The 119,856-nt window shown below is 41.3% G+C and overlaps 1 protein-coding gene and 1 non-coding gene across 2 annotated transcripts; one reads left to right on the top strand and one right to left on the bottom strand.

The window, feature by feature from the left end:
* Window positions 1-223: 223 nt before the first annotated feature.
* agps (alkylglycerone phosphate synthase) lies at window positions 224-95,326 on the bottom strand. Its single transcript, XM_078403997.1, has 20 exons — window positions 94,984-95,326; window positions 74,846-74,935; window positions 62,961-63,051; window positions 62,319-62,436; window positions 62,159-62,233; window positions 61,573-61,644; window positions 49,043-49,122; window positions 44,503-44,583; window positions 38,926-39,051; window positions 38,339-38,447; window positions 35,755-35,882; window positions 32,560-32,611; window positions 26,398-26,474; window positions 23,552-23,664; window positions 20,920-20,989; window positions 18,079-18,140; window positions 15,583-15,672; window positions 13,407-13,506; window positions 11,674-11,731; window positions 224-2,307 (listed from the first exon to the last, which is right to left on the bottom strand). The coding sequence occupies exons 1-20, from the start codon at window positions 95,172-95,174 to the stop codon at window positions 2,186-2,188; spliced, it is 1,905 nt and encodes a 634-aa protein (XP_078260123.1). The 5' UTR covers window positions 95,175-95,326; the 3' UTR covers window positions 224-2,185.
* Window positions 95,327-108,228: 12,902 nt separating this feature from the next.
* trnaa-cgc (transfer RNA alanine (anticodon CGC)) lies at window positions 108,229-108,300 on the top strand. The gene has a single exon. It is a non-coding gene; the product is annotated as a tRNA-Ala (tRNA).
* Window positions 108,301-119,856: the final 11,556 nt, after the last annotated feature.

Genomic DNA, 119,856 nt, shown 5'->3' with positions numbered 1-119,856 from the left:
CGTCTTTTGGATGTGGGAGGAAACTGGAGCACCTGGACGAAACCCATGAGGTCACAGAAAACGTACAAACTCCGCAGAGAAAGCATCAAAGGTCAGGATTGAACTCGGGTATCTGGCGCTTTGAGGTTTTTGCCTTTCTCATATTTATCATGAAATCCAAGTTTAAACATTCAATACTCAGTAAATTTACAAAGTTACAAATGGAATATCGAAGTCCAACAAGCAATTCCATACAAGTTTATTTAAAGTGAATTCCAAATTACATCACATCAGTGCTTTGCCAACAGAAATGCAGCGGCCAAGAGAGTTAAAGAAATAGCTTGTTGAAAAGATATGAAAACTTTGAAAACTAGGTTGACAAAACAGTGTTCAAGTACAGAATGTTTACAAATGATTCAAAAAGCTTCCAACATGCTTGTTTTATAAATCACCTCCAGAAAAACACATGGGAAATTGAAGATTCAAAAAGTACTTTTCATATAAAGTTTATTACAAATAAAGAGTGAAATTAACCAAAACACACAGAGCCAATTTTTGCCAAGTATCCCTTATTTGTAACATCATCTGCTTTACCTCTCTCGTCACACGATGGTAGCCTGAGTGCTGTGCAGACTACCAATCTCCAGGCCACTTTCTCATAGAGATGTGGAAAGGCAACAGGAACTCATCCATTTTTTCCCCTCTAGTTTCCCAACAAACGGATAATCACCCAGTTCAGGTTCATCAGTATCGTAACTCTCAACAGGTCAGACTGGCATCAATCTTGCTTCCTTTTCTCTGCTTATGAGCACACTGCTATTACTTTTCAAGTGACAGGTGGGATTGTTTCTTATACATATGAAAAGCTGGGCAGATGACTAGCTCGTTGTATTTTATCTGAATAAATTCTATGCCTGAGAAATGTGCACATCTGCTTGGTTCAAGTGAAGAAAAAAAAAGAACAATCGACTTTACAACAAACATTACTTCTGGCAAAAGGCACACCATATCCACACCAATTTAGGGCACTAAAGAACAAATCAATCACACATGATTATACATCATTGGTGACAATCCCTAATATCATGGTTATTCTTGTTTTTACACAAATGAAATGCCAGAAACTCATGTTAACAGCAATACATTTAGCAAAATGTATAGTGTTTCTGAAATTATAAACATATATTTTCAAATGTAATACAGAACATTGTACACTGCTGATCACATGTTTTCAGACACCAACCTTGATTTTCATCCAAGCAAAAATGCTGATGTCATGAGTAGCAAAATGAGTGAATTACACTACAATAATGTTATATATTAAATGTAACAAGTTCCAGTACACATACGAATAAAAAGTCTTACTGCTGTAATTTTAGATTTTCATTTACAGAAACTCAATGTAACCTGTTTAATGCTCAGCAAAGATAGAATAGCCTCATACAAAGACAACTGAAAAATACGCAATATTGTAAGAATCCAAAAGATAATTAGTAAGGATATAAGTAACATCCACATATCTCTATGCAAACATTAAGGTCCTCCATTTAATTTCCAGTGCACACAAGGAAAACCATTTCTTTCTGGAATAGTAAACAATTGCAGTGTTTTTATTTAATCAGAAACCCATAATTCACAAAGGAGGTGTGTTACAGTGTGCACACCGTACAATGATATATTTTCCCTTTCGGGAAAACAAAGGAAAAAAATCATATAATTAAAATGAACATAGTACAAAGTTGATAGTTTAACATATGGTAACATTTGCTTATAGAATTGAATTAACATGCAAAAATGTTACCAGTAATAAGCAGGTATGGCTATGTAATTAGTGCAGAGGTTTTTGAAGGACTTAAATAGGCAGAAATTGCAGAGCTGACCAACCATGCCTTTAAAAACAAGATAATTGTAAGCAACCTTCAAGTATTCTTTTTTTAAAATGTGACATTTGTATGTCATCTTTGCTGCTGCACACATTCATCAAAAACATTCTCAGCTTTAGTGGAACAGGGCACTGCACTTGACACAGATCTTTTCTGCTTGTATGTGCTTCAAATCCCACATTAAAGAAATCAGCCAAATAATTCTATCTTAAATGCTTTCTTTACAAATGTTAATTTTTTGATAGTCTGGAGATTTCAGGTTTAAGACAATGGGATTTCTTTCCTTTTCAAGAATCCAAGCTTTATTGCCGAGCACAATTGATTTATAGGAGGTTTTGGTTTCCAAATATGTTGTTGGGATCCACGTACTCCTTAACAGATTTCAGCATCCCCAATCCAACATCAGATATGCTTTCCTTTAACCATCGTTTTCGCAGCTTTCCCACTGCGAAGACATAAAATGCTTTAATAGATATACTATGTTGAGATAATATATATATTTTTTAATTGTCAAATACCATGTTAAATTATTTAGAGAGGAAATCCAATGCTTCATGATTTATTGAACTAAAATTTCACACCATTAAGCTCAGAGCTTTCCCAAAGGAATTCCTCACAGTACAAACCCCCAAGTTCACACTTGGATGCAGAAATAGCAACGATACAAAGACTAATGAAAAAAACAACCACACATATTACAGCAATGTCTTCAGTCTTCAGCAATGTCAAATGTTAAGGTTTATCTTTTGGTCACAGGTATTTGAAATCTAACTATATTCTGGTGGACCATCTACTGACCATTGTAACTAGTACAACTAATTGAAAATAATTTTTATATCCTTGAATTTCCTTGATCATCTTCACCACTACTAGCACCACTCTCTTCCCGACCAAAAAAATCTGTACAATTGAGGAACAGTTATTTGGGGATAAATACTGAAAATACTGACACTCACTTTGTTTTAGGTTCATTGACATCTGTAAAGTGGCCTTAGTGTGTGGGGAGTGGATGAGAAAGTGAGATAACATAGAACTAGTGTAAATGGTGATTGATGGTCAGTGTAGACATGGTGGGCCAAAGGGTCTGTTCCTATGCAGCATCTCTAAAATCAGTCATACTATTTTATGTATATTTATTCATGCAGCACAAATCAGCTCAGAAAGTCGCCTTAAAGCTTCACTACATAAACCTGTCCACAAAGCAGGTCCAAACAGTCCTGAGAAAGGAAGAATCCAAAATAAATTTCAATAGCTTGTACAAATACCAAATATAAAATTTGTATTTACAAACAAAACTTCTAGGAAAAAATCTGATCAGTAGTTGACTAGGTGGAATATTGTTAATATTAGAGGGTGTTAAAAACTAACGTGTGTACGTGAGTGCACACCTCCAGCATAACTAACTCCACAAGGAATTGCACTGATTTTGATCAGCTAGAAAAAAAACATCCCTGCATACGAAAGGAAACCATGCACAGCTCCAAAAGCAGAAGGGACTTGGAGTGCATCATTAGCTTTGTCAAAACATTAATTGGCACATCCATCTTGTCATATTTCCTCAGTTTATATTTTTATCACAGCAAATCAAATATTAATTTGACTAGTGAGCCGAGTACCTGTAGATCACATGGTTGCTATTTATGATCTTGCTTAAAATTTGTTTAATACATCATCTTTGAAAGACAAAGTCATATTCAATTTTCATCACATTTAAAAAATAATAGAAACAAGTTTTCAGCCTGTTAAAAGATTTAGTGGTAATAGAAGATAAGCTAAGTGGTTGAATATTAGTAAAACTGACAGTTCCACAGTATGTACCACGAATAAATTTCAACTTAACAACAGGCCTGGTACGGCACAAATTTTATGAATGCTACTCATTATTGTAGAAACTACATGAGCCAAAAGATAAGGTGAATAGTTACAATACTTTCCCCAGGGTAGGAGAGTCTACACTGGAGGCCAGAGGTTTGTGAGACAGAAAAGACTTAAAAGGAACCCCAATGGACAACCTTTTTCACGAGTGATGGCGCAGATATGAAATAAGCTACAAGCGGAAGTAGCTGGGGAAAGTACAATTACTATATACAAATTGGACAGGGATGTATTTAGAAGAGGGCCAAGGATAAGCATGTAGAACTAATTCAGTTAGGCAACTTAGCTGGCATGGGCAAGTTGGGCCAAAGGGCTTGTTTTCATGCTGTACATCTCTACCACTACGATTCGTCGTGACCGACGAACTACCAGGCCACCATAAAAAACGAGCAAGTTCAATAAATATCCTTCAGAGAAGGAAATCTACCATCCTTGCCTAGCCTGGCCTACATTCGTCACCGATATGGCTGCTTACCAGCTTCTCTTATACGACTATGATTCTGATAGAACATCTACGATATACAAAACATTCCATGATCTACTCCCAACTGAATTTAATTTTAGATAGTTCAATATGAATGCTGTTTAAATTAAATATTTACTGATCAATTCCAACCAACATTTAGCAATTAAAAATAATAGCCAATCTCAGTGAATGACAACAGATACCACCTCTGCTTTGGCACAATTTAGATTTCTGAATGGTGTAGATTTCTGAATCTATTACCTGAATGGTGACTGATTGGGAGAAGGGGAGATGCAACGTGACCTGGGTGTCATGGTGCACCAGTCATTGAAAGCAAGCATGCAGGTGCAGCAGGCAGTGAAGAAAGCGAATGGTATGTTGGCATTCATAGCAAGAGGATTTGAGTTTAGGAGCAGGGAGGTTCTGCTGCAGTTGTACAGGGCCTTGGTGAGACCGCACCTGGAGTATTGTGTGCAGTTTTGGTCTCCTAACCTGAGGAAAGACGTTCTTGCCTTAGAGGGAGTACAGAGAAGGTTCACCAGATTGATCCCTGGGATGGCGGGACTTTCATATGAGGAAAGACTGGATAGACTGGGCTTGTACTCGCTGGAATTTAGAAGACCGAGGGGGGATCTTATAGAAACATATAAAATTCTTAAGGGGTTGGAGAGGCTAGATGCGGGAAGATTGTTCCCGATGTTGGGGGAGTCCAGAACCAGGGGTCACAGCTTAAGGATAAGGGGGAAGTATTTTAGGACCGAGATGAGAAAACATTTCTTCACACAGAGAGTGGTGAGTCTGTGGAATTCTCTGCCACAGAAGGTAGTTGAGGCCAGTTCATTGGCTATATTTAAGAGGGAGTTAGATGTGGCCCTTTTTGCTAAAGAGATCAGGGGATATGGAGAGAAGGCAGGTACAGGCTACTGAGCTGGATGATCAGCCATGATCATATTGAATGGCGGTGCAGGCTCGAAGGGCCGAATGGCCTACTCCTGCACCTATTTTCTATGTTTCTATGTACAAAAGACCAAGAAATCCAGCACTGCTGAAGATGCTATCACTGCAGACATAACATAAATCAAAACTCCACCTGCAAGTTCAAGGGTACGTCAACAATCCTATGATGTCATTGAAAGGCAGAGAGTGCCAGCATTAATGAGCAAATACACTTGTATCTTTGCAGTTTGCCAAAACAAGCTACGTACAAAAGGACTGCCATGTTTGCTGCTACACAGCAATTTCAGACCAATTCCGTGTAGAAATTAAGTTAGTCAAATTAATGGAAACAGGCCCTTTGGCCTAATTTTCCCAAGATGCCCCATCTACACTAGTCCCATTTGGCTGTGTTTGACTGATATATCCCTCTAAATCTTTCCTATCCATATAGTTGTCCAAATTCCTTTTTAGAAGATGATTGCATTAGTTCAGCTTTCCTTCCAGCCACAAATCTGTACAACTCATTAGAATTAATGAAGTTCATACTATTTCCATGTTTCAAACCATGTCAGCCATGTTAGTTCATCAAAACAAAAACACTATTTATTGCAAAGAAACTGCAAGCAGACAAACTCGTCAGCCCCTTCCCAGCTAACTATTAATCACAATTAGGCTTGAAAGCGCAGAAGAAATTATCCATTTTTTTAGATGACATTAAACTCTCTGTGGGAATACGAGAGCAAGGCCTCAAGGTCAGTACACAAAACCAATCAATAAAATACCTAAACAGCACATCTTTTAAACAAAAGCTCAGAGGGTCAACCATTGAATAATTAATACTTATTATACTACAGTCTCAGAATAATCCCTCAATTTTAGCAATCATTTTGTTTTGTGAATACTCTTTGGCATAGTCTAATTATCTGCATTCTTTTTAATACAGAAGGCTCAAATCATTGGAAAATGCTGCACTACCATTCATTGTTTTAAAGCAATAATTAATAGTTTCTATACAATATAGGCTGGCAAGAAACTGGCAGCAGGTCAATATCCAAGTCTGAAAGATAAGTGTTGGATAGATGTGGACACACGGCTAATATAAATGCCAGTGGAGCTGGGACATGGGCACATGCCCCGACGCATCCAAGTCCTGAACTTGATGTCTCGACCCGAAACGTCACCCATTCCTTCTCTCCCGAGATGCTGCCTGACCCGTTGAGTTACTCCAGCATTTTGTGTCTACCTTCGATCACTCCTTGAGGTCTTCCCACAGAGCGTTCTGGTCTCCACATCCAATATACACTTTCTCCTCAATCTGTTCTTGCTGGCCTGCATAGCAGCTACACAACCTCAGTTTATTACTGGTAATGAGCTCAGCCTGCCTTGTTCAAACACTCTACTTCAGAATTATGTTCCTCTCAAATGGCTTGCTTCTCCATGTTTGACAATGTTGTTATGCTCCGCTATCTCTGGAAGTCCTTTTGGTAATTTAGGTCATACTGCAGCATCACACAAAATTTCTCTAATCACTCTCCAACTTTAAATAGCTTTTCATCACTGGATCCAAGAATGTTAATATTCTGAAGAAGGGTTCTAACCTGAAACTCCGTCGGTCCTTTTCCCTCCACAGTCGATGCTTGGCCTACTGAGTTCCTCCAGCAGTTTGGTTTTTTCGAATACAATCACCAATCAGATTAAACTTGCTGAACATATTTAATACTTAAAGTACATTCCTTTCAATTCCACAGAATAAATAATCTTATCCGTAAACTTCCAAGTACTCAAAAGTCTTAAACTGCCAAGTCTTGCCGCTGAGCATCATCACTCTAATAAGCAATCAACATTTTAGACATGGTATCAACATATCACTGATTGGTGCCGATTCCTGCAGGCTGTATACTCTAGGAACTAATTAGCTTCCCGTCTTGCACTGCTGAATTCAGTCGCCATCTGCCAATATCCCTAGACTGTTTCAAGTCATTTTTTAAGAGTATTCAGCTATCGAGTTTAAACTCAAAAGACTTCCCAGTTCCAGAAAACTGTTGATGGCCCTAATTAAATGTAAATTACCATTCATTGGCCCAACTGTGCAGTCAATCCATATCATTTAGTCTGCTCCCATTACTCACATACCATCTCCCCAAATTCAGTACCATCTGTAAGACAACAATTTCTTGGACCAGCTTTCAATCATCTAAAACACTGCAAGTAGCAAAAGAGTTTCATCACAAATATCAATGAGTTGAATTTTTCAGACTCAACTGATTAAAAGACATGAAAACACTATTCTTAAGGTACATTTCTGACATGGTTTGGGTCTGAAAAAAATCCATACCAACAATAAATGTAGAATTTACATTTTCACTTTCTTTACTTGAAAAATACTTGATAGCCAGGACATTTGTTGAATTGCCCTGTTGGACACTACACAGAATTGTCCATTACCCAACTGAACAATCCATCACAGAGGATTTACTCCATTGCATCTACCAGTAATTTAGTGTGGAAAGAGAATCAGATAAACCTCCAGATACATAACCTTGTATCACAGCGTAAAATTCTAACTGAGGCATCTGTACTGAAACAAATGAACTGAACATTCCAATAAAAGGGGTAACAGTCCAAAATTATAAGTGAAAAAGCAAAGATATAAATTAAACCAAAAACCTAAAATACGCAAAAAAACTGGCACAGAAAGACAGAATAGCACCAGAGACCCAAATGAGCTTTATTTATATGAACATAATAAGGATCAATTAGAATAAATTTACATCAAATTTAATTTGGGGGCAAAATGCCAACAACAAATGCTGTCTCCTGGCTCACCTGCCGCGGAACCAGGAACCCGCCCGGGGAGGGAAGCAGCCAAGCCCGTCCCCTTCTCCTCCATGAAGACCAGGAATCGGAGAGGAGAATGGAGGATGGTGGCAGCAGGGGCTGGACAAAAAACCCAGTAAGAAGAGCCTTCTGTGCCCCCAAGGTCAGCTGAAGGAGGCGCCCACTCACCACTCCCCTGCCAGGGAACAGCGGCTGAAGGCGACTGAGCAAGGAGAGGGATGACAGTTCCCAGGACGACTGGAATGGAGGCAAAGGTTGCAATGGGCCTTTGTGACCAGCTGTAGCTGGAACTGTAAAATGATGCCAAGATTGTAACTCTTGCATACAGACTCAGGATGCTGTTCTCTACATTCTGTATAACTGGGGGATTGTGCTTATGTATGGTGATAGTCTTCCTGATCTGAATGCAAAAAAAGTATTTCACTCTACCTTGGTACACAAGATAATAAAGAAACCATTGAACCGTTAGATGAGGCGTACCTTTGCTCTGAGGACAATAGTCTTTGTAGCTCTCTGAAAACGGGTGGTGGAAGCCCTGTCTGTGCATTGTTTGTAAGGTAGAGATAGATACTAGATAACCAAGGGCTGAACAATTACTGAATGGGCGGCATGGTGGCACAGCGGTAGAGTTGCTGCCTTACAGCGCTTGCAGTGCCGGAGACCCAGGTTCAATCCTGACTACGGGCGCTGTCTGCACGGAGTTTTTACGTTCTCCCTGGGACCGTGGGTTTTCTCAGAGATCTTCGGTTTCCTCCCACACTCCAAAGCCGTACAGGTTTGTAGGTTAATTGGCTTGGTATAAATGTCAATTGTCCCTAGTGTGTATAGGGCAGTGTTAATGTGTGGGGATTGTTGGTCGGTACGGACACGGTGGGCCCAAGGGCCTGTTTCCACGCTGTATCTCTAAATTAACTAAACAAACTACTGAGGATGGTATGAGTGCAGAGCAGAGGTTACAATCGGGTCAGCAGTCACACTATTGAATGGCGGAGCAGGCTCTCATAATGGACGAGAAATCCCTTCAGGAGAGATCCAAGCATTTAAAAAACAGTAGTCTCGTAATATTGAAGATGTCCCAACCTTCCAAAGTTATTGTGAATTAATAACACTCCCTTGAAATTGCAAAATCTACCCACGTTACCCAGAATGAGGGGCAGCAAACCAGGGAATTGCACTAACATGCAATGTCAGGAAATCTTTATGGAGTCTATAATTAAGGATGTTGTGACTGTGAACTGAGTCACTGGAGACCTGAAATCGGTGGATATAAATGTATTTTTTCATCACAACAGCAGACATTCTCTTGGAAGCTCTCAGTCGAATCTCTCCACTCTGAAAATACATTGTTTTTATACTCAAGAACAAGATATTGAGTTCTTGATATTGAGTTCTGCTAGATGATTCAATACAATCTCACCAGCTGCATTTACATCATTTACTTCAATATTTAGTCTGACAAATGGCTCCAATGAATTACATATTCACAATGGCAGTGCATTATAACTGACTCCTCTGAATGTTCCTCTGACTCCTCTGAATGCAACCGCAGGTGATGCAACACCTGTCCCTTTACCTCCCCTCTCGACTCCATCCAAGGACCCAAACAGTCTTTCCAGGTGAGACAGAGGTTCACCTGCACCTCCTCCAACCTCATCTATTGTATCCGCTGTTCCAGATGTCAACTTCTCTACATCGGCGAGACCAAATGCAGGCTCGACGATCGTTTCGCTCAACACCTTTGCTTAGTCCGCCTTAACCAATCTGATCTCCCGCTGGCTGAGCACTTCAACTCTCCCTCCCGCTCCCAGTCTGTCCTTTCTGTCATGGGCCTCCTCCAGTGCCATAGTGAGGCCCACCGGAAATTGGAGGAACAGCACCTCATTTTTCGCTTGGGCAGCTTACAACCCAGTGGCATGAACATTGACTTCTCTAACTAGATAGTTCCTCTGTCCCTCTCTTCCCCTCCCCCTTCCCAGTTCTCCCACTGTCTTCCTGTCTCCACCTATATCCTTTCTTTGTCCCGCTGCCCTGACATCAGTCTGAAGAAGGGTCTTGACCCGAAATGTCGCCCATTCCCTCTCTCCTAGATGCTGCCTGACCTGCTGAGTTACTCCAGCATTTTGTGATACCTCTCAATGTTCAAACACTTTTACTGGAGCAATAATGCATATAAATGGGCTGAAAGCTTCTGATCAGAGAACTCAAGGTACCCAAAATTAGTGTTGCGAGGGCTGACTGAGTAAACAAGTCAAATACATTCCCATTATTGATAGACAGAGCAAATGTGTATCTGTCCATGTTTGATGTGCCACGTGACAAAATAAGTCTGGTCTGAAAGCTTCATTGATCTACATCAGAGTGATGCAAAATAACGAATGAAGTGCTTGATATAGACCAATTAGCCTATCCCCTTTCCCCTGACTCTCAGTCTGAAGAGTCTTGACCCGACATGTCACTTATTTCTTTTCTTCAGAAATACTGCCTGACCTGCTGAGTTACTCCAGCTTTTTGTGTCTATCTCATTGTCGCATGTTTAGCTGATAGACAGGAGAATGTCTCAAGGTCATGTCAGTTTACAAACCTGTCTCTTGCTGTAGGCTGGTAGCCTGTGCTCTGTAGACAGTACTGTGTTTACATAGCTGTCCTTTTAATTTCAAAGTGATTACTGCTTGCAATTTAAATGAGAATGGGTTTTCCTGAAGAATAGTTCTCATTTGAATTAATGTCTGCAATATCCACATTATTTCATAACACCCAAATGATCCTACAGAATATATTAGGATTTTATTTTACACCGTTTACAGAGTATGTGTGAAGGATAGCATGCCCAATCACCCAGATTGACTTTTCTTTCTTGACCGGGAATGGATATTATTTATATGCACTTACAAAAAGCATTTGATCAAATCCATCATTAAAATTCATATCTCACCTGTTCATGTTCCTGCCATGTGAATTATTTGTTTGAGCAGCACATTATTAAAAAGGTCTTAATGTCTAAATATATTTAGATCTATAAAAGCCTTGCTGAAACTAAAATACACTACATGCACTATCAAAACGTACTGGTGCTTCAAAGGTCTACAAACTTGTCAGACAATAACTTTATTCATCTGCACACACCCCCACCAGTCACATCTATTCATGGGAAATCTTCCACCTATGCACTCAAGTTTTATTCATCCTCGAAGGTTAGATTACAATATGCTTTGGATTCTGATTCCACTGCTCTACAAAGCAGTCACGAATTCTTCAGTCTATCTCTGATTCAAGTAAATCCAAAAACCTACACATTCATCCTAAAATTATTGGATTGACCCTGTGGTTGGTCTCACCATTTCAAGGATCAAAAACAACTGTGAAAAGGACGGATTTTGGAAAGCTTATAATTGCTATATCTGTTGGGGCATTATGCTAGGCAATGCATCCAAGTATGAGCTCTGGATCAAGCGTTGTGTTAGTCCAAACCCTCGTTACACCCACCAATGACTGAGAAGGTAGTTAGGTGATCACCTAACTACAATTACCTTCAGTTTTGTGCAGCGTGTGAACAAGTTAATCTGCTGTGTGAAAAAGTAAATTCTAAACATTTACACTTAGAACTGGAAGTTACAATTGAACTCCATTAAATGCAATTATAGCACATGTCTGAAAGGATTGAGTAAAACAGAAAATTGGGCAAGATTAAACACTCACCTCCATGATGGTGAGAAAGACTTCCTCCATTCTCAAGTATTTCCTCTCTGGCTGAAGCCTAATTTAATATAAATAATTGCAGCCTTTAGTTAAACACATTCAACAACATAATCTACACCATTTCTTCCTCAATTATTCTACTACAGATGTTTTATTTTCAGCACACTTTGATTATGGCAAATAAAGTGGACATGCTAATTTTCATTTAACATCTCAGTGAGCATTTCAAATTATTTTAATATCCAAAGAAAATGTTGAACAACGTGTACCATTGGGTTAGATAATAATTAAAACTTTCCGAGGATTGGTAATAATTGGGTAAGGAAAATATTTTGGAATTGATATGGAAAGGGTTCGCTGAATTGCTCATGAAAAAAATTCAGCTGCTCCTGCAATAGCTCAATTACAGGGCATAATGGCAATAGTTATGATCGCCACAGAATCTGTATTAACTACAACGATTTTCCATACAATTGACAAGTTCAAGATCGCCGTGCAAACACATTAAGTCCAAAATTGTTCATAACTCGTCAGTCTTTTTCAAATAAGGGAGAATAAAACTGCAGCAATTCCCCATGTGTAATGGTGGCAAATGCACCAGACTAACTAGCAAATTAGCCTTGCCACAGGAAGTATTTTCCATTGACTTTTGGTTTTAGGAAGCAGCTGAGAGTGGCAAAATCATACTTTATTTGCACTGATGCAAGAAATTCCAAAAATACTAAGCGTGTGCAATGTCTGTAGCTCCTATAACATCTTTAACAATTTGAATTGTTCAATAATTTTTTTTAATATTATCAACACTGTTTTTGACATCTGTGACAGACAACGAAGCTGGTGCACGATATTTGCCAATTGATTCTTAAGTCAAGCATTTCTAAATTCAAATGTGGTGTAATGATGCACAAAAACCACCCTGATTTCCTTCATAGAGGTAAAGTTAGGGGTTGGCAACTCTTAACCTGATGCAAAATGTCGACCTGAAACATCGAAAATTCCTTCCCCTCCCCACAGAGGTTGCTCAACCTGCTGAATTCCTCCAGCAAAGACACAAAATGCTGGAGCAACTCAGCAGGTCAGGCAATATCTCTGGAGAAAATGCATAGGTGACGTTTCGGGTCGAGATCCTTCTCTTTTTGGAGAACGGAGGAGAAATTCTTCAAAGTAGGCATACCTTGAAGAGATTTCACAGTGGAGCAGTCAAAATACAGAAACAAGGAACTGCAGATGCAGGTTTATACAAAGGAAACAGTGCTAGTGTAACACAGCTGGTCAGTCAACATGCCTGGAGAATATGGATTGGATTGGGTCCCTTTGCTTTTCCTCTAGCAATTTTAAAATCTTACCCTCATTCGCCATTGCAAAGGGCCGTCACCAAGCCAAAATTGAACAGTGGTTCCTATGGAACAGCCAGTCAAGCCAGCACAATTCGGCCCACTTGATTAACAACAAAAATCAACTTTGCAGCTTGCTAAACCCAACATTGCTCCTCAGAGTCATGCAGGGTAAAGATTTGTTTCAGTGAGAAGTTCAGGAAGAGATTGACTACTTAGATTGATTACATTAAAAAAAAAGTTGGTCACTATATGACAGTTTTTGTACCACAAAGAAATTAATATACGATAATTGTGTGACTGCTGTGGAACATTGTAAAATTACTTAGACTGGAACCTAGATTGAGAAAGAACAGCTAGGGTGGGGGTGGAGATGGATAAGTAGTTGGACAACATTACCTCAATTTGCTCAAATACAGCTATGGGGTCGCTTATACCTCTGTAGTTAAAAGCAAAGTAGAAATAGACGCAAGCTCCGGCATCGTAAGTTTGGGTGACTCTGCAAAAGAAAACAGAATTAATATTAAGTTGGATAATCACACAAATAATTTGCTTGGAAATCTTTTATACTACGTCGTTCTTGCAATTAATATTTTTAAAGTGGCCATTAATTAAAATCCTGCATTTAGCCAACAGTTCTGGAAAGTTCTTTTGGCAGAGCAAACTATTTAATGAAAGGAGTGTTGGAAAAGAGTGAATGGGTCTCTGTGGTGAGCAATGAAATGGAGGCCAAAACACAAAGTGCTGGAATGACTCAGAGGGTTAGGCAGCACCTCTGGAGGACATGGATAAGGACATTTTTGGGTCTAGACCTTTCTTGAGTGAGAAGGGTCTCGACTCGAAGCACCACCTATCCATTCCCTCCACAAATGCTGCCTGACCCACTAAATTAATCCAGCATTTTGTGTTGTTCTTAAGATTCCAGTATCTGCAACCAAGAAGGACAAGGATGGTGAGATTGGGGAAGGGAATGCTGATATTGAGGTGGTGTTGTGTGTTATGGAAAAACATTCAGATAGGTAAGTACCAAGAGACTGATGGAATCTATCCCATGATAGTGAGAGAAGCAAACAAGAAGATTGCTGGGCCTTGACAGGTATTTGTAATTTCTTTATCCAGGAATAGGTTCCAGTCGGACAATAGCTAATGTTGTTCCTTTGAGAAAGAAATGGGAACAAACCAAGGAATAATAAGCCAGTGAGCCATAAATCGGTGGTTGGGAAATTACTGAAGATTCTTAGGACAGGATTTACTTGTATTTGCAAAAGCATTGACTTATTAGGGATAGCCAGCATGGATCTGTGCAGGGAAAGATGCATCTCACAAATTTGATGGAGTTTGTTATGATAAAGTGACGAAGCTGAGCATAAGGCATTGGATGCTGTCTACATGGACTTCAATAAAGCATTCGACAATGTCCAAAATTGGCTTGTTCATGGAAGATTAAGGGCAGAGGTAGAAGGGTTTTCTGAGTGGAAATCTGTGACCGGTGGAGTTCTACAAGTCTCAGTGCCAGGATCTACGTTTCATTTTCATCCAACTTGTCAAAAACAATATTTGTAGATGATATGAAAATTGGTGGAGTTGTGGATAACGGAGGAGTTTATTCAATGGTACAACAGGGCATGGATCAATAACAAATTTGGGTATAGCAATTGATAGAAGTACATAAAATTATGAGAGGCATAGATAAGAGTTTTTTGCCCCAGTCAAAATGTCAAAGGTTTAAAATAGGGTGGAAATTTAAGGGAGCTTTGCAGAACAAGTTTTTTTGTTTTGCAAAGTGGTAGGCACTTGGAATACACTGTGTATAATAGCAATAACGGATATAATAGCAATATCTACGAGTTATTTAGATGTACACATGAACAGTTAGAAAAGAGTGGATACGGACCAAGCGCAGACATGTGGGATTAATTTAGACTGGCATCGTGATTGGTACACACATGGTGGGCAGAAGGGCCTGATCCTATCCTGTACCATTCTGCATTTTGCATGTGATCCACACACAATGGCCAAATCAGGCTGAAACTGCAAGGGAGGCAACCAAAAACTTTCTCTCCTAACATGGATCCGAGGGGACTAGACAGCATACGCAAGTAGATTCAGTTTACACTTTTTCTTTCTCTTTACAAACTCAAGACAAGAATCCTATGGAATGTGCCTTTTGTAATTGTGAATTAAACATAGTTTGAAGTTTTAAGCCATAAAAAAACATAGCTTATTCTAAAAACAAACTAATGCAAGGAAGAGCCATAAGTTTTTTTCTGTACAAATGTCCATTTGGGGGCAAGCATCAAAAATAATGATTGTGATCAATAATTGTATGGACTTCAATGGTCACCCTTAACAATTTGGAAAATACATTCCAAAATGATGCATTTCAATGTGTCTTGTTCAGCAAAGTCAAATGGGAAATTGCAAGACCAGATGACTTTCCCCAAAAGGATAGAATAACTGATGATGCATTCACTCCCTGGAAGAGGGGAGGGAATAAGAAACAATGGCAGTCCTGGATGCCAAGAAATGAATCAGATGAACAGAACATTCTAGGAATCAGACCAAATGAACTTGCCTGCAAGTAGCAAGAGGGAGAAACTGAACACCCTTTTCTTTGCATTCTTTTACTAGTTTCTCCTTGACATTCCGGCAGAGGTCAAGTACCCTGAAATACACATTCAGAATAAAGTCTTGAAGTTAGTTACGTTATAACATTGTGTAGTCAACACATGTTGGTAAAATGTCACTTAAAAAACATCTTTATGTACTCATTTTTACTTTTATAAAGGTAAAGATATTGGACATGATTTAAAAAATAAAAATTCAAATATTGTTCCACATTCATTTCTTTTGTAGTCATAATCTAGCATATGCTGCATCTGTTATCTACAATTTGACTAAATGTCTATCCTGCTGACAGGTAATTAAGGTATTATGAAGATATACTAGTTCATACACTGCGATTGGCATGGCAATGGTGTGGAAAGAGAAATCCTTAACTCGCAGAAAACTATAAATTTTCAAGTAGGCAAGCTGCAACCTCTGGGGTGCCTCAGAGATCAAAGCTGGTGTCGCAGCTATTCACAATCTATATTAATGACTTGGATGGTGAGACCAATTGTTCAGTCAAATTTGCTGACAAAGAAAAGTGGGGAAGTAAGTTGTGAGGGGGAAGAAAAAATTTGCAAAGGAATAAAAGCATGTTAAGAGAGTTGGCAAAACTCGGGTAGTGCGTTATATGGGAAGATGTGAGGTCATCAACTTTGGTAAAAAGAAAATGATAACATTGTTTAAATGGTGAGAGACAACAGAATATAACAGTATAGAGATATTTGGATATCCTCAAATACAAAACAAATTAGCTTGCAGGTACAGCAAGTAACAAGAATGCAAATGTAACATTGACCATCATTACAAAAGGATGTAGTTGGGAAGAATTGTTAGAATTTTACATAGCGCTGACAATCCATTCCTAGTAGAGCTTAGAATTTTGGTTTCCTTATTTAAAATACTTGGATTGGAGGCAGTTGAGAGATGGTATACCAATTCTCAAGATAAAAGAAATGTCTAGGAAAGGTTGGGCTAAATGAAGAGGATGTTTTATCTCACAGAAGGAGAATAATTTCTGACAGTCATTTATCTTTAAAATAGACAAATCTGTAACAAGTGGAGCATAATGACCAGCTTCTATACTCAATGACCCCACTGACGAAGATCAGCACACCATAATCTTTTGTCACCACCCTATCTACCTGTGACACCACTATCCACCTGTGACACCAGCTTTTTGTTCTAATTGGGAAGTCTATCAGGGGTTCCAATGAACAGGCGAGTCAAAACCAAATTTGGATCATATCAGTATAGCCATTAATTGAATGAATGATGAAGACATGGCATGCCATTGGCCCACTTTTGCTCTTATAAGTGAAATACTCTGGTATGTTAGGATGTAAAGATGTAATTAAGTTTCAATCTTCAAGTTAGCAACTGATCCAGATTGAAATTTGTAACTTTTTTTTTTTAAAGGTCTGAAAAGAAAAAAACTACACTGCACAACAAAAATCCATCCTGGCAGCACCAGGTAAAACTGGGACGTTGAAAGTGTGAGGGGGTGAGAAAACTGATACATAAAAGTTAGCATCATTAACTCAGGGTGTCATCGATCAACTGGACTTTGACAACCTGCCTTCATTTTCCAGACATAGAAAATGTATAAATGGGTACATGGAAAAACAGTACTATATTTGTATCATTCAGAAAAATCTCTTTAAAATTATAATTGTACTGTAAAAAAACACGTTGAAATCTTAATTGCATTTTAATCTTAATTTTCTAGAATTGGTGTTTCATTTATGCCTTACAGTACACGGAATGATGATACGGTGGTAGAGTTGCTGCCTTATAGCGCTTGCAGCACCGGAGACCCAGGTTCGATCCCGACCATGGGTGCTGTCTGTGAGGAGTTTGTATGTTTTTTTATGTGATCTTCGGTTTCCTCCCATGCTCCAAAGACATACAGGTACGTAGGTTAATTGGCTTGGTGCATGTGTAAATTGTCCCTAGTGTGTGTAGGATAGAGTTAATGTACGTAGTGATCGCTAGTCAGCGCGGATTTGGTGGGCCAAAGTGCCTGTTTCCACACTTATCTCTAAACTAAAAATAAAACGAATCAAACCTCATTTCTTCCCACTCAAGAGTTTACGAGACCAAAAGATGGTCAAATTGTGGTAAGGAAAAACCTACATGCAAAGGATGTATGATTGGGATAGACACCAAGTACCTTAATTCCTCCCAACCTTATAATAAAAGAATGCAACAAATACATAGATTTATTTTCAATTTAAGCTACACATCGTTCTTCTCTATTGATGCTTTACCAACTCTCAGTTGTCACTCCCCCCCCAAAAACAGTAAGCATTAAAGAAAGATCCAGTGATACTGCAAATTTTAAAACCTGTTTTGTTCTTTAAATAAAACTGTCCAAATATTATAATGAATATTCCTTATATCTTCAAGCAATAGATATTGCAGCAGAATAATTTTCTTTAAAAACTGTTAGGAAATAAATTACCGGTCCCAAGGTACAGAGGTTTCAAATGATTCTCCTATAATGTAATAGTCCATGCCCAAATCCTAAAGAAATCACAAAGAAACTATGTTAGTCATAAGAACTCTTTTACTGTTTCGAAGCAATCACTTTAAAAATAACAATCAATATTTCCAATCAAAAATGTGAACTTGTAATTATGGAGTTTATTTTTCTAGGTTTACCAATATTCCACTGATAAGAGTGGTTGTATTCTAAGACTGTTATGGCAGGACATGTTATAGCTAAGAGACAGATAATTAATGTTGATAGAAACCAATGTAATCCATGAGGACAACATCTATAGTCATAGTCTGAAGTTTAAGCAATCACGACTTAGTGCTAGAATCAGATTACTATGATGCTCAAGAAGGGAAATAGTTATCTGTTTATAGTACCAGGAAAATGTTATACAATCACTTTGATTAAATGCTGCAGAATGTCATTCAAGAGATATTGCCTCGTATAGATAGGTTGGCATATCAGCAGGTACAAGGTTATTGCACCCCGTTTGAATGACTACAGAGACTGCAAATTAATTACCACACTGTAGTTTCGGTCATTCAAGTTGGGTGAGTTGAAAACAATGCAGTAATAAGAGAACCATGCTGTTGTCTGCAGCCATGTGCGAGTTTTTAATTTTCTGTTGCTTGCACAGTGTCATGGTTAAGGAAATGGAGGATGCAGAAATCAATGTAGGTTATGCCAGTATTCGTTATTTTTAAGTTTTTATTCATTTGTATAGATCAACTAATAAAAACTTAAAAATAACGCCCTACTCATCCCAATCAAAAAACAACTTTAGATTACAGGAAGAATTTGATGGAATCTTTTGTTTTTATGTTTATAGCATTCTTCAACTAATTGACACATCACAAAATCTTCGATATAGCTAGCAAGGTAAAACATGCAGACAATTCACTGTAACTTCACATCATCCCTTTACATTTTCAAACATCTGATGAAGGGTTTCAACCCAAAACAAAACCTATCCATGTTCTCCAGAGATGCTGCCTGACTCAGAGTTACTCCAGGACTTGATCTTTTCATTGTTGTCTATTGACATCAAGGAGATTGTCATGTTGAGTCCCTTAAAGGAAATGAAGAAACATAAATCGCCAGGAGCTGATTGGATCTATCTCAGGCCAATGAGAGGCAAGAAGGGAGCTTGTTGGAGCCATGGAGATCTTTGTATCATTTTGTTCCAGAGAAGTGGAGAATTGCCAAATATGCAGTGTTGCATTTTGGGAGGTCAAATGTCGTGGGAAATAAATAGTATACAGTAAATGGCAGGGCATTTGGAAGGGCTGCTATACAGAGGGATCTTAGGGTGCATCCAGAATCCTTTGAAAGTAGCATCACAAGAAGACAGGATGATAAAGGTGGCATAGCATGCTTGCCTTCAACACTTGGGCCATAGTGTACAAAGGTTTCATGTCATTTTGTAGCTGTATAAAACTTGTTTGTTCACATTTGGTGTTGTGTGCAGTTCTGGTCACCACAGAGACTTGGGAGAGGGTGCAGAAGAGGTTTACCAGAACGCTGCCTGGATTAGAGGGTATTTGCTTTAAGGAGAGGTTGAATAAACTTGGATTGATAAGGAAAGGTTGGATAAACTTGGATTGTTTCTCTGATGCAACGGAAGCCGAGCAGAGATCTGATCGGAGTTTTTGAAATTATACGGCATAGGCACAGCTAAGAAATAGCAAGGAGTAAAAAACATTGCTGGGAATTGTATACAGGCCCCAAAACAATGATAATGTTGTACAAACCATAAGATTTGATTTACTTGAGTAAATAATCAAATAGCAAACTCTGATGATCTTATAATTAATAGACTTTTCAGCAACATGAATATATATTATTTTATATAAAGATTGAAAGTGATCAAGTTCAACGTGAAATCAAGCTCCTAAACTTGAATAAAGCTGGACGATATGAAGCATGAATTGGCAATGGTAGATGGGGAAACTACATTAAAAAGGCAGAATAAGCAACTAATGACTAACATTTTTTAAATATTAGTTTGCATGCAACATTTATGCCTTGAAGGCAAAATGCCCAAAAACAAATTTGGCCAAGTGTGGCCCTTGAGAAGTTAGAGAGTACAAGCATTTTAGTTTGATCTAATAAAGTTGCCCAAAACAACACTAAGCCTGAGAATTGAAAATAAAAGCAGTGTTCAACAAGAGATCAAGGCATCATGAATGGGGAAAATAGAATATAAATGAAAAACAAAATTCTAAGAGTTTGCACAGAAGTTTAAAAAAAAGGTCTAAAGTTGATTTGGGTCCCTTACGGATTACACCAGAACAAATTATATTGGGGAATAAGGAAACAGAATAATTAAACAAATGTTTTATATCTCTTTGGAAAGTGTGGGAAATTTCCTGATAATGCTGGAGAATTACAGGTCTGCAGTAAATGACAAACTCAAAGAAATTGGCATTACAAAACTAGCATTGGGAAAATAATTATTCAAGTTTTTAAATCACCAAGAACCTGCACATAGGGTCTTTGAAAGAAGTAGTTATGGAGGTTGTCATCTTCCAAAATTCAGATTAGAGAATGGTTCCAGAGATTGAAATACTGGGGTATTTCAGAACAGACAGGAGGCAAAAGAAATCATTTCCGACAAAATAGATGTTTTGTCAATGATATCCTCACAAAGGAGTTAAACCTTGCAGTTCCAACTCCTCTATGAGAATATCACTGAAGAAACATCTATTTTTAACCACCCGCGTAGACTCCAGGACATGCTGTCAGTTTTGTAGTTTGTACAAAATGAAAATTGCCATACTTCAAACTCCAGCTACATCAACGTACCCGAATGTAAGCAATAACAAATGTTAGCATGTAGCCCCGTTGTCCATTATCTTCTCCAGCTGCCAGTCCTCTGAAATTCAAAAATAATTCATCTAAATATAAACAAGGCAACAGTCTATAGAAATCATTGTTATTCATTGATAATTTTGTCAGCACTTTTCTTTGCAGCATATTCACAATTCTTCGTTATTTGAACAAAAGATAATTTCAACTTGAAATAACTGTTCCTCTCTCCATAAAATTATACAAAATGCAGAACAGAGCAAGGATTTGGTTTTCTTTTGTATTTAACAACATACACACTATTTTGGGGATGAATTAAGCACCACTCTGTGCTTGCTGGACCAGATGCAGAGGAATAATCTTGCTGACTGCAGCAAGTAGCTATCCTGCAAGGCACTGCAAGGACAGTGTTGAATAGCCTCAGGTGACAGACTGCTGAGGAGATATTGTCAGTATAGCCTGACAGTCTTTGACAGGAAGTAAAGTCTCATCTTCTGTCAAAGCTGCCATGGGTTTGTAAAATTGTACTTTTTTTTACATCTCTCTTGACATTTGAAAACTTTAAATTGCTTTAAATAATTAAAGAAATTAAATACTGTAAAAGATATTTGGAAGCATCTACCGGGTATTCAGAACATGGAGATGGGAGATGGAGCAGAATCAGATTGACCGACTTCTGAAGTTCAACACTTGGACTTTCAGACTTTCAGCAGTCTGGGCATTGCTTACCTCAAATTATTGAATGCAGTAACATAAAAACATAGACAATAGGTGCAGGAGGAGGCTATTTAGCCCTTCGAGCCAGCACCACCATTCATTGTGATCATGGCTGATCGTCCACAATCAATAACCCGTGCCTGCCTTCTCCCCATATCCCTTGATTCCACTAGCCCCTAGAGCTCTATCTAACTCTCTCTTAAATCCATCCAGTGATTTGGCCACCACTGCCCTCTGTGGCAGAGAATTCCACAAATTCTCAACTCTCTGGTTGAAAAGGTTCCTTCTCACCTCAGTTTTAAATGGCCTCCCCTTTATTCTAAGACTGTGGCCCCTGGTTCTGGACTCGCCCAACATTGGGAACATTTTTCCTGCATCTAGCTTGTCCAGTCCTTTTATAATTTTATATGTTTCTATAAGATCCCCTCTCATCCTTCTAAACTCTAGTGAATACAAGCCTAGTCTTTTCAATCTTTCCTCATATGACAGTCCCGCCATCCCAGGGATCAATCTCGTGAACCTACGCTGCACTGCCTCAATTACAAGGATGCCCTTCCTCAAATTAGGAGACCAAAACTCTACACAATACTCCAGATGTGGTCTTACCAGGGCCCTATAGAGTTCACAGTCCCAGCAAAAAGGTTTTAACCTATTAACTTAAGTATTCCATGGAAATCATTTTAATCTACCTAGAATACACTAAAGGGCCTGTCCCACTTTAGGCGATTTTAAGGCGACTGTCAAAAGTCGTAGAAGATCGCCGAACTTTTCTTTTACTCGACGACAATGACCACGACAATGCCGAGTCAGGTCGAGATTACAGCGTCTTCGAAAACATCGCGAAATTCCAAAGCTGTTAATGCTTCTCCGGTGTCCTAATTTTCACTGAAATCACTGACAAGTCGGTAAGTACTTGAGAGTTTTGAACTATAACATCTTGTATGGGTTATTTAAAAACCAAGCATCACTGTAACAAGGCATAAACTGGATTTACTTCCAGTTTACTAATAGTTGTATTTTTTTTTTTTTTAAATTTAAGTGGTTAAGTGGATTTTTGTGAAAAGTGTGTGGGCATTCTTTGAAAATGTACGGGAGATGCATATCTTGTTTCTGGGTTGCATATCTGGGTTGGGAGACCACTTTAAATATAATGGCTGATGGCCATAAACATCGCAAAATTCCCACGCTTACCTGACCGTCAAACTGTCGCCTCCAATCTACCTGTCAAATGACCTGACGGTAAATAAATTGGTTAAACACAACCATTTTATGGTATTTTGAAATGACTTTACTTATTTTAATATAATGTGCTTCTAAATGCATCTAAAAGAACCTAGCAAACCTGGGGACAGCAGGCGACAGCGCCTGCAATAAGCAACGATACCTGAATGATTTCTCAGCGATGCGCTGAGATCCACTACAATTCTTGGAAGACTCCTCACGATCATGCCCGCGACACCCGGCGAGCTGTCAGCGACAGCCTAGTCGCCAGCAGTCACCTTAAAAATCGCCTAAAGTGGGACAGGCCCTTAACTGATTAGCAAACTGTCTTACCTATAGCATAGCAAATATTAAATTATTCAGGATTTTAAAAAGGAAATTAATTGTACAATTTCCCAAAGTGGATCAAAGGTACTTATAAATAGCCATGAACCCATGCCTCTCCCTACGGTTTAACATGCTGTGTTAAAAAAAATTGTTACAGAACCCTGAAGTCCAATTACATCATAGAAATCAATTCACAGATGCATATAGTTTTTTTCTAAATAATGCTTGACTTTAAATATATTTATGGGTCCCTATTATTTGGATGAAAATTATTAGCATCAACCTGAAAGCTAACTTCACTGTAAATGGAACAAAGAAAATCAAGTTTGAAACACTGCAGGCCAAGGTTTTTTTGGAGTCTTACCCAACTTTCGCAGCAATATCGTAAACATGCTTTTCTTGTTGAAGAACCTTTTCTCTGGTCCCTTCAAAAAGTAGGGTGGTTACACATAACTCATTGGGATCAAATCCCTTGAACTGTCAAGATAAAAGGAATCAATATCTTTAGCTAGAATTTGAAAATGCAAGATTAATTATGTATAAAACAGATAAATATTTTAATGGATTTTAGAATACACACCAGGCTTTGATTGCAAATTTATGCAAAAAAATAGTTTGAGAACATATCTGCAATGCACAAAAGTACAGACAGCAGAGACCAATAGAGGGTCAAAAGAGGACATGAAATGGAGCTACCAGGCAAAATAAAAGATGATCCTCAGACATTCTACAGGTATATTCATGCTGAAAAGGTAGCTAGGGAAAGATCAGGTCCCCTTAAAGAGCAACATGGCCAGTTTTATGTAGAACCACAAGAGACAGGGGAGAATATTAAATGAATACTTCTCATTCGTTTTTACTGAGATCATGGAAATTATGGCATTGAGGCATAGGAGTTGTGATGTATTAGATCAGATATGTTACCAAAGCGGGAGTATTGCCCGTTTTTAAAGCATGTCAGGGGTGGATAAATCCCCAAGGCCTGACCAAAGTGCTTCCTCTGACCTTGTGGGAAGATAGGGGGAAAATTGCAGAGGCCCTAAAGGAAAAGTTGCAGACTGGAGGGTGGCAAATGTTGCACTGTTATTTAAGATGGGCAGCACGAGACAAGCCAGGGAACTAGAAGCTGGTGAGCTTGATGTCAGTGGTGGGAAACTTGGGGGGGGATTCTTAGGGGCAGGATCTACCAGCATCTAGATAGGCACGGACTGAACACGATAGTCTGGATGGCTTTGTGCGTGGGAAATCATGCCTCACCAATCTCTTAAGTTTTATGAAGAGGTCACAACAGGATTGATGAGGGCAAGGCAGTGGACCAAGCTGCAACTAGTTCTCTTCCCCTCTTACAAATGGCCTTTTGCTATCCTACAGTCTATCTCTTGCACCGCATTACGAATGTAACACAAGTCGCAACTACATATAAGGCTCAAGTTAAATGAGTGTTCAACAATTACTTCCAGAAAGCAAAAATTCTAACTCAGCTGAATACCAGATTTGAATGGTATTAGGTAGAACTTTTTTATGGCTTGTGTTTGAACTAGGGAACAGAAATAAATAATTTGGTGAAATTAGCCAATTTGAATATGGGTAATTTGTCATCAAAAAACATAAACCGAACGACCTTCTGCAATAAACCATGTAGAGTTTCAAGGTGAGATTAGCTTGTAATCATCTTATTGTTCTCAATGCTAGTGGAAAAAACAGAAAATAATGCAGCCTGTGGGAAGGCATTGAATCACTGATTTATTTAGAATTTCTACATTACTCTAGGCAAACATGGAAATTTCAATGCTCAGAATTTCACGGAATAATGACGATGACGACTAGTTTAACCAACATTATTAATGGAAAACTCTGGTCAATCACCAACTGTTTTCCCAAGAGGAAATGCAGCTCATGATCGACTGGAGTCATGCTACTTAATCGGATTGATGATATCAACCATTTCTCTCATGTGAATTATGCATATTATCTAGAAGCAACCAAATTTGATTTTGTTAGGAAATAAGAGTCAGAGTCACACAGCTGAGAAACAGGCATTTCAGTCCACCACAGCCGCACTGACCGTCACGTGCTCATTCACACTAATCTAATCCCATTGTTCTTGCTACATCTCTACCTCCCCTCTTTGATTATCCAGCCACCTACCCTAACTGGAAGAGATTTTACAGTAGTCAATTTATCTGCAAGTCAGCTGATCTTTGGCCCATAGGAGGAAACCTGATCCTGAAGAAATACATTTGGTCACAGGAGAATGTGCAAAATCCACACAGGCAGTATAGAGATCAGAGTCAAATAGGGATTTGTGCTGCTGTAAAAATCAGCATTATCCACTGTCTCTCAATTTATATCTCTGGAAATAAAATATTCTAATGCTCAGCATTACTAAAGAAGAGACAGATGATTATTCAACTGGTAACCTGTACAATTTTGGGTAGCATTTGTAAACACAATAACGTGCATTATAAAATGAATAATTTTTAAAGTTTCAGAAGATGAGAAAACAATTTTTTTTCGAAAGGTAATGGAATATTATTTTCGCTGTAGAGTAACAACCAATAGCTTTATTCCTGCAAAGCATTGAATCGCAAACTTTTAGCTTTAATTGATTGAGTTTAGCATTTGAAGTCAGGAATCCTACATTAGTTTAATTTTCCAATACCACTGTTAAAAAATGAATCATTGAACAGCAGTACAAAAAGGCACACACTTCAGATTTTAAGGTACAAGGTCTATTTACAGAAACAATTGGATATAGTGCACCTTAAAATGGAGCAGCATCTGCAGTTATTTTCTTACATTAAAATGGAGGATGGTCAAATTCCAATAAGCAACTGACAATCCAAAGCAAGTTCTGAAAGTCTGAAATAATTTACCTCATCTCCCCAACATGGGTCATGCAATAATCCAGTCAAGACTATTTTGAACTAATCACGAGCAACTCAACATTAAATCGTTAAATTTTAATCTTCAATACTTTGGATATCAACATTGCATTAGTGATTTGGGAAGAAGCATATTCACACTTTATAAATCTGACAACATTTCCGACCACTGTTATTCAGGAAACAACCTAATTTTCTTGGAATAACCTCAAGCTTTGAGTAACTCACCCCTCCCCAAAAGAACTTTTAGCTTGCATTACCAAGATACTCCTACCTTACATTATCATTCAAACTTTTATCGTTAAGAAAAATAAATTAAATATACCTTGGTAATGTAGAATTTTTTCAGTCCATCCAAAAATGAAGTAAAAATGGAGGCCACCTGTGGTTTCAGTGCATGCCCTAGTTTGAAACAAAAATTGTAAAAGCTCTTTTTTGATTTTTTTTTGTGAGTATTTCTTTGAATTTTACATAAACCAAAGGAGGTTGATAATTTGATGGAATCACTGTTTATATAAATTGTGACAATGCTACCCAACAGCATTAAATATAGTAAATGACACAAAATAAGAGCAAATGGAAGAGTTATCAAAACCATCATTAAAGCAAGCATTACAAACTTACAAGCAGCCTGCCTCGCAACTTTTAAAGAACTATTCAGAGTGATGCAACTCATAGAGTAGCCGTCTCACAGCATCAAAGACCCAGGTTTGATCCTAACCTCTGGTGCCATCTATGTAGAGTTTGCATGATCTCCCCGCATCAGTCTCCTCCCACATCCCAAAGATGCGGTGGTTTATAATTATGAACGAGTGATCGATGGTTGGCGTGGACTTTGTGGGTCAAAGGGACAGTTTCCAATCTGTACCTTTCCAACAATTCAAATGATCAAATATTCCCAGATCCCTGTTCATGCACACGTTTTAGAATTATCATATCATATCATATCATATCATATATATACAGCCGGAAACAGGCCTTTTCGGCCCTCCAAGTCCGTACCGCCCAGTGATCCCCGCACATTAACACTATCCTACACCCACTAGGGACATTTTTTTTTAAACATTTTACCCAGCCAATTAACCTACATACCTGTACGTCTTTGGAGTGTGGGAGGAAACCGAAGATCTCGGAGAAAACCCACGCAGGTCACGGGGAGAACGTACAAACTCCTTACAGTGCAGCACCCGTAGTCAGGATCGAACCTGAGTCTCCGGCGCTGCATTCGCTGTAAAGCAGCAACTCTACCGCTGCGCTACCGTGCAGTTATAACTTCTAATTTATTTTTCCTCCTCCCATTCTTCCTCGCAAAATATAATTCTTCACATTTCTCATCAATACATGTATCCGCTCCCTATCCATACAATCCACTACCCTGTAAATATAATCTTGACATTATTAGAATTCTCACAGCTCTCTTCACCATGCTTGGTGTCACCTGAAAATTTGGAAATGGTGGCCTGAACATTCGCCAAAATCATTAATAAATTCCAAATAAGCAATGGGTCTAGTCATCCCCAGGATATCCCACTGCCTTCTTTCCTCCAGAATGAAAAAAATCGCCTTTCATTGCCTCAGTTTCCTGTTGTTTAGTCTCTTTCCTGTCGATGTATTCTGTTAGTTCATTTTATTCCAAGATCTTTAATCTTAACTAGACCAAGTGGACCCGTTGGGCCCAAACCTCTCCTGCATTGGTGCAGCACCCTCTCCTCCACCTCCCTCTCTCCTCCACCTCCCTCCCTCCACCACCCACCCACCCTCCCTCCACCACCCACCCACCCTCCCTCCACCACCCACCCACCCTCCACCACCCACCCACCCCCCACCACCCTCCTTCCACCACCATCTTCCTTCTCCCTCCCCCCTTCCATTTTTTTGGATTCCCTTCCATTTGTTGCCCATCTTTTCTAACTCATTTGCCTCTCTCAGAGCAACATAATGGTGCAGCTAGTAGAGCTCCTACCTCACAGCACAAGCACCTGGGTTCACTCCTGACCTCTGGTCCTGTCTGTGTAATTTGTACGTAAACCCCCTAAGTGTGTGGGTTTCCTCCCACGTTCCAAGGATGTGCCTATTGGTAGATTATTTGACCACTTTAAATTGCTCTGAGTGGCGAGTGGTAGGCTCGGGGAGAAATTGATGGGAATGTGGGGAGAATAACAGTGGATTAGTATAATGGGTAGTTGATGGTCAGCGGGAATTTGGTGGGCAGATGGCCTGTTTCCACGCTATGTTTCTGACTCACTTCATTTTTAGTTGCTTAATTGTTTTCTGTAAATCGCCTGGTTGCCTCATGTTTACAATCTAGTATCCACCATACACTCTTCCGCTCTATTTTAGGTCACCCATAAAACGTTGCCATGAGGTTCCCTTGTATTTTACTTCACATGAATGGTGTGGACTTCAGGTGAAACATCTCCACCTTAAAGCTTAATTATTCAATTATACTTTTGCTTACAAACCACGATTGTAATTTGCCCATGATAGATCTGATATCACCCCACTGAAAGTGCCACTTGTCCAATTGAGTATTTTCATTTCAGAGAGGTCTGTATTTTTTTCCACAGCTGTTCTAAACATTATTACGATTGCTGTTTGTCTGATGTTCCTCTCTCCCTGCTGGATGATATTCTCTCTTTGGCAAATTTTAATTCTGTCAAGTCTCAGTTCGGTTTGATTCAAGACATTATAGTACAACTCCTCAGCAAATAAAGCAATCCACACCTGCATGCAGCAGACAACATTCAGGCATGTTAATAAGTGATATTTGCAGCACAAAAAAGCTCATCTCCAAAGCTAGTCAGAGAGGCAATGGAATATTCTATTTGCTTGGCTAAGTGGACCTTCAATAGCACAAGCTTGACATTACCCAAGACAAAGCAGCCTGCTTGATCCATCCATCTACCAGCACAATGCATACCTTAACATAAAGCACTGTTTATTTACTTTTCTTTACTCAAGCAAGATTCTCCAAACCCGCAACCTCTACGACAAAGGATGAGAAAGGCTTCAGGCATACCATCCTTAGAAATGATTTCTTCTTTACCAGTCTAAATCTCCCTCCCCAACTGCACTTTGGGAATATCATCACCAGACGAACCACTGGGATAACTCACCGACCTTCAAAGGGGCATCTACAGATGGTCAATAAATGTTAGCCTTGTCAGCCATAAAGATTCAAAAAAACAAAGAAAATTAAATACCTGGTCATTTATTATGGGAAAAGAATAATTTGGAAAGTAATAGGATTGAGAAGAGAGAACATGAATGCCTGAAGGGGAAATCAGATTTGATAAATTTGTTTTTTTTTAGGTTATAATGAACAAATAAATTAGGTCAACCAAATGTTGAATATCTGGGCTTTCAGTAGGCCTTCAATAATGTGCCATACGAGAGACTTTTGTCCAATGGATTTGTCAATTATTTACATGCTAAAAAAAGATTTGATTCTGTATTTCTAATGTGTCAAGTCAGATTGACTTGTTCATAAAATAATTCTATCAATTTTAGGGAAATGAGTGATTGGCTTAGAGTTTTCACTTTGTGCCAACGTTCTTTGAGTTTAGACTTTAGAGATACAGTGTAGGAACAGGCCCTTTGGCCCATTGAGTCCGTGCCGACCAGCAATCACCCAGTAAATTATCACTATCCTCCACAAATGCAATGGATTTGGTACCCATGATTTCCGGATACATGTTGGGGAACCCAATGCTACCTCCATCTCAAACATCTCCTTCCTTGGGTGGGAAAATAAAACATGCACATAACATTCCATAGGTTACACACATATATAAATGGAGCAAAACATCCTGACTACGGGTGACTACAATCCTGATTATGGGTGCTGTCTGTACAGAGTTTGTACGTTCTCCATGTGACCCGTAGGATTTCTCCAGATATTCCGATTTCCTTCCACACTCTAAAGACGTAAAGGTTTGAAGGTTAATTGGCTTCGGTAAAAATTGTAAATTGTAAATTGTCTCCAGTGTGTAAGATAGTGCTAGTGAACAGGTCGGCGAGGACTCAGTGGGTGCTGTATTTCTAAACTAAAATCGAAGGCCATTTACACCTCAGTCATTCTCTCTTCTCCCCTCCCCCATCAGGCAGAAGATTGACCACAGCCACCAGATGCAGGAACAGTTCCTTCCCTACTCTTACAGACTAATGAGCTCTCATAAGCTAAGCTCTCATAATCAGTTGATCTCGATCGCTCAACCTCTCTCATTTTTAATCTGCATTTTCTTTGTATCTTCAATGCTCACTGGCCAGTAGTTCCAGGTTTGTCCTTGTAGCCCAGGGGTGTCAAACTACCGGCTCGTGGGCCACATCTAGCCTGCGAAGGGGTCCGATCCGCCCCGCGGGATGATTCTATTGTCTTCTTTCTCCCTGTAACCTAATCAAGACCTATCAATCTCTGTCTCAAAAAATACCCAATGTTCTGGCCTCCACCGCTGTCTGTAGCAAGGAATTCCAGATTCACTACCCATTCCTTCTCATCCCCATGTTGAATGTATGACCTTTTATTCTGATGCTGTGACCTCTGGTCCTAGACTCTCCTATTACTGGAAACATTATTTCCACATCCACTCTATCTAGGGCCTAGATACCAATCATAAAAGTAATGTTTGCTCGGCAATCTTCTTCATAAGAAAATAAATTCGTAAAGTGAAACACTTTGTAGTTATAGCAGAGACTGAGGCACATGAGTGCAGGTTGAAAACATGAAGGCAAAGAAAGCTGTGGGAGCACGCTCGCATGCGTTTACGCATGCACAACTTATCCGGCCTGCATGAAGTCGCATTTTGCCCATTACGGCCCGTGACCTAAAATGAGTTTGACACCCCTGTTGTAGCCCTTATGGTACAGCAATTTCTTCCCTCGCATGCCACAGCATTCTTGGATCTACCTAGACTTTACATGCCTCAAGATCGTAATTATGCATATAAAAAAATATTTTTTCTACGATGCACAAACTTTGCAAAGATCAAACATTTTCCCACTTTAAAATACTGCACTGAACCAGACCCCTTGATTTTTAATACGATGGATTTTCTAAACTTTTTTGACTGCTTTAAATTACAACATACATTTAAACAAACCTGAATTTCTAAAAAATATTCCAAGGATTATTTTGTATTTACAAGCTGGGTGGCAGTGTGAACTATGAGGAGGATGCTTTGAGGATGCAGGGTGACCTGGACAAGTTGTGAGAGTGGGCAGATGCATGGCAGATGCCGTTTAATGTGGATAAATGGGAGGTTATCCACTTTGGTGGAAAGAACAGGAAGGCAGATTATTATCTGAATGGTGTCAAGTCAGGAAATGGGGAAGTACAAAGAGATCTGGGTGTCCTTGTTCATCAGTCACTTAAAGTTAGCATGCAGGTACAGTAGGCAGTGAAGAAAGCTAACGGCATGTTGACCTTTATGACAAGAGGAGTTGAGTATAAGAGCAAAGAGGTCCTTCTGCAGTTGTACAGGGCCCTAGTGAGACCGCACCTGGAGTTTTGGTCTCCAAATTTGAGGAAGGATATTCTTGCTATTGAGGGCGTGCAGCGTAGGTTCACTAGGTTAACTCCCGGAATGGCAGGACTGTCGAATGTTGAAAAACTGGAGCGACTAGGCTTGTCTACTCTGGAATTTAGATGGATGAGAAGGGATCTTATTGAAACATATAAGCTTATTAAGGGATTGGACACATGAGAGGCAGGAAACATGTTCCCAATGTTGGGGGAGTCCAGAACCAGGGGCCACAGTTTAAGAATAAGGGGTAGGCCATTTAGAACGGAGATGAGGAAAACCTTTTTCAGTCATATTGTAAATCTGTGGAATTCTCTGCCTCAGAAGGCAGTGGAGGCCAATTCTCTGGATGCTTTCAAGAGAGAGTAGATCGAGCTCTTAAAAATAGCAGAGTCAGGGGGTATTGGGAGAAGGCAAGAACGGGGTACTGATTGTGAATGATCAGCCATGATCACATTGAATGGCGGTGCTGGCTCAAAGGGCCGAATGGCCTACTCCTGCACCTATTCTCTATTATGAATGGAATTCAAGTCGCCCCAATGTGGATTCAAATGTAAATTGATATTACAGAAGTTGTGACAATCATTTGCCATTCAGCCCTCCAGACAAGACTCAATGTAAGATTGTAACATCGTTCCATACAAAGTCTTACATTTTGGGACAAAAGGCTCAAACAGGGAAAAGCTCACTCTAGCAATTTTGATAATAATGATAGTTAGTAGCCTTTTTATTAAATGACAATTTTGCCCCTAGGTTTGTGTTTAAAATGAGGCCACTGATATCGCGCTTGTATTGATAGATCTGATAATGTCATTAACATGGTAGTCTATGGCTGATACCATCTTAATGTTATTTAGCATAGCACTAGCATAGCAGATTTGCTGCACATCCACAAATAAACAAAATTAAAAATTAAGCATTTACTAATCCATTACTATTTTAAAAAACTATAATTGATATTTCCTTACCAAACTGGAACTGTGTATTATCCATTAGACGAATTGACGCAGGAGCACATCGCTGCAAGAGAAAAACAAATGAATTTTATGATGCTGAAAACTAAAGATTGGATTTGCAAGGGAGGATATTTCAGCTGCCAAATTTGCAACAATTTAACTTGACGATATTTCAGTAAATTTAATGTCACCCAAGTTTATGAAAGCCCAACAACTCAAAAGATAGAAGGCTTTGGATTAATATAGCACCTGGCATCTCTATTACAGAACCTCTCCCAACACGCCTGTGTATTCCCCATGGTATTCAGTTTTCTCCCCACTGCTCGGGGACGTTTGGGTTGCTGGCCCACAATGGATTGCCCTCCGTGTGGCTGAGAGGAGTTTGGGCGGAGAGTTGATGGGAATGTGAGGGCCAAAAATAACAGGTCGATGTGCAAGTGTAAATGGGTTTATGATGGCTGAAGCAGATCCTGTCGGCAGAGTGAGCTATTACGGTGCTGTGTCATTTAATGACATGTAAATTTTGCAGTGACATCTACATTGATAAGATGGAAGCCAATTTGTACACAGCAAGATCTCAAAAAGAGAGGCAAGAGACAGCAGATTCTGGAATCGTGAGCAAAACAGAGCTTGGGGAACTCAGCAGGCCAGGCAGCATCTATGGAAGGAAAAGGGCAGACGATGTTTTGGGTCGGGCCCTGCAGACCAAATCTCACAAGAAACCTTTTTTCCATTTAGTAAGTCTCTCAACTTAGAATAGAGATCTAATAGAATGGACCAATTGTAATGGCTGGGAGTGGATCGCCTTCTTAGACCTGCATATAAAGACTTGCCTTGCTCCAGCGCCATTTTGCCTTACACTGACTTGCACTTAGGCTCCCACTCAGGTTCTGAGATAGCTGAGGTGCACCAAAAGTAGAGTCTCAAAGTTCCAGTCCCATCCCCAAACATCCTTTTCTACTTTGAGCAGCCATGGAACAGACACTGGCCAGGAGTCAGGAGAAATGTTCCATTCCTTCAAGGATTTGTCAAGCATAATCCTGGAATGCTTTCCTTTGTCCACTTAGTAACCTCTTTCCATGACATCCTTAGAAGTGTACATGATCCCGAGTGGCATGGGTAGGGTGAACGTTCAGTCTTTTTCATTGGGTTGGAATAGGCTTATAGTTAGAGGTGAGAAACTTAATAGGGGCCCCAGTGGCAACTAGGGGTGCTCAGTGTCTAGAATGAAGAGTCAAAATTAAGACTTTTTAAAATCATTGGGACAGATATGGATCGGAATGGTTTAGAGGGCTATGGGCCAAATGAAAGCAAATGGGACTGGCCCAGTATGCCCACTTGATCGGCATGGACAAGGTGGGCTGAAGTGCCTGTTTCTGTAGTGTATAGCTCTACAACTATGACTCTAAACCTCGAATAGATTGTGAAAGGCAACAAGACCCAACATTAAAAATTAATGAATAATTTTAAATTAATCTTTTTCAATATAGATGCACTCCCAGCTTATATTTCAATTAATTAGAAATCTACAGCAAGCAAACAGGCCTTTTGGCCCAACTCGTCAATGCGGATTAAGTTGCCTAATTGAGTTAGTCCTAGTTGCATGCACCTTGTGCATATCCTACAAACCTTTCCCATGTATCTGTCCAAGTGTCTTTTAAATGCTACCACCTTTTACCACCTTCTCTGGTAGCTTCTTCCATGTACGCACTACCTTCTGTGTAACAAAAGCTGCCCTTAATTCCTTTAAAATCTGTCCCCTCTCACCTTAAACCAATGCTCTCTAGTTTTAGACTCTCCTACCCTGGGGAAAGATCAAGGCTATGCCCCTTATGATTTTGATATACCTTGATAATCCTTCAGCCTCCTAAACTCCAGGGATTAAGACCCAGTTTATCTAGCCTTTCCTTACAACTCAAACCTTTCAGGCCCAGTAACATCATAGACCTTTTAACCAGCATAATAACATAATTTCTATAGCTGAACCGCCAGATCTATACAGTAATCCAAAAGTTGGCTTACCAATATCTTGTGCAGCCTTAACATGATATTCCAACTCCTACACTCAATACCCTTACCGATGAAGGTAAGCACACCAAACATCTTCTTCACCATCCTGTCCAACTGTGTCACAACCTTCAAGGAATTATGTACCTGCATCCCTAGGTTTCTCTGCTGTACAACATTATTCTATGTAGATTATGTAATTATGTACACCTGTTAGATAATTAGGGGATCTAAATCACACCACTTGTCACCCTCACCACCTGCCCATAGTTCTTGTCACAAACTCTCCTGCTGAACCACATTAACTTTACACCGAGATTTAAATTAGTCATCTCATAACATTACTTTACTCGGGTCTAATTTAATAATGCCTGACAACTGAAGCACTCGTTTGAACCCATTCTTGCGGTTCTGATCTGAGTCAACCGAAAGTTTCAAAGAGGCTTTTGTTGACAGAGGATAAGTCATAGAGTCAGACCTGATATATGGAATACTAATATATTTGTTGCAATCCAATTCAATATAGAACCTGACTCAATTTGCTGAATGGCATTCACAATTCCCCTTTCTAATACAAAATTATTTGGGGCTTTTTTTGCAGAAATGGCTATATCTGAGCTTTTATTCGAGCAAAACTATGTTATAAAAAATGTTCTTCTTAATCTTAGTGAGAAATATGTGACCATCAAAATAAACATTCATACATGTTTCAAAGGAAAATAAGGATTACATGATTATCAGTTTAAACATTACGCAAAAAAATTCTGCAAATAGATTTTTTTTAAATCTTAAACAATCTCGAGGCAGATTTAGCTACCATCCCATTTGGGAATTTTAATGTGGCCATCATTGCAAGATTCACAAGAGACCATTTATCAGCTCATCCGTTATAACTTTGTACAGCTGCACAAGACCAAAGATAAATCATAACAAGTTGTCACAGAGTAAACTAAGAATGGATTCAACACATGGTCAACATACAAGTGCTAAGTTACTGTAGGATTTCTGCTTAAAGTCTTAGTTACTAATAATTACTGATATTTTAATGTGTTTACATGTCACGATATCCACTTGCAAACAGAAATTAAAATATTATTTCTACATTCATTAGTTTCAATTGTACTGTTCTACGTATAAACAGATTTTTATTGAGGGATTGCTAAAGTGCCTGATAGGCATGAGTGAAGAGACTAGAATTACCTGCCGTGCTACCTCTCGTAAACAGGCCACACCACTTTCAAAGTCTGGAAACACAATGGAGCCGTATTTCTGATATTCAGGCAAAGATCTTATTTTTATTGTGACCTCTGTAACTACACCGAGCGTTCCTGAAAAGAGGGAAAATAATCTGATTTAGGTAACATGGTACAGAAAGGCCTAAAATCTATGGTCAGCAGCAGTGATGGCACTTCACAATTCCTTAGCGTCCAAAAATTCTCCCTACTTATAATCTGTGAAGGCAAATTCCCTTTCAAAGTCTGATTGCTATCGCTGCATGGGGGTTCTGGTGCACATCAACTACATAGCTTTAATTATGATTGAAACGTCACCAAAAATGGACATTGACTTCATGTAACCAAGTAGAAATGTTCATAATATTTTATGGTTGTATCTGAAATCCACAACAGTTCAAGTTTCAGAGAAATAACTGTCATGATTATTACAACAAAATCAGGACAAGGTCACTGTGCACAATACATTAACCAACTTCCAGATAGTATATGAACATAGATGTATAAGTGATATATACATTATATGCAGATATACAAGACTACCAACCTCTCCAATAAGAGGTCACCGAGCCAAAACTAACTCCATAAATGCTGTTGGACTTGCCGAATATTCCTCGCACTGTTTTTCATCTTTCCAATAGAACTTTTGCTATTTTAAATACCAACACCAATGTATAACATCAAACAATAAAACTATTGCGCATTGTGCAAAAAGCATCACCTCAATTGCCATTTATAAACAAATACCGTGCCCTCCATAATGTTTGGGACAAAGACCCATCATTTATTTATTTGGCTCTATACTCCACAATTTGAGATTTGTAATAGAAAAAAAATCACATGTGGTTAAAGTGCACATTGTCAGATTTTAATAAAGGCCATTTTTATACATTTTGGTTTCACCATGTAGAAATTACAGCAGTGTTTATACATAGTCCCCCCATTTCAGGGCATCATGTTTAGGACACAGCAATGTTATGTAAATGAAAGTAGTCATGTTTAGTATTTTGTTGCTTCTCCTTTGCATGCAATGACTGTTTGAAGTCTGCGATTCACGGACATCACCAGTTGCTGGGTGTCTTCTCTGGTGATGCTCTGCCCGGCCTGTATTGCAGTCATCTTTAGCTTGTTTGTTTTGGGGGCTAGTCCTCTTCAGTTTTCTCTTCAGCATATAAAAGGCATGGTCAATTGGGTTCAGATCAGGTGATTGACTTGGCTAATCAAGAATTGACCATTTTTTAAGCTTTGAAAAACTCTTTTGTTGCTTTAGCATTTGGTATTATGGTTTTGCTGTAGAATGAACTGCTGGCCAATGAGTTTTGAGGCATTTGTTTGAACTTGAGCAGATGGGATGTGTCTATACACTTTAGAATTCATTATGCTACTATCATCAGCAGTTGATTATGAAGATGTGAGCCAGTACCTTCAGCAGCAATACATGCCCAGGCCATAACACCCCCATCACCGTGTTTCACAGATGAGGTGGTACGCTTTGGATCTTGGGCAGTTCCTTCTCTCCTCCATACTTTGCTCTGATATAAGTTAATCTTCGTCTCATCTGTCCACAAGACCTTTTTCCAGAATTGTGGTTGCTCTTAAGTACTTCTTGACAAACTGTAACCTGGCAATCCTAATTTTGCGGCTAACCAGTGGTTTGCATCTTGCAGTGTAGCCTCTGTATTTCTGTTCATGACGTTTTCTGCAGACTGTGGTCATTGACAAATCCACACCTAATTCCTGAAGAGTGTTTCTGATCTGTCGGACAGGTGTTTGGGGATTTTTCTTTATTAGAGAGAGAATTCTTCTGCCATCAGCAGTGGAGGTCTTCCTTGGCCTGTCAGTCCCTTTGCAATTAGTAAGCTCACCAGTGCTTTCTTTCTTCTCAATGATGTTCCAAACAGTTCATTTTGGTAAGCCTAAGGTTTGGCTGATGCCTCTAACAGTTTTATTCTTGTTTCTCAGTCTCATAATGGCTTATTTGACTTTAATCGGCACAACTTTGGTCCTCATGTTAATAAACAGCAATAAAAGTTCCCAAAAGTGATGGAAAGACTGGAGGAAAGACTGGGTGCTGAGAGCTCCCTTATACATGCATTAAGGGGGCAATGAAACATACCTGAGCAATTACAAACACCTGTGAAGCCATGTGTCCCAAACATTATGGTGCCCTGAAATGGGGGGACTATGTATAAATACCGCTGTTATTTTTACATGGTGAAACCAAAATGTTTTAAAATATCCTTTAATAAAATCTGACAATGTGCACTTTAACCACATGTGATTTTTTTCTATTACAAATCTCAAATTGTGAAGTACAGAGGCAAATAAATAAATGGGTCTTTGTCCCAAACATTATGGAGGGCAATGTATCTTTAATGAACTAAGGCTGAGCTAATGTAGACATTCCATACAAACCCCCTGCTTCCTTGTAGCATTTCTGCTTCTTGTGTGCTACTTCCTATCTCTCTCATGATTATATAGTTCTTTCTCATTGTATTACAACAGCAAACCTCGTCAAGACCTGAAAAACACAATTAGTATTGAAGTATTACCTTCAGATCCCATTATGAAGTGGTAGATATCAGGGCCAGTTGACATTCTTGGGCCTTGACAGCTTTTCTCTACTACACCTCGTGGTGTGACCATTTTTATATGCACAATCTGTTAACATACCATTTGTCAAATTATTTTCTTCGTTAAAACAATCCAAAATTAGTTATTGACCAATTACGCAAGGAATGATTTTCAATTTATTGACACTATATTAAAAAAATCTTCTAGTTAGTGTTGTGCTAATGGTGGGGTTTTTATTGTTTCTCCAACTGACTTGAAATCCCAGCAGAATCTTGGGAGGTTTAGATTTGTTTCAGCCAGTAGAGGCATGAATGGCCTTTGGCATCAACTAACTTGAACATGTACCCCCATTCCATTCTCAAAATCTACTGATATTTAATCTAACCAACAATGAAGGATTACTACACAGAGTTTGTATTAGTTCAAACCATCCGCCTACAATAATCAATGGTAAAACACAATGGGCAAACAAATGTAGATTTCACATAACACATCAAAAGAAAATGAAAACTTTAAAGTTCCAATTGATAATACAAAACACAACAATATATTATCAGACACTCACCAAATCTTCAATGTTACCATAGATATTCTTTTTCATCCCTGAAGCTCTTGTAGCTACCCAGCCTCCAAGGCTGCTGAACTCCATTGAATCTGGTTCATGTCCTGTACAGTAACCGTATTCACTAAGCTTCAAAAATAAAATAGGGAAAATAGTCACTCCAAAGACCTTCCACACAACAAAAAGATGAAATGAACATTTAAATTCATTGATTGGTTGATGTGTTTTACTACAAGCTCAGTAGTGAGCACTGTTCCTCTTAATTTTAATTATATAAAGGAATGAAAAGACCAGCAATAGAATAGTTGCATAAAAATGGTCAATTAAGATGACTGTATATAGATTTTCCCATCAGTTATTTCAACTGAAATTCAGTTTTCAAACCAAAAAAGGTGTTTAAAATTGTCTGTCTGTCTGTCTATATTATATCTCTATAAATGTAATAAATTGTTTGAATACTAAAAGTTAAAGCTCAAAAACAAAACAATTCCCACTACACAGTCATCATACAACCAGCAACTCTCTACTTAATGTCCAGAGAATGAGGCGGAAGTCCCAAACTCCCACACAGCTGACCACTGCTCTTGGAAAAAACACATTCCAGCACTGCACGACTGAATCCAGCTGGAGGACATCAACCTTTACAGATATGCCATTAAGCCCATTCATTTCAACTGGAAGGAATGGCTATGTACAATTCCTTCTGTGAAAAAGACATGGTGTTGATTTAAATATAATTTACGGTTATCTAGCATTTAACAAACAAACTTCCAGCTGGGTCAGACATAATTAGCCTTGTCCCCACTTTACATCCCACCAACCTCCACATTTAAAGAATCTCATAATTTCTGTCACTTTCAACAGGTTAATATAATCCTACCCTTTCAGAATTCATAAAGGACCAATCTCTCCATGATCATAATCTATCTTCACCAACCATAGACTATTGTCATGGCACTTTCACATGCAACCAGAGATGAGCCAACACCTGTCCGTATACCTCTTCCCTTCCTGCAATACGGGTACTAAACACTAATTTAAGGCATTGCATGTTTTCTTAAAATGCAATTTTCTTGACATTGGAGAAACGTAATAGAGAGAGGATGACTGCTTTTCAGAACATCTGTTCTGTCAGCATGGGAGACCCTGGCTTTTGGTTTCCTATAATTTTAATTCTCCATCCCACTCCCTCTGACCCATCGTCACCCTACATTGTTCCAGCAATGCCCAAATATTTGTCATCCATTACAGTCATTGAATTTAATAATTTCAGGCAACTACTCTCCTTTCCTCAGATGTGCCTGAATCTTTGCTCAGTGGATTTAATTTGCCTTTCCTATTTCTAACAACCAACTGCGATCTGCAGACATTCTCAGTTCTCTCCACCCCTTCTGTGCAACTTAAACATGCTTATTTGCTCATGTATCCAGTTCTGACAACCTGAACATCAATTGTGCTTCTGTCCCCATTGATGCTGTGGAGTGGTTCCAGCATTTTCTATTTCTGTAATTGTTTGTTTTCAAGAGTTTGCGTCATAATTTGTTTTTAAAAATTGTAAAATCCGAATTAAGTCATTTTTAAATATCTGTGAATGTTATGGACATTAAAATATTCATTGTGTTTGACAGCTGCTAAATCTGAGAAAAGGACTAAAACAACTCGAGGCCCTGTCCATTGAAGCTCCACGTCCAGGGATTTATCCATCATGATACAACCAGACAGTTAGAACTGTTTTGAATTGAAGATCGATAACAGGATTGAACCTAAATTGCAGGTCTTAAAAGTCTATTTTCATGCAATTTTGGTTCTACTTTGATAACGATATTCAATTAAGAGGAGCTCTACTTTGTCGGATTTGAATCCAGTTAAACCAAGCCACATGGAAAGCAACTTTTTTGAAATAGGATCAAATAAAATGTGTCAAAGAATGGTTTACTAACATTATAGCAGCATCACCAGATTCAACTTTAGCAGAGTACTGATCAATTAGCACTTGCTTTTCGGCAGGTTGATACGATCAATCTTTAGTCGTGTTTATACATGTGCTATGTGTAAAAACATATTTTTCCCAAAGCCCATGAAGTTTTGCAAAAGCCAAAAGAATATTTTCCAAGCAAATCCGAGTATATAATGAACAGACACTGAAGTTTTAAATAAATTATTATGCTTTGCTAAAGTCTAAAGAAATGATGCATCCTGGAACCATGCAGTAGGAAAAAAAACTAACCCTTTTGAAATACATCAATGTCTACATAAAATCCAGCACATGCATTGTGGCATTTCATTTAATTACTAATTTGTAGCTTTCAGAAGTCATTTTGTTATCCCATCTACTCAATAACAAGATTCAATCACCTTAAAAGAAAATAAACATTGGGCAGTATTGTTTAAAAGGCTGTAAAAAATCTTGTTTCATTACTTGCATTCAGAAAATATTTTTCAAAAAATATGATCATTTACAGCCCACTCAATACTTAGTAAAACTAATATATAAAACAGAATGTATTAACATTTGTGTGAATCAGCTATTCTTGGCCAATAAACAGCACATTTTATAATGTCATAACATCAAAAACAGGCTCTATGAAAATACACTCAAAAACCAAATGACAAGCAATATTTTATATAGTGTTCTTTTATTCAGCAAGATAAAAAGTTTCAACAGTACAATTAAGGCTCAACCAGGAAAATAAAACTGACTTACGACACTGCATAGGTTTTTATTAGAAAATTCAACTTTAGTTGTGATAAAAAGTTTTTATGGTCCGATGTTGGGAAGTTTAAAATTTGCAACTCAATTTAGGAGCAAACTTCAGAATCATTCTACTTCATCTACTATTTTAAATTAAAGTACCTTAATTCAATGTTTCCAAAACCACAAGAAACTGAAACACAGGTTTGCCAAGATATACAACAGAATGAGTTCTCAATGTTTCCATAGCACAATTTTAGTGTGATTTTATGATTAATAGCACCTACATGATGACATTCAATCCGTCCAGTGTACAAGAGACATTATTACGGGAATAACGTTTCGTGCAAGATAAAGCTATTACTGATGCTCCTTTCCCAAATATTGCAAAAAATAAACAAATGGTTGACACCTTATCACCCAACCATCACCTCACACCATTACAGAAAGCTCGCTGTAAAAGGTGGGAGTCGAAAGTTCAAGGGTACTTAAAATTTAGGGGAAAACAGGCAAAAATAGGATTTGCACTTTTAATAATGGGTGAGACTAGTACAGCAGGGAGTAATAATATTGCTTGGCCAATCAAGTTGTGAAATTAAACTCAGTTTGGATTGAGTCATGACTACAAATGGCAGAAAAATGTGCAGGCTTTATTTATATGCCATTAAGTAGTACAACAATTGGGAGATTAAAATCAGTCTGGACAAGTTATATTAATGTAAAAAGCAAATTACAAATTCATGGTATATGTAAAAGTTGTTTGCCAAATCATTATGTTGACAACTAACAATGGAAAACACCATTTTAGATTTCATTTTTTTACAACGAAAAAGAACCTTTCTCACTGTAACGGGGCGTTAGGAAAGAGTTATCATGATGGTATTTTAGACTCAGCTTGAAAGTAATATAATTGAATCCAAGACTAGGGTCTTAAATCTTAAAGAATTCAGTGAAAATTTGAGGAGAGAATAGGTTGTAGCTTATAAGGAAAGATATTGATGTATGATACTGGATAGGCAGATTCGGATTAATTTATCGTCAATGCAAAGAAATTCCTAGTTTGCACCAAGCCAAGAGTTAATATAGAGTTAGGAAGTTAAAAATCACATTTGGCTAATCTAGCAAATTTGAGAATCTAACTAGCACAAGGGGGTACAAGTGGATGTGATGTGTTTGAATTGCATAAATTGTTTGTCCCTTACTTAAAATGACATATTTGCATTGAGGGAATACAGTAAAGATTCACAGGACTAGTTCCAGGAATACCACAAGAAAATATTGAATAGAGTAGACCTGTATTCTCACTGGTTTAGAAGAATGAGAGGAAAGATAATTGAAACTTGCTGACAAGCTGAATGTAAAGGTACATTTTCTTTGGCCTAAGAGTTTTGAGCCAGGTGTTGCAGTTTCAGAATAAAGGGTAAGCCATTTAAGACTGTTAAGGTAAACTTACTTTATTTGGAATTCGCTACCTGGAGAGCAGTGAAGACACAGCCCACTGAATTAATTCAAAACAGATTAAAAGATCTCTGGGAATTTAGGCAATCAAGGTTTATGGGAAAGTGCAAGAAAATAACACTGAAGTATATCAGCTATGATCTTGATGAATAGTAGGATAAGGTTTGAGAAGGCCTAGACTTCCTCCTTATATGCTTATTTTACCAATTCAACCTTAATCTTCCACACACATCATGGCAGTTTCGAATTTAAGAATCAGACCCGAGCAAGATTTTTATTACCGGAATGTAAAGCGGCAGTTAATCTAGCATAGTTCTCTCTATTGTCTTTGTTTTAAAACAAACAACAATTCCAGATTAGTCTATGCTCTGGTTTGTTTGAAATGCTAATGTCATGGGATGATCCTGAAAATGACAATGAATGAGCATTTTCATTTTATTGTATTCTGCAATACCCCTGGCAATGCTTGAATACATAAAACAATGTGGTGCATCAAAGAAGTAGACAGTCAGACTTTGAAGTTTTGTTTTATTGAAAATAATAATGGATTTCATTTTTACAATTATAATTGAGGATATGTTATATTTGCTGTTTTGTTTTATTTAATTTCGTTTTAATTTGTATTCTGTTAATTGCAAAGCGTTTAAAAAGACTACTGCTTTAATTAACTGACAATTTTGTGTAAGTAGAGTTTAAGTTTTAGGATATGCCTGCAGTATTGAGAAATAGGCCTTTGGATTGTTGGGTAGAAGCCACGTAGGACAGTTTTCATGCTGACATTGTAAATACATGAAAGACACTCATTGCGTGGCACAGGGTTGATCACTGGTTTAGTGAACTGTGTCCTTCCAGAGTTCACTACGCTCGACCGTTCAACTGTGGCCACAACTCGAACAAGTAGTTTGTTGGATTGAAAGTCAATGTGTATTCTACTACAAAGACACTTGGTGGCAGTGTTCATCACAGTCTATCAGAAAAGGTCAAAATGCAAACAGAGACACAAGAGACTGTTGATGCAAGAATCTGCAGCAAACAAGCTTTCTGCTGGTGGAACTCAGTGGGTTGAGCAGCATCTGTGGGAGGAAGGAATGGTTGACATTTCAGGTCGAAACCCTGCACCATTCCAACCCATTAAGTTCCACCAGCAGATCTTGCATCTGAAAGGTCCTGATTTAAAAACATCACCTATCCATGTGCCTGATTCGATGAGCACTTTGTCTTTTTCTCCCCTCCAGCAGATTACTTGCTGAACAATAAGCAAATCTTTGTGCACAAGATTTTTAAGCTAAAAATTCAAATGCAATTCAGTTTTACTCAAAATTGCTCTCCTGCATGCTGAACAAAAAAAAATACAATACCCACCTGCTGTGAGCATGGCTACATTTGGCTTGTTTGATAAGGTCCAAATATAAATAGATTTATATTCTTACCTGTCTTTCAAGATCTTGCCCAATAATGCCAGCCTCCGCATGACATGTTAGGTTCTTTTCATCAATCCACATTATTCGATTCTGTTATTTGGTGAAAAAAGTTAATTAAATCAATTTCAGCCTTTTGCAACTTTTAAACTTTGCATTAATGTGCCACAGTTTTATTTTATTTCAGCAACATGCAACAAAAAAATTCCTACTGACCTGCAGAAAAATAATCGCACAGCATATTGCCATATTCCAAAGTTAAAATTATTCATCAGTAAGCCTCGTGTAGGAATAAAACTGCAGATGCTGGTTTAAATCGGAGGTAGACACAAAATGCTGGAGTAATTCAGCGGGTCAGGCAGCATCTCAGGAGAGAAGGAATGGGTGACCTTTCAGGTCAAGACCCTTCTTCAGACTGATCTGAAGAGGGGTCTCAACTCGAAAAGTCACCCATTCCTTCTCTCCTGAGATGCTGCCTGACCCGCTGAGTTACTCCAGCATTTGGCATCAATAAGCCTCGGTCCGCCAGGAGGATTACCAAGATTATTGATCTTTGTGTAGGTAACTTGTGCCACTGAAGAGTTTGCTAACTATTTAATTTAATGAATTCCATTAAATTCTGGAAGCATACCAATGGTAAATACTATTTTGTAAATAGTATAAAACAAGCGTTTTATTTTTTCCGATGGGGATCGACCCGAAACGTCACCTATCTATATTCTCCTAAGATGTTGTCTGACCCACTGAGTTACTCCAGCACTTTGTATCTTTCTTTATTTTCTTCATCTGGCTTCTACTTCCACAAGGGGGCAGCAGTGAGATCAAAGAACTGCTCAACAACTCAGAGGTAGGGAGAAGCACATAACTGATTGATATCTATGCCTAAAATCAGATATCATATCATATCATATCATATATATACAGCCGGAAACAGGCCTTTTCGGCCCACCAAGTCCGTGCCGCCCAGTGCATTAACACTATCCTACACCCACTAGGGACAATTTTTTCATTTACCCAACCAATTAACCTACATACCTGTACGTCTTTGGAGTGTGGGAGGAAACCGAAGATCTCGGAGAAAACCCACGCAGGTCACGGGGAGAACGTACAAACTCCTTACAGTGCAGCACCCGTAGTCAGGATCTACCCATACTAACATTTCAAAGCACAGCACTTCCTTTTTGGCCAGGACTAAGCTGCTTCCAGATTTTTCCAGTGAAGGTACAACTGCAGACCTTGAAAAGAGTACCTTTAGTTCAAACATGATTATAAAAATTGTTGAGAGCAAAGGTAATAACAAGTGGATTCATGCCAAACGGCACTTAATATCTGAACAGCAAAACTAGATTACCATTGGTAGATCTTCATTGTAACGCCAACAAGCACCGCCAAAGTGACGTACTAAAATAAGTTTCTTCAAGACATGGTATGGTATTGTGCAGTAACAGATGCTTCTATGTCTTCCCAATCCCATGTAGTTTACCAAGTATGCCTTACTAAAATGCCCAGTATTTTTCTCTACATTTTCTTGTTTTGATAGTTCGGAGCTGGGATCGGGGAAGGGAAGTTCTGTAGGGAGGGAGCTATAAATCCACTATTTATTGCATTCTGGCCTTCAGGAAAAGTTGCCACTCTTTGGCAGGATAATCCTGCCATGACCATCGAAGAATGACAAACTTGAATTATTGATTATTTGTTCAGATCATATGCCCAATAACTATTATTGTGCATTAATCAAAAGTATAAGCTAACTGCCTAAATTCCCAATTGGGCACATGTGGCTCCTGTATTCGTTGATGTTGACAGAGCACACAAAGGAAAGAGATGGGAGATGAAAAAGGATGAAATAATGGATCATTCCACTATTATATTTTGAAATACATAAAATTGAGACTGAAAAGGAACATTGCTCTGCTTAAACTTTTGTAATACTTATAAGATTATTGGAAATGATGGAAAAACAGTTATGACTACATAAACAAGATCAGGTTAAAAACTTATCCTTCTGATAAGTAACTAATGAGGATTTATGAATGCTAAAACTTCACTGAACAGTCACAGGGAGCGGACTAGAAACTGCTGGTAACCTTAAAGTGCATGCCATTCTGTAAATCATTCAATAATTGTGGCTGAGATACCCAGCGAATATAGAATTTCCCAAAATTGTTGAACAATTTGCACTATTGCATTCAGCTTTGCAAAAGTGAATGGCAGGGCTCTGGGGAGTGTTGGAGAGCAAAGTGATCTAAGAGTGCAGATACACAGTTCCTTGAAAATGGCATCAAAGGTAAATAGGGTAGTTAAGGCAGCTTTCATCAGTCTGAAGAAGGGTCTTGACCCGAAACGTCACCCATTCCTTCTCTCCCGAGATGCTGCCTGACCTGCTGAGTTACTCCAGCATTTTGTGAATAAATCGATTTGTACCAGCATCTGCAGTTATTTTCTTATATTTCATCAGTCAAAGATGGCCTTCATTGTCAAGACAACTGATGTACAGGATTAACAGCTACACAAGACATTGGTGCGGCTATGTTTAGAGTACTCTGTTCGGTTTTGCTCACCATGTTCTAGGAAAAATATTGTTAAGCTGGAACTCGTGCAGAGAAGATGTACAAAGATGTTGCTTGGACTCGAAGGCCTGATCTATAGGGAGGTTGAATGGGCTAGGATTTTATTCCTTGAAGCGCAAGAGGATGAGGGGTGATCTTAAGAGGTGCATAAGATCATGAGCGGAATAGAGGGTAAATGCAGTCTTTTACCTAGAGTAAGGGAATCAAGAACCAGCGGACATAGTTTAAGGTGAGGGGCGAAAGGGAAGAGGGGACATATGGAATGAGCTGCCAGAGGAGGTAGTTGAGGCAGGTACTATAACATTTAAAAAAACATTTGGACAGGTGCATGGATAGGATACGGTTAGAAGAATATGGGCCAAACATGGACAAGTGTAGATGGCGCACGTTAGTTGGTGTGGGCAAGTTGGGCCGAAACATCAGATTCCATGCTGTGTAATTCTATGACTCTAAAATATCAATGGAAATTGACTTGTCATTGAGCGGACAAAAAGTCTGGAAATAAGCAAATATTAATTTACTCTAACTTTATATTGGAAAACAATTGAATAACTTTTGTGGAGATTGAAGTTTTTGGATTTTAATTTCAAATCTCACACATTAGCTATTGTATTTGCACTTGCAGATATATTTAAAGTTGCTTAGTTAACTTTGAAACCTGTTCACCAAACCATATCACTTCCTTGATTCTCCCCCCCCCCCCCCCCGGGACAATTTATTGGCTGGAATGCAAACGTGACAAGGGACGAATTTTGTAAGCAAGTCAAAGAATGTCAGAAACACATGTTCAACCATCATCTATATATTAAAACTCTCGTTTGTTATCTTGTTTGTGACTGAACTTCAGCCAAAACGGTACACGATAGCGCGACAATTTTAGGCCCACCTTACTCACCATTGTCACTTTAATGATAATGCAAGTAGTTTTATTGAAATCGGTGTTATATTTTTAAAGTTATTCACATTTTAAAGTTTAAAAGGAGGGGAGGGGGAGAGGAGGAGGGAGGGGGGAAGGGGGGAGTGGGGGAGAAGGGAGAGGGGGGTTGAGGAGAGAGGGGAGGGGGGAGGACAGGGTGCTGCACCAATGCAGGAAATGTTTGGGCCCAACGGGTCCACTTGGTCCAGTAACCTATATAATCTCTCAATCTAGTCAAGGAGGCTTTATCGTCGTAGATGAAGAACAACAAATTATTTGGACTGCTTTTGAATTCCATACAGTTGGTAAAATATTCAGTGATATTAGCTTAAAACGTGCATGAGAGTTTACAAAAGTCCAAGTCCCAATATCAGCAATGAGGCTAGCATAATGAAATAACTTTGGATTTACAGCATCTTATTCATGATCAATATGCCCACCGCAGGTATAACCTGTTCATTGATTTGTCGCCAAAGACTTGAAAAATAAACAATTCAATATCTCTTGTTTCATCGAATAAACCTCAGTGCTTACATTTTTTCAGCATCTAAATCAAATTCTTGAACAAAATCTGTTCAAATACAATATGCTTGAATTTATGGGATGGATCCTGTAAGTAAGGGATTGCACACAAATCAACTATTTGAACTATATGCCCGTAAATAAGGTCAATAAACGTTACTATAAACAATTTTATGCCAACTGTTGGTGAGGATGCACGGAAAACCAACAAAAACTGATGATTTTAGGAGGTATATATTTTAAGAATAGAGTCATCCTTAAAGCTACTAAAATAAAACCAACAAATTAATCCCAGAAGTGCATTGAAGAACTCCCAACAACTCCCAAAAGCTATTATGGAGGTCAAGGTTATTATAAATCTGTAATACCTGCAATTACCAAATTGAACACAAGATAGGATCTCAGCTGTATGTTGAAGGTACAAACTTCCTCAAGGATGCTTTATTTAAAATAAGCATGGAGTGTTGGAGTTAGAAAGGTTTAAATTAAATTTCTTCATTTTTATTACCATCAGGAGTCTTTGCCCGAAAACTTTATTACTTACCATCTGTGAAGTATCCAATGAAACTATAGTTCGTTTTTCATCTGTGGGACACTCCAGAGCATCAGAAACACTTGTCCCTCCTGCAAGTAAAGGAAATTAAATGACTTATTTTATAGTGGTTTTACTTTTTCTTTGCTTTACAAACACTTAACATTGATGGTCTCCAGACAACTCAGCGCAGATGTGCTCAGCAGGACACGGGCTGCCATTTACACATTGATAATATTAGGGAAGTGTTGACAGAACTACAAGTTTGAATTACTCCTGATATACGCAGAGTATTGGTGCTATTCAACATTTAATAAAATACACTACTGAAAAAACAGATGTCCTGCAATGTATGCAAATAACACTATATTCAAGTGGCATCAAACCATCTATAACACTTAATTCCCAGGCTAATATTTCAACTAAATAAATTCAAACTACTTGACCACACAGAACTAGTTTCTCCAAGACATTTCAGACCCTCACAGCAATAAGTATTATGAAAGCGAGAGGGTGCATCAGACACTTATCTGCTTTCCCAGAGGCGAAATTATCCTGAACTGACAGAAGGCCTCAATAGCAAAATGGAACTCAACTCATTTTAAAGGGGGATTGTTTTCGGTCTTCTCCACAGAAATGTACAAGCTACTGATCAACATACAAAACATCTATTTACCAGTCTGAAAAGCTGGTTAATGCTATGCCCTATTAAAAAGTATAATTCTGGCTCTATCATAAAATAGCAGGTTTCTTTCCACAGCTTTGGGAATGCTTAAGCCATCTGGAACTTAACTTTGCATTGTATAGATAAACGGTGTGCAGATTCCAAAGCAAATGAAGTGAAAGTGTGTGATATGTTCATTTGTATTTCAAGTATAATAATATCCTCAACTGCACACATTTAAGTCAGCTCCAGTCGCACAAAAACACAGTTTGAAGATGGGTCCCAATCAAAAATGTCTCCTAACCATGTTCTCCAGAGATACTGCCTGACCCGCTGAGTTACTCCAGCATTTAGTGTCATTTTGTTTTACAAAACAATATAGTGTGTGTTCAAATTTATTTTGTTTACATTTTAATTACACCTGCTTTATTATGTTTTGGCTTGGAAAAAAGTTCAAATTTGCTGAAATACCTATAAATTATCTTAAAAACATCTTATTTCTTTGTATGCCTTTAATTTGGGGCTTTTGCCCAGTAATTAACTAGAGTCCTTACAGCAAGCAATTTTTCTTTTTGGCCAGTGTGTTATTTACTTCCGTATGAAGAACATGACTATATGACAAATCTCTACATGACAAAAAGATCAGAAAAAAGGTACTGGAGTACAAAGTTTGATGTTGGTTGTTCCAAAGCTCCATTTCCAACTAGAGATGTGGAATTAAGTATTTAGCCACCTCTACTGTCAAGCTACCCAGGCAAATGATCATCTTCTGTAAATTTATATCTTTTAAAAAGTTTAATTAATCGGGAACAATAGCAATCAGAATAGGATTGTATGTGCCTCAGAAAAATTCTTAAAATATGTTAGCATTCGAGTTTTCATATCAAATAAGTTGAAAATGGAGGAAAATGAAAGCAAACCCTCACTGGAACCAATTTTCAAAACCAATTGGTGATTCATGGGCATGAAACATACTACTAGTACACGGCTAGGCCAACAATAACCATTTGGAAACGACAAAAATCAACAATGTACACAGACAAACTTTGAACAGTTAATTAAAAACAGATTGCAGAGAGCTCACAGGAAGCAGACTGGTTAGTTCAGTATCCAGCAGAGAGACAAGAAACAGACAAGTGTCAGGTCTGAATACATTTGAAGTTAGCATTTTTATTTGTGCCTTTAATAAAAAGAGTAAATCATAGATGTAAGTTTGCTCCTTTCAGCTCCAAGAGGTTCCATTTCCTCATTAGGAGACAACTGTAAGCAGTTTTGCTTAAAAATCACCTTACAGCTCGATGACGTGGCAGCCTGTAATCTATATTAGCCTTGACAGGCAATTCAATCGAGAGAACACAGTAAAACTCAATATTGTCCCATCTTGTCTCTGCAATAGTGAAATCCATGTTTGTGACTGAAATTTCAAAAAATGGTTAGTTTAATCTTGTCTAACACATTGGTCTAGTTGGATAATTGTGCATTGATCAGAGACTGAACACGAGTTTTTCTCCGTGCCAGTTTTTATCAGTGGTGGATCCCTGGTCTTGTAGTCAAAGATTGTTGGGTGGAACATAAATGTTGCAGCACACAAAATAAATCAGACTTTCAATAGCCATGACTGCGAAGCTCACTTGTTCTTGCTTTCACATTATCAACGAAGCAAAACTCCCATTATTTTGACGTTATTGGAGCCGGAATAACAGCATATCTGACTATCCAACTTAAGTCATAAGAGTTGACCAAAACTTTAGGAAAGTAGCATATGCAAACAACAATTAAATAGATCTTTTAAATTAAAATCTAGATTTACTCATTTATAAATACGTACAAAACACGTTGTTACAATCTAAAGTTGAGAAATTCATATTATCATTAATTTATTCATCTAACATAGTCCAATAGAAAACATTTGCAGTCATCTCATTCAGTAGCAACACCATACAAACCAGCAGATCTTGGGTATTCTGCAACTGAAATATTATCAAGTTTATTGAGCATCCAATTAAAAGAAATTCTCCCAGATAGCAAAGCAATTAGCACAGTGCACATCTTTACCAAACTTTTGCAACATTTTAAAGTACAAAATCTGAAAATTATAAATACAATTGAGATAAACAAAATAAAAAATAAAATTGATTCTACTTCAAAACTTTTATCAGAAATTAAAATCTTACTTAACCCGATTCATAACTGGTTGGCACGCAACAAAAGCTTTTACCTGTACCCCGGTATGTGACAATAAACAACTAATTAATGTTCATTTTTGCACTTATTTTTGTAGCAATGCTAATCTGTAAAAGCCTCTTCAAATGCATCTCATACCTACAATGCACACCAATTAACTAAATAAATAGACTAATTTGATTTTTAAATGCCAAGTTTAAAGCAACTAGAAACCAAATAACTGAATGAAAAATATTGAATGGGAATACTGGGACTGGTGATGCAAAATAACTGCAGATGGTGGGGATCAGAGAAATGCTGAGCAAATTTTCCCATCTGAGGAACTTTGGCTCAGGCTATTGAAGTGGAGTTAGCACTTCAGGCATGATAACCATCAGGAATGGAGAGCATGTTATTTAAATTGTTTAAATCTGGAGAAAATTATATTTTAGTTAGAAGCAAAAAAAATGTTGGATAAACAGCATTGTGGAAAGAGAAACCGTCAAGGTTTTGGGTTTTTCTCTTTCAATATAGGCTGCTCAACTTGCTGAGTTTTTCCACATATTTTGTTTTTATTTCAGTTTTGCAGCATTTGCAGTTTAAAAAAAAAACTTTCATATATTTAGATTAGCCTGAATATAGAAAGTGGCCTAGAAAAGATAGATAGACTGCAAGTCAGGCAGGTACTTTGGTGGATCAGTATAACAAGGGGATGGATACTTTAGTTTAGAGATACAGCGCTGGAACAGGCCCTTCGGCCCACCGAATCCACGCCGACCAACGATCCCCGCATGTTAACACTATCCTAACACATTAGGACAATGTTTACATTTACCAGGCCAATTTACCTACATACCTGTACGTCTTTGGAGAGTGGGAGGAAACCGAAGATCTCTGAGAAAACCCTTGCAGGTCACGGGGAAAACGTACAAACTCCGTACAGATAGCACCTACAGTCGGGATCAAACCAGGGTCTCTGGCGCTGCAAGCACTGTAAGGCAACAGCTCTACCTCTACTTTGTTGCTGTGTTCAACTTTGTTGAACCTTGTTGGGATCAGTATAATAAGGTTGGTGGATACTTATCCATGCAGATACGAATCATAAACTTTATATTGCCTACCAGTGTTACGATTAAAGATATAATTTCTGCAATGGAATAAAATGAGTGGCAAAATCCAATTGTCATGGTGCACTTAGATTCCACAACATAGGTAGAAGCAAAAAAAAAATGGAGGTTCTGCTAAGGAGGATCAGAGATTAACTTGATACACCGAACCACTAAAAATTATAACCTCAAACAATTACCCATGCCACACACAGTGACAGGGTCAAACAGATCGGAGACTCTGTGCATGCCTAAAAGAGCAGCATGACGAAAGCTACTGCAATTCAGCTAGTTTAGTCGCAAATTTTGGGCAACTGTTCAACTGGGATAGTAACATTTGAAATGGCCAGGACAATAGCTTGATAAATCAAATAGCTGGGGCTGTGAGCAAGGCTTTAAATTAAATAGTGGGAGTTTCTGAAGAGATCATGGGGCGAGTTTAATAGTTAGAAAACAGTACAGAAAAGAGTAAATTTAAAAGATAGATTGACAGTATGTGGTAATTTCGGCAATGACAGCAGAAGAAACATTTCAAAGATATCCTTAAAAATGCAACATTCCGATCAGGAATTCCTTGACCTATGACAGCTCAAACACAACCCACCCACCAGTCTTGTGGAGGAGGAAGTTAACCAATCTCATATTTGCGTCAGCATATACCTCAGAATTGTATTGAAAGTGTTTCAACACAGAGAACTTCTTACACATAAGCAGAACATAATTGCAAAAAATGGTCAATGGTGGGAAATTGACAGAATACCCAAGGGTAAATGCAACTAACTAAATGAACAATTCTCCTCAGACTGCTGAATCAGGAGGCAGAAGTAAAGGCAAATAGGTTAAAATACAGGATAGAGACATGGAAGTCCGGCAACAAAACCTAGAATCAGTATTTAAAGGTACGATGTTTCAGGCAGGGAGAATGGAAAGAGAAGGATTTGTGGGAGCAGTGGGGGGGGGGATCTCTGCTAAAGAATGACATGAGAAAATAAGTGAGAAAAAAATCTGAGCCATTAGCAGGAAGTAAAAATCAGTTGGTGCAGTAATGGGAAAATATGGGGCAGAAAAGATCAATGGGTGCAGTCTACATGCCATATAATGAATCAACACAGTTAGATGATTTATTGGTTAAGAATAATGGGGCTTGTGATAAAGATAATACGATAATTGTTTGCCTGGGCACATCCACAAATGAAGAAAATCTTCAGTAAAAGTACATGTAATACTATTTGGGAAATTCCTAGCTACATGCCATTTCAGATCTTGTCATTTATAATGCAACAAGATTAATTAGTAATCACATAGTAAAGGATCCTCTTGAGAGCAGCGATCATAATACACAATAATTGTACACGAGTTTGACAGTGACAAACCTCAAGTCTAAAACAAGTCTTCAACTAAAAGGCAGTGTAGGAGCCGTGTGTGTTTATTAGCTGTCTTAGCATATTATATTATTTTGTGTCTTGTTATATTATTTTTGGACACTTGGGGGTTGTCGTGAGACGAATACATATATGGGCATAATGGGCATATATGGACTGAGAGGAGCTAGAATTATGAGTACATCTGGGTATGCAGAGACGTGATGCATTAGACACAAAGCAGCTATGGCTAGATACAATTCTTACCAGACTTATGACGGGAGAAATACTACTTCAATAAACAACTAATTAAACTGAAACGTGAAGATCTGTGTTGTTGTTTGCATTAAGAACGATCACTCCACTCCTCCGTGAAGGTGGCAAGCGGAGAGGACTTCAGTGGGAAGGACTGAAGTTGCCACTACAGGTAGTTAGATACATACGAGGGGCAAACTGGCTAAAGTTGATTGGGAAGTTAGAATAATTAGATGGTAAATTAGTAATGGCAAGCATTTCAAATATTCTCAAGGAGTGCATTCAATGAGAATAAAGTCCATGGGGAAGATAATTCATACGAGTACGAAAATGTTAAGGATATAATACAAAACCAAAATACTGCAAATGCTGGAAATCCAACATGAACAGAAAATAAAAAACAGGAGATACTGGGAATTTACAAGAGGCCAAACAGTTTCGTAGGAAACAATCAGAATTAACATTTCAGACCAATGATTGTCATCATGTTCTGAATAGATCAAAGGATCAGGAGATTTTTTTCCTCTTAATACTTTGGTTAAAAATAAAGTAGGAGTAAAATGAAAAAATGTCCTTTTATACGGTTGATCAAACAACTTTCTGTCGCATGACGGATAATAGCAACCAGATTTAATTGTACTTTTTACCACATTCTTGGCATATTAATAATTGCCACACCAGTGCTTTTTAAACCATGTTAGCTGCACATGTTGCAAAGTTTTAATAAGTAAATGTATAATACTATTTGTTAACCTGATTACAAAGTTCTTGCTGTCCTCCACATCATACCACACCATGTATTGCATCCACGTTTGCAGATGATCCAAAATTAAAATAGGTGGGAAAGCAAATTGAGTACACCTACACAGAAATATAGGGAGGTTAAGAGGCAAAATGAGGCCAGGTGGAGTATGATGTGCGGAAATGTGAAGTTATCCACTTTGAAGGGGAAAAAACGTACATTTTCTATGATTTAGACATCTCACAACATTCATAACAAAGAAAACTAGTAGGTCCATCGTGTCCGTGGCGGCCTAAACCTATTTACTAGCAGAAGGTCTGTCACTCTGCAGGTCACTACTCAAATGATACTTAGATGATCATTTGAAATGTGGTGAGCGCTTCTGCCTCCACCACTCTATCAAGCAGCTGAGTCCCAAACCTCACCACCTTGTCTGAGAATACTAACCTTTCCTCATTTCCCCACTAATCTTCAATTTTGACAAATCATGGGATAATTAAAAAAATTATTTACTCTGCATAGACCTCACTGCAATCATGCCATAGAATTAGGGTCAGAGTCAAAATCATACAGCACGGAAACATGCCCTTCAGTCCACCTTGCCCATGCTGACCAAGATGGCCCATCTGCTAGTCCCACCAGTCTGTGATTGGCCCAGATCTTTTCTATCCAGGTACCTGTAGGTCTCTGAGGAGTATTGTGCAAGTAACATGGTTAAATGAAGATGGCAACCTTCATGGTTGAAGGTTGTATGTGAAGATGGTGTTAGGCCCGCTTGCCTTCATCAGTCAGGGTATTGAGAACAAAAGTTTGAATGTCATGTAGATGACTAGATGTTGGTAAGGCAGCATTGAGTATGTATACAGTTCTGGTCGCCCTGCTATTAGAAAGAGTCAAGTGTTTAATTGCCATATGTACAGACAACAGGATAATGAAATTCTTTCTTGATGCTGTTTCACAGTCTCGTAAATGCAATAACACGCAGATAAATATATAATAATTAATAATACAAATTTATAACCATAGTATTAGGCTTCTGTATCTTCATCCTAATGGTAGCAGCAAAATGAGAGCATGGCTAGGGATATTTGATGACACTGCTGCCTTTGAGGCAGCGCCTCCCATAGATTCCTTCATTGGTGGGGAGATCAGTACCTGTGGTGGACCGGGCAACATCACTCTCGTATTCTCCTTCGTTTATGTGCATTCAAGTTGTCGATCCAATCTGTGATGCAACCAGTTAGTATGCTTTCTACAGTACATCCATAGAAGCTCGATGAAAGATTCGGCGACATTCCAAATCTCCTCTATCTCATAACGAAATAGAAGCATGATGAGCTTTCTCTGCCAAGATCTTCAGAGCCTTTAATTCGAGAAACTTGATGATATTGACTCTTTCCACCACCATTCCGTCAATGACAGTTTTATGGATCGCCAGCTTTCCCCTCCTGAAATCAGCTCCTTGGTTATTAACGTTGAGAACAAAATGGCATTGGAACTGTATTTGGCTCTGGCTACACATTCATATAGAGACTATGGAGCAGGAGAGTGAGCCCACAGCCTTGGTTTTCGAGGAAGTGTTATTGCCGATACGTACTCATTGTGATCTGCTGATGAGGAGGTCGAGCATCTAATTACATAGGGACGAGCAGCGACCCAGATGGTCCAGTGCAGAGATGAGAGGCAGCAAGATCACCTCCCTTTTGATCTGTTGCCCACACAGGTATTAAGAACGTAGCTAGGTACCCCATCGGGGCAGGACACCTTCGAGATTTTACATTCACGAATAATCTTCTAACATCAGCCACAGTGACTGACATGCCTGTGTCATCGGGGGAAAATGGGGTCCGAGAAGGTATGTGGAAATTCTCTTTTTTAAGTAAGTACAGAAAGCAATGAGCTTGTCCAGGAATGATGCCTTACTGTCACTTGAGCCACTACTTGGTTTTGCATGTAGTAACAACTGCAGAGGTCTCTCAATGAGATTAGCTTTAATAATACATACGTATTAGGTTTCCTTATTTAATGAAGGATACACTTGTCACAGAGGCTTGCTAGATGTATTTCTGAGATGAGAGGGCTGTCCTACGAGGATGGATTAGGATGAAAGTGCCAGCACATTCTGGAGTTTTTCTAAACAAGTGATCTAATTGAAACATAAAAGATTAAAGGAGCTTTGTGAGATTAAAGCTGGAAAGATAACTTCCAAGATAGATGATGTCCAGAAACAGAGACTCAAAATAAGGGTCAGACATACAAAATAGAAAAGAGGAAATTCTACATCCAAAAGGGTGCAAATCTTTGAAGAATACTTCAGATGTTGAGCAGTTAAATATAGTCAAGACTGAGAATAATGTTTTTCTACACTATAAGCAAATAATGGTTAATAGGCAAACCAGCCACAGGCATAATCAACTAGCAAGGCTGTCTCAAGGGGCAGTATCGCTTACTCCTGCTTCTGTTTATGTTCATACACAAAACGCCATAAGTCGCTGTCGGTTTCGAGCTGTGGTAACAGGGAGCACTTATTTGCACCATAATTATAAACGTTAATCCTTTGTAATTAGTGCTTGAGCTTGAATTCTTCAATCTTAAGCAACAACGTAAGAAGAAAACTTCTGATCATCTACACAATGCCAACAATAAACAACCACACAGAAAATTGCACTATACATTCAAAATACAGACCACCAACCAGCTCCAGTTTTCTAGCGAATGAGCTAGTCAGTGATGTGAAAGTGATGAAGAGCAAAAATGTGGACAAAAACAGGTCCGCTGCTGAGTCTGAAAGATTTTGCGGCAGAAATTTTCTGACCTGTCTCCACTGGTCAACCCAACAGCTAGCAGCTGTGGCAAAAGAAAACAAACAGGACATTGTGATTGATGGGATCACTTTCAGTGCTAAATCAATTTTCTGGCAGGTTGAAATGTAGGCTCACTTCAACTCCTGTGAATATATGAATATAGCTGCTGCATGAAAAATCTACTGCCTCCTCAGTAGCAGAGTCTTGATCACTTTAGTTAACCAGTAGAAAGGGTTTCAGAATTAACAGATTCACCACACATCTTGCTGAATCAAGTGTTGCATCTTGCACAGCAAAAGTTTATTTTAAACAAACAAAATCAAATGATTTTAACCAAAAAATTGAAACACCAGATCAAACAAAAAAACAAATGAACAAGACCTAACTATAATTTCTATTCTGCATGAAGAATGGGAAAGCGGATTTGGATTTATACATTAAAAAAATACACATGATAAAAGCTTTCAGATGGCGTTAAAGTACTTTGATTAACCAAGACGTGAGAAGTTCAATAAACTTCCAGATACATTTTGTTTACCAGCTAAGACCATAACCATGAACCAACATGAACTGTTGGGAGTTTTTGGGATGAATCGGCATCGACAATGGCAATAGAGCAGGAAATGCAGGGATTTCCATTCAATTGCAAAAGAATTATATGATGTGTTTGGATAATTTGGAACAAAACTCAAGTGATGCTATTTCTAAGACATTGTTATCAATAATGATCATATAACCTTCTCTGTAGCTTAAGTTTCAATACTGACCATGTGTAAGTTAATTGGTTTCAGTAAAGATTGTAAATTGTCCTTAGTATATAGGATAGCACGAATGTGCAGGGATCACTGGTTGGCATGTACACGGTGCACCAAAGGGCCTGCTCCTGCACTGTATCTCTAAACTAAACATCACTGCCTCCAAATTCTCTTCTAGATCATAACATCTCGATTCAGATATATTCTGCCACTCTGTCTCCTCAAGATCAAAACGCATCCGTTGCTAACTCAAAGCAATGCTGTTCCCAACAGCAATACAAAAAATAAGAATCAAATGTGGCTTTGCTGCTGTTACTTAAATCTACAGGAAAGTGCCAAAATAAAATAGCACCCAACAGTGGGAGTAGAAATCTGCAGTTTTTCCATCTATCGAAGCCATCACAATTCGGAAGTTCAGACGTGAGCATTGCGTGCAATTATGGCTTGGTGAATGTGAAAAGAGATTAGGATTTAAGGTGTGACATCACATATTTTTTGATGAAGTAATGGAATTAACAGATTATTTAAGGTTGGCAAGAAATAAGATTTTGACGCCTAGAGAATGCCCAAATAAGTTTTATAATTAAATGTTCATCACTAACTCAAATGCTAAGATGCAGCATCTTACGGCCGCGGGACGTCTCAGCGCTCGGTGCGGCTCGGCCGCGGAGCCTTCCATCGCCCGGCGCGGCTCGGCTGCTGGACTTAACATCGCCGGTGCGGCTCGGCCGCGGGACTTGGCGGCGCCCAGTGCGGCTCGGCTGCGGGGCCTTCCATCGCCCGGCGCGGCCGCGGGACTTAACATCGCCGGCGCGGCTCGGCTGCGGGACATTTCAGTGCCCGGCGCGGCTCGGCCGCAGGGCCTTCCATCCCCTTGCGGGGGCTGTGCGTGTCGGTCGCCTCGTTAGGGGTTGAGCTGCCTGTCCGTGGGCGCGGGGGGAAGAGAGAGGGGAAGTTTTGTTGCCTTCCATCACAGTGAGGGGGTGTTTGGAGTCACTGATGGATGTTTGTGTTGGGGTCGTGTGTCCTGTGTACTTTTTTCTTTTCTTGTTGTGTTTTGTGACTGCTGTAATTTCATTCGGTATTTGTACCGAATGACAATAAAGTTATTCAAGATTCAAGATTCAAGAAAAATTTAACAAACTGGAAAATGTGGGGATTTGCTAAGATCAGCTGCTTCATTTTTTAGTAGTGTTTGTAGCAACTAATTTTAACAAAAAAGTTTGCTTTTGATATGCTGCCAAAGCACAAATTCTATATTTCAGGAATCTAGCAAGAATGACACACTGCACTACGATACAATTTTGCAGGCGTAAGGCGAGCTGCTTTATAAATGTTGACACACAACTAATTGTTATATGAATGTCCAACAATATCTGCATGAATATATAATATTTTGATCTCTTATTTCTGCTTTTCCTTGTCCAAATTTATCCATATCTTCTCATGGGTTCTCTCTGGGTGTACTGGCTTTCTTCCACGTTCTAAAGACATGCAGGCTTGTCAGTTAATTGGCTTCTGTAAAATTGTGCCTAGTGTGTAGGATAGAACTAGAGTGCGGATAATCTCAGGTCAGCGTGGATTCGGTGGGCTGAAGTGCCTGCTTCCGCACTGTATCTCTAAACTAAACCACCTGTTGGGTCTCCTTTCACTCCTACTTTTACTTTACTATCTGATTTACATCTTCCTGTAGATCTCCCATGTTTCAACCATCTCCTTTTTGCTCCCCATATGAACAGAAATTGCCTTGATGCCCCCACAATACAGAACTGCAATAGATTCAGGGTCAATAGCATAACACTGACATCCTTTAACATGCAAAAAGAAAACTGGTTTATTGCACAAGGTTGCATACAAAAAAACATGCCTGATTAACATTTTGCAGATGAATTTATGATGTGTGCAAATATTTGTTTTCCTGAAGTACTCAATGTTCAGTATCAAAAGTACTTATCCAAGTCATGATTTACATCCTTTCAATTTGCCTCAAATTAAATTATATCACAAAACTGCGTTTCACATTTCAATTTCGAAAAGCAACACTAAACAACTATACCATTAAAGAGATGCAATGTTAACGTGAACAATAGAATAAAAAAGGTTTAGAACATTTAAAAGTTCATTTCCACACAAAGTTCAAGCTGCTTAAGTGATGAATACAAGAGATTTTCTGAAGTACAAGAAAATACAGCAAATCTCATGAAGTGCAAGGTGGAAATAAACTAGCAATCATGAAGTAATTAAAATTCAGGATTATCTTGTGCATATATTCCTATGTAATTAGATACGTAGGAAATTCCAACTCAGTTACAAAACAGTTGAATTGTGCAAACTACAAGAATTTTGCAGATAACATGGAGTTTACTTAGACAAATTGAATAATCAAGAAAAATAAGTTTAAAATTGCTTTACATATACAATTATTTTATTATCCAAGGAGTGTTGTGTTAACTTGAAATTCTAACAAGGTCCAAAATGCTATTTAGACCATATTTTGTATTATAATTCATTAAGTTTTAAACAATAAATATATATTTTTTCTTTAAAGCTATATAAAAAGGTGAATATTTTGCAAAGTTGATCTGTATCAAGAACGCCATATAGATAAATTAGGTTGAACTGATTATCATTTAATTCTAAAATGGAATACTAATTTTCAACCTAAACTTCAAGTAATTAAAAATAAACTCACCACCAAATGGAATGATGCAAACATCGTGCTTGGATGCCAGCTGTACTATCTTGACCACATCAGAATGACAGCCTGCAAAACAAAGTTTTTCTTAAAAGCCAATCTTGCACCCATACTCTCAACTGCTCTCCATGCATCTGTAAAGTTGGTTCTTGAACTAAAACAGCAGCTATGGGAAATAGCTCATTTTAGAAAAGCACTATAATCCTCCACGTCAAAATGAAGAAAATCACTAAACAACATACCATTTGTACAACACTGAGAAAACTATTAAACCCATGGACATGTAGAGATCTTTGGGAATTCAAAATTAATTGGCCCATTTGGTGCCAGTGGAGGTGAAGAAAAGATTGCACTCATGCGTTTCTGGCTCTGAAACCACATGCATGGCAGAACTTAATGCTAAAGGCTGCCTGAAAAATTTGCACGCACTACGAAACAAAGGAGTATATTAGCAACAGATAAAAGTAAGTTGAATGGGGATGCTTGGCATATTTTCCATTATTTACATTTTATAGATTTTTTACATTCACTCTTCATTTTTCTAGGCACATGGTGCTTTAATAAACAAATCCATCACACTTACTTGGCCAGATTACAACATCTGGAACTCGTTCAACTTTGCCTTCACGGAGAGCAAAAATCTCATGTAAACAGTGTCCTGTGTTTAAAATAAAATATATTAGTTGATTACAAAATTGTATTTCAACAACATTGGGGGGAAAAAAGTTATATATATTTCTTACCATGAGATCTTATTAATCTATCCTCTGGATCTTGCGAGAATGGAATATCAAGGTCTTTTAAGTCCTTAAGACAATCCTCATTTAGAATGGATAATGGAAGATCTAAATTTGGTGTAGTCTTCAAAGTTAAAAAATAAAAATAAGTTATTAAATTCATCTGCAAAAAAGCATGCTTAAATTAACATCTCCGGTAAAACTTAAATATATTTCGGTACAAGATTGTAATCATATCATATCATATCATATCATATATATACAGCCGGAAACAGGCCTTTTTGGCCCTCCAAGTCCGTGCCGCCCAGCGATCCCCGTACATTAACATTATCCTACACCCACTAGGGACAATTTTTTACATTTACCCAGCCAATTAACCTAAAAAAAAATTAAAAAGCTAATATTCGCCATCATAATTTTTTTTTAATGTTACCATTTCAACTGTTTAAGAAGTACTGTAATAAATAGGATTGCTAAAAAAACAAGTATTTAGGTTGTTAAACAAGTACCAACATTTACTTCTGGAAAATGTCTAGAACACCAGCTGAATAATTCCTATGTTTTAAGGTTCAAAAAAACATTTAAAATTGTTCCATGAAGTATACTGAACAAAAATATTGGATAAATGTCAACTTATAACATTCTTACCCTTGGCATTGTTTTGTGCTCCAAACTGGCTCCAAATGACTTTTCCATCCACTCCTTCAAAGCTGGAAGGACCATGCCACTAAGTCGATACCTGAGCATTAAATTTTCAATAGTTACCATAAATGTTATTGTTCATGATATATTCAAATGTTCATGTTCAGTCAATAAATCCAGACTCTACAGATTAAACACATAGTTGAGTGAATAATTGGGGCAGCGCAGCTACGGTATGGTAGAGTTACTGCCTTACAGCCTGACTACGGGTTTGATCCTGACCACGGGTGCTGTCTGCAAGGAGTTTGTACATTCTCCCTGTGACTGCGTGGATTTTTTCCCGGGTGCTCCAGTTTCCTCCCACACTCCAAAGATGTACATGTTTGAAGGCTAACTGGCTTTGGTAAAATTGTAAATTGTCCCTAGTGTGTTGGATCGTGGTTGCATATGTGGTGGTCACTGGTTGGCACGGACTCAGTGGGCCGAAAAGCTTGCTTCCGCTCTGCATCTCTAAAGTCTAATTCATTGTTACCCTGAAAATCGGATTATTCTACACAAAGACTTACTTGTTTTTCATGACTACATCTAATGGCATACGTTTTGAAGTGTTGTTACTTTTGTAATGCGAGAAATATCGTAATCAATTTGTATATTGCAAACCGTCATAAAAGGTTGTGAGAATGATCACATGCGCTTTGGTAATATTTTATAGACAGATATAGCCAGGTCACCGTAAATATTTCCATGGGAAAGAAAAATCAAAACCTGCAGATGGTGGAAATCTAAAATAAAAACAGAGAGTGCTTTAAATGCTCAGCAGGTCAGTCTATATCTGTGAGAAGCTATGCACGGCAAATGCTTCAGGTTAAAGACTCCGTGTCAGAACTAGAAAAATTCCTTTGCTACAAAATAGTGCACTGGGATTTTTAATGTCCACTTGAGCCCTCAGTTTAACATCTCATCTAAAGGTTAGCCCAGCCAACATTGCAGCAGTCCCTCCATTGCAATAGGAATGCAAGCTTAAATTTCTGAACTCAAATCTGTGGAAAGAGTTGAAACCATAACCCAACTTGGAGGTCAGAGAGCCGCCAATTGAACTTCAACCAGTATATTTACATAGACTCAAACGGTAAATTATGCTTTTATTACATTTTTGATAGAATAATGATAATTGAATTTGTAAGTAGTGGATATTAGACCTTATTTAAAACAAAGTCAAATATCCAGTAATTTCAGTATCCATTTGCTCCAAATAATTATATCAAACATTTTATTTGTACAGTTTTGTACGCAGCAGGTTATGTCTTAGAAATGATCTACTTTAGTTTATCAAAATTATTAACAAATCATTTACTCACCATATTCTATAAGTAGGCTCAGACACCAAAGCTTGGGTGTCACTATGAACGTGGCGTGGCGGGAGGAGTGGGGGAGGATTTAAATTTAAATTAGTTAATTTAGTGAAATGAGTCGTAGGCTTAAAATCAAGAAAGGTAAAATTAAATCCTCAATAAGTATGAGATCAACTTTTTGTGATCCATAATTAACTCATCGGCTATCTTTGAATCTGACATAATTGGGGACAATGTGGCATTATGGTGGGAAAGTGGCTATTATTAATCTAGTTATGTGAAAAGTGTGGAGTAATAATGCAAAGAATGCACACTCAAATCCATGTTCTCTTAGAACTGCCCAGCAGAGCACTTACTTGTTAGGGTTGTCAATAAATATTGACCTGGCCAATGATATGCTCATCGAGAGAAGACATTTTAACAAAGGTTATAAAGTTGCATGCATGTAATGGTAACAACCTACTGGCTATTTAACGGGTAATTCTGGCAACTTTTTCCTCAATGCTTCATTTAACTTATGCAGCAAGTATAGTCATATTTGATTTGTGATAACTTCCTCAATTGGAGGTCCTCAGCCAAGGAAGCTGTAAAAATGTTAGAATTTACAAGAGATGGAAAAATATGCAAATATAAATTCAAAGTATTTTATGTAGGATTTTTTCAGTGATAGCAATAATATTAAATGGCTGGTAGACACAGTGCTGGAGTAACTCAGCAGGTCAGGCAGCATCTCTGGAGAAAAGGAATGAGTGACGTATTGGGTTGAGATCCTTCAGACTGATTAAATGGCTGTTTTGATACATGGTAATTTGCACTCCATTTAATTTTTAATCACCTCTAAAATGAACAGCTAAAACTTTATGGGGTCAAACAGCAACCTCCTACATATGCCTCATTGCAGTATCCTCACATGCTTTCTTAAAGACATTTGAACAGTGACATCAATTGCAGAAATGTGGAACAGAAACAATGTCCAACAAAGCTGTGTGCACCGCAAACAGCATGTGCTAAGTAATAACAGACAAACGTCTACAGATGCAGTGACATCTGTAAGCTGTGAACATTGAAGTAACTCTTGCTGAAAGAAATGCAACCAAGTTAATAACCCTATCTATAATATGGGAACATAAATCCACCAGAAACTAATCTACAAGTTGCCAGATATAAAATTTGCATTAGATTAATTTTGAGTAGTCAAGCGGAAGACTGTTTAGGTAAATATATATTGTAGCCTCAGAATTACATGGCACAATCCATGTGACTTATGCACATTTTTTACAGCCTCTACAATTAAAATATAATAAAAATTACACCAGGTGGTAAATTGTAGTATAACTTGATTGATCTATTTCAAATCAGTGAATAGATAAACACACTTTAATTTTTGAAGGCTGTCAATTTATTTAAAAGTATAACTCACAGCAGACAATTTGAATTCATAATGTTATTAACATTGTAAGAGTCACAGGACATACTAAAAGGACAGCCTTCAAATAAGAATTGCCGGCCACCCAAAAAGGTCGATTTTGAAAAAAGCTTTCCATGGGAACAAAGAAAGAAAATCAAGTAAATTTAGGACAAGGATCACAAAATGTGGTTTTTGGATAACTAATTTGGTCCAATGATATTTGGAGCAGTTCGGGTTAAAAAGAAAAGGCAGTCAATGCACACTCCATTATTCTGCATATTTATTTAAAAACTTGAAACATGACAGCAGTCGCAGAACTGTGGAATAAGCGCCATGTACAATAAGGTTATGCATCCTTTCATTGTACTTTTTTCTAAACTTGACAACCGGAATTCCCCCCCCCCCCACCAGGTCGGCCGGCCATCTGCATTCCTCAAGTGCCCAAGTTTACTTTTTCCATATTTAGATGTCTAGTCTTGCTGGTTCTGGCTGCCCTGGCTATCAAATGAAGAGACGCTAGACACATTAGGCCTTGAGCAACAAAATATGGTGACAAGAAAGGTTCTGCCCATGAGAATACTTTGGAAACCTTTGACAAATGGCTAAGTCCCAGTCCCCGTCTTTGCTACTTGTCAAAGCTGTCAAGGTTTTTCAATGTTTCTGGATGCATGAAATGCAAAATCATTTTAAAGGTTAATTAACAAATTCAAACACTATCACAATTAAAATAATAACTTGGCTTATTATCTTAATATTAATGGAGCTTATTCTCCCCCTCCACCCTTGACTCTACAATCACCATTCAAATTGTGCCATGTCTCAAATTCCCCCAGTATAAATGTTGGGGAATTCCAGGAAGCTCGTCCTCTGATGTTAAGACTCCATGGAAAGTTCAACAGCAAAACAATGGCTGAGAATTCATATTTCCGTCATCTCCAATATGATCCCACCACAAGTTCCATCCCCACCCCTTTCTGCCTTCCACAGAGGCCACTCCTTCTGCAACATCTTGGTTCACTCATCCCTTCCCAGACAAACCACCTCCAAATGCAACATCTGATCGTTTACTTTCTCCCTCACCTCCATCCAGGAACGCTAGCAGCCCTTCTAGGTGAGACAGAGGTTCACATGCACCTCCTCTATCACATGGAGTTTTCCCCCCTTGTGGCTTCCTGTACATCAGCAAGACCAAGCGTAGACTCTGACCATTTTGCTGAACACTTGCACTCAGTCCAACGAGGCCTACTGGATCTCCCAGTTGCTCACCATTTTAACACGTCTTCCCATTACCACACCGAGATCTCTGTCCTGGGCCAACTTAATTGCCAGAGTGAGGTCACACACAAACTGGAGGAACAGCACCTCATATTTCACTTGAGTAGTCTCCAACCCAAACGGTGTGAACATTGAATTCTCCAATTTTAGGTAAGTACACCCCCCTCCACACCCCCCGCACCCTCTCCACCATGCCTCGTCTGGACACATCTATTTCTTCCCTCTCCCTCCATTCCTTTTGCTAGCTTCACTATTCGCAACTCTTCATCTTGCCTCACAGCTTCTGTCTTTTCATTTGACCTTTGTCCAACTATCAATCTATCAAAGCCCCCCCCTCACCTGTATCCACCCATTACTTGTCAGGCTTTGGCCTGTCCCTCCTCTCTTCCAGATTTCTCCCTAAACCCTCCCCCCAAAATAGAAAAATCTGAAGAAGGGTCCCAACCCAAAACCTCACCTACCAATCTTATCCAGAGATGCTACCTGGCCCACTGAGTTACTCCAGCACCTGGTGTCCTTTTCTGAGGGTTCACCAAGTCAGGGACTTCACACTTACTGGCTATTACCAATGCAAGGAATTCCATGCACAATGGCCAGGAAATCAATGATAGCCAATTTTGCGCATTCTTAGTCACCTAATTGTCTAAGGCATACAGGATGTGTAATAGGACAGGTTGCCGTTGTACATCTACATAGGCCAAGAGAAAGTCAACATGGAGTAGTGGAGTTCAGGGATAACAGAGTGAAAATGCAGAGATTGTGAATGCAGCCCAGACCATCACACAAACCAACCTCCCTTCCATTGACTCCATTTACACTTCACACTGCCTCGGCAAGGCCACCAGCATAATCAAGGACAAGTCACACCCTGGCCACTCCCTCTTCTCCCCTCTCCCAGTGGGCCAAAGGTATAGAAATGTGAAAACACACACCTCCAGATTCAGGGACCGTTTCTTCCCAGCTGTTATCAGGCAACTGAACCATCCTACCAACAACTAGAGAGCAGTCCTGAACTACTATCTACCTCAATGGAGACCCTTGGACTATCTTTGATCAGATTTGACTGGATTAATCTTGCATTAAACGTTATTCACGTTATTCCTTTTATAATGTATCTGTACACTGTGGATGGCTAGATTGTAATCATCTATTGTCTTTCCGTTGACTGGTTAGAACGCAATAAAACTTTTCACTGTAACTCAGTACATGTAACAATAAACAAAACTAAATTAAAGTTTGTGAATATAGACCAATTTGATTTGACTGGATAGCGTGAAAATAATAGCTTTTCACTGTATTTCAATATACATGACAATTATAAACTGACTAGAAAAGAGGGCCCGTTGGGCCCGTCCCCACACCCCCCATTCTCTCCTCCCCCAGCCCCACTCTTACTCTCCAAGTGTGCCCGTTGGGGAGGGCCCGTTGGGCCCGTCCCCACACCCCCCATTCTCTCCTCCCCCAGCCCCACTCTTACTCTCCAAGTGTGCCCGTTGGGCCCGTCCTCCTGATCTGTGTATGTCAAGTGACCACTATAGCCTTCTTTTTCCTAATCAGATGTCTTTTTTTTTTTCCTAATCAGATGTGCAGCACTTTGGTCAACGTGGGTTGTTTTTAAATGTGCTATACAAATAAAACTGAGTTGACTTGACTTGACTTGACTTGCAATAACAAAAAAGACTTCTTGGAAGCTTTTCGAAACAATGTAGCCGTCACAAGCTGAAAACTAAATCCTTTTCTGTCCTTTTCTGGAAACTTTTGGAAACAAATGTTGCCCCTTGAAGAAAAGGGTTAGAAATGAAAATTTAAACTTTAATATCTCTCTAGCTTTAAAAAGGTAGCTTCAATTTGAACGAAAGTACTTACAATAGTTGCCCAGGTTAATGGTGAATACGGCGGTACAAAAATCGTAGCGCTTTGGTGTACCGTCTTGGAGGAGTAGGGTTTGTAAGTTAACTTCCGTACATACACACATACATCCATACATACGAACGCAGAGTTTTAGTATTATACTAGAAAAGAGGGCCCGTTGGGCCCGTCCCCACACCCCCCATTCTCACTCCCCCAGCCCCACTCTTACTCTCCAAGTGTGCCCGTTGGGCCCGGAAAAGAGGGCCCGTTGGGCCCGTCCCCACACCCCCCATTCTCTCCTCCCCCAGCCCCACTCTTACTCTCCAAGTGTGCCCGTTGGGCCCGTCCTCCTGATCTGTGTATGTCAAGTGACCACTATAGCCTTCATTCTTTTTTTTTTTCCCTAATCAGATGTTTGTTTGTTTTTTCCTAATCAGATGTGCAGTACTTTGGTCAACGTGGGTTGTTTTTAAATGTGCTATACAAATAAAACTGACTTGACTTGACTTGACTTGCAATAACAAAAAAGACTTCTTGGAAGCTTTTCGAAACAATGTAGCCGTCACAAGCTGAAAACTAAATCCTTGCTGAAAACTAAATCCTTTTCTGGAAACTTTTGGAAACAAATGTAGCCCCTTGAAGAAAAGGGTTAGAAATGAAAAATTTAAACTTTAATATCTCTCTAGCTTTAAAAAGGTAGCTTCAATTTGAACGAAAGTACTTACAATAGTTGCCCAGGTTAATGGTGAATACGGCGGTACAAAAATCGTAGCGCTTTGGTGTACCGTCTAGGAGGAGTAGGGTTTGTAAGTAATCTTCCGTACATACACATATACATACATACATACGGAATGTTGGACCGCAGAGTTTTAGTATTATATAGATATAGATAGATAGATAGATAGATAGAAGATAGATATATAGAAGATAGATAGATGAAGACCAATGAAGAGCTTTCAACAGCTGGATTGTTGCAGTAAAAGGGCAACTGGATATGAATCAAAAATATAAAAGAGTTTTTAGTAATGAATATGATTGTAACATGGGACAACTGACACCAAGGCAGGATATGATTTGGCTCAATTTAAGTGAACAGCTGGCATGGTCAATGATTTTTAATTTGGTGGGTTAGGCAACATTTCTGGAGAAGATTGGTAGGCAAGGTTTCAGGTTGAGATCCTTCTTCAGACTGATTGGTGCATTAACAGGGTATCTAAATATTGGCATTTTGGAGACACAGGAAACTAAAGATGCTAGAATCCTGAGTAAAAAACAAAATGCTGAAGAAAGTCGGCGGGTCAAGCAACATCTGTTGAGTGATGTGAACAGACGACGTTTCCAGTCAACACCCATTTTCAGATTGGAATTTGGGCTTTGGGGCAGTTTACAATGGAAGCTAAACAGCAAAAACAACTTTTTGAACTGGAGAAATTTCTGATTCATTCACAGCTTCAGAGAAAAGTCAGAATAGCACAATGTTTATGGAGTTGAAGATGGTGACAAAATTGACTGAGAAATAGGTGATTTTGAATCCACATGTTGAAATGCCATCCATCATAGCACGTATACCATGATAAAGAAATACAGCAGACATTCATACCGATTAAATAAAAATAAGTTGCAAATATGTCAGCCATGTTCAGACTGTATAACTAAGATGAAGTGCTGCTAGTGGGCTCAACCATGAAGGACACACAATGAATAATATAATTCAAATAAATCCAAATGATTACTGCAAAAACTGAGGAAAAAACACCGGGGTCAATCAATAAGCATATCGTCGGTGACTATGATGATATTAACCTTGCTCGATATTAAAGAATTCAATCCGGAATTGATGGCGAATGATACAAATGGAAGTACAAGGAAAAAACGTTTAGTGATAGCTTGCTAAGTACAGAATTTATTTGGATTTTTTTTTAAAAGTTGATATATTTTGAAGAGTTATGCAAGCAGTACAAAGGAACCTCTGATAATATAGGGGATCACAAATATCACATCCTCATTCTCAAAGGCACACCCCAAGCAAACGCTCCAAGTGGACACATTTATTGGTTGATTTCCATTAAACACCATCAAAATCTTTCTTGAAGACTATCTACCTGAAGAAAACCAAGGGCGCAACAAGTTGTGATATTTGTGTAGGATCCTTGTAGTACTCTTGCCAAATTACATTTAGTGATCGAAAAATGTCCTGTTTTACAAGGAGGCCAAAGATAGACACAAAAAGCTGGAGTAACTCAGTGGGACAGGCAGCTTCTCTGGAAAGAAGGAATGGGTGACGTTTCGGGTCAAGACCTTTCTTCAGACCCAATTTGCTTCTTGCAAATTTTAGCCACCATTATTGCAACCTACACCCAGCATTGATTCAGGAGAGTGCTTTCAAGTATTGTGTGATTCCACAGTGCCAGTTAATTTTGAATACATCGCCAATATTGGAGCCTCGAACACTATTTTGGGCATCAATGATGAAGGCAAAGGACTAATGTATTCAATTCCTAACACCATAATCAGACTTTATCATGGCCTGCAAATTGTTTGTTCTACATATAATCCAAAAGCAATGGTTCATGAATGCTGACTATTTACCAGTAGAAAAATATTAAAAAAGCAAAGAATTAAAATTTCTCCCCAAGTCTCCCGTCTCTGGAATTTCAACAGAGCACTTTCTTTCAAAACAATTTAAGATATCCCCAGAGCTGCTAGCTTAAGAGTTTTATTTAAACTATTTATCCAAAATTTAAAGCTTAAATGCCAGGATTTTAAGCAAATTCTATCTAATCACTGTCAAATATTTGCGTCGCTCTTATAACTCAAGAAAAACTTAGGCGTGATTTATTTCCATTTGGTTGTGGAGAATATTTTGTCTTTGGAATGTCTCAAGTGCTCTCAAACTTCATTGTTTATTTGGTAAACAGATGCATGCACTTGGCTCTGGCAAAACTCAGGTCTACAATTAAAGATGTGCAAATGTATTCACGGCCTTTTACTTTTCTTACTGTCATTTATTACCAAGTTGAAACTGAGCAGTTCCGAGCTAACAGGCTATAGTCTACAACAGAATTGAAAGGAAATAATTCTGCTCCATTCTTATGAAAACAATGTAGAGATCAAGGTTTAGATAGAAAAAATGGATTACTCTCATGTGCATAGCTGGAGTTTCATTTGTGTATGCTGCACGACATATTTCTAAATACTAATTAATCACCACAACTACAGCTAAATTATGCTGCAGCAGGCATTGTCACAGCTCAAAGGCTGGTGACCATCATTCCATTTTGTTTTCTTTTTGGAAACACATTTGCTATACTAAATTCAATGTCTTCGGGCCAACCTATAAATGCATTACTGGATGACTTAAATATCTGCTCCCCATTGAGAAATATAAATTATCAAACATAATTTGCTACCGGAATGCAGCCACCTGAAATCTGAGGTAAACCTTTGCAAAATTTCCAACTTTAAGTAACGCATATATGTGGAAAACTGTTCCACCACAACACAAATAATTCTAATAATGTGGTTTTCGATTTATAATACACTAAACGATTGCAACAGTTTGAAGGTCACCATGAACCAAGTGACAATTTCAAGTGTCAAGTCAGGATAAAAGTCTGATTTTCAATGGATTGACGTCCAGATTTCATCCAAGCTATTTGTGAGAAAGAGAGAAATTAAAAGCTAAGTTAACATCACTCCAGGCAATGCCATTGACCACGTAATTGTACTTTAAAAAATATTCTGTGGGTACAAGTTTTGAGTGTGAATGGTGAATAGTGTGAATGGGTGATTCATTGTCGTTGTGGACTCAGTGGGCCAAAGGGTCTGTTTCCATGCTGTAACTCAAGACGAAACACGAGGTATTATAATTTTGTTATCGGAACTTTAAAATAAATAGTCTTTCTAACAAGCAACCATTACTGTGCCATGAATGGCACACCGGCTGCATATATTGGGAAATGCGTTTCCTCTAAGAAATATTTATGAAATAAATAACGGGATAATGTCAAGAACAACATGGGACTTTGTAAAAAAAATAATCCCAAAGGATTTATTTTAAACTGGCTTAATGAAAATGTAACTTCAAATTTTACGAAATATTTCAATACCGGAACACGATACAGTAACCTCCATAATGTTTGGGACAACGACCCATTATTTATTTATTTGCCTCTATACTCCACAATTTGAGATTTGTAATAGAAAAAAAAAATCACATGTGGTCCCCTCATTTCAGGGCACCATAATATTTGGTACACATGGCTTCACAGGTGTTTGTAATTGCTCAGGTGTGTTCAAATGCCTCCTTAATGCAAGTATGAGAGAGCTCTCAGCATCTAGTCTTTCCTCCAGTCTTTCCATCACCTTTGGAAACCTTTATTGCTGTTTATCAACATGAGGAGCAAAGTTGTACCAATTAAAGTCAAAGAAGCCATTATGAGACTGAGAAACAAGAATAAAACTGTTAGAGACATCAGCCAAACCTTCGGCTTACCAAAATCAACTGTTTGGAACATCATTGAGAAGAAAGAGCTTCCTAATCGCAAAGGAATTGGCAGGCCAAGGAAGACCACCACAGCTGATGACAGAAGAATTCTCTCTATGAGAAAGAAAAATCCCCAAACATCTGTCCGACAGATCAGAACCACTCTTCAGGAGTCAGGTGTGGGTTTGTCAATGACCACTGTCCGCAGAAAACTTCATGAACAGAGATACAGAGGCTACATTGCAAGATGCAACCCACTGGTTAGCCGCAAAAATAGGATGGCCAGGTTAGTTTGCCAAGAAGTACTTAAAAGGGCAACCACAGTTCTGGAAAAAAGTCTTGTGAACAGATGAGGGGAAGATTAACTTATATCAGAGTGATGGCAAGAGCAAAGCATGGAGGAGAGAAGGAACCGCCCAAGATCAAAGCAAACCACCTCATCTTTAAAACACGGTGGTGGGGGTGTTATGGCTTGCGCATGTATGGCTCACTTATACAACTGCTGATGGTAGTAGCATAATGAACTCTGAAGTGCATAGACACATCCTATCTGCTCAAGTTCAAACAAATGCCTCAAAACCCATTGGCCGGCAGTTCTTTCTACAGCAATACAATGATCCCAAACATACTGCTAAAGCAACAAAGGAGTTTTTTAAAGCTAAAAATGGTCAATTCTTGAGTGGCCATGTCAATCACCCGACCTGAACCCAATTGAGCCTGCCTTTTATATGCTGAAGAGAAAACTGAAGGTGACTCGCCTCCAAAACAAGCTAAAGATGGCTGCAATACAGGCCTGGCAGAGCATCACCAGAGAAGACACCCAGCAACTGGTGATGTCCATGAATCGCAGATTTCAAGCAGTCATTGCATGCAAAGGAAAAGCAACAAAATACTAAACATAACTACTTTTATTTACATGACATTGCTGTGTCCCAAACATTACGGTGCCCTGAAATAGGGGGGACTATGTATAAACACTGCTGTAATTTCTACATGATGAAACCAAATTGTATAAAAAATACCCTTTATTAAAATCTGACAATGTGTACTTTAACCACATGATATTTTTTCCTATTAAAAATCTCAAATCGTGGAGTACAGAGGCAAATAAATAAATGATGGGTCTTTGTCCCAAACATTATGGAGGGCACTTTATATGTCAAGGTCAAAAATGAAGTATTATAGCGTACAGTAAACTGTTTTAAGAAAAAACAATATGACTGACAACATCCATATGTCTGAAACAATGTTCAGAGACATTAGATGAACTCGCCTTCACAATTAACCTTCTGAACATTGCAGATACGTTTACACATTCCCAGACTAACAAATTCATTAAGCAGCAGCATGCACACACTAGTTTAGATGCAATCGATGTGAATCTATGATGAAACCATGCTCACCTTCATAAGTTTGATGCATCGGAGGATAAAACACAGCTCTTCAAAACGTTTCTTCCAATTCCAAAGAAACAGTAACTGAAAGAATGACTTTTGAAAATTTCTAAATAAAGTCTTACCTTCTGCCTGTAAATTCACCTTGCCCCTTTTTATTAAATGTAAATTTGGAGTCTCTGTAGCCCCATCCATTCCACTTCAGGATCTCCTGCCTTAAAATAAAGGAATTATTTCAATATGGTATAAAAATGAATGTTCAAGATTAAAATACTTTTTTTATTTTTTAAATCAAACTATTTAGAATCAAAGTCATTTCGTTATTCAGCACAAAAACAGGCTCTTCAACCCAACAGCTCCATTGTGACCATCAATGACTCATTTTAGACGAGGCACAGTGCGGAAATAGACCCTTAGACCCACCGAGTCCGCGCCGACCGTGCTGCCGTAGCAGCTGCGGCTTACCTGCAGTCCGTTTTGTGTTTTTTGTCTTGATTGTAGTGTGTAGATGTGATGTAGTTTTTTTTGTGGTTGTGTAGTATGTGTGTGGGGGGGGGGGGGACTGTAAAATTGTCTCGTTCGAACGGAGACCCAACCTTTTTTTCTGGGTGGTGACTCCGTTCCTGCTGCGGGACACCATCAGCCAAACACCTGAAGCTGGCGGCCTCCAGCTGGGACCAACTGGGCTCTGGTTCGCAGAGCCCGCGGACCAGACTTACCATCTGCGGAGCTGGCTGCCTTCGGAGGCTGTGGTGGCGTTGCGGGAGCGGCTGCGACTCGCCTTCGGAGGCTTCGGCTGCAGGCCACGTGGATATCGGAAGCTCACAGCCCCCTGGGTGGGGGCCGACATCGGGAGCTGCGGCAGCGTCTTCGCTGAAATAGGCCACGGGATTTTCTCTGCCCGGCGGGGGCTTCAATGTCGGGAGTCACGACCGCCCCGACGTGCAGAGGCGGCGTCTTCGCCCGCCCCGGATCGCGGGGCTTGGGTCGGCCCGCTGCGGACCTTTCACCGTCTGGCACGGCCTGGAATGTGGCAACTTCAACAGCCTGACCGCGGGAGAAGATGGCAGGGGAAGAGAAAAGACATTCTGGCCTTCCATCACAGTGAGGAGGTGACTGGAGGAGACTCACTGTGATGGATGTTTCTTTTTTTTGTTTTGTGTTGGTTTGTGATTGTGTGTGAAATTGCTTATTTTTATTGCTCTTATTGCGGGACTGTGGGTGACCTTTCATTTCACATCTTGTGTGTATGTGACAAATAAACTTGACTTGACTTACCCCGTACACTAACACTACCCTACACACAAGGGACAATTTACAATTTTACCGAAGTCAATTAACCTACAAACCTGTACGTCTTTGGAGTGTGGGAGGAAAACTGAGCACCTAGAGAAAACCAACACGATCACAGGGAGAACTCTGTACAGACAGCAGCCATGGTCAGGATCGAACCCGGGTCTCTGGCATGTGAGACAGCAACTCTATCGCTGTGCTGCCCCTGATTTAATTCTCCCCACATTCCTGTTAACTTCCCAAAGATTCTACCATTCACTTATGACTGGGAGCAATTAACCGACTTAACATTTATTCCCATGATAACCATCCAGCAGTAGCAGTGTATGGGCTACAGGGGGCAGCATACATGCAAAATGAATACAGTAAAACTCCATTAAACTTTAATATCCCCTGCTTTGGTGGTGTTGGATAAATAGATTTTCAGGTCTATCCCATTTTATTACATGAATACTCCACGGTCAGTTCACTTTAAAGGTGTGCACAGCAGCATACCAGTGAACATGGTTCACTCATTTGTTGCCCCAGCGAGTGAAGGGAAAGGCAACAAATATCACCCCGTGAAACAGAGGATGAACCATTGTGATTTCTGAAATGTCAGATTGCATATTATTGGAGTTTTACTGTTGCACCTAAAATTAGTTCAATTCCAGATAAACACGTCTAGATTCAGAAGATCAAACTGCATACAGCATTACAGTTACTATGATCACAGTTTCATGGTAAATCTGCACAAGATTGTGCCAGCTATGGATCAATTTGTAGCAGTCTTGCTCTAAATCATAGGATATAACTTCAAGTCACATGCCAGATATTTGAGCACAAACATCTGGGCTGACAAATGACATATCTGCTGTAGTACTGAGGAAGAACAACTGACTAAAATATCTTGACCAATATTTATCGTAAATATCACTAAGAACAGATTAGTTGTTCACTGCTGATAGTGAATGTCATGTATAAACATTGCCACTTTGCTTATATCACAACTGCGACTAAAATTAAAAAGACAATACATGCTGAAATCTCTCTGTATCAAGTTAACTTTTCTTTCTGCAGATGCTATCTGGTCTGTTTAGCATTTCCAATATTTTCTATTTCAATTTCAGAATTCCAGTATCTGCAGCTTTGTGATTTACATCGTACTTCACTGGCTGCCAAGAACTTTGGGATGTCTGCAGTTCATGAAAGACACCATAAAAATGCCATATTTTTTAAAGTGGAAAACAAACAGGACGAGGAAAGCCAGGTTAAAAAAAATAAAAAAATATTTACAGATTAGTAAACAATATGGAACTATTATAAACAGAATGAGCATTTTATTTCTAAAATAACATTTCAAAACTGTTAATTACATCTAAAAGCATTCCATACTCCACAAAATGGCACTAATATGCCAAACATGCCAAATCAAAGTGTCAAATTTATACAAGTTAACAAATGGATACTAAAATACGACATGCAGACTCAGCAAGACCGAGTCAAAAATGGCTCAAGATATATCACACAACAAATCATTCCCTACTAAAAGAACTTTACTGAAGTTTGAAATTAACTTTAAGGGTTCTCAAATTACATTGTAAATTTACATCAATTTAATTAAGGAGCTGATGCTCTTGTCTCGCTGGGAAGAGAAAGCAATAGAATTCAACTAGAAGAGGGTGGACCCGTAGCACCCTCCCCTCCCCCACTGCCGCCCCAACCCCCCTTCTCCCCCTCCTCCCCCTCTCACCCACTCCATCCCCCCTCCTCCCCTCACTCCCCATCCACTCTCAGGCAACCCCCCCCCCCCCCACTCTATCCCCCCCTTATCCTCCTCTCACCCACTCCATCCCTCCTCAAGCTCCCCTGCATTAGTGTAGCATCCTACTCTCCCCCCCCCCCCTTTGGGGCTCTCTGGCATTCCCCCCTCCCCATCCCCCCTTCTCCCCCACTCTTAGGGGTTCTCCAGAATGTTTCCCCCCCCCTCCCTTCTCCCTTCCGATGGTCCAGGGCACTGTGGCCAGGTGGGGGCTGTATTTCAATAACATATTAAAAAAAATCTTTATATATATGTATATGTATATGTAAATAGAGAGAGAGAGCAGAGGAGGGAGGGGAGGTTTCCTAAAATGGGAGAATTCAATGTTCATACCGTCAGGTTGTAGATTACCCAAACGGAATACGAGGTGTTGTTCTTCCAGTTTATGCGTGGTCTCACTTTGACAATGGAGGTGGCCCTGGACAGAAAGGTCAGTATGGGAATGGAAAGGGGAGTTAAAATGGTGAGCAACCAGGAGATCCGGTAGGTCTTGGCAGACCGAGCACAAGTTTTCAAGCATAGTCTCTGCGTCCATTTTGCCAAACAAGTGTAGACTCGGCAACCATGAAGAAGGGCCCCGACCCAAAATGTCACCGATCCATGTTCTCCAGGGATGCTGCCTAACCCTGCTGAGTTACTCCAGCACTTTGAATCTTTATATTGTAAACCAGCACCTGCATTCCTTGTTTCTACATCAAGTGTACACGGCTGCGAGATGGCTGGTATGGTCTCAGCATAGAGGGGCCTGCTTCAATGCGGTCTGGCTCTACAACATGGCACTGAGTTTATAAAGTTTCACCTGGATTGATGAAAGTGCATTTTTAAACAAAAGATGGAAAAAGATGGGTTTATAGACAAAGACTTACATGGTTAGTAAAGCCTCTGGAGTAATTGTTAATTTATGGAATAGACTGCCATCTAGTGGGAACTAGTCAGCACAGTATTTTTACCTCTAAGGAACAGATTCATAAATTTTGTTGAGGTTACATTGACACTACAAGCTCAGTGATGGTAAAGCTAAAGAATAAAATCTCATTCTTCAATGTTAAATTAATCTGATCTGAAAGCCACATGATTCGTAATGGCAGTAAACTGGAAAGCACACAAAAGTTTCACTGTATCTCAATACACGTTACAAAAAACTAAATTGACAGATAAATTCAGTGCTACGTAAAATTTGAGCTTTTCAGATTACATGTGCCTCATTCATGTTATATGTGCTCTAATGTTTTGATCCAAACTAAAGTTACATTTGTGTTGAAAACAGAATTCTTTGCCTCTAAATGGAATAGCACTGAGCACATTTTTTCTTCACTCCGTTGATTATAGGTAGAATGGAGAATCAATACCAAATTTTTAACTGAAAATTTATTTCATCAACATAAAGATGGAAGAATTGCAAAAAAAAATAGAATGTATAAATTAAGTGACTAGCTCATATACCTGGATTAACTGTGTAGGAAGGAACTGCATATTCTGGTTTATACCGAAGATAGACATAAAATGATGGAGTAACTCAGCGGGTCAGGCAGCATCTCTGGAGAAAAGGTGAAGTTTTGGGCCAGAACATCTGAAGTCTGATCTGAAGAGCTCTTTTCCAAAACATCACCAACTCCTTTTCTCCAGAGATGCTGCCTGATCCGCTGCGGTATTTCAGCATTGTGTATAACCTGGATTAAACTATTGTTAGAAAATAATTATCATTATTTATTTCAATACATCCCTAAAATAACCAGATTACAATCACATTCTCGGCATTGGCTTAAGTCATGTCGGAGAACATTGTGAAGAAGTTGTAGAAAAGTTGGGGGGGAAAGTTGTAGAATGTTTGCAAAGAAAGGTTTGTATTGAAATTTGTGCAATTCAACCAGCAGCTCAAGATGGCCACTGCTCAGTTTCCAACGGCCATCTTGAGCTTCCAGTTGCACGTCACCCAACTCCCCCTCCCATCCCACACTGGCCACTCTGCCAGCCTTCTCCACTAGCCCTCAGGCCAAACATAAAGTAAAAGAACAGCACTTCATAATCCACTTCGGTAGCCTACAATGGAATATTTAGTTTTCCAAGTTTAGATAACATCCACTATATTCCATTCCCACTGACAGGTTCACTTCCCCCCCCCCCCTTTCATCTGGTTTCACCTACCCTGCTCTTCACAGATCATTTTTCATCCCACCTACCCCTCACTTCCCCCAAAGACTTGATACAGGATCTTGACTCGAATCTTCAACACATATCCCAGTGCCTCCACAGATGCTGCTCAACCATTGTTCTTCCAGCAGTTTAAATTTTGCTCCAGATGCCAGCATCTGCAGTCATGTTTTTCACACTTCCCAATTCCATCTGCCCATCACTCAAAGCTATCCACCTGGGCTTCCTCTCTGGCCTATGCTCCCTCACGCCACTTCCATCTGCCCTTTAATTTTTGTTTTACCCTTGGTTGTATTTTTTTCTTATCCACTTCCTCGTCTCACCAGGTTCCCTCCATCACCAATCAGCACACATCTTTATACAGACCATCTCCTCTCCACTCTGTCCCGATGCAGAGACATGACCCAAAACATAAAATGTCCCTAAGATGCTGCTTAACCCACTGAGTTGCAAAATTATTGAATGTAGCTGCCTATAGGAACAGTGTGCCAGTTACAATACTGAGACCAGTCGGATAAAGTATCTGAGTTTAGTCGGAATGATGTAACAAATTTAGTTATATTGGGAGTAAAGTTTAACAAAAAACAATATTAAAAGGATCTAGGTCAGATATAGGCATGAAACATAACACCAAAACATGTAGTTTGCCCAAATGTTAGTATTTATTCGGTAATTTTATTATTTGAACAAGCAACAGCAAGAAACAACAATTTCTACGTGCAGTGTTTTCAATTATGCCAACTGGGCAAGGAATACATATGTAGATGAGGAAAAATGAGTGATATCGTAACTCATTAATTTACCATGCCCAGTTTCTGTGTGGAAGGAGGGGGAAAGAGAGAATGTGGAAATGTACTTTGATTATTGTTGATCACCTAATTTTGCTTTTAAATTTGACACTTCCTCAGACAAATGCAGAAGATCAAACACTTTTACCCAGCCCCTTTATGCCATCTAATAATCCAATGGGTGGCACGGTGGCACAACAGTAGAGTTGCTGCCTTGCAGCGAATGCATCGCCAGAGACTCAGGTTCGATCCTGACTACAGGCGCCATCTGTACGGAGTTTGTACGTTCTCCCCGTGACCTGCGTGGGTTTTCTCCGAGATCCTTCGGTTTCCTCCCACACTCCAAAGACGTACAGGTATGTAGGTTCATTGACTGGGTAAATGTAAAAATTGTCCCTAGTGTGTGTAGGATAGTGTTAATGTGCGGGGATCGCTGGGCGGCGCGGACTCGGTGGGCCGAAGGGCCTGTTTCCGCGCTGTATCTCTAAATCTAAAAAATATATATATTAAAAAATCCAAATGGTGCTTCTACGTAGAACAGCAATTGACTTCCAGTTCTTCCAATTTAACGTCTGCATGCAGTGTTCACAATGTGCTTTCTCTCACACTGGAGAAACCAAACACAAACTATTGACTGCTTTGCAGAATACTTTCATTTAGACTGCAAGGATCACTAAGTTTCCAATCTCCTGTAACCAAAATTCTCCATCCTACTCCTATTCTGACTTCCCTCATTGTTCCAAAACCCAATTGAAGCTTGAAGAATATCTTCCATCCAAGTATTTGGTACTCAATTAATTCAGAATTTCAGATAACCAGCATTACCTGTTTGCATCAGAACAGGCTATTAACTCACTTCTTCCTTTCTGTACATGCCACCTGATAAGCTGAATTATTTCAGATCAGTTCAAATTCCCATCTGCTATCTTCTGCATTGCATAGTTACAGAATGACATTACAGCTTGTTTTCTTTCCAATTTGCCTCACCCATTTCCCTTTATTTATACTCTTCCAGAGAGATCAGATCTGATTAACTAGGCACAGAATGCAATTATGTATCTGTAAAACTGGTTACCACCCCACAGCAAACATTCACTATTTTTCTTTATCCCTTTGCACCTTTTTCCACTTGTTCAGCTCAGATATGGGGCTCTGGGCCTGAAACGTTAATCATTTCTATCTCCATAGATATTGCAAATCCTATTGAGTATCTACCGTTCTATTTCACCGAATAATAAACAGAAATCAAATTTCACGATCAAGTTTTTGTCTGAAGTGCATTTCATCTAATTTTATTGAGAGGTCAAGATCTGAATACAACAAACTCTGGAATGTAAGCAGCAGTACTGATTGGGGGAGTCAATGCTGAACAGTCTCCAGGGTCATATATTCATTGAGGTCAGGAAATCAAAAATGGACACAGCACACCATGTGTTTCCCTTCCCAAATTCCTTTACAGCAATGCTCATTTTTATACTTAGAACCAAACCCTTTGGCCCAACCTGTCCATGCCTCCTCCCCCAAGATGTCTAACTATACAAATCTCATTTTCCTGCATTTAACCCATATCCCTCTATTCCTTTCCTCTGTATCTGTCCAGATGCTTTTCGGAAAAAAAGTACTGTTATTGCACTGGCCTCGACCACCTCTTCTGGCTGCTTGTTCACTCTCTATGTGGTTAAATAAACATCTCCCTCATATCTCCTTTAAGTATTTTCCCTCTCATCTTAAACATGTTCATTATTTTAGATTTCCCTATTCCTGAGAAAAGACTATCAACCTTCTCTATGCCCCTCACAATTTTATAAACTTCTAAGGTTAGCCATCAGCTTCCTGCTCTTCAATAAGAACAAACACAGCCTATCTGATCGCTCTGTAACTAAAGCTCTCCAGTAAAGCTTGATGCTGCATTTTCCTTCTATTGCTTGCTGTATCTGCATTTTCACGTGTTTCATAATAGAGAAACCTTGATCCTCTAAACATTGACCAGTTACTCAACATATTTTAATATTTTCCTACAAAACATATAACCTCGTTTACAATACAAACATTACACGCCATCTGCCACTTGAATGCTCACCGATTTATTCAAAAGCAAGGGGAAAAACAGCTGACTGGAAATCTTAAGATAACATGAAAATATACTGGAAATACTTTGCAGTTCAGTGTACCTGTGCATAGAGAAGGATGATGTTTCATCAGAGCAAAAATTAGCATATTTTAAATTATAGAGGGTTGGAGGAATGGGGAGAACAAAGAATGAAATAGGATGCAAAATGTAATGACACCAGTGGAGAGGACGAAGGCTTGTGAAATATAGGAAACGTGTCCAGCGATAAAGTAAATACAAGAAGAAATGGGAAAAGAGAACGGGGAGGTAAATAGTTCAGTAATTGTAATGATACAGAAAAAGCTAATTTTGCAGATTAATGATATTTCATCAGAACTGGTCTGTCTGACACAAAAAGGGAAGCTGATTGTCTGAAATTTATTCAATGTTGAATCTTTAGGCCAGCAAATTACCTGGTCCAGAGACAGGATGCTTTTCCTCATACTTATCTCAGGCTTCAGTCCAAGAAGCCAAAGACTGGTCAAGCAAGATTGAGAATTAAAGTGTCAATCAACTAGAAGCTCAAAGTCACCCTTGATTACTGAAGAGGTGTTCGACAAAGCCATGACCCAATCTGTGTTTCCCCACTACAGATGTGACCACATTGAGAGCAAGTGATGCAAGGGTTACTTGCTAATTAACAATTAAAACTTTGTTGCACTTCAGAGACTAAAGTTTTCATACAGAGCATTATCTATAGTCATCACATTAATAAATTTTTAAGAAAAACAATGAAAAGATATTAACAGATCTATTGATCTTTAGAACTAAGCTCCAGCACCTTCATTCAATCACAGGATCATAGAAACAGGCCTTTCTACCCATCTTGCTCATGCCGACCAACATGCCCCATCCACACTCAGCTCACCTGCCTGCATATGGCCCATATCCCTCTAAACCTATCCTATCCATGTACCTATCCAAATGTTTTTTTAAACGTTCTGACAGTACCTCATAGGCAACTTGGTTTATAGCCAAAAATATGTAATTCAGCAAATCTACCTATCTATAAGAGGTATATAAACATGAATCTATGCACTGTGCAACAATCTAGTTATTTCATTATTTCCTTCGTTATTTTGGGCACTTCCAAAATTTGCTGTGTTTCTCAATAAAATACTTGGTTTTTTCCAAAAAATAGCTTTTTACCTGGTACTATTTCAGGTAATGCAAGGTGGATATGAAACTGGTTGTAAAATGTTGGTTGAAAAGTGTTGTTCACAAAGAAAAGTGATTCTAGTGTCAGGGGAAATCAGCTGTAGAAAACTAGAAATAGATTCTGATGATCTTTGTCACAAGTAACCCATGAGAAAGTAGCATAGTTGCTCTTAATATTTTTAAAGCTGACTTTACAGTCCTCGCCCTGAATTACAGCACAATAAAAATAAAAACAGATAATGCGGTACTATATACGAACAAAACACCCAAATCAATAAGTGGTTAACAAAAGGAGCCACACTTTTCGAATAGTATTTTACAAGGCTTTTCTAACCAAGAGAAAACAAACCTGTTCAGCTCAGCAATTTACATTATAAATTTAAGAGAACAAACATGTAATTACTTTGCTTTTTTCATTAACTCATCAAAATAATTGTACGTTAAGAACTCTAACAAGGACTAATAAAAAAAAACGATTCCCAATCAGCTTTGTCAAATACCTACTTTTGAGTTATCACAGGCAGGATCCTGTAGTAGCTCAATATATGGAGTGCTTTAAGACATTAAATTGTAAACAGCTCCCACATTGAGCTCGTCACCAATATGCAATTCCAGCTTTAAATACAGGAAAGCCAGATTTATTCACAAATCGTACATGCAACATTAGAACTACGAATCAAACAAGTTTAAAATGAAAATGCAAACGGAAGGAAAAGCACGAGAACCAGTGTCAATTCAAAGTGACAATCAATTAGCGTCAATGTTCACCACTCGCAAGAGTGTACTTCCCAGATAGGTAAAGCTGTCGACTGCCTGTAAATTCTGACCCTTCACCGTGATGTGTGGTTCCTGGTAGGGCTTTCCAGGTGCGGGCTAGTACATAACTTCAGACTTTTTGGTGCTAATGGAGAGACCAAAGTTGTCACAGGCCTGTGAGAAGCAGTCCATGTCATGCTGCATCTTCTGCTCTGTGCTGGCATTGAGGGCGCAATGGGGAGCAAACAAGAAATCTCTGATGATGGTCTCCTTCACCTTTGTAACAGCTTGCAAGCGCCCAAGGTTGAACAGCCTGCTGTCAGTCCTTTACCTGATGTGTATTCCATCCTGGCAGTCACGGAAGGCATCAGTCAGCATGGCAGAGAAGACCATGCTGAAGAGTGTAGGGGCAAGAACACAACCTTGCTTCACACCGTTTGTCACTGGAAAGGCTTCCGACTCGTCTCCATCACCTAGCACTTTCACCATCATGCCGTCATGGAACTGCCAGACAATCGCGATGAACTTGCTGGGACAGCCAAACTTCTGCATTATCTTCCACAAGCCATCTCTGCTGACAGTGTCGAAGGCCTTTGTCAGATCGACGAAGGTCACGAACAGGTCGCTGTGCTGCTCTTGGCATTTTTCCTGGAATTGGCGTGCAGCAAATATCATGTCGACAGTTCCACGTCCAGCACGGAAACCGCACTGGCTTTCTGGAAGGAGACCCTGCTCAAGGTGTTGAATGAGACGGTTGAGCAGAATGCGAGCCAAGATCTTCCCAGCTATGGACAGGAGGGAGATGTCTCGATGATTGTCGCATGACTGGCCTTTCCTCTTGTAGATGTGGACTATGCTGGCATCTTTCAGTTGTTGTGGGACTTTCCCTTCATTCCACATGGACTGGAAGAGTTCAGTCAGCTTCTGCATCATGACAGGGCCTCCTGCTTTGTACACTTCAGCAGGAATTGCATCTGATCCTGGTGCTTTGCCACAGGAAAGTTGCTTGAAGGCCTCTGTGACTTCTTCTTCTGTCGGGAGGTTGTCAAAGTCCTGGTTGATCTCCATCTGAGGTAAGCGAGTGATGGTCTCGTCGTTGATATTAACAGGGCGATTATATTAGTTGATATTAGCAGGATCATATTACCTGGTTGAAATGTTCAGCCCATCTCTCCAGAATCTGCTTCTTCTCTGTCAGCAACTGGGTCCCGTCTGCACTGAGGGGAGAGGAGCCAGAGGACTGGGGTCCGTACACAGCCTTCAATGCGTCGTAGAAACGTTTGGTGTTGTGACTGGCTGCATAGCCCTGGATTTCATCGGCCTTCTTGCTATACCATGCGTCCTGCATCTCACGGAGTTTCTTCTGTACATTTTGTCTTGCGCTGGGAAAGGCATCTTTCATCGCTTGTGACGCGAGGTCGTTCTGGTGTGCTCTGAACAGTTGGTGTTTCTCTGATAGCAGTGCCTGTATCTCTTCATCGTTCTCGTCGAACCAGTCCTGGTTTCTGCGGGATGCTGGCCCGAGGTGTTCGGGGGCGATGGAGTAGACTGCATCTCTGAAGGCCACCCACTGTTCATCAGTGCTGTCCTGGTCATCATGATGTGTGTCCACCAACTTGCCATCAAGGTCTCTGGAGATTTCTTCTGCAACTTTGCTACTCTTCAGCTTGGAGACGTTAGCTTACAACCCAACGGCATGAAATAGTCTCTACCAATAGGCAATCTCTACCAACCCACCAAATCCCCCCCCCCCACCTTTTCTCATCCACACCCCTCCCTTTCTTCCGCCACTTCCCCCAATCACTCTCCCATGCCCCACCTATCTCCCCTCTACTTCCCTTCTGCTACTTTCCTCACTCTGGCTTCACAATCCAAAACTCTTCAAACCAGTCTCACACCCTGTTCTTATCTCTGGACTTTGTTCCTACCATCTGCCTGTCAAAACCTCCCCTCACCTGTGTCGACCCATTACTCTATCCTGCCTTTCCCCTTTTCCAGCTATTTCCCCACCCCCCCAACAATCAGTCTGAAGAAGGGTCTCAACCCAACACTTCACCTATCCATGTTCACTAGAGATGCTGCCTTCTGTCAAGTTACTCCAGCACTTTGTATTGTTTTGTATATTAATCAACATCTGTAATTTTTTGTTTCAAGAAATAGATTTGTCACTCTTCCACAACTGGCAGCTGATGCTAGATTAATTGTTAATTTAAATGAAATTGATAATTTTTTTCTTAATTAGAGATTGGGCAGAATTAGATAATACATCAAGGATAATTGCCAAAAAACACAAGGGAATACTCTACCACTGTCTACATGCTTCTAGTGGGATAAAAGGAGTTGCAGTTCCGAATCAGCTTACATTTAGCCTTCCTATATGAACTAACACCATAAATTAAAATAAATCATAAAAACAGGCATGTCTTGAACCAGTTTGTTCAGCAGTGTTTGAAGTCAGTTATATATTTTTCTAAAGATCAGGTTGAATATTACAACATTCATGTCTGAAAATGTGAATACATCAAATTTTCATAATCTAAACTTGCCATATGACCATGATGCACAATCAACAAAAAGCATAAAATTTAGATTTGTACAAAAATAAGTGTTTTTAAATTATATTTCAATTGTAAACTTAATTACCAAAGGTTGCTGGGGAGCAAAGTACCTGTGGGATGTTTGGGTGGGATGGGAAAAGTGAGCCAAGGAGTTGCAGAGGGAGCAGTCTCTGTGGAATGCATAAAGGGGTGGAGATGGGATCATGTGATTAGTGGTGGGATCACATTGGAGGTCATGGAAATGTCAAGGATGATGTGTTGGATGCAGAGGCTGGTGAGGTAAAAGGTGAAGATTATGGGAACTCTGTCCTTGTTGCATTTGGGGAGAAAGGATGCAAGAGCAGAATTCTCAGGCAGGGTGAGAGGAAGTGTAGTCCAGATAACTATGGGAGTCAGTAGGTTTATAGGAGACGTCAGTCAATAGTCTGTCCCTGTGATGGAGACAGAGATCAAGAAAGGAGAAAGAGGTGTCAGAGATAGTCCAGGTGAATTTGAGAGCAGGGTTGAAGTTAGTGGTGAAGTTAATTAAGTCCATGAGTTATGCATGGATGAAGGAGGTAGCCCCGATGCAGTCGTCAACATAGCAGAGAATGAGTTGGAGGATGGGGCAGTGTATCTCTTAAACAAGGACTGTTCAATATAACCAACAAAAAGGCAGGCATAGCTTGGCCCCATGCAAGTGCTACACCTTTACACCCATGGCTACAATTTTAACTTGAAGAAAATGAGAGCAGTCGAAAGAGAAGTTGTTGAAGTGTGAGAAGTTGGGCCTCAAGGCCTTTCTGGTGAAGGATGGAGGTATGAAGGATGAAGGGGCTGAACTTCCATGGTAGAGATGAATGACTGGGGGCGTAAAAGCTGAAAGTTATTAAAGAGTTGAATGGCATGTCACACATAGGTGAGAAGAGATTGATCATGGGGTGATAGGATAGAACCAAGGTATGTGGAGATGAGTTCAGTGGGGCAGGAGTAGGTAGAAACAATGGGCCTGCCAGGGCAGTTCTGTCTGTGAATTTTTGGAAGGAGGTAGAAGCAGGCAGTGGGGCCAGAGGTGATGAAATTAGAGACTGAAAGGGGTTGTTACATTAAAGCAATATATACCAAAGTGTTGCTATGCTGGGAACCCAGCCCAAACCCCTACCTTAACTATGCAGCCGAAAGCTGTGCAAGGAACATATTTAGGCTCATTCCTCCACTGGTAATCTTGCAGCAATGAAATGGTTCAATGATCCCATCGCTGCAGAGGCTGGTTTACAAAAGAGGACACAAAGTGCTGGAGTATCTCGGTCGATTGGGCAGCATCGCTGGAGAACGTGAATAGTGATATTTCAGGTCGGGACCCTTCTTCAGACTGATTGTGGTGGCAGGGGAAGGAAATCGCTGGAAGTGAGGAGAGGCAGCCCAATTGAACATATCAATTGTCTGTCTCCTGTCACTTTTTTAACTGACTCTCTGCCTCAATCTCTGGGGATATATTAGTGACCAACATTCATTATAGCTATGCAGATCTCTAACAACTATCCTGTGTCCATCCTTCGACCCTGCTTCCTGCAAGTTCTCATTACCCTTCTGAGCTACTGTCATATCTATTTTAATAATGACACTTGGAGATGACACTTCTGTGAATTCTATGTTTGTTCTAAATCATAACATCCCATTCACCACGGGGTTCAAAACTGTGTCTACGCCGCTTCCCACTCTTCAGCATTCACCTCCTCTCCCCCCACCAAAAAACCTGTCCTCACCTTCCGCCACAGCAGCCTCCAAAAACAATGGATCACCATCTGCAATTTTTATCAATGTCTTTCCATCTGCTTTCAGGATTCTTAACAGTTAATTCTATCCTGGTTCATTCTTCCATCTCCACAATAACCACTCTCCTTTGAGCTGCATTGTACCATTCAATCACAAAAATTGCCATGTCATTTTCTTCACTTCTCAACAGCCAGCAACGCAACCACACTATCCAGGTGAAACAATCCACCTGCACTTTGTCCAATGCCCATCACTGTGGTGCAAATGTGGCTATTCGAGATTTCAAGATCAATTTATTGTCACATGTACCAATTATGCTACAGTGAAATTTGAGTTACCATACAGTCACACTAAGTAAAAAGCAACATGACACACAACCACATTAAAATAAAATTTAACAAAAACATCCACCACCTCAAATTCCACATTGTGATAGAAGATAATAAAGTTCAATAATCTTCCTCTTTGTTCACCCGCGGTCGAGGCTGTTGAATCATCCGTAGTCGCCGCTGCCGACTGTCCGAAGCCCCAGCGTCGGGATAATCGAAATTCCCCACGTCGGGACGGTTGAAAAAACTCTTTGCGGCATGGAGCTCCCGAGTCGGCCTCTTCTTACCAGAGACTGCGGGCTTCACGATGTTAAAGTTGACAGGCCCCGCAATTGGAGCTCTCCAGTCGATCCTCGGCAAAGCATCGCAAGCTTCACGATGTTAAAGCCCGGGCCGCCCACGCCTCGAAGTGTCGGGCCGGTCTCCAGGAAAAGCCGCCAACTCCTCAATGTTAGGCCACAATGAGGATGGATACGATACGGAGAAAAATCGCACATCTCCGTCAAGGTAAGAGATTGAAAAAAAGAGTCCACCAATTCCCCCCCCCCCCCCCCCCCACATAAAACAAACCAAGGAACAATAAAACATACTTTTAACACATATTTAAAGTAATGAAAACAGTAGAAAACAGTAGAAAGGACAGACTGTTGGGGAGGCAGCCAGTGCTGGTGGCGCCATCCAAATCAATTAACAACCAAACCGTGTTGCATGCATGATGTAGAAACAAAGAACTGTAGATACTGGTTTAAATCAAAGATAGACACAAAGTGCAGGAATAATTCAGTGGGTCAGGCAGCATCGCTGGAGAATCACGTCCTTTTCTCCAGAAATGCTGCTTGACCCGCTCAGATACTCCAGCACTTTGTCTCTATCTTGTTGCATGCATACTTAAGACTGTCGTAAAACAAATGAGAATGGTACTGGACATGTTCATTCAGCCTAACCTGATGAATGAAATATTCACACACTCAGCCTAATCTACTTGCACCCAGTATGTTCTGTCCAAAGAAAAAGGTAAAGATTACAATCCAGCCCAGATTGTCATTGAGGAAGTAGCTGAAGATAGTTGGAGTCTACGATGTTGCCGAAAGAACTTCTGCAATACCCAGCATAGAAATAATTAGCTTCCAACTGATCATGATCGATTGCATTAATGTATTACTCCAGTATCAGCAGAAATGTCCTCTTCAGCCACATTAACTTCAGTTTAATCAGGTTGGCTTCTTATCACATCCAGTCACCATTGCCTTTAAACCAAGGGCAATACTTTTTATGCGAAAGAAAGAATTGCAGATGCTGGTTTAAATCGAAGGTAGACACAAAATGCTGGAGTAACTCAGCAGGACAGGCAACATCACTGGAGAGAAGGAATGGGTGATGTTTCGGGTCGAGACCCATCTGCTGCCTGTCCCGCTGAGTTACTCCAGCATTTTGAGGCAATACTTTTCACTTCTGAAATTCGTCTCTTGTCTATGTTTGTACCACCCTGTACCAAATTCTGGTTGGACGTTTGTGGGCAGAAATTATACACAGCAATTTGCGAAGATAATATGTGCAATCATCTTGCTGGTGATTCCGAGTCGCATCTCGTCTGGATTGAATTTGTACCTTTTTCTCTGGACAGATCATATTAACAGTATCCCATATTTGCAGAAATATATACTGTGCCAATTAAAGACACAAAATGCTAGAGTAACTCTGCATGACATGCAGCATCTCTGGAGTGAAGAAATGGGTGACATGTCGGGTCGAGACCAGACTGAGAATCAGCGGAGAGGGAGACTAGAGATATGGAAGGGTAAGGTGTGAAACTGACAATTCAAAGCAGACTATGGTCAAGGAAATGTTGAATGGTTCATTGGTAGCTGAGGGAAAGATGACAATGAGGCATACAATCAGTAGAATTAATCACAGGGACAATGAAACTATTCGGAGAACTTGGGTGGGGGAGGGACAGTGAGGGAAAGCAAGGGTTACTTGAAGTTAGAGAAATCAATATTTATACCGCTGGTTTGTCAGCTGCCCAAGCTGTGCCAATTAACTAGCTAAATGTTTTATATTGCACAACAAACTATTAAAAAATAACTTCTCAATTATTAATTCTATACATGAACATTCATAGACAACTTAATACATTTGCTTTAAACTGGTCCAGACTTTATACAAAACATAAATGATGCTCACTTTCGAAGTAAATACAGTAGTGCTCATTTCCACTGCCTTGAAATGTGTGCTGCTTTTTGCAAACGACCGGAGTAATATTTCATTAACTACAAGTTATTATGTTACAAACCTTTATTCTTCTCAGTTACAGAGTAGCACTGACACAACATCCACAACATTTAACTTATGTTACAACATGAAAGATAACCTACAAGCATAAACATCAAGCCATGCCAACAAATCTAAAATTTGGAAATTAATTTGTCAATTATGTATTTCAAGTTAACTGATAACCCATCGATGGAAACAATGCCACATGTTCCATTTTGGGGAAATGAAGTGCTTCATCATCTAACACCTGTTTACTTAACTGCCTGCTTCTATTTTGTACTCCAGTGGATAACTGGCTTCAGTGGCTTTTGAATCTCCCCTTTGTGAGGATTTGAGCATATGGGAAATCCTAAAAAAATCTCACCTTGGAACACAGGAGTCTGGGGGGTGATCTTATACAGGCTTATAGGATCATGAGGGGGATATGATCAATGCACTTTTAGCCTGAGTAGGAGAGTCAAGAACTAGAAAACCTCATGAGGAAAAAAACTTAATAGGAACCTGGAAGATAACTTTTTCCATGCAGAGGGTGGTGGATATATGGAACGAGCTGCTCGAGGAGGCTAGTTGAGGATGGTACGATAACAACATTTTAAAGACATTTGAACAGATATATGGATAGGAAAGGTGTAGGAAGAAACTGCAGATGCTGGTTTAAACCAAAGATAGACACAAAAAACTGCAGTAACTCAGCGGGTCAGACAGCATCTCTGGAGAAAAGGAATATGTGATGTTTCGGGTTGAGACTCTTCTTCAGACATTTATGAGCCAAACGTGGGAAGATGGGACAAGTGTAAATGGGGCATCTTGGTTGACATGGCCAAGTTGGGCCAAAGGGCCTGTTTCCGTGCAGTGTGACTATGTAGTAGACACAAGCAACAATTTAAATTCACTGGAAACAATAAACTGCAGATGCTGGAATTCCCAGCAAAGAACAAAGGCTGGAGGAACTTAGCAACTCAAACAGCATCTATCGAGGGAATTGGCCAAATTATATTTCGGGTCAGGATCCCTCGTCAGACTGGAGAGAAGTCTGAGGAAGGGTCCCAATCCAAAATGTTGTCTGTTCATTTCCCTCCACTGATGCCACCTGATCCACTGAGTTTTTCCAGTAATGTTTTTTGTTTGTTTTAAGCACAGCTCCCATCGAGCACAGCTCCAATCTATTAAAATAAAGTAATTTTCTGGATTAACAAACTTTCATCAACATAATTGTCAATTTGATGAAAACAATATTTAAGTAAGAGATTACAATGCTCCAAGATACAGAGAGACCTTGGTGACCTAGTGTATAATTCAAAGGCAAGTATGTGGGCGCTGCAAGTAATTAGAAAAGCCCACAGATGTTACATTTACTGCAAGGGGAACTGCATACAAAAGTGGTGAGGTTATACTGCAGTTATGCAGTACGTTGGCAAGATGATATCCGGACTTTTGCATGGAGGATTGCTCTCTTTACTGAAGAATAGTAACACATTGAAAACAGTTCAGCCCAGACAATAACTGGAATGGGGAATTTGCCTTCTCATGGAAAATAAAGTTTGTACTTTCTGTAATTTAAAAGAGTAATTGATGATCAACCGAAACATACAAAATCTTGAAATGTCTTGATTGATGAAGAGACTATTGTTCCTTGTGGGAGAATTTGGAACGAGGGGACTCTTTGAAAATACAGGGACATTCATTTCAAATCATACACGGTGAAATATTCTCTCTAAGAGGCCCAAGTCTTTAGAACCCTTTCAAAGTTCAAAAGAAACTGATTCTCCGATATTGTTTTTACAGCAAAGGCAGATAGTTCCTTGATAAACAATGAGGATGAATGGCTGCCCCAGTAAATGGGAATGTAGGGTTTAGATTTCCATTAGACAAGCTGCAATTTTATTCAGTTTAATATGTTCAAATTTCTTCCTATACTTTAGGCCAGAACTCACTTGTTCTATCAAGATCCCCATAATAATGAAATTGGAGATTCATCATGCATTGGGTGGCACAGCTGTAGAGCGGTGCCTCACAGCACCAGTGACCCAGGTTCAATCCTGACTAAAGGTGCTGTCTGTATGGAGTTTGTACATTCTCCATGACTGCAGGGCTTTCCTCCAGGTGCTTCGGATTCCTCCCATACTCAAAGATCTACAGGTTTGTAGATTAATTGGTGTCTGTAAAAGTGTAAATCATCGTTAGTACGTAGGATGGTGTTTGTGTACGGGGTGATCAATGGTCAGCAGACTCGGTGGGCCGAAGGGCCTGTTTCTGTGCTGTATCTCTAAAATCTAAAGTAAAGTTGAGGCACAGAATCACCCATTAAAGTTTTGATTGGTGCAACAACATCAAGAGGCCACAAGGTATAAAACTGTATTTGCCTAATGTAACCTATTTCATTGCATCAAGTTATTAGTGACCAGGCACTAAAATCTGTGTCCGAGGAAGGGTCCCAACCCAAAACATCCACCTATCCTTTTTTTTACGAGATGCTGCCTGACCTGCTGAGTTACATCAGTACTTTGTATCCATCTGTTATAAACCAACATCTGCAGTTCCATCCTCTTACTAAAATCGCCTTGTTAATTCGTCAAAATTAGTTCTTTTATATAGAATTTATATTCAATAGATTCTTCAAATTAACAAGTTTATTATTTAGTTCAAGAAATAGCTCCTTGTCAAATCTTTGACACATTTAACCCTACATCTCAGAAAATTCCAGTGACATCTTCCAGTTGGGGAGAGTGGCTAACTGGAATAGTAAACTGCGCTAAACCAACATGAAGAACCCTACTGTTTCAAAGAAAACAAAGTGCCCAAAGAGAATGTGCCACTAGATGTCACGGCGTGATGTCGAAAAAAAAGTTACGTAGGCTTGGGAAACATCAGACCACCGATCACCCCACCCTATCACTACAAGACAGCACTCACTGCCATGAAAGTGTCACATCCACATTTATGGAATGCAAAATAGTCTTAAACACTTCGGCACGTTGGTGATGTTAAAACTTCTACGGAAGGTGAAGCTTTGTAACAAATTAATCGAGTAATTGTGCAATGCTCCGATCGGTCCAGGTATCTACCTCTCAAGCACTTACAAAGCCTCTGCCGACAGCAGCAGCAGCAGGCACGCACACCAGGCTGCATATTTATTATTTAGACGTGTCACTGAAACCGAGCCGCCCATGCAGGGCCCGAGTACAAACTCTGAACACATCCCAGTATCGTCCCTTCAACACTGGGCCGGGCTCCGACAGGGCACCTCGGTTCCCCGCCGCACCCATTCAAACGACCGTCTCGACACCCACCTCCGCCTGGGGATGCTGCCCGTCGCCTTGGCCGCGCCGTCGGCAGCCGCTGGCTCCAGGGCCGGGCGCTGGCTGAGTGCAGGCTCGGTTGTTGTTGTTGTTGCAGTGCCGGGGCCGGGCCTCCGCAAGTGCCCCGCCATCACCTGCAGCCGTTGGCGAGCGCGCGGTTGCTCGCGCTCCTCCGACGCCATCCTTCCGTGTTGTGGCTGCGAGCGAGGCGGGGTCAGAGGTGAGCGGCAGACGCTCCCGGCAGGCTTCACGGCCGCAGCGAGGGAGTGGCGGCGTGAGGGAGGAGCCTCACGCACACCCGTCAATCACCGCCCGCGATGGGAGGGGGCCAGCATTGGGAGGGCGGAGCCTCCCGCACAGCTGTCAATTGCGGCCCGCGGGAGAGGGGCCAATCCTGGGAGCGGCGGCGGGGGAGGGGCCAATCCTAGGAGCTGCGCCTGGGGCAGCACCAGGCCGCCCGCTCAGCTGTCAATCAGCGCCTGGCGGGGGGAGGGTCCAGTCCTGGGAGCGGCGGCGAGGGGCGGGACCAGGTCGCCCGTACAGCTGTCAATCAGCGGAGCACTAGTCGGCAATCATTGCCTCAGCTGACAATCGCTACTCGAAGGTAGACTCAAAATGCTGGAGTAACTCAGCATGTCAGGCAGCATCTCCGGAGAAAAGGAAATGGTAGGAAGGATCTGCAGATGCTGCCTTACACCCAATATACACACTTTTTTTATTCACCTTTGAACATCACTCAAAGGCCATTTGGCCCTTCGAGCCAGCACCACCATTCAATGTGATCATGGCTGATCATTCACAATCAGTACCCCGTTCCTGCCTTCTTTACTTCTTTACAATAGGTGCAGGAGTAGGCCATTCAGCCCTACGAGCCAGCACCGCCATTCAATGCGATCATGGCTGATCACTCTCAATCAGTACCCCGTTCCTGCCTTCTCCCCATACCCCCTCACTCCGCTATCCTTAAGAGCTCTATCCAGCTCTCTCTTGAAAGCATCCAACGAACTGGCCTCCACTGCCTTCTGAGGCAGAGAATTCCACACCTTCACCACTCTCTGACTGAAAAAGTTCTTCCTCATCTCCGTTCTAAATGGCCTACCCCTTATTCTTAAACTGTGGCCCCTTGTTCTGGACTCCCCCAACATTGGGAACATGTTTCCTGCCTCTAATGTGTCCAATCCCCTAATTATCTTATATGTTTCAATAAGATCCCCCCTCATCCTTCTAAATTCCAGTGTATACAAGCCCAATCGCTCCAGCCTTTCAACATACGACAGTCCCGCCATTCCGGGAATTAACCTAGTGAACCTACGCTGCACGCCCTCCATAGCAAGAATATCCTTCCTCAAATTTGGAGACCAAAACTGCACACAGTACTCCAGGTGCGGTCTCACCAGGGCCCGGTACAACTGTAGAAGGACCTCTTTGCTCCTATACTCAACTCCTCTTGTTACGAAGGCCAACATTCCATTGGCTTTCTTCACTGCCTGCTGAACCTGCATGCTTCCTTTCATTGACTGATGCACTAGAACACCCAGATCTCGTTGAACTCCCCCTCCTCCTAACTTGACACCATTCAGATAATAATCTGCCTTTCTATTCTTACTTCCAAAGTGAATAACCTCACACTTATCTACATTAAACTGCATCTGCCATGTATCCGCCCACTCACACAACCTGTCCAAGTCACCCTGCAGCCTTATTGCATCTTCCTCACAATTCACACTACCCCCCAACTTAGTATCATCTGCAAATTTGCTAATGGTACTTTTAATCCCTTCGTCTAAGTCATTAATGTATATCGTAAATAGCTGGGGTCCCAGCACCGAACCTTGCGGTACCCCACTGGTCACTGCCTGCCATTCCGAAAGGGACCCATTTATCCCCACTCTTTGCCTTCTCCCCATAACCCCTGACTCCGCTATCTTTGAGAGCTCTATCTAGCTCTCTCTTGAAAGTACCCAGAGAATTGGCCTCCACTGCCTTCTGATGCAGAGAATTCCACAGATTTACAACTCTCTGACTGAAAAAGTTTTTCCTCCTCTCCGTTCTAAATGGTCTACCCCTGGATAGACGACAAGCTGATTTCCGATTACATTGAGTCAAAGACTCTTAATGAACTAGTGACGGAATTTAACCAAGTTGTCCAGAATGTTATGGACAAATTTATACCCTCCAAAAATGACTTCTTCGAGATGAAAATTACCCTGGATAAATAATTCCATCCAGAGAGACATTTGTAAAAATTATTTGTCGCAAGTAACAACATGATATACAGTAAACAATTAAGAATAAAACATTATAATTTGCACGTGAAGAATGAAATAAAATACCAGAACAAAAGGAGGCTACAAACTTTTGGTTGTTGAGTAGAGTTACTGCTCATGGAAAAAAGCTGTTTTTATGTCTGGCTGTGGTGGCTTTGACAGTCCGGAGTCGCCTTCCAGAGGGAAGTGCTTCAAAGAGTTTGTGGCCAGGGTGAGAGGGGTCAGAGATGATCTTGCCCGCTGGCTTCCTGGCTCTTGCAGTGTACAGTTCGTCAATGGGGGGGAAGATTGCAGCCAACAACCTTCTCGGCTGATCAAGCACTGCGCTGCAGCCTCCGGATGTCATGCTTGGTGGCTGAGCCAAACCAGACCACGATGGAGAAGGTGAAGACAGACTCTATGATGGCAGTTTAAAACTGGACCATCATTGCCTGTGGCAGATTGTGTTTTCTCAGCAGCCGTAGGAAGTGCATCCTCTTTTTGACTGTTAAGTCAGTGGTGGCCTCCCATTTAAGGTCCCTGGAGATGATGTTTCCAAGGAACGTAAATGACTCCACAAATGTGACTGCGGTGTTGTTGCTACTGAGTGGGGGGAGGGGAGGGGGAGCTCTCTTAAAGTCCACAAACAGTTCCACTGTCTTCAGAACAATGAGCTCCAGGTTGTTGCGATGGGGCCAGCTGTGTCACTTCCTGTCTGTAAGCAGATTCCTCCCCATCCTGGATCAGTCCAATCAGGGTTGTGTCATCCGCAAACTTTAGAAGCTTGACAGAGGAGTCTATGGAAGTGCAGTAGTTGGTGTAGAGAGAATAAAGGAGAGGGGAGAGTACGTAGCCTTGTGGTGCTCCTATGCTGAGGGTCTGAGGGTCCGAGATGTGCTTTCCCAGCCTCACATGCTGCTTCCTGTCCACTAAATTATAAACCCGCACGTCTTTTGGGATGCTGACATCTTCAACCCCTTATTACTGAGGTTCCTTCCTGCTTTAAAAGGGCATCAATAATATCAGTGCCCAAGAAGAGTAAGGTGATGTACCTCAATGACCACTGACTGGTAATGTCCATGGTGATGAAGTGCTTTGAGAGGTTGGTTATGGTGCATAAACTCCAAGTTACATAGACTTGGGGGCATTGTTATTGTTTGTTTGTGTGTATATATATATATACACATAATATATACTGAACTTTATTTGTTGTTTATTATAGTGTTTACAGAGTACTATGTTTACATATCAGTTGTGCCACTGCAAGTAAGAATTTCATTGTTCCGTTTTGAGACATATGACAATAAAACACTCTTGACTCTTAATTGAGGGCTCTAATGAAATAATGCTTCTGGTGAACCATCAGCTATAATATATCAGCAGCGTGTTGGCTTCTGACCAATTCAGGCCATCCTCTGGAGCTCTAAAAGTTGACTATGCCCCCAAGCAGTTTCCTCTGCCATTGGGGTGACCATTAGCAGCTGGACATTGGGCACTGGTCAAGGCACAGCATCATCTCATCCAATCCATACCTGTAACGTGTACAGAAAACATAAAAAAGACACAATGTGCAGGAGTAACTCGGCGGGTCAAGCAGCCTCTCTGGAGGAAAAGAACAGGTGACGTTTCGGGTGGACCCTTCTTCAGACGTCAGTCAAACATTTTATCTTTTTTTTGTTAACCAGCATCTACTTCCTTGATTCTACTTAGGTTTAGATGATGGGCAGTCATTCTGGTATTACTATGTACCAAATGCAGTCGCTGCGCCTAACGGCTGCGGCTCTCTGGCAGTCTGTTGTCTTTTTTTCTTTTTTTTTGTTTGTGTCGGTGTTGGGATGGTTTTTGTTTCTGTTTTTGGCTGTGTATGTGTGGTGGGGGTGTGTGGTGGGGGTGTGGGGTGGGGTGGGGGGGTGGGGCGGGGGGAAACCTTTATTTTATTAGGTCTCTTCCCCGGGGCGCGGCTCGGCTGCGGGCCTTAACATTGCCGGCGCAGCTCGGCTGCGGGACGTTTCAGTGCCCGGTGCGGCTCGGCTGCGGGCCTTAACATTGCCGGCGCAGCTCGGCTGCGGGACGTTTCAGTGCCCGGTGCGGCTCGGCTGCGGGCCTTAACATTGCCGGCGCAGCTCGGCCGCGGGACGTTTCAGTGCCCGGTGCGGCTCGGCCGCTGGACTTAACATCGCCCGGTGCGGCCGCGGGACGTTTCAGTGCCCGGTGCGGCTCGGCCGCGGGACGTTTCAGTGCCCGGTGCGGCTCGGCCGCTGGACTTAACATCGCCCGGTGTGGCCGCGGGACGTTTCAGTGCCCGGTGTGGCCGCGGGACGTTTCAGTGCCCGGTGCGGCTCGGCCGCGGGACGTTTCAATGCCCGGTGCGGCTTGGCCGCTGGACTTAACATCGCCCGGTGTGGCCGCGGGACGTTTCAGTGCCCGGTGCGGCTTGGCCGCTGGACTTAACATCGTCAGCGCTGTTCGGCCGCGGGACGTTTCAGTGCCCGGTGCGGCTCGGCCGTTGGACTTAACATCGCCCGGTGTGGCCGCGGGACGTTTCGGGGCCCGGGGCGGCTCGGCCGGGGGGCCTTCCATCCCCTTGCGGGGGCTGTGCGTGTCGTTTGCCTCGGTAGGGGTCGAGCTGCCTGTCCGTGGGTGCGGGGGGAAGAGAGGGGAAGTTTTGTTGCCTCCATCACAGTGAGGGGGTGTTTGGAGTCACTGTGATGGATGTTTGTGTTGGGGTCGGGTGTCCTGTGTTCTTTTCTTTTTGCTGTATTTTGTGTGACTGCTGAAATTTCGCTCGGTGTTGTGCCGAGTGACAATAAAGTGTTGTTATGTTATGTTATGTTATGTTATGTTATGTTATGAAACCTACCAGCCAGAAGTTCTAGGCTGTAATAACATATTAGACTAAGTGGACCCGTTGGGCCCAAACCTCTCCTGCATTGGTGCAGCACCCGCTTCTTTCCCCCTCCCCCATCCCTCCCCCATCCCTCCCTCCCCCTCTCCCCTCCCCCCCTCCTCCCTCTCCCCCCCACACCATCCCCCTCAACCCCCCTTATCCCCCCTCCCTCCCACCCTCCTTATCTAGGAGATAGATTTAAACTTTAAAATGTGAATAACTTAAAAAATATAACACCGATTTCAATGAAACTTCTTCCATTAGCACCAAAGGGACAACGGTGAGTAAGGTGGGCCTAAAATTGTCGCGCTATCGTGTACCATTTTGGCTGCAGTTCAGGAACAAACAAACAAACAAACAAGAGTTTTAGTATATAGATATGAGGGTGGCAGATGAGATAAACATGAGACGAAAAGTAGGGGCTATCCAGTCAGTAAGGTCAGCCCCATTTCCTCCTATTAATAAATAATGAATGATCACCCATGCATGCACCGTAATACAACTTCTTGACAATAATAAGTTGTATTAATTTTGGACTTGTCCCTCACCACGTTCATCGCTTAAAGCAGGATTCAAGTTTGATCACATGCTTTGAAACAGTCAAAATGTGGGAAATTACTGCAGACATTTTGAAGAGGAGCAGAAGTGGGCAATAAATGGCAAATAATGGATTGATATTCATGAGAGAAAACTGATCTGCAAAAGCTTCAGTGGTGACAGAGCACAAGTCAAACTGGACTGAATTTATTTGCAATGGGTTTGTGGCCAATCAATAGTTTCAATTATTGGCAACTACTGGCGGCAATGGGGTAAGCAATGTTATTTTACTATTTTGCTGTAATGGTTTTAATTATTTCGAAGTTTTCGGAAAATCTGATTTCCTCCCTGCTGCTATCATATAATAAATCTACAGAACTGTGAGCAGATGGGTGTAGCCCCGGGAGGAAGGCAAGGGTCCTACTAAATCCACGTGAATATGGAAAAAACGGACCGCTGGGACCTCAAACTCCTGTACCGGGGGCTGGACATGGCGTTGGACTTTAGCGGTCTGGCAGGGAATGCAGGAACGGGCCCAAACAGCTACCTGTTTACGCAGGCCATGCCACACAAACCGAGTGGCTACTAAGGCAGAGGTGGAGCGGATGGACGGGTGCGCCAGCCCGTGAATGGCATCGAACACCCGGCGCTGAAGGGAGGGCGTCACTACCGGCCTGGGACGGGGAAAGGAAACATCACACCAGACTTTTGTGCCCTCCGGCCCGCAGGCCACCTGAGCCAACTTCAACCCCGAAGTGGTGGACTAGTATACCAAGGCGGTATCCGCCAGAAGCTGTGCCTCCGCAAGCTCCTGGGGATCCACCTCGCAGTCCACCGCTGAAATGGGGGAAAAAGCAGGCGTCAGCAACGGCATTAAGCTTACCAGCGACATGACGGACATTGGTGGTAAACTCGGAGATGGCAGTCAGCTGCCGCTGCTGGCGGGCCGACCATGGGTCGGACAATTTGGAAAAAGCAAAAGCAAAAGTTAATGGTTTATGGTCCGTAAAGGCCACAAACGGGCGGCCTTCAAGGAAATACCTGAAGTGACGAACAGCTAAATAGAGGGCCAGAAGCTCTCGGTCAAAGGCGCTATATTTCAGCTCAGCCGAACTCAGTTGCCGGCTGAAAAACGCCAAGGGCTGCCAAAAGCCACCCACCTGCTGCTCCAAAACCCCACCCACCGCCACGTCAGAGGCATCAACCGTCAGGGCCGTGGGGGCGGAGGCGCTCGGGTGGACCAACATGGTGGCGTCTGCCAAAGCCGCCTTAGCTGCTGCAAAGGCCGACTCCGCGGCCGTGGACCATATCAACTCTACAGGTTTACCCGCAAGGCACTGGAAGAGCAGGCGCATGACCCGCGCTGTTGCCGGGACGAACATATGGTAGAAGTTAACCATGCCTACGAACTCTTGCAGACCTTTCACTGTGGTGGGCCGCGGAAATGCCCGGATAGCCTCCACCTTCTCGGGCAAAGGGGTGGCGCCGGCAAGGGTGATTCTGTGCCCTAAGAAATCGAGAGAAGGGAGGCCGAATTGACACTTGGAGGGTTGGATGACGAGCCCGTGTGCCTGGAGCCGCTCGAATACGGCCCGCAAGTGGACCCGGTGTTCCTGCACTGAGGGGCTGGCGACCAGGATATCATCTAAATAAATAAACACAAAAGGCAAATCCCGGCCCACACGGTCCATCAGTCGCTGGAAAGCCTGTGCCGCTTTCTTTAAACCGAAAGGCATGCGCAACCATTCGAACAACCCGAACGGAGTGATCGTGGCAGTTTTTGGTATGTCCTGTGGCCGCACAGGAATCTGGTGGTATCCCCGCACCAAATCGATCTTGGAGAACACCACCGCACCTTCCAGCCCAGACGAGAAGTCCTGCAGGTGCGGTACGGGGTAGCGATCGGCCGTGGTGACAGCGTTGAGACGCCGATAATCGCCACATGGTCTCCACCCCCCAGATGCTTTGGAGACCATATGCAACGGCGAGGCCCACGGGCTGTCGGACTGACGGACAATGCCCATTTCCTCCATCTTCCTAAATTCCGCCCGCGCCACCACCAGCTTGTCGGGCGATAGCCTCCGGGCCCGAGCGAAAATGGGGGGGCCCTCGGTGCGGATGTGGTGGACCACGCCGTGTTTGGCCAAAGGGGCGTCGAAACGCTGGATGAGCAGCTCTGGAAACTCCGCCAGGACCTCAGCATACGAGTCGGGGGCCGCGACGACGGTCTGGACAGTCGGGCTGGGCAGGGTGGCGGTTGTCGGAGCGGCGGGCTCATCGTTGCTGGCGGAGGGTCGGAGGTCGTTACCGCGGACGTCGGGGACTAGTGAAAAGGCCCAGAGGAAATCTGCGCCTAGGATCGCCTGGCTGACGTCTGCTATAATGAATGGCCATTCATACGTGCGGAGGCCTAAAACCAGGGACATTTTCCGCGTACCATACGTGCAGATGGGGCTGCCATTAACCGCGATGAGGGTAGGGCCTGTCTTACCCGATCTGGTCTCAAGGTCGGTCGGCGGTACGATACTGACAATGGCTCCCGTGTCAACCAAAAATTCTGTGTCCGTGAATCGATCTCGGACTTAGAGGCGTCGGTTCTGGCCAATCGCAACTGCCTCTATGTACGATCGGCCGAGGCATTTCCCGAGAAGGTACATGGTGAGCGGCAGTTGCGGGATTCTCCACCCCATCGTAGATGGTAATAGCACCAGCCGCGCTTGTGCGGATCCTTTTGCCGGGCTTTTGGAGAAATGGTGGGAGACGCGGCACCATCTTGATGTCGCTGTGACGCGGCCGCTGATGTCGAGACCTTGTTGATCGAACCTCTTTCTTTCGATGTGGACGCCATCAGCGCATCAGCTTTTTCTGCATATGCCACGGGGTCCTTAAAAGAACAATCCGTGAGCATAAGTTTGACATCTTCGGGAAACTTCTCTCGGAATGCCTGCTCGAACATGAGGCAATCCGTATGTTCACCTGCTAGCGTTAACATTTCAGCCATGAGAACGGACGGCAGCCGATCTCCGAGATCCGGTAGGTGCATAAGACGCTTAGCTCGGTCCTGCCTGCTGAACCCAAAGGTCCGTAACAACAGTGCCTTCATGGCCTCGTACTTGTTTTCTGCCGGAGGATTGATGATGAACCGCATCACCCGTGCGGTCGTCTCCGGCGGTAGAGCGCTGACGAGGTAGTAATACCTTGTTGCGTCTGCTGAGATGTTTCTTAAGTGAAACTGGGCTTCGGTATGGACAAACCAAGATTGTGGTTGATGTATCCAAAACGACGGAAGGTGAACGCTGACCGCGCTTAGCTCCGGTGTGCTGGGCGTAGGAACCAACAACGAGGCGTTTGATTCACTCATGGTAAATGATCGGCTGGATCACATCGGGGTCATCAATATGGCGAGTCTGGAAACTTGTTCTTTGTTGAAGAAGTTTATTGCGACAGCAATATTCGATTACAAAGTTTTCTTAACAAGATTACAGACAACCATTAAAACTAACTGTTCTCTTCGAAGACGTCTCCCAACTGACTCTTTTTGGGCGCCAAAAGCGCACATGACCACGCTGTCCAATCAGCGGTGTCGCTCTCTGGACCCATCCCTACGGTCGCACCCACACGTGACCTTGCTGGCCAATCTGAGGGTTCGACAACTAGGACCACTTTCTATGGTCGCTACAATAGCTTATTTTTCCCCATCCTCTATTCCATTATGAATCTTTGGAGGAATATCCAAAATGGCACATTTCCTTCCATGAAACAGCATTGGTGAGCCAACTGGGTTTTTACTACAATGTCATAGAGTTAGACAGCATTGAAATAGGCCCTTTGACCCAAACTGTCCATGCTAACCAAGGTGCAGACGTGAATTAGTCCCATTTGGCTCAAATCCCTCCAATATTTCCTATTCATGTGCTTGTCAAAATGTATTTTAAACATTGTAATTATAATTATCTTTACCACCCAGTTGGGCAGTGCATTCCATATACCCACCACTGTCAGTGTGTAAAATGTCTCTCAGGTTCCCTTTAAATGTTCTCCCTCTCACCTTAAACCTATTGCCTCTAGTTTTAGAAATCCCTACCCTGAAAAATGGCTGTAACTGTCTACCCAGTCACTGCCCCTCATCAAAATATGACTAAAACTCTCATCTTGTTTGTTCAGTATGTTTGTGCCGTAGTTATTTCTGTGTCCCATTGTTTCCTAATGCCCTTCTCATCCACAAAAAAACGGTACCCGACCCGCACAATTTTAGGCCCACTTTACTCACCATTGTCCTGGAGAGTGTTTACACACAAGTTTCATTCAAATTGGTCTTATATTTTTAAAGTTAGAGAGATTTTAAAGTTTAAAAATTACCTTATTAAACCGATTGCTTGCCATGTTCAGCGTCTAACATCACAATGGGACCCTGCCCGAGTGATGCCCAATGTGTGTCGCGGCCAATGAGGGGGGGAGGCTAATTTTAACAAATGCGCTCCCCCCCCCCCCCCGGGAGGACCAAAGGAGGACTGGCGCCCGTCCTGGCGTGCTCCACACCTGACCTTCCTCCTGTGGTGCAGTGCGATGCCAGAGGCAGCGGCAGAGGGTCCAACAAGATGGCCGTCGCCGCCGTTCCCTACCGCTCACCGCCGATCAGTGCTGGACGCACGGGGCCAGGTAAGTGGCTTTTCCCTGTCGCTCCTCACCTGCCCACAGACCCGGGGGAAATTCCCCGCCCGGCAACGGGTCCACGGGTTGCAAGTTGTGGGTTGTCAGTTGTGGGAGGCCTACAGGAGAAACGGGGCTGAGGTCGGTGGCTTTTCCCTGTCCCCCTCGCTCGCTCACGGCCCCGGAAGACACTTCCCGCCCACTACCGGGTCCCGCCCACAGCCCTGGGGGACACTCCCTGCCTGCCAATGGGGCCACATATCGGTAGGGTTGCAGGGCCCGGCACGGCCTCAGGGGACACTCCCCGCCCGGCTCCCGCCCACGGCCCCGGGGGACACTCCCCGCTTGCTAACGGGTGCATGAATCGGTAGGGTTGCTGGGCCCGGTACGGCCCCAGGGGACACTCCCCACCAGGCAACGGGTCCATAGATCAGAAGGAGAGCTTTCCACCCAACGGTTCCGGTCCCAAACCGCTCCTGCATTGGTCCAGCACCCTCTCCTCCCCCCTCCTCTCCCCTCTTCCTACCCCCCTCCCCTCCCCCCCCACTCACCCACTCCATCCCCCTCAACCCTCCTTATCCCCCCCCTCCTCCCTTCCCCCCTCCTCCCATCCCCCTACTCACCCACTTGATCCCCCCTGAACCCCCCCTTATCCCTCCCCACCCCCCCACTCACCTACTCTGTCACCCCTCCACCCCTCATCCATTCACCCAATCCATCCCTCCTCAACCCCCTTTATCACCCCCTCCCCTCAGCCGCGCCCGCAGAACCGCCTGCGGTAGAGATTTGCACCCAACGGGTGCACACCCATCTACTGACTTTATAAATCTCTGTAAGGTCACCTCTCACCAACTTCACTCCAGGAAAAACAGTTCTAACCTAGCCAGTCTCTCCTTACAAACCCAAGCCCTACAATCCCAGCAACATCCTTGTGAACCTTTCCTGCATCTTCTTTAGCATAATCACATCCTTCCTACAGTAGTGCGACCAGAACTGAACACAATACTCCAAGTGCACTGTCACTCATATATCTTACACCTGCTACATGACTTCCCCAGTCCATTAAGTCAAGCATGTCATATGCCTTCTTCGCCATCCTGTCTACTTGTGTTGCCACCTTCAGGAAACCGTGCACTTTTACCTGGAGGTCTCTCTATCCTACACCACCTCCACAGGCCCCTGCCACTTCCCAGGTAAATCTTACCCTTGTTTTACTTAGAGACAGCTAACGTTTGGAAGACCCTTCATTAACCCATTCTTTTTCACTTGTGTCGACTGCCTCAGAAGACTAGTTTCAACATTTATAATTTGGAGGAATGAGAGGTTTGGGAATATATTTTTTGGACTGCTGCTTCGTTCGTGTACATATCTTAAACTGCAAACATAACGATCTGTGGAAAAATAGTAATTTGAAACCTATCCAAACCACAACGCAGTTGAAAAAGACACTTAATAGTATCCATCTTTTGACTCTTGAATGCAGAAAGCCTGGGCAGCATTGGTGAATATACGGACGCTGCATCAGTGGCGAAAATTGCCAAGTCGTTGGAATTTAGTTTATTTTGTATTTTGTCGCGTTAAGTAACTGACAGTAAGTTGAATTCCTGGTACTACACGGCTGGGAGTTGGCCAGTTTTTACTTCTTTAGGCAGAATCTTTCATCCAGGATTTATTTTTCTCCGTACTTTCAGCAATTTCACAACATCTTGTAGTTACCATACGATACGACAGATCAATCGGTATATTCAAGCTCCTCCAAAACAAAGGAACTTATAATTGACTTTAGAAAAACCAGTGGTGATTACGACCCACTCTACATCAATGGGGTCTGTGTGGAAAGGGTACCAGCTTTCAGGTTCCTGGGTACGCACATCGCAGAGGATCTTACCTGGTCTACCAACACCATCACCACAGTAAAGAAGGCACAGCAGAGACTCCACTTCCTGAGGATCCTCAGGAAAACCAACCTGCAGGAGAAGCTCATGTTGTCCTTCTATCGCTGCTCCATCGAGAGTGTGCTGGCATACTGTATAACCACATGGTATGCCAGCTGCTCAGAAAAGGACAGGAAGGCCCTTCAGAGGGTCATCACGACGGCCCAGAAGATCATCGGCTGCTCACTGCCCTCCCTGGAGCACCTGTTCAGCCTACGCTGCCTCAGTAGAGCAGGCAAAATAATAAAAGATCCATCCCACCCCGGCCACCGTCTGTTTGTTCATCTGCCCTCTGGTCGACGTTTCAGGTCGATCAAATCCCGAACAAACAGACTTAAGAACAGTTTTTACCCCAGGGCCATACGAGAACTGAACACTACCTTTGCACTAGGCAACACCGTTAAAAAATCTTGTACTTAATATAATTGTATTTAATTGTATTTATGTATTTATTTGTTTTTGCATTTATTGCATATATGTTTGTACGCACCGTCAGGATTGGCTATTTTTTTAATTTCGTTGTACTCGTTGCAATGACAATAAATGAATATTATTATTATTATTAATATGACTTTAGCACGTCGATTGCGATAATGTGACAGAGAAATTGATGACGAGAATTAATAACATTCAAATGTTATTCTTGCAAAAAACGCACACAAAAAAAACAAAGTTCACCCATACGGATCAAGTATTTTCCAAAAGTCACTTGAAACGATTCTAAGAGTTTCACTGTAACTTTCTGAAGCTGGAAGCAGCACTGTTTGTATAACACGCAGCAAAAACACATTTAGAAACAAGGAACTGCACATAATGCTCAGGGCTAATGAAAGGATTGGAAAAGATTTGTACAAACAGTAGGAAATAACAGATGCCACGGAGTTACTCCAGCATTTTGTGTCTATCCAATAACAAGGAGCACATTGCATTAACATGTTCAAGGGTGTTAAAAAGTGTGTTTAGAACTGCTGGAAAAGTAGGAGGGGATGTAGCTCAGTGGTAGAGCGCATGCTTCGCATGTATGAGGTCCCGGGTTCAATCCCCGGCATCTCCACTGGTTTTGTGGAGCGATAGACGCATTTACTTACGATGCCTATTGCAGTAGTTGCTCTAGTGTGCTATAAATTATTGATTTCAATTTATTATTCACCAGGAATAACGAGAGTAAATTAAATTCATTATCTTTTCCTTCGCCTGAGCCTACATGATGATGTCATAACAAATGTAACGCTCAGTTTCATTCCTTGTGGATGTTCCATAGAAACATAGAAAACAGGTGCAGGAGGAGGCCATTCGGCCCTTCGAGCCAGCACCGCCATTCATTGTGATCATGGCTGATCGTCCACAATCAATAACCCGTGCCTGCCTTCTCCCCATATCCCTTGATTCCACTACCCCTAGAGCTCTATCTAACTCTCTCTTAAATCCATCCAGTGATTTGGCTTCCACTACCCTCTGTGGCAGAGAATTCCACAAATTCACAACTCTGGGTGAAAATGTTTTTTCTCACCTCAGTTTTAAATGGCCTTCCCTTTCTTCTAAGACTGTGGCCCCTGGTTCTGGACTCACCCAACATTGGGAACATTTTTCCTGCATCCAGCTTGTCCAGTCCTTTTATAATTTTATATGTTTCTATAAGATCCCCTCTCATCCTTCTAAACTCCAGAGAATACAAGCCTAGTCTTTTCAATTTTTCCTCATATGTCAGTCCCGCCATCCCAGGGATCAATCTCGTGAACCTATGCTGCACTGCCTCAATTACAAGGATGTCCTTCCTCAAATTAGGAGACCAAAACTGTACACAATACTCCAGATGTGGTCTTACCAGGGCCCTATGCAGAAGAACCTCTTTACTCCTATACTGAAATCCTCTTGTTATGAAGGCCAACATTCCATTAGCTTTCTTCACTGCCTGCTGTACCTGCACGCCAACTTTCAGTGACTGGTGTACAAGGACACCCAGGTCTTGCTGCACCTCCCCCTTACCTAACCTAACTCCATTGAGATAATAATCTGCCACCTTGTTTCTGCCGCCAAAGTGGATAACCTCACATTTATCTATATTATACTGCATCTGCCACGCATCTGCCCACTCACTCAACCTGTCTAGGTCACCCTGCAACTTCCTAACATCCTCTTCACAGTTTATACTGCCACCCAGCTTTGTGTCATCCGCAAACTTGCTAGTGTTGCTTCTAATTCCCTCTTCCAAATCATTAATATATATGGTAAACAGTTGCGGCCCCAACACGAGCCTTGCGGCACTCGACTCACCACTGCCTTCCATTCTGAAAAGGACCCGTTTACTCCTACTCTTTGCTTCCTGTCTGCCAACCAATTTTCTATCCATGTCAACACCCTACCCCCAATACCATATGCTCTAACTTTAGTCACCAATCTCCCGTGCGGGACCTTATCAAAGGCTTTCTGAAAGTCTAGATACACTACATCCACTGGCTCCCCTTCATCCATTTTACTTGTCACATCCTCAAAAAAATTCCTGAAGATTAGTCAAGCATGATTTCCCTTTCATAAATCCATGCTGACTTGGACTTATCCTTTTACTGCTATTCAAATGCACTGTTATTACCTCTTTAATAATTAACTCCAGTATCTTTCCCACCACCGAAGTCAGGCTAACTGGTCTTTAATTCCCCGTTTTCTCTCTCGCTCGTTTCTTGAAAAGTGGGATAACATTAGCTATCCTCCAATCCACAGGAACTGATCCTGAATCTATTGAACATTGGAAAATGATCACCAATGCATCCACTATTTCTAGAGCCACCTCCCTGAGGACCCTGGGATGCAGACCATCAGGCCCAGGGGATTTATCATCCTTCTGTCCCATTTGTCTACCCAATACTATTTCTATCCTAATGAAAAAAAAATTCAGTTCCTCTACCCCCATAGATCCTCTGTCCTCCAGTACATCTGGGGGATTGTTTGTGTCTTCCTTAGTGAAGACAGATCCGAAGTACCTGTTCAACTCTTCTGCCATTTCCTTGTTACCCATAATAATTTAATCCGTGTCTGCCTTCAAGGGACCTACATTTGACTTTGCTACTCTTTTTCTCTTAACCCATCTAAAGAAGCTTTTACTGTCCTTCTTTATATTCTTGGCCAGCTTCCCTTCGTACTTCATCTTTTCAGCCCGTATTGCCTGTTTTGTTACCTTCCGTTGTCCTATGAAAGTTTCCCAATCCTCTGGCTTCCGGCTACTCTTTGCTGTGTTATACATCTTTTCTTTTAGTTTTATTCCATCCCTAACTTCCCTTGTCAGTCATGGTTGCCTCCTACTCCCCTTAGAATCTTTCTTCCTTTTTGGAATGAAATTATCCCGCGTCTTCTGGATTATGCCCAGAAATTCCTACCATTGCTGTTCCACTGTCATTCCTGCTAGGATCCTTTTCCATTTGACCTTGGCCAGCTCCTCTCTCATGCCTTCATAGTCCCCTTTGTTCAACTGCAACACTGACACTTCCGATTTAACCTTCTCCTTCTCAAATTGCAGATTAAAACTAATCATATTATGATTAGTAGTAGTTCCTTGCTTAATAGTGCATTTTCATGTTATGGAATGTCTGTGTGTTTAACAATGAAACAATGTCAGGGCTACTAAGACACCAAAAGGCTCTGCAAGATCATTTATGAAACAATCAGCGACTTAACAATATCTAGTTGGGTGATAACACTTTCACTTTTAGATTATAATCACCATTTTTCTCTCTCAATTTCTTTACTGTCCCAAAAATTCACAGAACGAAAGTGCTGGAGTAACATGGTGGGTTAGGCAGCATCTCTGAAGAACATAGATAGGCGATGTTTAGTGTCAGGGCCCTTCTTCAAGCTGATTGTAGTGGGGAGAGAAAGCTGGAAAGGAGGAGGGGACATTCAAAGCCTGACCAGTGGATGTAGGTGAGAGGGGGTGGACAAAGATTTGAGATAACAAGGAGACATAAGGTTGTCAGGTAAGGAGAGTAGAAGAGTAAAATGTGAAGACAGAGCAAGAGGTAGCCATAGAAGAGGACAGGGGAAGGGGGAGGTGCCGGTGTAAAGATGCCACATCAGGAGCACCTAACGCAGTAGATGCAGTTGAACGAAATGCACATGAACCTCTGTCTTACCTGGAATGGCTGCAGGGGTCTCTGGATGGATGTGAGGGAAGATGTAGGGACAGGTGTCACATCTCCTTCATAATCATTCATTTTTCTGTGGCCTCCTTTATATCGGCGAGACCAAGTGTGGACTAGGTGACCATTTTGCCTAACACGTGCACTCGGTCCGCCCAGGCCTGCCGGAGCTCCCAGTTGCTAACTATTTTAACTCACCCATTCCCATAATGACCTTTCTGTCCAAGGCCACCTCCATTGCCAGAGTGAGGCCACACGCAACCTGGAGGAACAGGACCTCCTATTCCAGTTGGATAGCTCACAATTCAATGATATAAACGCTGATCTCTCGATTTTTCGTAACCCCCCCCCTCTTTATTTCCTGCTCTTTTTCTTGTGCCCCACCAGGGAATATACCCATTTCTCACACTATCCTGCCCCCACCCCTTTTCCCCCTCCGCATCTCCTACTACCTATATCCCTTTCTCTGGCTTCACATTTCACCCCACTTCTCTCCTATCTTGCATTGTTTTGTCTCCTTTTAATCTCAAGCCTTTCGCCATAGCCTTTTATCTCAGGCCTTTATCCATCCATCAGCCAATCAACTCAATTATTCATTTTCCCCTGTCACTTGTCAGGCTATGTCCTGCCGCCATTTCTTTTCCAGCTCCCTCTTGCCCTACTACAATCGGTCTGAAGAAGGATACTGCACATCCCTCCTTGTATATAATAATAATAATAATAATAATGCATTACATTTATATAGCGCTTTTCATACTCAAAGACGCTTTACAGGGATTTAAAGAACATAGGGAAGTGAATAAATAGATAAATAAGTAAACGAACAGAGAAAGGAGACAGAAGGTGAGGTGACCTTCAGTGGTTGAAGGCAGTACTGAATAGGTGAGACTTCAGTGATGTTTTGAATGTGGTGAGTGAGGAGGAGTCTCTGACGGTTTGGGGTAGTGAGTTCCATAGGGTGGGAGCAGCGATGGAGAAAGCCCTGTCCCCCCAGGATCTGAGTTTGGTCCGGATGGGGGGGGGATAGGAGATTGGCAGCAGCAGAGCGGAGGGTGCAGGTGGGAGTGTGCCTGTGGAGGAGGTCAGTCAGGTAGGATGGGGCCAGGTTATGGAGGGCTTTGTAGGTCATGAGGAGGATTTTGTACTGGATTCTCTGGGGGATGGGGAGCCAGTGGAATTTGTAAAGGACGGGGGTGATATGGTCACGGATCGGGGTGTGGGTGAGTAGACGGGCAGTGGAGTTTTGAATGTATTGAAGTTTACTGATGATTTTTGAGGGTGCGCCATAGAGGAGGCTGTTGCAGTAGTCCAGACGGGAGGTGATGAAGGCGTGGATGAGGGTTTCTGCAGCTGTGGAGGAGAGGGATGGACGGAGACGGGCAATGTTTTTGAGGTGGAAGAAAGCTGTCTTTGTGATGTGTTTGATGTGTTTGTCGAAGGAGAGGGTTTGATCAAAGATGATTCCAAGATTCTGGATGTGAGGGGAGGTGGATATTGGGAGACCATCAATATTGAGGATGAAATTTTGGGTGGATTTGGTGAGCGTTTTTGGACCAATGATGATGATTTCAGATTTGTTGCAGTTGAGTTTGAGGAAATTTGATTGAAGCCAAGATTTTATTTCAGTGATGCAGTTTGTCAGTGTAGAGTGTGTGGTGGTGGAGATTGACTTGGTGGAGATGAGGAGCTGGATATCATCGGCGAAGCAGTGGAAGTTGAGACCATGACGGCGGATTAATTGACCAAGGGGGAACAGGTAGAGGATGAAGAGGAGGGGGCCAAGGACTGAGCCTTGGGGGACACCTTGGGGGAGGGGAGCGGTGGGGGATTTACAGTTGTTAATGGAGATGAACTGGTGCCTGTCAGAGAGGTAAGATTTGAACCAGGATAGGGCTGTGCCGGTGATGTTAAAGGAGGTTTCAAGTCGGGTGAGGAGAATGGAGTGATTTATGGTGTCAAAGGCGGCGCTGAGGTCAAGTAGGATGAGGATGTTGAGGTTGCCAGCGTCGGAGGAGAGGAAAAGGTCGTTTGTGATTTTGAGGAGCGCAGTTTCAGTACAGTGGTTGGAGCGGAATCCGGATTGGAAAGTTTCATACAGATTATTGGTAGAGAGGTGGTATTTGAGTTGGGAAGCTACAGCACATTCCAAAACTTTGGACAGAAAGGGTAGGTTGGACATTGGTCTGAAGTTGTTTGGGGTGTCAGGGTTGAGACCAGGTTTTTTCAGAATGGGGGTGACAGCAGCGATTTTGAGGGATGGCGGGACGATGCCAGTGGACAGGGAGGAGTTTATTGTTACAGTGATAAGTGGAGAGAGAGCAGGAAGGCAGGCCTTGACAAAGCTGGAGGGGATGGGGTCCAGAGAGCAGGTGGCAGTTTTTATTCCTGTGAAGAGGTCAGAGAGGTCGGTGGTGGAGACTGGGGAGAACTGAGGCAGGGGTTGACAGGATAAGGGGGGGCAGGTGGTTTGAGGGGGAGCAGGTGCGTTGGTGGTTAAGGTGCTGTAGATGCTGTCTATTTTGCTTTGGAAGAATGAAAGGAAAGTGGTGCATTTGTCAACTGTGAATGATTGGGAGATGGTGTCCAGGGGGCTGAGGAGTTTGTTTATTGTAGAGAAGAGTGTTTTGGGGTTTCCGGAGCCAGAGTGAATTATTTGATATGGGGTCCAAAACTACGTAATATACTCCAAATGTGGTCTGATCAATGCCATGTAAAGCCTCAGCATTGCATCTCTGCTTTTATATTCTGGTCAAAACTAGAAACTACCGATTCAACTTGCAAATTAACCTTTTGGGATTCCTGCACCACCACTCCCAAATTTCCTTGCACCAATTCTGAATTTCTGAATTTTCTCCCCATTTACAATATTGTCTACCTCTTTACTCCTATTACCAAAGTGCATGACCACATACTTTGCTACCCTGTATTCCACTTGCACACTCTTCCAACTTGTCCACATCCTTCTGCAGATTCCCTGCTTCCTCTACACCAACTGCCCTCCACCTATCTTCACATGTGCAAACCTGGCCACAAACCCATCTAAGCCATCATCCAGATCATTAATGTAATACGTGAAACGTTGAGGAGCCAACACCGACCCTTGTGGAACACCACTAGTCACCGGCAGCCAACCTGAAAAAGCCCCCTTTATTCCCACTCTTTGCCTTCTGCAATTCATCCAATCTTCTATCCATGCTAGTATCCTCCCTCTAATACCATGGGCTGTCATCTTGTTTAGCAGCCTCACTTTGCAGCACTTCATCAAAGGCCTTCTATCTTTGCAAGCACAGCTCTTGTTGCACATTTGGCCCACACTCTCAATAATGCACAGGCTACTAAGAGGTAAGAGGTCTGTGGATAACAAGGACTTGATGTGTGGATAAGTGAGGTGAACCATAGGAAATACATTTCTGAGGACAGCCCACACCAAATGCTCTTGAATTCAGTGGTGTTCGTGGATAATGTACTGGCTCAAATAAAACCAGAGCATGTTGGAGTGCTTCGCAGATCAAGCACCTTCTTTGAAAAGAAAGGGAAGTTAACATTTCAAGTTGTAAATCTGAAACATGAACTTGTTTTTTCTCTTGACTGATGTATCTGACTTGCTGAAGGTATCACAAAATGTTGGAGTAACTCAGCAGGTCAGGCAGCATCTCTGGTGAGAAAGAATAGGTGATGTTTCGGGTTGAGACCCTTCTTCAGACTGAAGTGTCCAGCATTCTGTTTTCATTTCAATTTTTCAACAGCTTCAGTCAGTGTTTTTATGTTTTAATGCATTAGCTCAATCTTATCAAAATATGGAACACACAACTACATGTGCCGCGGTAATAACCAGCCCTTACTGGTATTGTTACTTGAAATACATTTCACATCATCATTAGTGTAACTAAGAAGCACTGTCTTCTGCTGCTAATCTACTGGGTTCTAGGGGCTGGCCAATTGCTTATCAGCTGGCAGCAAAGTTCCTGCATCCCTCGAGATAACTAATAACTAACGCATAACTAAGAGTAAGTTCACTCATGCGTCACACCCACATGAAAATTGCATTTGAAAAACAAGCCATTACATGGTGGCCCCAATCTCTTAACGTTTGTAAGAGGTTCACAAGTGATCCAAACCAATTGTCAGCCAGTCTGGCCCATGTCCCTTGAACGTGTGGGAACAAAGATCCGAACGTAAGTGCAGGGTTGATCATTTGAGCATTAGTCGTTATTTAGTGAAATTCTGGCTGATCTTCTACATCAACTAAAAATGTAAAATATAAAATAGAAGTATTAGAAAAAGCGAGGTGGCTCACTTACGGCAAGATTGAGTATGATCATCTATTCTAAGTCCACATTCTCATATACTCCATGTTCCTTTTCACTGCACCTCAAACCACGTGACAATAAACTAAATTAAACTAAACTAAACCTTAATGTCCGAAGAATGCAAAATTTTGACCACAGATAGATACACAATCGAGCTCCACAGCACCAGGGAGGCAAAGTGGTGGGGGGGGGGGTCGGGGGGGGGGGGGGGGGGTTGGTGTGAGGGGAGAGTGCAGATGGAAGTATTCCAGTGATTCATTAATTAAATTCTTACTCTTTCGCATATCCTCTGTGCAACAAAATTTATTTTAGATTACATTTGGTGATATGAATCAGGAGCAGGTGAGCTCACGTCCCTTCATTCTAAGTTGTATTTAGTTCGTTTAACTAATTCTGAAATGACTCATTTAAACAGTAAATATGTCTTTTTAAATTAAAAATGTAACTGCAAAAATAAAACAATGCAGATTAAATAAAGCAAAATTCAAAATTAAATACCATAAAATAAGTCAACAATCCTATTTTCAATGAAACCACAAATGTTGCATCAGGCTTGATGAATTGTCATGTTTTCAGAAGGACGTCATTAAAGCGGGGGATTTTTTTGTTCGAGAATAGTTTCCAATTGTTGAGGAAGGTTCTGAGACCTCTGTGTGGGCGGGCCAGACATCATGTGATAGATCGGATTGTGTGAAAATGCCGAAGAAGGTTAAAACAATTTAAATGAAACACTACATTTAATTTCAAATCATGATAGACATTGGTCGCCTAAAATAATTAAGTCCAAACTTGATCGATTCGTTGTCACTATGTTTTCCAACTCGGTGCTGAAAACTCGAAATGTCTACAGTACTTCCGCATGTTATTACATTTACGTAATTTTTGCAGTTATTTAAGTAATTGTAAATCTCCAATTACATATGATGTACGAGTTTTTAACGCATCTAAAGTGACAACAAATGTTGATAATTTCACAAAATGCTGGAGTAACTCAGCGGATCAGGTTTTTGTGTTCCAGCTTTTTGTGTCTACTGTTTAAACCAACATCTGCACTGCCTTCCTCCACATAGATAATTTCACATATCCTTGGAACTGGATTTATTCACAAAATGCTGGAGTAACTCAGCAGGTCAGGCAGCATCTCGGGAGAGAAGGAATGGGTGACGTTTCGGGTCGAGACCCTTCTTCAGACTGATGTCGGGGGTGGGACAAAGGAAGGATATAGGTGGAGACAGGAAGATAGAGGGAGATCTGGGAAGGAGGAGGGGAAGGGAGGGACAGAGGAGCTATCTGAAGTTGGAGAAGTCGACGTTCATACCACCGGGCTGCAAACTGCCCAGGCGAAATATGAGGTGCTGCTCCTCCAATTTCCGGCGGGCCTCACTATGGCACTGGAGGAGGCCCATGACAGAGAGGTCAGACTGGGAATGGGAGGGGGAGTTAAAGTGCTGGGCCACCGGGAGATCAGTTTTGTTAATGCGGACCGAGCGCAGGTGTTCAGCGAAGCGATCGCCGAGCCTGCGCTTGGTTTCGCCGATATAAATAAGTTGACATCTAGAGCAGCGGATGCAATAGATGAGGTTGGAGGAGGTGCAGGTGAACCTCTGTCTCACCTGGAAAGTCTGTTTGGGTCCTTTGATGGAGTTGAGGGGGGAGGTAAAGGGACAGGTGTTGCATCTCGTGCGGTTGCAAGGGAAAGTGCCCGGGGTTGGGGTGGTTTGGATAGGAAGGGACGAGTGGACCAGGGAGTTACGGAGGGAACGGTCTCTGCGGAACGCAGAGAGGGGAGGGGATGGGAAGATATGGCCAGTGGTGGGGTCCCGTTGTAGGTGACGGAAATGTTGGTGGATGATATGTTGGATCCGCTGACTGGTGGGGTGGAAGGTGAGAATGAGGGGGATCCTGTCCTTGTTGCGAGTGGGGGGAGGGGGAGCAAGAGCGGAGCTGCGGGATGTAGAAGAGACCATAGTGAGAGCCTCATCTATAATGGAGGAGGGGAAGCCCCGTTTTCTGAAGAACGAGGACATCTCGGAAGCCCTATTCTGCAACACCTCATCCCGGGCGCAGATGCGGCGTAGACGGCGGAATTGGGAGTAGGGGATAGACTTTTTGCAGGGGACCGGGTGGGAAGAAGTGTAGTCCAGATAGCTGTGCGAGTCGGTGGGCTTGTAGTAAATGTCCGTTACTAGTCTGTCTCCTGTGATGGAGATGGTGAGGTCCAGAAACGGGAGGGAGATGTCAGAGATAGTCCAGGTATATTTGAGGGCAGGATGGAAATTGGAGGTGAGGTGTATGAAGTCAGTGAGTTCTGCATGGGTGCAAGAGGTAGCACCAATGCAGACGTCGATGTAGCGGAGGTAGAGTTCGGGGATGGGGCCAGTGTACGTCTGGAACAGGGATTGTTCGACGTACCCGCCAAAGAGGCAGGCGTAGCTAGGGCCCATGCGAGTGCCCATAGCTACGCCTCTGGTTTGGAGGAAGTGGGAGGAGTCAAAGGAGAAGTTGTTGAGCTCTGCTAGTCTCCGTTTCTTCCTCGACTGTAGAACCAGCCAATCTCCATCGACCAACACTCTCCTCCGCCTAGCAGAGCTGGTTCTTACCCTCAAAAACTTCTCCTTTGACTCCTCCCACTTCCTCCTAACCAGAGGCGTAGCTATGGGCACTCGCATGGGCCCTAGCTATGCCTGCCTCTTTGTCGGGTACGTCGAACAATCCCTGTTCCAGACGTACACTGGCCCCATCCCCGAACTCTACCTCCGCTACATCGACGACTGCATTGGTGCTACCTCTTGCACCCATGCAGAACTCACTGACTTCATACACCTCACCTCCAATTTCCATCCTGCCCTCAAATATACCTGGACTATCTCTGACATCTCCCTCCCGTTTCTGGACCTCACCATCTCCATCACAGGAGACAGACTAGTGACGGACATTTACTACAAGCCCACCGACTCGCACAGCTATCTGGACTACACTTCTTCCCACCCGGTCCCCTGCAAAAAGTCTATCCCCTACTCCCAATTCCTCCGTCTACGCCGCATCTGCGCCCGGGATGAGGTGTTTCAGACTAGGGCTTCCGAGATGTCCTCGTTCTTCAGAAAACGGGGCTTCCCCTCCTCCATTATAGATGAGGCTCTCACTGTGGTCTCTTCTACATCCCGCAGCTCCGCTCTTGCTCCCCCTCCCCCCACTCGCAACAAGGACAGGATCCCCCTCGTTCTCACCTTCCACCCCACCAGTCAGCGGATCCAACATATCATCCACCAACATTTCCGTCACCTACAACGGGACCCCACCACTGGCCATATCTTCCCATCCCCTCCCCTCTCTGCGTTCCGCAGAGACCGTTCCCTCCGTAACTCCCTGGTCCACTCGTCCCTTCCTACCCAAACCACCCCAACCCCGGGCACTTTCCCTTGCAACCGCACGAGATGCAACACCTGTCCCTTTACCTCCCCCCTCAACTCCATCAAAGGACCCAAACAGACTTTCCAGGTGAGACAGAGGTTCACCTGCACCTCCTCCAACCTCATCTATTGCATCCGCTGCTCTAGATGTCAACTTATTTATATCGGCGAAACCAAGCGCAGGCTCGGCGATCGCTTCGCTGAACACCTGCGCTCGGTCCGCATTAACAAAACTGATCTCCCGGTGGCCCAGCACTTTAACTCCCCCTCCCATTCCCAGTCTGACCTCTCTGTCATGGGCCTCCTCCAGTGCCATAGTGAGGCCCACCGGAAATTGGAGGAGCAGCACCTCATATTTCGCCTGGGCAGTTTGCAGCCCGGTGGTATGAACGTCGACTTCTCCAACTTCAGATAGCTCCTCTGTCCCTCCCTTCCCCTCCTCCTTCCCAGATCTCTCTCTATCTTCCTGTCTCCACCTATATCCTTCCTTTGTCCCACCCCCGACATCAGTCTGAAGAAGGGTCTCGACCCGAAACGTCACCCATTCCTTCTCTCCCGAGATGCTGCCTGACCTGCTGAGTTATTCCAGCATTTTGTGAATAAATCGATTTGTACCAGCATCTGCAGTTACTTTCTTATATCCTTGGAACTGGAGTTCACTGTCATGCAAAATTATTTCTGCTTTGCTTCTTAACCAGTGATCATGAATGAGAAATGTGCAGGACTTAATGAAGTTAATTAATGAAGTTAAGCTTCGAGA

This window comes from Rhinoraja longicauda, chromosome 8 (genome assembly GCF_053455715.1).
Source record: "Rhinoraja longicauda isolate Sanriku21f chromosome 8, sRhiLon1.1, whole genome shotgun sequence".
In the NCBI taxonomy this organism is placed as follows: Eukaryota; Metazoa; Chordata; class Chondrichthyes; order Rajiformes; family Arhynchobatidae; genus Rhinoraja; species Rhinoraja longicauda.
The sequence above is the reverse complement of the archived record's forward strand: the minus strand, read 5'-3'. Positions and strand labels throughout refer to the sequence as shown.

Coding starts and splice junctions, on each gene's coding strand:
- agps (XM_078403997.1), bottom strand. CDS start 95,174: ATGGCGTCGGAGGAGCGCGAGCAACCGCGCGCTCGCCAACGGCTGCAG. Junction 49,123..61,572: donor TTGCATCATTCCATTTGGTG/GTGAGTTTATTT, acceptor CTTTACTTGCAG/GAGGGACAAGTGTTTCTGAT. Junction 39,052..44,502: donor GGCAAGATCTTGAAAGACAG/GTAAGAATATAA, acceptor TTATTTTTGAAG/CTTAGTGAATACGGTTACTG.